General features: G+C 44.1%; 3 protein-coding genes across 14 annotated transcripts in view; all 3 read left to right on the top strand.

The window, feature by feature from the left end:
• TLR7 (toll like receptor 7) overlaps positions 1-14826 on the top strand; it is a 16229-nt gene extending 1403 nt beyond the window's left edge. The window contains exons 3-4 of one of the 4 annotated variants that reach the window (XM_061137267.1): positions 10344-10451; positions 10649-14826. In XM_061137267.1, coding sequence (XP_060993250.1) covers positions 10658-13798 — 3141 coding nt within the window. In that variant the 5' untranslated portion in view covers positions 10344-10451; positions 10649-10657 and the 3' untranslated portion in view covers positions 13799-14826. Of the gene's footprint in view, positions 1-10313; positions 10452-10648 lie in introns of all 4 variants that reach the window. The other 3 variants (XM_061137268.1, XM_061137266.1, XM_061137265.1) reach the window with 3 other exon arrangements.
• Positions 14827-36786: 21960 nt separating this feature from the next.
• TLR8 (toll like receptor 8) lies at positions 36787-54798 on the top strand. Of its 9 annotated transcripts, XM_061135853.1 has the most exons (4): positions 36796-36912; positions 37272-37327; positions 42983-43050; positions 49605-54798. In XM_061135853.1, exon 4 carries the CDS (start codon positions 49611-49613, stop codon positions 52710-52712), a length of 3102 nt encoding a protein of 1033 aa, XP_060991836.1. In that variant the 5' UTR covers positions 36796-36912; positions 37272-37327; positions 42983-43050; positions 49605-49610; the 3' UTR covers positions 52713-54798. The 9 variants fall into 9 exon arrangements, 7 of the variants coding, with proteins under 7 accessions (XP_060991841.1, XP_060991842.1, XP_060991838.1 ...); XR_009691884.1 differs by lacking the exon at positions 37272-37327 and having other exon boundaries at positions 36790-36912; positions 42983-43047; positions 51391-51475; XR_009691883.1 differs by lacking the exon at positions 37272-37327 and having other exon boundaries at positions 36790-36912; positions 51391-51475.
• A 27210-nt stretch (positions 54799-82008) lies between these two features.
• On the top strand, positions 82009-84170 carry TMSB4X (thymosin beta 4 X-linked). The gene is made up of 3 exons (XM_061136175.1): positions 82009-82166; positions 83200-83313; positions 83730-84170. Exons 2-3 carry the CDS (start codon positions 83214-83216, stop codon positions 83762-83764), a joined length of 135 nt encoding a protein of 44 aa, XP_060992158.1. The 5' UTR covers positions 82009-82166; positions 83200-83213; the 3' UTR covers positions 83765-84170.
• The last annotated feature ends 60009 nt before the right edge of the window (positions 84171-144179 follow it).

The following is a 144179-nucleotide window of genomic DNA, read 5'->3' as shown; positions in this document are numbered from 1 at the left end:
GGACTGGGATCAGTTCCAAATAGTGTGGAGGCATGTGGGGATTTATAGTCCAGGAGCAGAGTGGGGATCAGCGGGTGGAAAATTACTAAGAGGAAACATCAGGGGTGGCAGGGCGTGGGGTAGTTCTGACTCGACCCACCTTACAGGGTTCTTGCTGAAAGCAGGCCAGGCAGATGGACTGTCCCCTGGGGGGTGGTAGAGATGGGGTATTTGATCAGATAGCAAGGATAATGAAACTGTGGTGAGGGGCTCTTCCTAAACCAACCTAACAGGATCCTTGCAAAAACTGGCCACATGGACACAAAAGTCCAAATGTCAAGGCTGAGTCAGAGGAGCTTGACTAAAGTCTAGTCAAGGAGAGACTCTGTCCGTGTTCGCTCTCCCAGTTACTAGTGGGGGATCCTTAGGTTTATCACTTAAGCCTCCTGAAACTCAGCTTTTTTTTTTTTTTATACTATAAAATGACCATTACTATGGCTCTCTAGTTGCCTTGCTGGGCCATTGTGGAGGCTCAAATAACAGAATGTGTGTTCAGATCCTTTGCATGTGGTGTGAGTTATTAGGCATGCCGCAAAATTCATCAGAAAAAGACACCAGTGACTTCTTGCTGAAATTATTTTGTCACCCTAACTAGACACAATGGAGTACTTGCCCCAGGAACCCACTCTGACTTCTAGATTGGAAGGTGGGCTCCTGGGCTCATTTCATGTCTAAGGTCTAATGAAGAGTTAACCACAGGATACTCTGTGACAGAGAAGCAACAGCATAGAGTTTCATTTCCTAGAAACTCAGATGTCTGTTTTTAGGCAAACCCAGGCCCACATCTGCCTGTGCCCCTTGAGGGATGGCGTGATAGGATTGATGGTAGTAGAGAGCGCTCACATTTATTGACTGCTTACTACAGTGAGCATCGTGCTTAGGGCTGGACGTCTCTGTTTCGATTTCACCCTCTAAACAGCCTTGTGAGTCATAGATGAGGGAGCCGGGGCTTCAAGAGCCTAAGAGCTTCTGGTTTTGGGCTGGGCAGCTCAACCCTGGAAGCCGTGCTAGAGACCCCTCTGTTCTACCTAGACCGAGCCCAGCACACACTCCTACTCAGGACATGGTCAGTCAATGTGGGCTTCACATATGATAATGTAGTCCTTAAGAAAAAAATTGGGATATCTTTTATAAGAAAAAACATGAAAACAGTTTTTTAAAAAACCAGAGGTAAAAAAACATAGGGAAATTATTCGGTCTTATTAATAGTTATAGTTCAGATCCTTTGATATGGAAACTCCACTTCTAGAAACTCTGCTTAAAGAAATCAGGGATGTCGCAAGCAATTTATGAAGGTAGTCTGTGCAGCATAGCAAAGAGAACATCTCATGTCCAGTGTTGGGAAAGGGTTCATTAATGGTGGTCCACTCATTAAGTAGCATGTTATGTAACCATCAGATCATCTGTTTATTTATTTATTTAATTTTGTCTTTTTGGCTGCGCTGGTTGACATATGGGATCTTAGTGCCCCAACCAGGAATTGAACCTGTGACCCTGCATTGAGAGCACGGAGTCTTAACCACTGGATTGCCAGGGAAGTCTCATATTTTTTAAAAGAATACTGAATGACAAAGTACTCGTGATAAAATGGTAAATGGAAAAAACAATCTAGTAGTGAAGTATTGTTTATTCCTGATGTTTTAAATGCACATACTAGATGATTGCTAAATGTTGGTTCATTTGGAATGACAGTTTGCATGAATAAATAGTTTTTCTCAATCGTTTCTCAATAGTTTTCTCAATAGTTTCACGAAAGAGCCCTGTATTCAAACCATTTTATAGTTGAGAAATCAGAGGCTCATGAGGGAAAGTGATTCACTAATGTCAGAGAGAGTTTAGGTGACAGAATAAGAACTTAAAATCAAATCTTGCTCTTTACTGAAAAAGTGTGCCAAGTTGACAGGTTTTTCTTTGTGGAAAAAAGAGGGTAGGGTATGAGGTCAAAAAAGATGTAATATCTTCTGCTCTTTGGTGCCTGTTATGATGCAAAGTAGCTGTTGAATTTCTAATTTATATAAGATTCCTTTATATCATTTTACTCTTATTTTGAAAGCTAGGTCTGTTGGGCTAAAATGGGAGAAGGGAAATGATAAAAAGTGTCTTTATTTTTTAAGTAAATAGGTTGTCCTTGTACTTAATCTTCTGGTTGTTATATAATGAAACTTTGATGTCCATGGTAATTACACTTTTCAGAGGTTAGCATATAATTAGAAGTATTTCAAAATTTGCAAAAAGGGGATATTTGGTCATTGTAAGTCTTGTAGGGGAATTCCCAGTGGAGTCTGGCCTATAAAACTATATCACATCTGTTAAGTTCCATTATTCACAGACTTCGGTTAGCCCCTAGGGTGATATATACAACACTTATCTAGTTATCAACAATTCAGTGTCACAGCAACGTGACAAAAGGTTACTAAATCCGAATTCAAGGGTTTCCCACAATTGTGCCCCACTCCTTGTCTCTTCCTGGTCCCTGTCTCATGATTCTCCAGCGCGCCATCACCTCTGCTTCAACCCAGCCCATCCATATGGGGGAACCCCACTACACCATGGTCTGCTTTGCTTTAGTAGCTTGGCTACAGTGACTCCCTCCACCAGAAATGCATATTCCAATACTTCCTTTTCAACTCAAGCAATGTAGTCTTTTTTTTTTTTTTCCTGCTCTGTCCTCTTGAAAATAAATGGGAGGAGCATCTGAGGGCACTGACCTGTGGTCCCCTGAAGGATGGCATGTTGCAGCCCGCAGGGGGTGCCCAATATGCTGGCCTTTCAGACAGTCTGTTGGGTGGATGAGTGAAGGAGGGAGCAGATCTTCTCTTAGCTGAGTATAACAGTGAGTGTTCCCTGGCCTCACACGTTCTCACCTTGAGGTCAGTTTCCTTCTGTGAAGAATTTTTCTGTAGGCCTTTCATCCAACCAGATCAGGGGCTATGCAAAATTACATAATAAAGACTACCAGCGAAATGCAGATGAAATACCGAAAGGTGAAGGGTTTTTCCCTGCCACCAGGTAATCACACCTGACTTCCTCTGCCTAGAGGACTCACCTTCCCCTCTCCCTCGCCCCCCACCCCAGTCCCTCCTGGCTGCTCACTGTTTCGCTGATGCCTTGGCCTCCTGTCTCCCTGAGAGCATCACAGCAATTGGAAGAGATTATCCACCTGCTCCTCCCCACTTGTGTGCCCACCTAGAGCTTCTGCACCTGCCCGTCCTGCTTGACTTCCGGTCCGGTTACCCACCACGGTGGAGCAGATCACCCCCAAACCCACTGGCTTGAGACAACCACTGTCCTCGAGTGTTAGGTGTGGCAGGCCCATGGGTTGACTGGACTCAGCAAGGCGGCTCTGGTGCTGGGTGTGTTCCCCCTCACCTTGCAGTTGATGTCAGGGGCAGGGCTGTGCCCACAGAGGTCTGGTGCCCAGATGGGCAAGCTCCACAGCTGCAGGCTGCCCCTGTCTCCGGCTGGTCTCTCCAACATGGCAGCTGTGCTGTCCCCGGGCTTCTTCCAAGGCTGGTGGCTCAGGACTCCAGGTGGAGAGAGAGACAGGGAAAGATGGAGTCCTGGGTGCTGTGAAAGTCTCCCACCTTGTCTGTCCCTGCCTGGGAAGTTGTGGAGTCCTGCTTCACTGCTGTCCTCCAGACAGTCCCAAAAGCCTGCCCAGCTTCCAAGGAGGTGGGAGATAGCTGAACAGTTTGCAGACTCTTATACTAAGGATGGAATTGTTAGGCTCCTTGCAAAAGCCAAATCTCCCTACTAGTGCACTGGGTCACCTCCCTGCTTCCCTCCCTGGGCTCCATGCACCAGCATTCTCAGATCTCTCCTGCATTGTCATCGGTACTATTATTAATGATGGGGTTTTTTGGAAAAAGTTTTTTTTTTTTCCCCTCTCACCAGCATTACAATGTGCCGTTATTCCTCCCATCCTCAAATAAATCCTCTTGACCCTCTTGGCTCTGGGAACTACCGCCAGCATCTTGGTTCCCCTTTGCAGGAAGCTTCTCAGAAATGCTGGCTGCCTCCAACCCCTCTTCTCACATTCTTCCGAGAACTTGAAAGTCCTATTTGATTTGGCTTTACCTTCCAAATCTATCCAAGTATCTGGCTCGTTCTCACCACCTCCACCCCAACCAGCTGGGGCTTTTGCTTGAATTACTGTCATAGCCTCTTGACTGGTCTCCACACTTCCAACCTCACCCCTTGTTGTCTCTTATAAGGCAGTAACCAGCATGATCTTTGTAACATGGAAGTCAGACTACAGCACTCTTTGGCTCAAAAATTTGCAATGGATCGACCTTCCTCTCCTTGTTGGGATGGCTGACAAGGCCCTGTAGGAACCCTCAACGTAGGACTACAGCCTCTCCCTCTTTGACTTCATCTCCTTTCACTCTCTATTCCTCCTTTGTTGCCATTTTTGTGGTGATTCCAGCATGTTTGCACCTGGGGGCCTTGGCATATATTTCTTTATTAGGAAGCTAAAGCTCAGTCTGCCCTTAAATTTATAAATCCATGAACTGTGCTAGCATAGCATTACTGGATATGAATGCACACCTAAGAACTATATGATCTGAAAAGCCTTTTTTCCCTCGAGTTGGTCCCACTCAAATCATAAATACCTTTTCATAATATTTGGACATTTTTATTATGAAAACTCCAACTAGCACAATATCAAAACATTAGATGGCCAAGAATCCTTTAACTGAAAAGGAAATTAACCAAGATGCATGTATATATCATACCAAGTGCATTTGTTGGAACAATGTGAAATAACTGGAAGATGATTGGTCAAATGGAGTTTGGATCTTGGTTTGAAACTGCCTCTCTGATCTCTGTTTTCTCATCAGCGAAATGGGAATATTTATGTCTTTTCAACTTCATTGTCAGGGCTCAGTGATGTAATATAAACAAAGTATCTTCTTTGGCATCTAAGAACATAATAAATATCTGATAATTGACAATTATAAAAAAACACAAATGATTGTCTGATGACTAGTCAATGTGAATTTTACATTTTCCATTTTAAAAGAGGTGATTTACTGAGAGAACAGAACACCTGTGAGTACAGAATCAAACAGTCCCATTTTTACCATAATTAGCTTGCTAATTGAGCATCCAAATTTACCCAGTATATTTGCATGTGTAATCAGCTATGATTCATGACTAAAGCCAGACCTATTATGGTGAATTATGCTATTTTACAAATCAAATTCCTGAAAGATGTATGTCTTTGGCAATTATTGCAAAAAAAATGAAAAAAAAATAACGTGGGTTATTTGTATGAAATGAAAAAACAGACCTCGAATCATGCTGAATGAACACTTACATTTAAAAATAGCCTTTAGTTGAAGCGAAGGTCCTACCTTCATTCTGAAGCCATGTAGTTCCCCATGGTTTGAAACGGGAAGTTTCCATACTTTGGGAAATTTGAATTGGAGTAGAGGACTATTTCACATTTTACAATCATCTTCTCAAACATACCTTTTCTGTTTGGAAGCCTGAAAGGTATTATTTCCCATTAACAAATTTAAAAGGCTTTGTTCATTGACTCAGTTTTCTTCCTCTCCTGCTTGATCAGAGCCCATCTGTGAGTTCCAGGCAGCTGGCGCAGAGAGCCAAGAGAAGGCTTGTCTGGCATCCAGCTTGCCTGGGCTGGGACTCAGCGATTGAGTACAAGTCAGGGACAGTCCCATCCTGGCTGTGCTTGTTCCCAGGAGAGACAAATGAGTTCTGTGCTATGGGTTTCAGGTTCCAGGGGGCAGAACTTCTGACAAAACAGATTGCGGAGGAGTCCTTCTGCAGGTCTGCTCCCCAGGGCCTCCCTTGGATACCATCTCCTTTTCTTCTGTGGCTCTTTTCCAATTTCAGCCCTTCTTTGAGAAGACCCCCAGCCCTTCTGGTCCGTCCTCACCACCTTATCAAAAATCTGATCTTTGGAAAGACTTTACTGTTTGTGATTATTGAATGAGAGCCTTCCACGGGATTTTAAGAATGTTCAAAGCCTTGGTTTACTCGGCCAATATTTGTCTTGTGCTCACTAGGTGGCAGGCATCATCAGAAATGGTAAAGACAGATAAGGCCACGGCCCCTAGAGTGTTTTACCCCCTAGAGGGAGAGATGGGTGAATTGATACCTAGACTTCTGGGAGGGTAAGCCAGGAGAATTGCTGAGGGCCAGCGATGCATCTAAGTTACCTAGATCTCCCAGCAGGCAAGTTCTATAGAATCTACATCTCAGTGTCCTCATTGTCAGTGAGCCTATTTCTTGGGATGAGGATGAAATAATTGGCTAAATGCTGTTGGTTGAAATTAGTGGCCCATGAAGCAACTTAGACGTTTACAGGTGATATGATTTCTTCTCATATTTGGCAGACTTGAACTGAATTTGTTTCGAGGTAATTCCATGTGCAAGTGGAAGGTTTTGCCCAGACCAGGGCCCTGAAAACTACAACCCATGGACCAAATCTGTCCTGTTACCTGTTTTTGTGAGCTGAGAATGATTTTTTACCACCTTGATTCATTATGTTCTAAGTGGTTATTTAAGTACCCACATAATAGCCTCAATTATGCTGGGAAAGATTGAGGGCAGGAGGAGAAGGGGACGACAGAGGATGAGATGGTTGGATGGCATGACTGACTCAATGGACATGGGTTTGGGTGGACTCTGGGTGTTGGTGATGGACAGGGAGGCCTCGTGTGCTGCAGTTCATGGGGTCGCAAAGAGTCGGACACGACTGAGCAGCTGAACTGAACTGAACTGAATCTAAAATGTTGACTGTCTGGCCCTTTAGAGAAGAAGTTTGCCAAACCCTAGTCTAGACCCACTCTGTCTACTAGAACTTTGTACAGTGATTGAAAATGTTCCGTATCTGTGTGCTTAAATACAGTAACCACGAACCTAATGTGACTTTGAGCACTTGAAATATGGTTAGTGTGACTGAGAGACTGAATTTGAAAATTGCACTTCATTTTAATTTGATTTTTAATTTAATTTTTTAATCTGCACTTCAATTTAAATTGAAACAGCTACACGTGACCAGTGGCCATCACATTGGCCAGAGCAGCTTTAGACCACTTAAGTCTGAAGATTCTGTATTCTGTCAGTGTTCTTGTCTCTCAATTTAATCAACTTCCCAGAGGCTGTCTGAGTCAAGGGGAAGGCAGCACTCCTAATCAGATTTTGGGGGCCCTGGACTGGCTTTAACTGTCTGCTAGAAAATGTTTAATGGAAAGTGCTAGAATAATGTGTGTGAGCATACACTTACTTCCTCTTAAAGCTGTATCCATGACATCTGCTGTTGTTTGGGGTAAGGCAGTTGGCTTTTTCAACCCCAGAAGGCCCCAAATTAAGGAAGTCTTAATCATCTTTAGCGTTCAGGCTGCAGGCAGTGAAAACCTCACTTAGCGACGCTATATTTCCTTCCATCCCTGCTTGCAGAACTAAAACTAAAGTTAGCTTTCCAGGGCACCCAAAGCTGGTTCTCTGGGACAACCCAGAGGGATAGGGTGGGGTCGGAGGGGGATTCAGGTTGGAGGGGGACACATATATACCTGTGGCAGATTCATGTTGATGTATGACAAAAACCATCACAATATTGTAAAGTAATTATCCTCCAATTAAAATAAATGAATTTAGTAAGAATAAAGTTAGCTTCCCATCCCCTCCAGGCTAACTTCAGCCCTAGGGCATTTCTGTCATAAGATTGCCTAGAACAGTTAGGAGTCATCACCACATAATCGTCATTAGGAATATTGTCAAGCAGTTTCCTCTTAGAGTAAAACTGCAGTTGGCATTCTGGGAATGCCATGTAAGTATGATGACTAGAGTTTATAATACTGTATTGCGTATTTGAAAGTTGCTAAGACAGTAGATCTTAAAAGTTCTCATCAGAAGGGAAAAAAAATTGAAACTATGTGTGGTAACTAAACTTACTGTGGTGATCATTTTGCAATATATACATATATTAAATCATTATGTTATACGCCTAACCTACTCCAAGGAAAATTTCTTTTAACTATTTTGCTCTATTTCACTATTCATTCATGTATGCATTTATTCTTTCATTCATGTATTTTGCAAACATAATCAGCATTAAGTGCGAGACATTGTTTTACATGAGGGCACACAAAACCCTGCTCTCTTGAAGCTAACATTTTCATGCAAAATAGATATAAAACAAATAAGCACATAAACCAGAAGTGCATAAATGATCCACAGGATTATTTCTGATTGTGCTAAAGACTATGAAAGAAATAAAGCCCAGTAGTCTAATACAGAGTACATATACCTCTCTGAGCCACAGTTGACTCATATGTAAAATGGGGACAATAATAGAGGTCTACAATTCCAGGATCCCTAAACTGAAAGCTTTGTCCTAACTCAGTTGATGGCAAGCACAACTTAATCTGAACTCATTTGGAGGTGAATCTTAGACCGGAACCAGATGATCTAGTGTTTGTTGTTTTTGTTCTTCTTTTTTAAATCCCACTTAGAGTGGATAGTCCTGTGCTTTGCTGCAGACATTTTTATGTGTTTGATTATGAGATGCTGCCTCAGATTCCAGTTCGAGTGTTATGTAATATGAGGTACATGCCTCACATTACCTTGTAAAATCTGAAAAATTCTGAGTTCCGAAACACATCTAGTTGCAAAGGTTGTGGATAAGGGATCAAAGACCTGTAATGCTGCCTTCATGTGGTTAATATGAAGATGAAATGAGTGAGTTAATATATGTAAAGCACTGAAAACTTTGCCCAGCAAATGCTAAATGCTATCTAAGTTAATTACTGCTCCTGTCTTTATCACTGTTATTACATGGGAGGGTATTTAGAAAAGTTGCACAGAGACGGGCTCTCTGGGGATGTGTCATTTAAGCAGACACCCAGGGGATGAGAATGACCTGGCTGTAGGAAGAGGAGAAAGATCATTTCAGGAAGTGGGAACAGCAAGTGCCAAGACTGGCTCAAATGCAGAACAGAAAACAGGCCGGATATCTGCCATGTGGTCAAAGAAGGGGAAAAGTGGTTCAAGGTCAGTGTGGTAGGCTAGAGTCAGAACATGCATGATATAAACAATGGCAAAGACTTTGGACTCCATTCAAAATGTAATGAGTGATCATTGTAGTTGATCTGATTCATGTTTATAAAGACTGCTCTGATGCTCTTGATGGATGAATTGTAGAGGAGGTTGGGAGTCAAGGAGACCAGGCTTGAGTCCAGTGTGATGATAGTCCAGGTGAAACCTCATGGCGAAGTGGAGTAGAGGGTGGGAGTAGACAAGGAGAAAAGTGGACGGGTGCAAGAAAACATTTAGAAATGGGAGGAAAAGACTTAATAAAATGATAATAAATTAACAAGCTTTAGGCGTGTAAAGATGTGTGAAGAAGCTCTTTGAACTCCTCCTTTAACCATCTTGCCGTAGAGGAAATGCTGAGGGAAAATTTTGCTTATTTATCCCCTATTAAAGGAATTAAGGGAAGTAGGCAGTGGATTTATTGGATATGGGCATGACTGGTTGATTTAGTCAGTTGGGGGGATGAAAGCATTAGTTGAGCTGGAAAACTGTTGTAGAGACCCAGGCTAGATCATCCCATGGATGAACACAGGTGAAATGAAAACCAGTGTTCTGGAGGAAAATATTGATAGAAATTCTGAAACTTGAGAGAGAATCTATGGTTAAACCACCCTCTATGCCGGGCAAGCTTGAGTTAATAGGGTGGTTAGTAAAACTCTTCCGTGTGTCCCATATTCCCTCTTAAGGTCTTTTTTGCCCAGGGTCCAAGTGTTTCTCATACTAAACATAGATGCCCAAGAATTACCAGTAAGAGTAGGTTCCCACATGTCCCAGTTGGTCTGAGAGAGTCTGTGCCTGTAGTCTTGGCATAAATTATTAAAGCCCTCCCCTTTCATCCCCATGAGTATCCTGTTTGATCAATTGGGGATCACCCAGGCAGTACCCTACTATATTACCCCCTTCCCAAATCTGTGTAATGTAAACCCAATGTGTAGGGAAAATGTTCATCCCCACGTCATCTTGGAGATGATTTCCACAAATAGTCCGAGAAGAAAGTGGGCTTATAGATAGCAGTGCCAAAATGTCAGGAGTTGGGTGACCATAAACAGATCAGTTAATATCTCTGAGCTGTGTCTCAATCTGTAAAATGGGCATAGTGGATCACTTCTGTTTCTCTACTTAGCATATTAAGAGGCTCAGATGTGGTAAAGGACTCTTGTAACGTGTACCAGAGTGGGCTTAACAAGCAAATGTTAATGGCACTAAAGGTTTTCTCACCAGATGTAGCTGCATTTCAGACTTTGGCAGCATGTTGATGGCTCTTCCATTGTAACATCCTGAGTAACAAGGAACAGGAAAATGCTGCTTCCCCCATCTGAAAAGCTAAGACGCTAAAAGCAAATTATGTAAGTTTTTATGAACCTCAGTAATTGACAACTACAGTCATGGGGTGGGGGCAGGGATGCTCTTTAGACAGTTGAGAACAATAAACCGGAACTGTTTATTTTTCAAATGGTGCAAAAGAGAGGCAGCAAATGGGACTTTTAAATTCTGATTCTTGGTGTATTTTAAACAGGTGATTTCTTCTTTCTTATACTTTCAGGTGTTTCCAATGTGGACATTGAAGAGACAGTTTCCTATCCTTTTTAACATGATCCTAATTTCTGGACTCCTTGGGGATAGATGGTTTCCTAAAACTCTGCCCTGTGATGTCACTCTGGATGCCCCAAATGCCCATGTGATTGTGGACTGCACAGACAAGCATTTGACAGAAATTCCTGGAGGTATTCCCACCAATGCCACCAACCTCACCCTCACCATTAACCACATAGCAGGCATCTCTCCAGCCTCCTTCCACCGGCTGGACCATCTGGTGGAGATCGATTTCAGATGCAACTGCGTACCTGTTCGACTGGGACCAAAAGACAACGTGTGCACCAAAAGGCTACAGATTAAACCCAACAGCTTTAGCAAACTCACGTATTTAAAATCTCTTTACTTGGATGGAAACCAGCTTCTAGAAATACCTCAGGATCTTCCTCCCAGCTTACAGCTGCTGAGCCTGGAGGCCAACAACATCTTTTTGATCATGAAGGAGAATCTAACAGAACTGGCCAACCTAGAAATACTCTACCTGGGCCAGAACTGTTACTATCGTAACCCTTGTAATGTTTCATTTACCATCGAAAAAGATGCTTTCCTAAATATGAGAAATTTAAAATTGCTCTCCCTAAAAGATAACAATATATCAGCTGTCCCCACTGTTTTGCCCTCTAGTTTGACAGAACTCTATCTTTACAATAACATCATTACAAAAATCCAAGAAGATGATTTTAATAACCTCAGTCAACTACAAGTTCTTGACCTGAGTGGAAATTGCCCTCGTTGCTATAATGTTCCATTTCCTTGCACGCCCTGTGAAAATAATTCTCCCCTACAGATTGATCTAAATGCTTTTGATGCATTGACAGAATTGCAAGTTTTACGTCTACACAGTAACTCTCTTCAGCATGTGCCCCAAAGATGGTTTAAAAACATTAACAAACTTAAAGAACTAGATCTTTCCCAAAACTTCTTGGCCAAAGAAATTGGGGATGCCAAATTTTTAAATCTTCTTCATAATCTTGTCAACTTGGATCTGTCTTTCAATTACGATCTTCAGGTCTACCATGCAGTTATAAATCTATCAGATGCATTTTCTTCACTGAAAAACTTGAAAGTTTTGCGAATCAAAGGCTATGTCTTTAAAGAGCTGAAGAGTTTAAACCTCTCCCCATTACGTAATCTTCCCAATCTTGAAGTTCTTGATCTTGGCACTAACTTTATAAAAATTGCTGACCTCAGCATATTTAAACAATTTAAAACATTGAAATTCATAGATCTTTCAGTGAATAAAATATCACCTTCGGGAGATTCAACTGAAGGTGGTTTCTGCTCTAACATGAGAACTTCTGCAGAAGGCCATGGGCCCCAGGTCCTTGAAGCATTGCATTATTTCAGATATGATGAGTATGCAAGGAGTTGCCGGTCCAAGAGCAAAGAGCCACCTTCTTTCTTACCTCTTAATGAAGATTGTTATATGTATGGGCAGACCTTGGACCTTAGTAGAAATAATATATTTTTTATCAAGTCTTCTGATTTCCAGCATCTTTCTTTCCTCAAATGCTTAAACTTATCAGGAAATAGCATTAGCCAGACACTTAATGGGAGTGAATTTCAGCCTTTAGTGGAGTTGAAATATTTGGACTTCTCTAACAATCGGCTTGATTTACTCTACTCAACAGCATTTGAGGAACTGCGCAACCTGGAAGTCCTAGATATAAGTAGTAACAGCCATTATTTTCAGTCAGAAGGAATTACTCACATGCTAAATTTTACCAGGAACCTCAAGGTTCTGAAGAAACTGATGATGAACTATAATGACATTGCTACCTCCACCAGCAGGACCATGGAGAGTGAATCTCTTCAAATCCTGGAGTTCAGAGGCAACCATTTGGATATTTTATGGAGAGATGGTGATAACAGATACTTAAAATTCTTTAAGAATCTGCTAAACTTAGAAGAGCTAGACATCTCTGAAAATTCTCTGAGTTTCTTACCTGTGGGAGTTTTTGATAGTATGCCTCCCAATCTAAAGACTCTCTCCTTAGCCAAAAATGGGCTCAAGTCTTTCAGTTGGGGAAGACTGCAGAGTCTAAAGAATCTAGAAACTTTGGACCTCAGCTTCAACCAGCTGAAGACTGTCCCTGAGAGATTATCCAACTGTTCCCGCAGCCTCAAGAAACTCATACTTAAGAATAATCAAATCAGGCGCCTGACAAAGTATTTTCTCCAAGGTGCTTTCCAGTTGCGACATCTGGACCTCAGCTCAAATAAAATTCAGATTATCCAAAAGACAAGTTTTCCAGAAAACGTCCTCAACAATCTGGACATTTTGTTTTTGCATCACAATCGATTTCTGTGCAACTGTGATGCTGTGTGGTTTGTCTGGTGGGTTAACCATACTGAGGTGACTATTCCTTACTTGGCCACGGATGTGATTTGCATGGGACCAGGAGCACACAAGGGCCAGAGTGTAGTCTCTCTGGATCTATATACCTGTGAGTTAGATCTGACTAACTTCATCCTGTTCTCACTTTCCATATCAGCAGTTCTCTTTCTGATGATGATTACAACAGCAAACCATCTCTATTTCTGGGATGTATGGTATAGTTATCATTTCTGTAAAGCCAAAATAAAAGGGTATCGACGTCTGATATCACCCAATTCTTGCTATGATGCTTTCATTGTATATGACACTAAAGACCCAGCAGTGACAGAGTGGGTTTTGGACGAGCTGGTGGCCAAACTGGAAGACCCGAGAGAGAAGTGTTTTAATTTATGTCTCGAGGAAAGGGACTGGTTACCAGGGCAGCCTGTTCTGGAAAATCTTTCCCAGAGCATACAGCTTAGCAAAAAGACGGTGTTTGTGATGACAGACAAGTACGCAAAGACTGAGAATTTTAAGATTGCATTTTACTTATCCCATCAGAGGCTCATGGATGAAAAAGTGGATGTAATCATCTTGATATTCCTTGAGAAGCCCCTTCAGAAGTCCAAGTTTCTCCAACTCCGGAAGAGGCTCTGTGGCAGTTCTGTCCTTGAGTGGCCAACAAACCCACAGGCTCACCCGTACTTCTGGCAGTGTCTGAAAAACACCCTGGCCACAGACAATCACGTGACCTACAGTCAGGTATTCAAAGAGACAGCCTAGCCCTTCTTTGCCGAATATGACTGCTACCAAGGAGAAGCGTGGCTGCCTCCATCGGCTCATCCATGTCTTGCCAGAAGAGCGTTTTAAGATTCTCCAAGCCCTGGGATTGCCTGTATTGGAGAGGAGTCACCAATACATGACACAGGAAGCAGAAAAATGGGATTTATATAAGCGTCAAGTCATCTTTCTCAGCTCTCTCTGTCTCCGTTTGCACTTGAGTCTCTGTCTTCTGCCCTTGCATAAAATACTGTTGGGAGAAGGGTGGCAGGTAGAGGATGGGGGACTTTGATTCTCCTGTAATTGTGATTATTACATATATACACAGTCACCAAGAACTGCACTTCTCCCCTTAAGAGGCACTGGTATGTATAGAAATAGGGTTACAAGAAGGCCCAGAGTCTGCTTATATGGCATTAAAATGTACCAGTTAATTAGTGGTAAAAATAAAGACACAGTTCATTCCTTAGCCAGTTGACTCAACCATCTAGTGCCCTGTTCTGTGCAGACCAAGTGTGGCATCCGGCAGGTGGTTGTGGCTCAATGCTCCTTGCTCTTTCTCTCCTGGGCCTGTTATTGGGTCCTTTGGGGAAACAGAAACATCTTTGTCATCGATGGACATAGTCTGCTTACAAATGGGAGAAGAATAAAGCGCTCTGTATGCAAAGTCATGCTCTTTACTTTTGACGATAATTCACCTGTTTAAATATGGCTCTGGACTAAATGTTTCTCTTCCCCCCAGGTTTGTACATTGAAATCCTAATCCTCCAGTGTGATGGTGTTGGGAGGTGGGGTTTTTAAGAAGTGGTTAGGTCATGAGACTGGAGCCCTCGTGATGGGATTACTGCCGTAGAAGAAGCAGTCAGGGGACTCACTTGCTGTGTTCCCACCGTGTGAGGGTAGAGAGAGAGGCTGGCAGTCTGTAACACACAAGAGGACCCTCAGCAAAACCAGATCATGTTGGCACTCTGATCTCCTTCAGACTGGCTTCCATGCTTCAGACTTGTGAGAAATAAATGTTTGTTCTTTAAGCCACGCAGTTTGTGATGTTTTGTTACAGCAGCTGAGCTAAGACAGATATTTTTATCTGCATGGCAAAGTACTGTTTCCAAAGAAAAGTTGCCTCATCCAATGATCTTTCAGACTGCTTTATTAACTAATACTGTATACTTGTAATTATCTGAAAACTTGATCCATCAATGTCAGACAGCTTTGATGGTAAACTCTAAAGGAGAACCCCAAGAGCATATATTTATTTAGAGTTAGCAAGCAGGGATGACAGCCACATGGATTCCTTTAAATTTGGAGGCTGGGGGAGGAATAGAGGTTTATCACCGTTAACACTGAGAAAGCTTCAGTTTTGAGCTTTGGCTTCAGTACTCAAAAAAAAAAAAAAAAAACACCAGAAAGGACCAAGATGTTCTGAAGACACACATACTTTCTAAGTGTGTATAAATTTGCATGAGTTCAAAGTCTGAAATGTGACCTGTTTGTTTTTATTTCACGAAAGACGTTATCTACAGCGGTGTCTGTGCCCTTTGGAAGATCGCTTCAAATCCCAGACTATTATCTGGGAGATAACTGTGTTTTCTTCATATATGGAAAAGCCAAAGGTTTTACTCTGAGGATGGCTATATGTATTATTTCCAAAGGACATGTAATCAATAAAGGTCACAAACTCCCAAATTAATCTCTGGAATCACCAGAGTCAACGATCTGACAGCCTCGGTAAACTCGATTGTACTTCACAGGTGCCTACGTGAAAACAAAGATAACGTCATAAAAATTGGCTGTTGGCATCATAAATTTCTTCTATTAAAACACATAACTATACAAGGTTTAAGTTATTTTGGTGATTTATAAACCATGAAGCACTTAAAGACGACTTAAGCATCTTCTGAAATGAATCAAGAGGAAGGGAAACTGAAAACAACACAACTCAGGAACCACAGTGTATTTTGACATGAGGTTGTGCACAGTGGTTTGTTGTAGAAAATGACCCAAAGCACATTAACAGATGGTTTTCATTTTAATCCCTTTGTATCTTGACAAGTCACTCTTTTAATCTCCTGAGGGTCCTCTGTGGAGTCCTGTACCATTAGAGCCGTTCATAGATGACTCAGATCGAAAGCCACCAACTCAGGCCACCAGGAGAACATGAGTGCTAGGTCCCCTGCCAAGCTCTGAGTGTGGAAGAGACTCTGGATTGTCCATGAATCCCATGCTACCATGAAGGGGTTCCCAGCCTCTTCCAGCCCTGAACCTGTTCTTCCTCCTTGGATAGAGACTGTACCTTAGCACGACTTGGGCATTTGTAGGATCCAAGCCAAGAGAGGCTTTGGGCAGGTAAGTGTTATGGCTGCGAAAAAGGCAAAGCACACATCTGCAGTCCGTAGAGCGGAGAAAGGCTGAGTCTGACTGCGACCCCATGGCTGAGTCAGGGTCTCTTAAGGTCTCTTGGCCCATCCTCACGTCTACTTCAGCTCTGTCCAAACAGTCTTAGGTCCAGCTGATCTCTTACATATAGTCAGGGAGTACAGAGTACATGAGAGGGGCCACAGTGATGTAACAGTCTGCGCGTCTTGTTGTCTTGTTCCCAAGGAAACTGGCGGGGACAGCAAGGATGCGCACGCCTCTTTTTCAGGAGGCTGTCCCTACCCCCCCCCCCCCATAAAACATGCTTTTTGTTGACCTCTCGTGGTCCTCACCAAGGGGCTCCAGCTTGCATCTCCTGTAAGGTATTTATGGCCCCGTTTTACAGTGGGGAGTGGGGACAAGATTTGATTTGTCCTCCACCTCTTCTGCACACACTCAAGCGGGCAGAGAACCCTAGCTAGGGAGCAGATTGACCAGCTGGGCGGTGGGATGCCAGGCCTCGGGAGCAATTGGTAGTGGGACACGAGTCCCCTCTGCTGGAAGTCTGAACCCTTGAGCCTGAGAAACACTGGGAATTCCTTGTATCTCCGGAAGTATGAATATCAGTGTGGGAGGAAAATGACCAAAGAACGTGACTGAGGGCGACTCCAAAGGAGATGTTCTCTGGAGAACCCGAGGCCTGAAAATGAATCCATGTCACTGAGTTAAATGAAAGCAAACGTGAGACGCACCAACCGACCAACATGGTGAAGAGGGAGGATCACAGAGTGAAAAAGCCCCAAACCTGTGAGGAGCTTGTGTGGTGGAGGGCCTGGTGACACGGGGCCCATCCACGCTGGTGACAGTGAAATGACAGCAGGGCACTTGCACCCTGTTTGAGGGTTTTCTGTCTCTTCTTTTGTCTCCCCCTCCCTCTCAGTTTCCTTTTCGGCTTTAAGGCCCATGGCAAGTCTCGTGTCCTGCACAAGAATGAAGAGAAGGAGCCGTTGTTGCAGGTGGCTTCTTCTGTTGGGAAGCACTGGTTTGGTGTGTAGTCCTGGTGTAACACTGGTCTCTTTCCTACACATACAGAGTCAATCCCCACCTGCTTCAGTGAGCCTGAGCTTCTGAATTGACATGGTGAAACTTTCCCTGGCTGACACGGGTCAGACTCTCTGTCACATTCAAATTCATATTCTTTCAACTTATCTCAATTTTCAAGCCTGTGGGCTAAGAAACTGGATAAGATCTGGTGCTCTGCCTTCAAGATTACCCGGCTCTTGGGTTGTAAGTATTTGTAGCTTCTAGCATGTTTGCCATGACATTTCAGTGGTTGTATTTCTTTGTATAAACATCCCACCTCCCTCTTGGTGATTTATATTAACTGTTTTGGAAGAGCCCAGACAAATTGGCTGAGGAGGTTTGAGTCCCAGTGTCTCACAAGCACCCTCCAGAAACAGTCTGTTAGTTCGACTGTTTCTGGAGGGTAAGAGGAAGTCCCTGTGGCCTTGTGGCAATTTTCAGACATCCCTAGAGCCCACCAGTGGTCACGGTGAGATGGGCAGATGCTTCTAACACAAGAAGACGGTTCTCAGTATCCTGGTTGGTGGTAGCCCTGAAGCAAAGGCCAGACAGACAACTAGGACACCATCTTTGTCTTGTATGATACACATGACTGCTTCACTGGTCACCAGCCAAGGAAATGCAGCGGGTCAGACATCCCAGAGGCTTTTGCAGTAGTGAATTGCATGAGCCATAGAACTTGGTAGGAACATCTCCATGAACCCATGTCTGAGACTCTTTGTCCAGGGTGACTGTGCTGCTAAGAAAACTGGCAGGGAGTGAGGGCGGTGGACTCTTTTGGCAGTTAGAACCAGCCTGCTGTCCTGAAGTCAACTGGAAACAGTGGGTAACACTCCTGGGCCAGGCCCAAATGGTGGTCCACCAAGCAGGACCTTGTAATCAGGTGGTATGCATTAAGTGGACTTCCCAGGTGGCTCAGTGGCTCAGTCTCCTAAAGAGTCCACCTCCCAAGCAGGAGACATGGGTTCAATCCCTGATTCCGGAAGATCCCCTGGAGGAGGAAATGGCAACCCACTGGAGTATACTTGCCTGGGAAATCCTATGGACAGAGGAGCCTGGTGGGCTACAGTCTCTGGGGTTGCAGAAGAGTCAGACATGACTTAGCAACTAAATAACAAGAAATGCATTAAATAACAATCGTTTATAGTGCTCATCTCTCTCCCCTGGGTCCTCATTTCCCACCATTTAGTTGCCCTTCAATGAAAGCTGAATGGGAAGAATGAACTAAAATCATCACCAATTTGCTCTTCCTCTTGAGGGCAGGCCTCCAAGGGAATGACAGGCGAGGAGAGAGCGAGAAGGATTTTGGGAAGAAGGGCATAAGATGACGTCACTGGTATCTGGACAGTGTTATCTAGTGGGGTCTGGAGAGGAAAGTGGAGGGGAAGGAGTCACATTTATAAAGCAGCAAACACCAAGTTCAGTGCTTCATTTATTCCATTAAACCTTCACAGCAGCTCCCTGAAGATGGTATTAAGGGCTCCATCTTAAAGAGGATGGATTAACTCAGAGATGAAGGTGTGATCAGATGTGTTAAGTCAACTGCCAAGGTCTGTGAGGCTGGAAATGGCCCCACCCCAAACTGACCCAGCTCTGTCCACTCAGACCAGTTGGTTCTCCCAATTTTACAGGGGCTCAGAGTCACCCAAAGAGCTTAGATATCATGTGGTTCCAGTCCTTCACACCAGAGATCCTGATCTCATACCCAGGACATTTTGGAAACTCCCTAAGTGCTTCTGAAGCAGCTGGTTTGCGGAGCCCGTGCAGGAAGCGCCACACCTTCCTTTGGGATACCAGGGGCGGTCAACACGGGGATCCTTTCAGCAAGGAAAGCCCGAGCCCCCAGGTATGCTCGATTTCTCTTTCTCCTGCGTCCAAACCTCGGCGCTCTTAACCCACTGCCCTTCAACTCAAATTGCTTCCCTCTTGGCGCTTGTTTTCAGGAGGGACATAGTCTGACCATATAGGATTGGCAGTTCTGTTCAGGGCTAAAATGTGAAGACAGTTTGGGCAGGCACACCGAACAGATTTGAGTAGTGACAGAGACAGGTGGCGAAGTGATTCGAAGTCCTGTGGATCCTGACCAGTAGAGTTGCTGCTTGTGTTCATGGTTTCAAGGATGTCTTGACTGTCGTTTTCCTAGTGTCTGACTGAGCTCCATGCTGACTGTGGTTGTACATATGCGGTGCAGAGCGCCACCTAGTGGAACGTCATGTGTGTTGCTGGTCTGCTACTGGGACCCTTGGCTAGGTCCCAACGTGGGGGGTGGACAGAGAATATAATGGATATAATCATCTTTTAGAAAGTGTGTCTGTGGCTATTTTATCATATGCCCAGTGTGTTAATACAGAAATATGTAAGGCTGTGTGTTCAATGTTTTTTATTGATGAAAGGGCTATATAAAAATATTTAGGTCCATAGGCTATTAAATCTTTGTTTCAACCACTTATTTCCATTGCTTTGGCTTGTTGTCTCAAGATGGGGCTGGCCATGCATTGCCATTTGCACGTGCAGGTGTAAATGAAAAACCTGAGTTAACCAGGAAAAGAGCCGCTTTCTTTTCTCTATGACACATTTCCTCTTTTCATGTAACATGGCCGCCATGTTGAACTGTGGTTTGTGTAGTAGTGACACCCTTTAGTCACTCTCTTGACTCCAGTCTCACTCACTAAGCACTCTCTCTGTCTCCTATTTCTGACTAATCTACCTATTCTTCTCCACCACCTCCTCATCCCCCTCAGCCCATGAATGGCATCTTTAAAGCCTGCTGTAATTTAATAGTTTAAGGATTAGTGGTCTTTTCCATCCTACTTAACTGTGAGTTGATGAAAACTGTCTCTGGGTGGGCACGGTGCTTGGGGGTTTCATGACCACTTCCCACAGGCAGCATTAAACAAGTCAAAGATGATGGCATGCTCACTTGCTATTATATATATAGAACATTCCTCTTATTCACTAATTCATTCCTCATATTCACTAATATTTTTAGTCTTTTGCTCTTAGTGTACAGTGTCTGGAAATTTTCTTCTTCTGGCCTTTTCTGCTGTGTAAGTTTATGTATTTCATGTATTATATTCATATAATTAAATTTTTTTATTTGAAGGGTGATATTTCATTTGTTAGTGCTTCCAGGCATTACATATTCTCACTCACTGTTTGGTCTCTTGCTTTCTTTGAATTGAAGTCCATCAGACTTTCCAGAAATGTCTCAGATACCCAGAGTTCATTTCTTTAGGCCTGTTTTGTAAATATGTTTTCATTTTCCATAATCTTCATACCATGAGAACGCTGACCACTTCCTGCTCAAAACTTATCAGAGGAAAGTCCCTTTTCGTTGATCCAATTTCCCACATGTCACCAGTTCTGCTTTTTCCTGTGATCCTACAAGAAGATGAAGAAAATCCACAAGTCTGGAGGAGCTCCATGTTCATCTGCATAGGAGCCTGTGTGCTTCTTTACTGGCAAGAATCAGGATGCAGTTCTTCCTGTTCTTACCCCTCCCCCACCCTCTCCTGATATTTTCACTGACTCTGGATATAATGGGTTTTTTCCATTGTCACACGTGAGTTTACAATTTTCCTGATATCGCCTCTTTTCCAAAAACTTCTTTTAAAAAGCCCTATGGAGAGAGACCATATCAAGGTTTACAGACAAAAGTATAAAGTGCTCTCTTCCGAGAATGTGATGGGCAGGGTTAATCTCTCCCTAAGAGGTGCTGGATACCAAACGTGCATCAAGTCCTGCCTTGGTGAGGCTTCCTTGGACATTTAGGATTCCATTTAGAACGTGAAGTTTGCAGAATTGTTGGGGTCTGGGGGGACCGACTTCCTTACACTTCTCTCCTGCTGAGCTATACATTCTAGCGTCAGACACAGCATTTGCTAAATTTGATGCCCATGGCATAGACTTGTCATCTGACACCTCTCCAACCCCCCCAACTCCGTGGAGTTGGCCCACCCAGCTACAGGCAGAAAAGAAGAACCTTCAATCCAGAGCGAAGGTGCCCTGTTATATAGGGCTTACCTCAGGGTGGTAGAAGCAGGGGTGGGGGGCGGTGTGCCCTTCCATTGGCAGGCTGTCCTGATAGAACAAGAGCCAGGGGACTGGGATGGACAGGAGCAGTTACCATTTTTCAACTATCATCAATCGGCCCATAGCAGACCACACGCCCCACTTCAGGATTTGATGTCACTGTCTAAGGAGAAGATCTTGTTGGTTATCTATTTTATATATACTGGTGCTATACACCTGAAACTGTAGAGCTCCCAAGAATAGCAAGGAGAGATAAGAAAGCCTTCCTCAGCGATCAATGCAAAGAAAGAGAATGAAAAAGACTAGAGATCTCTTCAAGAAAATGAGAGATACCAAGGGAACATTTCATGCAAAGATGGGCACAATAAAGGACAGAAATGGTATGGACCTATTAGAAGCAGAAGATATTAAGAAGAGGTGGTAAGAATATACAGAAGAACTATACAAAAAATATCTTCATGACCAGATAACCATGATGGTGTGATCACTCACCTAGAGCCAGACATCCTGGAATGTGAAGTCAAGTGGGCCTTAGGAAGCATCACTATGAACAAAGCTAGTGGACGTGATGGAGTTCCAGTGGAGCTATTTCAAATCCTAAAAGATGATGCTGTGAAAGTGCTGCACTCAATTTGCCAGCAAATTTGGACAACTCAGCAATGGCCACAGGACTGGAAAAGGTCAGTTTTCATTTCAACCCCTAAGAAGGGCAATGTCAAAGAATGTTCAAACTACTGCACAACTGTACTCATTTCACACGCTAGCAAAGTAATGGTCAAAATTCTCTAAGCCAGACTTCAACAGTACATGAACTGTGAACTTCCAGATGTTCAAGCTGGATTTAGAAAAGGTAGAGGAACCAGAGATCAAATTGCCAGCATCTGTTGGATCATGGAAAAAGCAAGAGAATTCCAGAAAAACATGTACTTCTGCTTTATTGATTACGCCAAAATCTTTGACTGTGTGGATCACAACAAACTGTGGAAAATTCTTAAAGAGATGGGAATACAAGACCACCTTACCTGCCTCCTGAGAAATCTTTATGCAGGTCAAGAAGCAACAGTTAGAACCAGACATGGAACAACAGACTGGTTACAAATCGGGAAAAGAGTATGTCAAGGCTGTATATTGTCACCCTGCTTATTTAGCTTATCTGCAGAGTACATCATGCAAAATGCTGGGCAGAATGAAGCACAAGCTGGAATCAAGATTGCCAAGAGAAATATCAATAACCTCAGATACGCAGATGACACCACCCTTATGGCAGAAAGTGAAGAGGAACTAAAGAGGCTCTTGGTGAAAGTGAAAGAGGAAAGTGAAAAAGCTGGCTTAAAACTCAGCATTCAAAAAACGAAGATCATGGCATCTGGTCCCATCACTTCGTGGCAAATAGATGGGGAAACAATGGAAACAGTGACAGACTTTATTTTCTTGGGCTCCAAAATCACTGCAGATGGTGATTGCAGCCATGAAGGTAAAAGATACTTGCTCCATGGAAGAAAAGCTATGACCAACCTAGACAGCATATTAAAAAGCAGAGACATTACTTTATCAACAAAGGTCTGTCTAATCAAACTATGGTTTTGCAGTAGTCATGTGTGGATGTGAGAGTTGGACTATAAAGAAAGCTGAGCGCCGAAGAATTGATGCTTCTGAACTGTGGTGTTGGAGAAGACTCTTGAGAGTCCCTTGGACTGCAAGGAGATCCAACCAGTGCATCCTAAAGTAAATCAGTCCTGAATATTCATTGGAAGGACTGATGCTGAAGCTGAAACTCTCATACTTTGGCCACCTGATGCGAAGAACTGACTAATTGGAAAAAAACCCTGTGCTGGGAGGGATTGGGGGCAGGAGGAGAAGGGGACAACAGAGGATGAGATGGTTGGATGGCATCACCAACTCGATGGACATGAGTTTGAGCAGGCTCTGGGAGTTGGTGATGGACAGGGAAGCCTGGCGTGCTGCAGTCCATGGGGTCATAAAAAGTCAGACACAACTGAGCGACTGAACTGAACTGAACACCTGAAACTAGCACAACATTGTAAATCAACTATATTTCAATAAAAAAAATCTTTAGTGTAAGTAGGAGGAAACTCCCTCCAAAGTACCATTCTGAATCAATAAGAAATGAATAAAATCTCAATTAAATGTACTATATTAATAAATTAGCCTCTACAACATCAGGCCATGCTTGGACTCATGAAATGAAGACGACTCTTCTTTTTAGAGTCTAACACCAAAACTTAAAGTTTTCTCATCCTTTCAGGAGACAGACAGAGTCCTTACCTTCAAGAGCACTAAAGATATCATTTCAAAAAAAAAAAAAAGATATCATTTCTAAGACTCCTTATTATTGATTCAGTTCAGTTCAGTCGCTCAGTCGTGTATTATTGATTGGGTGCCATAATTTCCTTTTAAGCATTTATGAGATAGTGCAGAATAAGTTATTTAGAATTTGTATTCTGCATTACATTGATGTATTTATAAGCTGTCAATTACATTCACTCACTCACTCATTCATTTACTCATTTTATTCAGGTAGTCAATAAATATTATTATGGACCAGGCATCATTCTAGGGCCCCAGGAGACGCTGATGAGCAAAAATAGAAATATTTCATTTCCTCAGAGCTTATTCAGAAACTCATTACTCAGATAATCATATTGGGGGAGATTCAAGTATTTTGGAGAAAAGGAAGAATGTTCTAGAACATTATATAATTCTCACATTACAGGTCAGAGAACTGAGTCAGATTGGGAAACTGGAGGAGCAGGCAGCCTATGGAAGACCACCAGAGTTGAGATGTGAAAATGAGTTAACTGAACAAGACAGCATTGGAAAAGGACAGTATTTGGAGGTAGGAGATCACAAGTGTGGCTTAGGAATATTGATTTGGAGAGGTTTCCAATACCCACATTGGAGATGCTGAGTCAGTAGTTGACCATCGTCTATGGCGCTCAAGAAAGAGAGCTGTGAACTGGAAATACGTCGTTCAGGTCTCCTGTGGTGATGACAGTGATGGACGCCTTGCACAGAAATGATATAGTTTAGGGCCTTTCTATTCAAACTGTGGTCCCTGGACCAGCCACATTGGCACCTCATGGAAGTTTCTTAGAAAAGCCTGCTTTGTACATGCTAAATCAGAAATCTGAATTTCAACAACAGACCCAGGCGGTTGCCAGGCTCATTACAGTGTGAGATGCACTGTCCTAGGGTAGAGCTTATTAACCTCACCATTACTGACAAAAAGTCCTTTGTTGGGATGAAGTGTGTGGGGGGATGCTTCTGAGGGGAGAGCTGTCCGGTGCATTGTAGGGTGTTTAGCAGCATCCCCAGCCTCTACCCACTAGATACCACGAGCACCTCCCCTCCCCTCAAGCTGTGAAAACCATCCATCCCTGCCAAATGTCCTTTGGGGGACAAAATACACCTCAGTGGAGAACCACTGACCTAAGGGCAATGTTTGGAATAAAGGGAAAGATGATGGGAATTGAACTTTGAAGACTTCTAATTGTTCACAGCTGGCAGAAGATGAGCCTGAAAAGGACAGTGAAAAAGAGGAGACAGAGAAGAAAAATCAGGAGAGCAGTGTCCAAGAAATCAAGGAATCGAGGGTGATGAGGACAATGTCACACGATGCTGACATGAAGCGGAAGATGAAGACTGCGGAGTGCCCATTTAATTGAGAGAGAGAGAGAGAGATGGAAGTGACCCTCTGGGATTTGTTAGAAATACAGAGTCTCAGGTCCCAACCCAGACCTCCTGAATCAGGTCCCCGGGTGATTCCTGCACATTAAAGTTGACTAACAGGCAAGTCTCCAGTCTGATAGTCAAAGAGAAGAAAAAGACATTGTGCAATTTTATCTACAACCCGTTTGCTACAGGTGACTGCTTTAAATATACTTACTGTCTATAAATAGATTTAAAGGAACCACATATGGTTGAACATGGCACATGTTTAAACAGGAACATGTGCAATTTCCAAACTCATAAATCAGAGCTCTGGTTGTACTATTTTCAAGATAGTTGGTGGCTTCAAAATTTCATGATTTTAAGTCTCAAGTACAGTTGTTACTTTATGCAGGCAATTAGTACCCAGTAACAAATGAACAAGCGTTTTGCACCTAATTGACTTTCTTAAACAAAGAATATTTAGTATAGTTTGGTGTAAACAGAATCTTAATGTTTTTACTAACTGCATTCCTATCAGTGGATGTGCAGTTGACGTATGTTACTCTAGACTGGTGGTTTTCTTTTTTTTTTCCTTCCTTTTTCTTTTTCTCCCTGATTTTATTGAGACATAATTGGCAAATAAAAATTGTATATATTGAAGGTCTACAATGTGATGGTTTAATATATGCATATATAGTGAAATGATTACCACATATCCACCACCCGACATAATTACCATTTTGTGGGGGCAGGTGTGGTAAGAACATTTAACATCTACTCTCTTAGCAAATTGCCAGTGTAAAATATAGTACTATTAATGTAATAATCTTGCCGTGCATTTGATCCTCAGCTTATTCATCTTGTAACTGGAAGTTTGTACCCTTTGACCAACATCTCCCCATTTGCCCCAGCCACCTTATTCTAGCCCCTGGTAACCACCATTCTACTCCCTGAGTCTATGAGTTTGACTATTTAATTTTTATATTAAAAATTAAAATTAAAAAAAAATTGTTTTTTAGTCAAAAATTTTAATAGTCAAAAATTAATTGACTATTTTCTTTTTATAACTTATTTACTTATTTTGTGGATGTGCTGGCTCTTTGTTGCTGCACACGGATTTTCTCTAGTTGTGGTGTGAGCTTCTCTTCACAGTGGTTTCTCGTGATATGGAGCACCGGCTCCTAGGCATATGAGCTTCAGTAGTTATGGCACATGGGTTTAGTTGCCCTGCAGCATGTGGGATCTTAGTTCCTAGACCAGGGATCAAATCCACATCCCCTGCATTGGTAGGCAGACTCTCTCTCTCTCTTTTTTAAAATATAAAATATCTCTAGTAACCGCATATATACATTTTTACATAATATTTTTGAGATACTGGGTTAGGCTGTGGTTGTGTTAGTCACTAAGTCGTGTCCAAGTCTTTGTGACCTGGTGTACTGTAGCCCACTACTCCTCTGTCCATGGGATTTCCAGGCAAGAATACTAGACCGGGTTGCCATTTCCTTCTCCAGGGGATCTTCCCAATCTGGGGATCAAACCCACATCTCCTGCATTGCAGGTGAATTCTTTATTACTGTGCCACCAGGGATGCCCATATTGGGTTATATATGTTATTATACTGAATTTTACCTGCTTCTTTTTACATTTTAATTGTGGCAGCTAGAAAATTTAAATTATATATGTGACTCATTTTTGTTGGACATTGCAGCTCTATACGCTGAAGGTCTGATGGGTATTTGCTGATTTTCATGGTGAAAAAGTGGCTTATTCTTGTTGGTGTTTGACAGAAAACAGCAAAATTCTATAAAGCAGTTAACCTTCAATTAAAAAATAAATTTAAAAAAGACCTTCCCCCCAAAAGTGAACTATTTAACTTTTTTGTTGAAAAGGAATAGACCGATTCTTATTGATTCAGAATGATACTCTGGAGGGAGTTTCCTCTTCTCCTTACACTTGAAATATTTTTGTCACTGAAATAGAGTTGATTTACAGTGTTGTGCTAGTTTCAAATGTACAGCACTACTATATATAAAATAGATAACCGACCGATTCTTTGTTTTAATTAATTAATTAATTTATTTTACTTTACAACATTGTATTGGTTTTGCCATATGTTGACTATTTTAGATTCTACTTATAAAGACTTCAGACAGAATTTGTTTTTCTCTCTTTGACTTATTTCACTTAGCATAATGTCCTTCACATTCATCCATGTTGTTCCAAATGGTAGAATTTCCTTTATTTTTATGGCTGAATTATATATATATATATATCTCACATTTCTTTCTCCATCCATCCATCAGTGGACACTTACCCTCCCTGCTGGGATAGCCTGTTTCTGTATCTTGGCTAAAATAAGGCTGCACTGAACACGGGGATACAGACATCTTTTCAAATTAGTGTTTTCATTTTATTCAGATAAATACCCAAAAGTGGAATTACTGGATCATATGGTATAATTTTTTTAGGTACCTCCATAGTGTTTTCCATAGTGGTCACCCCAATTTACATTCCCATTAAAGGTGCACAAGGACTCCTTTTTCTCTGCATCCTTGCCAGCATTTGTTATTTCTTGTTTTGTTTTTTTGTTTTTTTTTGATGATAGCCATTCTAACTGGTGTGAGGGGATATCTCATTGTGGTTTTGGTGTGTATTTCCCTGATGACTAGTGATGCCCAGCACCTTTTCATGTGCCTGTTAGCAATTTGTATGTTTTCTTTGGAGAAATGTCTGTTCAGATCTTCTGTCCATTTTAAAATCGATTGCTTGCTTTTTGCCATTGAGTTATATGAGTTCGTTATGTATTTTGAATATGAACCCCTAATCAGATATATGGTTTGCACTTTCTCCCACTTTACAGATGGCCTTTTCATTTTGTTGATGTGTTTCTTTGCTGTGCAGAAGCTTTTTAATTTGATGTAGTCCCACTTGCTGATTCTTGCTTCTGTGGTTTGTGCTTCTGGTGTCATATCTAAAAAGACATTGCCAAGAGCAGTGTTAAGGAGGTGTTCCCTGTTTTCCTCAAGTTTTATGGTCTTAGGTCCTACATTTCAGTCTTTAATCCATGCAAACACACAGAGGTAAGGGGACCCTATCCCATCCATAGTAAGGATTACAACTGCAGAGAGGCTCAGGCTGGGGACAATACCAGGCTATCCCAGCAGGGAGGGTTTATTTATTGTGAGACAGTCCTGCTGATGCCTCAGTTTCCCCACTTCCTACAAATGGTTCTTAACCTTGGCTGCCCTTGAAATTACGTGAAAGCCGCTCAGTCATGTCCGACTGTTTGCGACCCCATGGACTATACAGTTCATGGAATTTTCTAGGCCAGAATACTGGAGTGAGTAGCCGTTTCCTTCTCTAGGGGATCTTCCCAACCCAGGGATCGAACCCAGGTCTCTCACATTTCAGGCAGATTCTTTACCAGCTGAGCCACAAGGGAAGCCCCGAAATTACGTGAGGTTCTTTAAAAATCTCCACCCGTGAAGATGCTGATTTAATGGTCTGGGATAGAGCCTAAGCATTTAGATTTAAAAGCTTGCAGGTGACTCCAATTTGCAGGCAACGGTGCGAACCATTGCTTTAGAACCTTTGCTCTATTGCAGTTAGTTCTGAGACCTGAGCATGTGCAGAGTCACCTGAGGGGGCTTGTTAAACTTCAGGTGGCTGGGTCCCATTTCAGTTTCTGATTCAGCAGGTCTCGAGTTGGAGCCTGAGAACTTGCATCTCTAACAAGCTGGGCTGGGGGCTCCAAAGCTGCTAGGCTAAGAATCACATGTGGAGAACCCCTGCTCTATTGAGTGGTTCTCAAACTTCATTGGCCCCGGATCTCCTGAGTTTTTTGAGTCCTGACATTTGCATTTTAAATAAGAAACAGCTGGTCCTATGCACGTGCTGTAGATAGAAACCTTTGCAAAACCCTGCCCTGGATGCTAAGATGGCACTGGGAGGCAGAGTCATCTTTGAGAACAACATCTGTCTTCTTCCCTTTTCCTTCATTCCTATTCAAGTTGGCCTTAAGCTCTCTGCCCACTGCCTTGGGGGACTTGTGTGGGGTGAGTACATTATTTGGATTTGTTATTTATTTATTGGGCAGCACTGGGTCTTAGTTGTGGTGTTTGGGACCTTTAGTCTCAGCTGGTGGTATCGAGTTTGAGCCCGTGCCGCCTGCCTTGGGAGCCTGGAATCTTGAACCCTGGACCACCAGGGAAGTCCCTCAACATTTTTTTTTTTTTTTTTTTTTTGGAGAGAGAAGCCAAGAGGGAAGGGAATTGGAGGGCTGAGAAGTCCTGTTGATTCCGAGAAAAGAGAGGACCTGCCAACTCTGTGGAAAATGCTTAAGAGATGGATTATGCATCCTCTCATGCATCCCCCACCCCCGGGTGTTACTACATTAGACCCAGGAGCTGTATACAATTCCTGGAAGGCAAGGATCCTCCGGTCCCCTCAAGGTCTGAGTTGACCTTCGAGAGACCTCAGGTAGGATGAAAGCTCAGTGACAGAAACAAAATTAAATCATAGAAAATGAAGCTGTCTTTCTGTACATCCCAGTTGGTAGACTGACATTCACACCGGGTACATTAGCTATCCACTGTACTGCTGGAACATTTTCTACCTGGCTGTCTTTCTTTTGTAATCTGGTTTTGTTTTGTTTTCTCAAAATCTAACTCAGTAAGTGGATTGAGTATTGTTGTTGTTCAGTCGCTCAGTTGTGTCCAATTCTTTACGATCCCATGGACTGCAGCACGCCAGGCTTCCCCATCCTTCACCATCTCCTGGAGTGTCTGAGCTTTATTTCATTCGGTTTCTTTCTTTCTTTCTTTTTTTTTTAGTGTATTCATTTGGCTGTACTGGATCTTAGTTCTTCGTTGTAGCATGCAGGATCTTTTAGCTGCAGCTTGTGAACTCTTGGCTGCAGCATGTAGAATCTAGTTCCTTTGACCGGGGAATCAAACCCAGCCCCCTGCATTGGGAGTGCAGAGTCTTAGCCAGTGGACCAGCAGGGAAGTCCACATACAATTTCTTCATTTATGAAATTGACCCTTCTCTAGCTCATTGTTTAGTGAAAAGTCTCTGTCTGTTCCCAGATGGAGGGGCAAAAGCTTATTGCTTCATGGTGTTTAAACCTTTGAGACCCATAGGGCAAATTGTGCATAAACATTGTTTTTATTTGGAAACTCGAGTTGCCTTAACTGAAATGGCCCCCACATGAGGAATAAGCCTTTTATACCTGTGTAGATTTTATTAACCTTTGCAGCAGTATAAAATTTTATACTAATTTTATCCCATACACATCACACAAAAAGGACCCTTCTGCCTAGTCTGAAGTCCAAAATACCGGGTGGGGAGTGACACCTGGTGGCAGGATGGTTATTAGCTCCTTTGCCACGGGCTGGATCTTCCAGAAGTAATTTCTGACCCTGGAGGAGTACTGAAGTCCTTTGTGGGGCTGGGATGCGGGCGGGGGTTGGGGCAGGGGAAGGAGTGTGAAGTGCAGACCCAGAAAGGAAGAAACCAAAATGGTTTTCTACAACCCTAGAAGCACCACGTTGAGAGAGGTGAAGATTGGAAAAAGAGAATTAGAAGGCAAGAGGAAAGAAGACAAGTTGGGGTGAAGAGAGGGAGGAAGAAGTTCTGAGGATTGTGAGAAATCCATTGGTGACCTGGAGTCTTCCTCTCCACACCCAGCCTGGGGCCTCAAACCTAAGAGCATGTTCTCATGGGTTCAGTGTGCCCTCATCTGCGTGAATTAAGTGGCTGTCCCCGTGTCTTCTCACATGTTCTCAGCCTCTAGCACTGACACGTGCCCCTCTACCAGCTGCGCTCACTCCCGGTAACCAACCTCACCTCCTATATCCATCACAGAGAAATTGGAGGCCCCTGACATGCACTTCTTCAAATCTCCTCCCCCCAGCATTGAAATATGTTTTACGTGACTGTCCTCCACACCAACTCACAAAACCGAGATCCCTTCCCCAAAGAGCCCATCCTGTTTGCAAGGAGTGGTGGCCCCCTCCTTAGGTGGCCCCCCTTAGGTGGCCCTTCCTAAGTTACAGCTCCACCCACCTCTGCTGCTGGTCCACCCTTTGGCCCACTTGCTGTATCAGATGTGCTTTATCATCCCTCTCGTCCATCCTGCTGGTACTTCTCCTCACTTGAACATAGTTCTTCTAAAATGACCTTCCCTCCGAAGGTGTTTATTGTGGCACTGTTTGTAATGTTAAAAAATCAGGACAATACTTCACTCTTTTTTTACGGCAGAGTAATATTCCATTGTGTGCATATACACATACACAAATGCATACAATGGAACAGATATGTGTGTGTGTGTATATATATACACACCACATCTTCTTAAGCCAGTCATCTGTTGATGGACACTTGGGTTAGCTTCTTGTCTTGGCTATTTTAAATAAACCACCTGAAGCTAACACAGTATTGTAAGTCATCAATACTTACAGCTCAGGGAAGAAAAATGATTAGGACATCCAAGAGTCAATCAATGGGAGATTCATTAAATAAAATGTTATGTCCATACAGTGTATACAGCATAGCCATTAAGAAACAAAACCTGGAACTTCCCTGGGGGTCCAGTGGTTAGGACTTCACGCTTTCACTGCTGAGGGCATGGGTTCACTCACTGGTTGGGGAACCAAGATCCCACAAACCACACAGCACAGCCAAAACCCAAAAACCCAAAAACCCAGCCCTTGGGTTCAGAAGGTTTACTGTCTGATAGAGGAGGTAAAATGGACCTACCAAAATACAGTGCAAGACAGAACGTGACAAGTTCTACAGAGCTTTTGGTTCATTGGAGCGAATTACTGGAGCTTTGCAAGCATGCTTCTGTCTCTAAAAGTGGAGATTTTAACAATGTGAATTTAACAGTGTGAAATGTACATGGCTGGAGCCTCAGGTGGGTGCCTGGGATGGAGGAGATTAAATGCCACCAGAGGCAGGGAGGGGCCTGGGAACTGAAGACAGGGCACACATCTGCCGGGCGGGCCTGGTCACGTGGATTCTGGCTGAGATGAGCAGGCTGCTGACAGCTGGGTCCCAAACACCTCTGGCTAGGAGGCACCCACCCCAAAATGCAACTCCCGTGATTCACAGAGCCGGGGGAGGTGGGGGCCAGCGCCGACCTCGCCATGAAGCAGGAAGAAGGGCAGGGTGTGGGGCCTTCTCAAGCAGTGAGGGGCAGTCATGTCAACTGAGGAGGAGGACTGGGGTCCAAGGCTACAGAGAGAAAACATTGAGAAAGACTGGATCAAGATTGCAGAGAAATTTGCTTCTCAGCTCAGGGGTTCCCACTCCACCATGATGAGGATCATCGGTGGACTCCTTCTGGAAAGTTCCTCTGGCGTGCTGGGGTTGGTGCTGGAAGGTGATCATGTTTGTTGTCATCCCTCACTACTTGTTTAGCCCTTTAGAACCCAGCGTTTGATTCTACCACATTGGAAGCTACTTTGTTCAGTGTCACCAACAATCTTCTCTTTGTCGAATTAGGTGGCTTTTATAAGTGTCTGGGATCCTGTGCATGGTTAGAATATTAGATAGTGGGTAAGAGCACAATTCTGGAGCCAGAGGAATACGACTTTTTTTTCCTCACTGTGCTGGGTCTTCATCACTTCGTGTGGGTTTTCTCTAGTTGTGACAAGCAAGGGCTTCCTATTGCAGTGGCTTCTCTTGTTGGGGAGTACATGCTCTAGAACACCGGCTTCAATAACTGTGGCACATGGGCTTAGTCACTCCGTGACATGTGGAATCTTCCTAGAGCAGGGATCGAACCTGTAACCCTTTACATTGGTAGGTGGATTCTTATGCACTGGACCACCAGGGAAGTCCAGAAGACGACTTTTCTTAACCTCTTTGTGCTTCAGTTTCTTCATAGGAAAATTGGAAATTGTCACAGTCCCTCCATCACGGGGTTTCTGTGCAAGGTAAAGAAATCAAGGAAAAATTCCGGGCCCACAGTAAGCCCTGCCTAAGTCAGCTGTGGCTATGAAACATATCCTTTCTTAGGAGGTTAACAAAGGGAGAAGTTGAAAGAACACAGGAGCAGAAGTGGAGCCACGAGAGTTCTCTCCAGCACTGTTGCACTGTTGACCTTTGGCTTCAGTTTCCTCATCCATGAAATGAGGGGCCCTTTTAGCTGTAGAATGCTATGGGTTTTTCTGATGTCTTGGCCAATTATATGGGGGACACTGACTTTAGGAAAGACAGGAAGAGGTTTCAACTGATGGAAAGACTGAGATTGTCAGGTGATTGGGCTGCATGCAACCTGTGCCTGACTCAAGAAAGGAATTTGCCAAAAACAGCAGAGACCTTCCCTTGTCCTCATTCTTGGTCAGTCAGATGTGCTGTTGAAGGGAGATGGTCCCATTCAGCATGATGCAATGAGTTGTGTTTAGCTGGGCCGCCATGTATACTTGCCTAGGTTGTCCACTGCTCAAGGGTAGTTGGCCATATGGCCAAGCAAGCCTGGAATCCAGCCCTCCCTCCTCTTATCCAGCTCTGCACCCTGATGTGGGCTACATCAGCCCACAGGAAGCATGCTCTCAGCAAACTTTGGTAACTGTGGCACACGGGCTTAGTTGCTCCACGACATGTGGAATCTTCCTGGACCAGGGATCGAACCCGTAACCCCTACATTGGCAGGTGGCTTCTTATGCTGTCATTTTCTAATTGGCACTGAGGAGTTATCTAGACTAGTTTTAAGCTTTAGTTTAAAATGAGAAATGGTAGCCCGGCTGGAGAAGAACTTCTGTGGTGGGCATGTGCATAGGGGGCGCAGTATAAATCAGGGTGAATGCTGAGACTGAGAGCGCTCGGGAAGAGTGGGGTATGGGGCTCAGGATTTGGGGAGTCAGAGGAGGAGGTCCAGGAGACTGACAATACCTGCTTCCTGCGGCCTGTGCCACCTGTGTCGCCTCCGGTCAGGAAGGGCAGCTTGTTGTCCCCTCGGGAGCTCTGCACCGCAGTTTAAAACCAGGACGGGCTCACGTCACATCTGATCATTGCAGAGGAATCCTCTTGTGTATTTCTTCATCTGAATCCTTTGCTTGAGAACTATTTCTTTTAGAAAACGCCTTCCATTTAAGCATATATATATATATCAACGTGAAATATATATATTATATATAATTATATAATATATATATATTTCACGTTGATTTTTTTTTTCTCAGACAAACAACTCATTCCCAGTACCTGGTGGTGTCCTAGGCCTTGGGTCCAGGACTCCATGGGGTAGGTCCACACGAGGGACTTGGCTGCATCCTTGATGGGGAGAAGCCGTTCACGGCCCTGTGAGCATGCTGATGCTCGTGGACGCCAGAGAGAAGGGTCATGGCCAGACCTGGAGTGGCCCTCCGGGCCTACTTCAGGCAGCAGCTCAGAGGCAAGTGAAGTCCATGACAGTGAGAGAAGTAATAATCCACTCTACTTGTGGAGTGCTTACTCTGTGCTAGGGACTGTTCTGAGGGTTCTGTAAGCAGGATTTAATCCTCACAGCCCCCGTTCAAGAAGGATACTGTTATTCCTCTCCCCATTTGAGAGATGAGAACACTGAGGCTCAGAGAGGCTCATGTGCCCTGGAGGGGGGTTTGTGCATCTGGAATATGCAGGCTGCCTGGTGGGTTTGCCTGGTGGGAGCCCTTGATCACCTCCATTGCCAAACAAAGATCCGAGTCTGCATGCCTGGTGAGGGGAAGAACAAGGGAAGAGCTGCCCGAAGCTCTGGGCTCTCCCAGGGCAGGGAGAGCAGACCTGGTCCCTGAAAGCAGATTTCTGGGCTCGGGCAGAGGGCTGGGTCCTCAAGGTCACTTTGCACGTGGGATCAACTTCTGGCTCATGGTGACTGTTTTGACCTGGTGTCGATTCCATTTTCATTTTCATCTTTTTTGGTTACTGGCTGTGTGGAAAAACCTGTGATGGCTCATTTGATTTGAATAAGTAGCTCATTTTTCTGAGCTGCCTGGCACAGGCACTGGACTCTTGGCAAGTATAACATGAGTGTGCGCCATGCTTTGTGTGATCCCAGCTGCCTGGTGGGTGATTTCTGGAGCCTGGGGCCAGGCCACATGTGTCTGGCTTTTCTCGAAAGGCTGAGCACGCTCCACTGCTCTGCTACTGGCAGTCACGCTGACTTACTTTCTTAAACTTTATTTCTAAGCAAATGTTTTAACGGAAACCAAGAGACTGGGTGGGGCTTCCCTGGTGGCTCAGTGGTGAAGAACCCGCCTGCCAATGCAGGAGACACGGGTTCAATCCCTGAGTCAGGAAGATCCCCCGGAGGAGGAAATGACAACCCACTTCAGTATTCTTGCCTGAGAAATCCCATGGGTAGAGGAACTTGGTGGGCTTACAGTCCATGGGATTGCAAAGAACCGGACGTGACTGGGCACACACACTCACACACACACACACACGCAAGAGGACTGGGTGTGGCCAGATGAGGCCTTCATGTTGATTATAACCCAGGTTTTTGGTGAGTCCGTGAAGCCACAGGCCATGTTCTCTGATATTATAGGAATATCTATGATATCTTTCTCACGCCATGTGTCAGGCCATGAATCACCTGAATGACCGGTGGAGGGCAGTTCAGAAGTTGCCGCCAAGCCTGCATGTTCTGAAAGGCATGCTTTTGTAATGAGGTTGTCATCTGGAGGTTATGCACGAGAGGCAGACCATGGGCTTGAGGAAAATAATAACGGTAAAGTGTGTGTGTATGTGTGTGTGTGAAAATGTAACCACCTATCCACTCTGCCCTCCAAGTGGCTTCCTCCAGTTCAAGGAGAGTCAGGGAAATGTGAACCACATTATATCCCTTTCGAGACTATTCTTTCGGCCAGGGGTCAGCAGATATTTTCTGTAAAGTAAATATGTTAGGCTTTGTAGGACAATAGGCCAATTGAAGGCATTATGTAGGTTAAGAAAAGAGATAAGAATTTTATAAATATTAATCAAATGCAGGGTTTTTAATAAGTCTATTAATAATGGAATTCTCTGGAATTCTTTTGCCTTGTGGGAGTTTACAGATAGTGTTCTTTCTCAACCGATCAATGGCAAAGGTTCATCCGTGAAAATCATTCTCTACTCCCTGCCCAGGTTTGACCCACATGCTGGCATTTGCTGACTCCTGCTCTTGGTAAACCTTCTAGAGCCTTCTCTCTGAGCGCTTAAGAAGCAATCCACTTATCAGCAGATCACGAAGTAAAATTTTCCTGCCTCATGCTCCTGCTCATCCCTTTAGTCATTCACCAAAGGTGTACTGAGCTTATGCTACATGCCGGGGACTGGCTGGGGTGCAGGGACACTCAGGAGGAAGATGGTGGTGGGGGGGGGACCCATGCCCACCTCACCAAGGGCTGTCCCAGAGATGGGCAGAACAAAGATGAAGCCATGCAAATGTTATTTAACTACATCCATGAATTCCATGAGCAAAGCGAGTTTGTGCAACAGTAAATCAAATATACATTTGTGGTAAAGTTGGGAAAAACACCCAAAAATTTATTTAAGGAGAAGTTTACCCATTTCTCCCTCCTTTCCCCCTCATCCTGCTCACCAGAGCTCACTGCTCTTAACATTTTGCTGGGGATCCTTGCAGCCACCGCCCACCCACCCACCCACCCGGACAAACAAATGAACCCAAACTCACAAAAACGTGCCAGGTCGATCTGGCTTGGGTTATATTTAGATCATTTTATAAATGCCTTTTTTCCACCCCCTCCACTTCAGTTTTGAAATTGTACAGCCTAGTCAATAAATGATTTGGCAACAGTTAAGAAATCACGAGTTCCCTTCTTCCCATATAAGCTTCTGCAAACCGTAGGCGAGGTTCTGCTGCTGGTAAAGAGGCCAGTTTTAGGAAGTTGGTTAGTTTCTTTGTGTGCATACACCCGACAGCACAGAGGGTGCCCCTCAGCAGCACTGCAGGTTCTAGAATGAGCAGTTAGGACAGCACCAGAGGCGCGGTAAGCCCCTTCTATTCTTTTAACAAAGCTTGCCAACAAAATAGAGGATTTCTGGCTATGAAACAGGGTTTGGTGGCAAATACTGTGACCAAAGAAGTGGTGAACAGGCAGATGAGCATAAAAAGGCGAAGTCTTGGAGCAGCTCTAAGTGTAGGTGGAGTGGTCTGGTGTGCAGGAAATATCAGAAATCCAACGCAATGGTCTTAGCATTTTCAAGAGGAAAAGAAGCAAATCCCAAGTAAGGAATTGATCCGGTCCTGCCAGAAATAGTATTCTCATCTAGAGCCAAAAGGCTGGAGGGGAGGTGTTTGTTCTTTGCTATTTCTACAGAAAAGGACAAGCTCTCTTTGTTCACTCAGGTTGCTTGCTGGTGCCTAGGCAAAATCCGAACTTCATCTCCTACCAGGAGCTTCAGGTGCATTTAGTATTTCTACGTTTTCTTGTTCAGAGTGTTTAAGTGAAGATGTTACTGTTGCTATAATTATCTTCTGTAGTGTTTAGACCTAGAACATGGTAAGTTTTTGTTACTGTCAAGAACTGTCAGGTTGAAAAACTTAACTATTTTTTAAAAATCGTGTATTTGCTCGAAAATTGAATGCGATTTAAGCACCATTGCAAAAACTGATTTCCAGAGAATCTCATCCAATGTTTACTTTAGTATATTTTTTCCATGATCATTTAGTGCCTATCAAAGTTCTTGGAGATATTTTTTACCACTATTTAACATATGTAAGTTCTTGAAGTTCATTTTTTTTTTTTTATATCCAGTGACTGCCCATTATAGATCTTGAAAGTAAATTAAGTCTGCCCTGAAATTCTCTGATGCTTTGCAGAATGACTGCAAGGGCTCAGAAGGAATTAGGCCAGCAGGGCCAATGATATATAGGGAATTGCACTTAAACTTATCCCATTTCGACTTGATATTTGTAAACTGTTGTGATAGCCAATATAATTGCATTATAAGAAAATGATACCAGAATAAAATCAAACTCAACTTGGAAAAATGCCCCGCGTCCCTGTCATTGGTGGTGCGTGGAAGGCAAGGACCTTGCTGACTCCCGGTCTCAAGAGTAGAGGTTCTTAGGCTTGACTATGTGTCAGAACCACAGAGTGAACTTTAAAAACTCCCCCTGTCCAGGCTGAACCGTAGACTAATAGAATCAGCATCTCTGGAGTGGGCCTGGGCATTGGTAGCTTTTCAACTTCCCAGGTGTCTTTGCGTGCAGCCAGAGTCAAGGGCCACCACCTTAGGGAAGCATCTGAACATCCCATTTGGTCTTTTCCACAAGGAGCACAGACTTTTGGGAGTGGGACTGACAAAGCCTCCAGGAAGACCTGAAGCTTATTCATTAGCCTCTCAGCTTGATTCCAGAAAGCAAAATAAAAGTTCCACGTATACCTTATCCACAAAGCTGAGGCTGTGGATTGGGGTGGGGACACTTGATGTTGCCCACTCTTCTGTCTGCTTCTCGTTCTTTCATGTAATAATCCTAAAAAGTGCACAGGTGTTGATGAGAGAGAAGTCAGTCCTGTGGAAACGCAGACTGACAGAGGATCAGGATCTGTCTGACATGGGAGGGTGTCATGACCCAGGGTCAGCTTGGAAACTCAGCTGGATATTATTTGTAAGTGCGTCTCAGCATCACCTCTGGGGTCTATCGAGGGGGATTTCATTCCAGTGAAATATCATTTGAGTTCAGCTTACCTATTGAACACTGCTGAGGGATTTGTTGTTTTTTAAATTATTACTCCCAATTTATAACTCTTCAAGGCTATAGAGACAGTACATGTAAATGCATAACCCATGATTCTGGGTCAGTGTTACCTAGTACAGACTGGGTTGACTTTTCAAATGATTGTTAATAGCCACTCGTTGGCTAATATGTCTAGAATCAGTGGATTTCCAGTTGTTCTATGGAATTACAGAGCACCTGTAAGTGCTCTGTAGTACCAATGGAAAGACAAGGTGGGTAATACCCCCAGCCATTTAAGTTCAGAAGATTCCATGTATGGCTGTGGTGTTTCTGCTGATAACTGAAACCAGATCATCGCTTGGTACCAACTTGTCACCTACATGGGTACCTCTAGACTCAGTTTCTGCTGTGCCACCTACCATCTGATTGACCTTGGGTAAATGAACCTCTGAGTCTCAGGCTCCATATCTGTAAAATGAGGGCTTATGACAGCACCCACCTCACTGATTTTTATGAAGATCAGGCAAGAAAATACATGATTTGTGCTCCCATTGTTTGCTTCATGATAAAGCACTCAACAAATGTGTGCTACCATATTTGCTGGATTTCAAATAGCATAATTTTTCATATTTTTATGTGTATGAAATCAGGGTCCACCTCTTCACTGATACATGCATTTAATGTGGTAGTGGTTTCTTTGGTCTTCCAAAGGTGTTAGTGAATCCATCAAATGTGGAATGGATCAAGTCAAGTAGCTAGTATTTACTGTAAATTTCCTCTCAGGTGACAAATTCTCTCTGCCACTTCTTTATCTATTTACTTTCATAATATATCAGTGGTCAACATAGTCAACTACAAAGACATTAGAACCCATGCAAAGTTAGAAAATGTTTCCAGTTTGGCAAGCATTTAGTTCCAGTGGAATCCTGCATCATGGCCAAACAGCTCAGTGATTCAGTTGGGCAGATACACCATCTTTTACAATCCATAGGTTCCTTTGACAATTTTGTGTCAGGGGGCATCAGCAGGATCCATTCTGAGAAAGCAGGGCAGCTGGGGAGATGCTGTGAGGCAGATCACATCTTAGCAAAGGAGGTTTTCAGAGAGAGAGGTGAAGTCGCTCAGTCATGTCCTACTCTTTGTGACCCTATGGACTAGACTGCCAGGCTCCTCTGTCCATAGGATTCTCCAGGCAAGAATACTGGAGTGGGTTGCCATTTCCTTCTCCAGGGGATCTTCCCAACCCAGGGATCGAACTTGGGTCTCCTGCATTGCAGCCAGACTCTTCACCATCTGAGTCACCAGGAGCTCACCAGAAGAGAGAGGTGGGAGGGGGCATTTTCATGACATACCTGCTTGCAGCCTAGGATGGGGTGGTGGTGGTGGCTTAGTCACTAAGTCGTGTCTGACTCCTGTGACCCCATGGACTGTAGCCTCCCAGGCTCCTCCATCCATGGGATTCTCCAGGCAAGAACACTGGAGTGGGCTGCCATTTCCTTCCCCAGGGGAATCTTCCCCACCCAGGAATTGAACCTGGGTCTCCTGCACTGCAGGCAGATTCTTTACTGACTGAGCTATGAGGGAAAAAGAGGACTGGATTATCGTACACCATGGACCCAACCAGAGAACTGATTTGCCGTGGAAACCAGGAAAACAGTTGTGAAATGACTGCTTCAATAGCAAGCAATGCTTTATTCAGCATGGGGTGGGATGTGAAGCAAATTTCTTTTGTTGTGTGTGATTCATATGCTTTCTTTAAAGAAATAGGTTCTTGATTTTTTTTTCCCATTGGGTATTGCAAAGCAACACGCAGTGAAAGATGGAGACCGTGTAGACGGGACCATTGCCGGCAGGGTGTGCTATGCAGAGAGCTCACTGCCGTGGTCAAAGAGCTGTATCTAGCAGCTCGAACTTGGCTCAGCCATGGGGTCCGCTGGTCAGCTCTTACTCCCCTGCTCTCTGCTCTTCCTCTCTGTTTCCTGGGGCTACCACCGACTGAGTGACTCAAAACAACAGAAATATATCCTCTACCAATTGCGGAGACGAAAAGTCTGAAACCCAGGTGTTATCAATAAGGTTGCTTCCTTCTTGGAGGCTGTGAGGGAAAATCTGGGCTGTGCCTTTCTCCCCAGCTTCTGGTGGTGGCTGGCAATCCTTGATGTTTCTTGGCTTGTGGACACATCACTCTGGTCTCTGTCTCCATCTCCACATGGCTCTCTTCCCTCGTCTGTATCCAAATTTCCCTCTTCTTATCAGAATAGCAGTCATTGGATGAGGGCTCATTTGAGTCTAGTATGGGGCTTCCCTGGGTGGGGAAGATCCCCTGGAGAAGGAAATGGTAACCCACTCCAGTATGCTTGCCTGGGAAATCCCATGGGTGGAGGAGCCTGGCGGGCTACAGTTTATAAGGTCGCAAAAGGATCAGATACAGCTTAGCAACTGAACAAGTCTAAGTATGACCTCACCTTAGCTTGATTCCAACTACAGAGACTCTATTTCCAAACATAGTCACATTCACATGGAGAAGCTAAAACGTCAACATATCATTTTGGGGTGACACAATTCAACCTGCAACACTGTCCTTTTCTGATCCTCTATTCTGCCACTTCCACTCAACCCTAGGCCTTCCCTTCAGCCTCTCCCAACCTAATACTTACCTTACTTTTCAGCAAATATCTCCTATTTATCTTGACTACTTTCCTGGGACCTGGTCTGAGCCCCAGGATACCACCATTGACAACCAGGGCCAGTCTTTGTTTGGTCAGAAAAGACATAAGACCTTGGGGCCATGACACTTTAAGCAAAGACTTTAGTTGTTTTTAAAATCTGCAGAAGAGTGAATATATTCCAGTCTGGGTTATATTTGTCTTTATGCCAATGTGGTCATAACATATAATTTTTTACTAATTTTGTTTTTTATGGAGGAAGAGGTTGGTAAAGGCCAAAGCATCTCAGGCCCACAAAGTCGAAACTCGGTGCTGTCGACAACCACGTTCTCTTTTCTGATCTGACATGTGCCAAGCACAGTTCAGGAATTGCTAATAGGTTTCCAGTGAAGGAGATTTAATTATTGAATTACAATCCATTGCCTGAAACCTGTAGGCTATAATTGTGTCAAAGTTCAGAATTTGCACTGTAGCGAGAGAAGATAGTTTTGTTGTTCAGTTGCTAAGTCGTGTCTGACTCTTTGCGACCCCATGGACTATAGCACGCCAGGCTTCCCTGTCCTTCACTGTCTCCCGGAGCTTGCTCAAACTCATGTCCATTGAGTTGGTGATGCCATCATAGTACATAGAGGATTTATTATAAAACACTTTAGATGGGTCCACAGCAGCCCTGACGATCATGCACGTGGGTAATTTCTGCTCTGAAACCAGAGAGCTCCCATAAGTAGATAAGTAAAAATTTTAGTAGCCTTAGCTCAGTTCAGATCAGCTTTTGCTGTCAAATAAGTTAGGAAAAAAACCCCAAATCTTCTGGTGCTCAGATTTTTAAGGATTTCAGAACTGCAGAGAGATTATTGAGCACCCGTACAAGACAGGACCTGTGTTCAGAATGTAAACCATCAGCCACTGTCCTGGTGACCAGAAGACCTGATTCTCCCAATTCCTATGTCTGTGATTTTCCTTTTATTTATTTATTTGCCTGTGTGCATCTCTCTTTGAGCTGGGTAAATACCAGCTGACTGGTGCTGACTGTTACTTCGTACTCAAGCATGGAGCCCCAAACAGCTGATGAGATGTTTCAGTTGCAAGGACAGGCCTTCCAAATGATGGGTCCCAGCCTAGGATGGGAGCAAACTTTTGGGCTGGGTGCCCCACTGTGGTCACAGGTCTCTTTGGTGGCTCAGGGTCAGGGCTAAGGTGAGGGGAGTGAGGCCCTACCTTTGGGTCAGGTAGGGTCCCCAACAGCTTGGCAGTCAGGATGCATAATATTTTAGCATTCTATTTTTAAAAGTCATAGTGAGGAACTCTGGCCCACAGGCTGGGGGCCTATTTTGGTAAAGTGAGTTTTCTTGGAACCAGAGCCAGGATGGGGGGAAGGCAAGGGACTTACTGCATGGCACATGCAGAGTCCCATTCTCTCATTATTTCATACTGATACATGGTCCATCAGGAACTTTCATTTTTTGGTAAACTATTTTCACCTTGATGACTACATTTTTGGGCGTCCTCTTAATTTTTGCTACTGTGGCCCTGTTACTGTGCCTTTCCATTTTCCCAATGAGGTGCCCCAGTCTCCTGCTTGGGGGGTGGAGTGGAGCATTTATGAACCAGGTGGATGTCAGGGGCCCCAGGGCCAGAGGAGGGAAGAGAACGGGGATCTGTGCTCCAGAGACACACGGTGCTCTAACCTTCCTATTTGCTTTGTGACAGTTCAGCCCTGCCTTCACTTGGCGCCTGAATTCCTGAACCCAAGGCTCTGGATTCAACTTTTCAAGGTAGTAAGTATCACAGAGGGACTCAGGAGGGGTATAACTTCTCATGCAGACTTCCAGCTCATCTTTTGTGCAGCCCCACCTGGCACTCCACTGGTGACTCCACTGTGACTGCTGTCTGCAGCTCCTGAGTCTTCTGTGGGCTTGTCTGCTATGAATTCTTCACCAACTGGTAAAGCATCCGCCTGCAATGCGGGAGACCCGGGTTCAACCCCTGAGTTGGGAAGATCCCCTGGAGAAGGAAATGGTACTCCACTCCAGTACTCTTGCCTAGAAAATCCCATGGATGGAGGAGCCTGGGAGGCTGCAGTCCATGAGGTCGCAAAGAGTCGGACACAACTGAGCAACTTCACTTTCCTGCTATGAAATGACCTCGCTCTGGTCAGCTTTAGCCCTTCTCCGCTCTTCTGTGCCACCTACCACTCATCCATCTGCTTTCTGTCTTCCTCAAGTTCATACACAGTCCATGTCTGCTGTGCTTTCCTCTTAATGCCCTTTCTCACCTTGTAGAATCCTAGCCCTTTGCTCTCACTTTAATGGGTACCTTCAGCTGTTAGCCTCAAACAACAGAAGTGTCTCTCTCTGTCTCTCTCTGTCCCTCTCTCTCTCCCAGCTTTATTTGCATAGTTTAACTTTCTATCCTATTTGCATAATTGACCCTTTCCCTTCTATTTTCAGAGTTGCTATTTCTCTTTTTTTTTTCTTCTTCCACGTAGTTGCCATTTCTCTATTTGCAGAGTTATCATTTTTCTTCTGCCAGGCCAAATGGTTTTTTTCATTATGTATTATTCATTTATTCACTAAGGGAATAAATTCTCTTGCATACCCTTCTTAGTTTTCTGGGATCTGGTTCCCTTTGAGGTCCTTTTGGAGCCAAGACTTTTGGAAGCCAGAGGCATGGGTGTGACTAAGATGAAGAACTTGGCTATGGAGGTGGGGCTTTTGCTGCCCAGGGCTTTAGGCTCTGCCCTCTCACCTCAGGGGCCAGTGGATGTTGTGAGCTAGGGTTCGCTCTATGGATGATGAGCATTTGCAGTCTGTTTTGCCTCTCCGAGGCCCTGAGGTAGGTGGAGAGGCTTGAACTATCAGGCTTTCTCTTTAAGATCTTTGCTAGTTGCCTACTTCCCACCTCCCACTCTTCCCATCCATGTACTTCTCTTCAAATTGAAGTTATTTGGAATTTGTCAAATCCTGTTTTTAGCTCAGGACACTCTTTTGGGAGGCTGGAGTTAGGAACCTCAAGCTCTTCACTTAGAAATCCTCTCTTCAACATTCTGCTCATTTCCATGGCCTAGCCCCTACGTTGCCTCAGATGCTCTGGGAGGCCATGGTGGTGCTGTTCAGTCACTCAGCTGTGTCCGAGTCTTTGTGACCCCGTGGACTGCAGCACACCAGGCTTCCCTGTCCTTCACCATCTCCTGGAGTTTGCTCAAACTTATGTCCATTGAGTCGCCATCCAAGCATCTCCTCCTCTGTCGTCCCCTTCTTTTGCCTTCAATCCTTCCCAGCATCAGGGTCTTATCCAGTGAATTGGCTCTTTGCATCAGGTGGCCAAAGTAGTGAAGCTTCAGTATTCATCAAGTGTCAAACGGCTCTTCTTGTGGTCTCCAGCGCCACCTAGAGGCTTTTCTCCTCAATTGCTCAGGGTTGTGTGATAATTGAGTTTGGAATCAGACGTTGAGGCGTGAACTTGAGACTAAAGAGGCTGCACGGCACCGTCCTGTCCTGGGGACACCCCCACCCCAACCCACCCAAGTACCCACATAGAAATGTCTCACCTACTAACAGTACTCTGTGTACTGCATGAAGGGAAGAGTCTGCAACCAGCTTGCCTGGCCACCTGTTCCCCATGAGATTTGTAAAAATATTTTTTGTATCATTTATTAATCTATAACAGGAAGCTGACAGGCACTACCTCAGCCAGGTGATCAAGCTCCGCACCAACAGTGAAAGTCATGTATGTGCCATTGCTGAGCTGTGACTCGAGTGGCCTTTGACCTCGGAGATTGCCCTCCCCCAAACCCGTTACCCCAGTCTAATCCTGACAAAGACATCAGACACATCCCAACTGAGGGACAGTCTACATGACCATCCCCTTTCCCTTCATTTTCTCCCTAGTACTTTCCACCATCTAACATACTGCTCCAAATGGGCAGATATTTTCATCAGTTTTACTCATTGCTATATTCCCCCCGATAAAGTATATGCTTAGTAAATATTTTTGAATGAATAAATGAATGTAGAGCTACCTTTTACTTTTAATGGCTGTATAGTATTCCATTGTATGACTATGACATCCTGCTTTATTTAACCAGAGCATGACTCATAGGCCTCTAGATTATTTCTAATATTTTGCTATTGCTGACAGCCCTGCATGGAATATCCTTGTAGATAGGCATTTGTGTATGTGAAGGTCTCTCTTGTGGTCTACTTCTAGAATTGCAATTGTTAAGTTCTAAGTATGTCTCTCTAATTTTAATAGATATTACAAATTTCTCTCCAGCTTAGAGATGGCCCTAATTTAGACCCCTCCAAGTAAAATATAGGAATACTTGATTCCCTACAGCCTCACCTACACAGTAGAATCAGTGAAAAATACACTCTCCTGAAGGTCTGTGCTCTCTTGCCAGAGACTACTGTAGAATGATGAGCATGGCACCACCCTGCTTAGAGTCTTCAGAGGCTTGCATTGCTCCTCAGATCAAGATCAAAATCCACACTCATGGATGCTTACATCCGTGACTTTCTTTCAGGCCCTTACAGTCACATGCTCATTCAGATGAGGCCTGAGAAATGTCTGCTGATGGTAGTGACATGGAGGTGCTGAGGCTCTCTGCCCACGTCGGCTCTCACGTGCCCTTCCAGTCCTCTTGGTCCTACTTCTTATTCTGAGTCCTGCTGTTGCAAGCAGTTCCCCACAGGTGTCAGTGGGCTTTGAGGATTTGAAACCTGCTGGGCTTTGTCTCCGGCCCACACCACACCCTTCTTGTTTGCTGTCCAGGGCTCCTGTGGCGGCACCACGTGGGAAACTCAAAGGAATGCTCGCAGGGCCTTTGCATATGCTGAGACATTCTTTTGACATCTTTCTGTCTTCTTCATGCCAAATCAACCTGAAAATCCCAGCTCAAGTTTCACTTCCTCAGGGAAACCTTTCCCAGCCTCCGTGAAGAGATGGAATCCTCCTGTTTTAAGGCTCTTCTAGTCTCACTTCTTTGTGTCACCCCTGAGTTCTTGTAACGTGGTTGTGTTTCATTTATGTCTGTGAGTTAACTAATAATCTGTGCGTGCGTGCCTCCTAAAATGTCTCAGTCGTGTCCAACTCTGTGCGACCCCATGGACTGCAGCCCGCCAGGCTCCTCTGTCCATGGGATTCTGCAGGGAAGAATACTGGAGTGGGTTGCCATTCCTTGCTCCAGGAGATCTTCCTGACCCAGGGATCACACCCGAGTCTCTCTTTTTTTTTTTTTTTTCATTTATTTTTATTAGTTGGAGGCTAATTACTTCACAACATTTCAGTGGGTTTTGTCATACATTGATATGAATCAGCCATAGATTTACACGTATTCCCCATCCCGATCCCCCCTCCCACCTCCCTCTCCACCCGATCCCTCTGGGTCTTCCCAGTGCACCAGGCCCGAGCACTTGTCTCATGCATCCCACCTGGGCTGGTGATCTGTTTCACCATAGATAATATACATGCTGTTCTTTTGAAACATCCCACCCTCACCTTCTCCCACAGAGTTCAAAAGTCTGTTCTGTATTTCTGTGTCTCTTTTTCTGTTTTGCATATAGGGTTATCATTACCATCTTTCTAAATTCCATATATATGCATTAGTACACTGTATTGGTCTTTATCTTTCTGGCTTACTTCACTCTGTATAATGGGCTCCAGTTTCATCCATCTCATTAGAACTGATTCAAATGAATTCTTTTTAATGGCTGAGTAATATTCCATGGTGTATATGTCTCTTATGTCTCCTGCATTGGGAGGCGGGCTCTTTAACACTAGCACTGCCCCCCGCCCCAGGCTACTAGCTAGAAAAGGACAAGGAAGAGTCAGGAAATGACTTCCAAATCTAGCGATGTTCACGCTTGAAAATCACATAGGCTGAGATCTGCTTAGGTGGCAAGCAAACACAGTGTTGTCTGGGTTACCTACCCAAGTTCCTTGCTTCCCTAAGGTTCATTACCCTCTTGGCATATGTGTTTCTCCCAACGGAGACGTTGCCATGAAGCATCTTTTCACACACGTTTTTAGATGTATTAGTTTTCCATTGCCACATAACAAATAACCCCCATGTTTAAACCCTTCAAACAATGCTCATTTATTAGCTTAAATTTCTGGGCATTGGAGACTGGGTGGGCTTAAGTGGATTCTCTGCTCTAGGTCTCATGAGACTCAAGTCGAGGTGTTGGCCAGCTGGACTCTTATCACTAGATTCTGGCTTAGGAGTTATTTCCAAGTTCATTTGGGCTGTCCCTCAATTTCAGTTCTTTGGGTTGTCAGATCAGGGCCCCCATTTCCTTGCTGTCAACAGGGAGCCACTCTCAGCTTTCACAGGATGCCTGCATTCTTTGCTAGAGACCCACCCACTCCAGCTTCAAGTCTGCAGTGATGTGTCCATTTCTGCTCTGGCTTCCGATCCCTCTGATGCTTCCCTTGGCCACTAGCCAGGGAAAACACTCTGCTTTTAAAGGCGTAGTGGTGCTGGTGGTAACAAACCCACCTGCCAATGCAGGAGACATAAAGAGACATGGGTTTGATCCCTGGACCAGGAAGATCTCCTGGAGAAGGAAATGGCAACCCACCCCAGTATACTTGCCTGCAGAATCCCTTGGACAGAGGAGCCTGGCAGGCTACAGTCCACGGGGTCGCATAGAGTCGGACATGACTGAAGCCACTTTGGCATGCACGTATGATTATATTAGGCCCATCTAGATAATCTTTTTGTCATATAATGTAATTACAGGAGTAATACCAGGGGCAAAGGTCATAGGGATCACCTTAAAATTCTGCTTACCCCATGTAAAGCCAGGCTTTCTTTCAGTAAAAGCTAAACATTAAACAGTGGCACCTTGATGGTGCTGTATTTGGAAATAACTACAGGTAACTGAAAATGCCTGCAAGTTCTGTTCCACTTTAACTTTGATCTCATAAGGAGCTGGCTTTTCCTTGGCTGTTATGAATGGGCAATAATTATTGATCCTCAGAATTGTCAACATCCATATGAAAGTGTTTTATATTGTAGGAAGGGTATAGTAGTGAACTGTTAGTTCACTAACCCTAAATTTTAGGAGAATTTAAAAAGAAAGCACGTACTTGGTGTAACTCGCGCTAAGGAGATGAGTTGGATTTTAGTGAAAAATACAGTTTAGTAAAGATTGGTCTCCACACTCAGTGAAATACGATTTTGAGAGTTTTTTCTTTTTTTTTTTACTATAACCCTTGATCATACCAATCACATTAATCTTTATTGCTTTGTATAATTACCAAAATAATATTTTCAGCTCCCCGTTAAGGAAGAGTCACAGAAAGCGAGACACTCGACTAAACGGTACAGAGTACGTAAAAGAACATTAAACGTCATGTCTTGTCCACAAAAGTTTACAAAAGCGAAAGAATGGCTATTAATACCAGTGTTTGTATGATAAGGGATATATAAGTGGAAGCCTCCCTACAAAAAACTTTTTGAGTGTTGTCTACATTTGAAGAGGTATTCTAACATAAAGATTTCAAAATGAAATTGTGTAGCATGATGGTTAGTGGCTAAAAAAGCACCATGTTGAAATCTGATGGACTCGTCTCACCTCTGCAGTGTATTATCCTTCTGAAAGTTAGTTAAGTCTCTGAGTTTGAGTCTCACTTACAACCTATGGATAATAATGGAACCTATTGCATTGTATTATTGGGAAATAAACATGGGTGAGAAAATGTTCATGTTTAGCATAACATGTGACACTTTGCTATTATTATAGACAGAAAGTGTCCACTTTCCTGTCATGCTGGGACATGAGAGAATTTGATATATACCATCATAGAGGTATAGACAGATTGTGGGAAATATCAATAAAATATATGGTTGTGTAGATAAGATAGAGAGACTCTGGCTTGGAAATCTTGAAGGATGGCCTAGAAGAAGCTGGATCTGGACTCTCCTTGGGGCTGACCAGAGTTTCCTCGAGTTGTATTAATAGACTGAAGCAACAGACATATAGCTTGCTGTGCTATAGGTCTGGCATGAACCATAGCCAGGATCCAACATCAGGCCCACTGTGATGGTGGGGCATCTTGATGTGTGCTTCTGCCAAAGCTTTTCAGGTTTTCTTGTCATCACATCTCAGATAGCTTCATCTTTTGCTTCTTGGGACATCAAGAAGCTGAACAGGGTGAAAAACTAAAAATCATTCTGAACTTAACTTACTGCAATTTTGTTAACTGTTCAGAGAACTCCTACTTCAAAACTCATTCAAAGTATGATCAAAGCACTGTGAATTTCATCCTGAAATGCCTAGAAAATATTGCCAGTCTAACATTGTGACTCCACTTTGATTTTCCTTAGGAAAACATGACCCTTCACTTTTTGCTTCTGACCTGCCTTTTGCTGCTAATCTCTGATTCCTGTGAGTTCTTCACTGAAGCCAGTTATCCTCGAAGCTATCCTTGTGATGTGAAAAACAAAAATGGCTCTTTTATTGCAGAATGTAACAGTCGTCGATTACAGGAAGTACCCCAAACAGTGGACAAAGATGTGACAGAAGTAGATCTGTCTGATAATTTCATCACATGCATAACAAATGAATCATTTCAGGGGCTGCAAAATCTGACTAAAATCAACCTGAACCATAATGCCAAGTCCCAGAGTGGAAATCCTGCTGTAAAGAAAGCTGTGACTATTACAGACGGGGCATTTCTCAACCTCAAACACCTAAGGGAGTTACTGCTGGAAGACAACCAGTTGCAAGAAATACCGGCTGGTTTGCCAGAATCTTTGAAAGAACTTAGTCTAATTCAAAACAACATAATTACGTTAACGAAAAAGAACACTTCTGGACTGGGGAAACTGGAAAGTCTCTATTTGGGCTGGAACTGTTATTTTGCTTGTGATAAAAAATTTAGCATAGAAAATGGAGCATTCCAAAACCTTACCAAGTTGAAGGTGCTGTCGTTATCTTTTAATCCCCTTCACAGCGTGCCACCCAGCCTGCCAAGCTCGCTAACAGAACTCTACCTTAGCAATACCCATATCGGAAACGTCAGTGAAGAAGACTTCAAGGAACTGAGCAATTTAAGAGTACTAGATTTAAGCGGAAACTGCCCGAGATGTTTTAACGCTCCATTTCCCTGTGTACCTTGCCAAGGAGGTGCTTCAATTCAGATACACCCTCTTGCTTTTCAAACCCTGACCCAACTTCGATACCTAAACCTCTCTAGCACTTCGCTCCGGAAGGTTCCTGCCAGCTGGTTTGACAACATGCACAATCTGAAGGTGCTGGATCTTGAATTCAACTATTTAATGGACGAAATAGCCTCGGGGGAATTTTTGACAAAATTGCCCTCCTTAGAAATACTTGATTTGTCTTACAACTACGAACTGAAAAAATATCCTCAGTACATTAACATTTCCAAAAATTTCTCAAAGCTCATATCTCTCCAGATGTTGCACTTAAGAGGTTATGTGTTCCAGGAACTTAGAAAGGAACATTTCAAGCCCCTGCAGGACCTCTCAAATTTAACGACTATAAACTTGGGTGTTAACTTTATTAAGCAGATTGATTTTAGCATTTTCCAGTGGTTCCCCAACCTGAAAATCATTTACTTGTCAGAAAACAGAATATCGCCCTTGGTCAGTGACACCGAGAAATGTGATGCAAATAGGACCTCTTTCCAAAGTCATATCCTGAAGCGACGCTCAGCCAATATTCAATTTGACCCACATTCGAATTTTTATCATAACACCAATCCTTTAATAAAGACAGAATGTTCACGTCTTGGCAATGCCTTAGATTTAAGCTTGAACAGTATTTTCTTTATTGGGGTAAACCAGTTTAAAGATTTTGGAAACATTTCCTGTTTAAATCTGTCTTCAAATGGCAATGGCCAAGTGTTAAATGGCACGGAATTTTCACGTTTGTCTAGTATCAAGTATTTGGATTTGACAAACAATAGACTAGACTTTGATGATGATGCTGCTTTCAGTGAATTGCCGTTGTTAGAAGTTCTCGATCTCAGCTACAATGCACATTATTTCCGTATAGCAGGGGTAACGCACCGTCTAGGATTTATTGAACATTTAACTAACCTGAGAGTTTTAAACTTGAGCAACAATGACATTTTTACTTTAACAGAAACACAACTGAAAAGTGCATCCCTGGGAGAATTAGTCTTCAGTGGAAACCGCCTTGACCTTCTGTGGAATGCTCAAGATGTCAGGTATTGGCAAATTTTTCAAAATCTCACCAATCTGACCCGGCTTCATTTAGCCCGTAATAACCTTCGGCATATCTCCAGTCAGGCCTTCCTTAACTTGCCCAGGACTCTCACTGACCTATATATAAATGATAACGTGTTAAATTTCTTTAACTGGTCATTACTGGAATATTTCCCTCACCTCAGGTTGCTTGACTTAAGTGGAAACCAGCTGTTCTTTTTAACCAATAGCCTATCTACATTTGCATCTTCTCTTGAGACGCTGCTACTGAGTCGAAACAGGATTTCCCACCTGCCATCCGATTTTCTTTCTGGAGCCAGCAGCCTGGTACACCTTGATTTGAGCTCCAACCAGCTCAAGATGCTCAACAGATCCACGTTTGAAACAAAGACCGCCACCAAGTTAACCGTTTTGGAGCTAGGGGGTAACCCTTTTGACTGTACCTGTGACTTAGGAGATTTTCGAGAATGGATGGACGCAAATCTGAACGTCAGGATTCCCAGACTGACAGATGTCATTTGTGCCAGTCCTGGGGATCAAGAAGGCAAGAGCATTGTGAGTCTAGACCTCACCACTTGTGTTTCAGATACCATTGCAGCCATATTCTGTTTCTTAACCTTTTCTGTCACCATCTCAGTGATGCTGGCTGCCCTGGCCCACCACTGGTTTTACTGGGATGCTTGGTTTATCTATCATGTGTGCTTAGCTAAGGTCAAAGGCTACAGATCTCTGTCCACATCCCAGACTTTCTACGATGCTTACATTTCTTATGACACCAAAGATGCTTCTGTCACAGACTGGGTGATCAATGAACTGCGCTTCCACCTGGAAGAGAGTGAGGATAAGAACGTGCTCCTGTGTTTAGAGGAAAGGGATTGGGACCCGGGTCTAGCCATCATCGACAACCTCATGCAGAGCATCAACCAAAGCAAGAAAACAATATTTGTTCTAACCAAAAAATATGCCAAAAACTGGAATTTTAAAACGGCATTCTACTTGGCCTTGCAGAGGCTAATGGAGGAGAACATGGACGTGATTGTCTTTATTCTGCTAGAGCCAGTGTTGCAGCATTCGCAGTATTTGAGGCTGCGGCAGAGGATCTGCAAGAGTTCCATCCTCCAGTGGCCTGACAACCCCAAGGCAGAAGGCTTGTTTTGGCAGAGTCTGAAAAATGTCGTCCTAACAGCCAACGATTCACGGTATAACAACTTGTATGTCAATTCCATTAAGCAGTACTAACTGATGTTAAGCCAGGGGTCACAGGCGTAGTCAAAATGCACAGCAGTGCTCCGTTTGCTCTTAGCTGTCACTTGCTGTCTAACAGAGTACTCCAAACTTACTGGCTTAGAATCACACACTTCGTTGTGTCATCATCTCTGTGGACCAGGAGTCTGGGCTTGACTTCTGGCTCAGGGCTCCTCAAAGGCGGTAATCTCTCTGTCAGCCAGGGCCACAGGCATCAGCTACGGTTAGCATCCACTTCGGAGCCCACATTTGTGTGGCGGTTTTCAGGACGGAGTTCTCCCTGGGCTGCTGGCCCAAGGCTACCCTCAGTTCCCGGCCACATGGATGGACCCTTCCCCGTGGCAGCTCGCTTCAGCAAAGCCAGCAAGAGAGACAGGTTGCTGACACAATGCGAGTCGCCGTCTTTGTAATCCAGTCGGGGAAGGGATAACCCCTCACTCTGGCTTGTTCTGCTTGTTAGAAGTAAATCAGCGGCCCTGCCGGCTCCACGGGAGTGATCACCTCAGTCCTGGGAAAGTAGTCTGTGACCAAGGTGGGCAGTCGTGGTAAGCTCGCTCAGCCTGCCATCTTGGTCATAAATGGTGAATACCAGGAGTGAAACTTTTGCGACTGTAATAGTTCTGATGTTAAGTTGCTGTTTAGATTTATCATATATCCATGGCTATGTGGTTATATTATGTTATGGTTGCATTAGTCCTTCTTTTATAATTACTTTTTATAAATACTGGCTATAATATTTCACTTCTAAGGTTTAGATACCATCTGAAGGCTAAGATGGATGGTAGTTAAGTTTTTTTTGTTTGTTTCTTTGCTTCTTAACCATTTTTTAAGTGTGCAGCTAAATTAGAAGCATTTGGAGTTATCTGTCAATCACCATTGCTGTAAATCATGAAGTTAATCATTAAAATGCTTCATTTCACATCATGAGCATATAATAAATACACAGGGAAGTAAATCTATAATATGAATTACCTGAATGTCCATTGACAGATGAATGGATAAAGAAGAGGCAATACATAGCACAGTGGACTCAGCCATAAAGAAAGAATGAAATAATGCCACTTGTAACAACATGGATGGACCTAGAGATTATTGTACTAAGTGAAGTAGGTCAGAAAGAGATATCACTTATATGTGGAATCTGAAATATGACCCAGAGGGATCCATCTGTGGAGCAGAACCAGACTCATCGACATCGAGAACAGACTTGTGGTCGCCAAGGAGGGTGGGGGGAGATGGACTGGGAGTTTCAGGTTAGCAGATGCAAACGATTACGTCTAGAATAGTTGGACAACAAAGTCCTTCCATAGAGCACAGGGAACTAAATTCAGTGTCCTGGCATAAACCATAATGGAAAAGAATATGAAGAAGAGTGTATATATGTATATAACTGTCACTTTGCTGTGTACAGAAATTAACATGACATTGTAAATCAACTATAGTTCAATTTTAAAAATAAGTAAAACCTAGGGGGATTAAAAGATAATATTACCACCAACACCAGGTTTTTGGAGAATCCTTAGGGGAAAAAAAAACCTTTAGTAGAAATCAAAGGTGGAAAAATTTTCATGAAGTGTGTACAATAGTTAACACAGAAATTAATTCTATTTTTACTTCCTATTCCCTGAGGATTGGACTTCCCTGGTAGCTCAGATGGTAAAGCGTCTGCCTGCAATGCAAGAGACCTGGGTTCAATCCCTGGGTCAGGAAGATCCCCTGGAGAAGGAAATGGCAACCCACTCCAGTACTCTTTCCTGGAAAATCCTATGGACGGAGGAACCTGGTAGGCTACGGTCCATGGAGTCACAAAAAGTTGGACACAACTGAGCGATTTCACTTCACTTACTTCCTATCCAGAAGATGTAAAATCAGAACGCCTATGTATCGGTACCGTTTATGTAGTTCTCCTAAGTGAAACAGTGATATCACTCCCTACCACCTCTGCTAGCCCTTTGTTCCTCTGTGTCTGTCCATAGGATCTTCTGTCCATTGTAGTATGAATCTTGAAGAGGTACCTTATGAAATTGACCTGAAAATGGAAATCATTAGAGCATAAGAAAATAAAATCCCTTTATCTCAACTATCTTCTTCAATTCACAATTTCTACTTAATAGACAGATGTTTTTTGAACAACTAATATGTATTGAGTCCTAAGGTGGGTTCCGAAATGCCCCAAATCTATCAGCTGTTGAATGGATACATAAAATGGGCTATCGCCATACACTGGAGTATTATTCAGCCTTAGAAAGGAATGGAGTACTGTCACACAGGACAACATGGATGTGCCTTGGAAACCAGATGCTCAGTGAAAGACGCCAGTCACAAGAAACCACATGTTGTCTGATGCCATTTATAGGAAATGTCCAAAATAGGCAAATCCATAGAGACAGAAATTGGGTAAGTGCTTCCCCAGGGGCTGGGGGAGCTGAGAGAAGATGGGCAGTGACTGCATATTGTCACAGGATGTCTTGTTGGAGTGAGGCCACATTCTCAAATTCATGATAGTGATGACTGCACAACTCTGTGGATCTACTGACAGCCTTATTTCTCTTCTTTGCCATTTTTTTCGGTGGCTTTTCCAGTATGACCTCACCATGTCTGAAGCTCCTGGCATTTCTTTTCTACTCCTGAAGTCGTCTCTATCAGCTCAGTTCGGTCTTCCTCTTTTTTGGGGAAGCTGGTCAAGATTTGCCAAATCCCTGTTTGGCACTGACCTCTGGTGGTTGGCCTCTGTAAAGAACTCTGCATCTATTGAGATAATCATATGGTTTTTATCTTTCAATTTGTTAATGTGGTGTATTACATTGATTGATTTGCGGATATTAAAGAATCCTTGCATTCCTGGGATAAAGCCCACTTGGTCATGATGTATGATTTTTTTTAATATGTTGTTGGATTCTGTTTGCTAGAATTTTGTTAAGGATTTTTGCATCTATGTTCATCAGTGATATTGGCCTGTAGTTTTCTTTTTTTGTGGCATCTTTGTCTGGTTTTGGAATTAGGGTGATGGTGGCCTCATAGAATGAGTTTGGAAGTTTACCTTCATCTGCAATTTTCTGGAAGAGTTTGAGTAAGATAGGTGTTAGCTCTTCTCTAAATTTTTGGTAGAATTCAGCTGTGAAGCCATCTGGTCCTGGGCTTTTGTTTGCTGGAAGATTTTTGATTACAGTTTCGATTTCCTTGCTTGTGAGAAACATGTATATTATCAAGGGTGAAACAGATCACCAGCCCAGGTTGGATGCATGAGACAAGTGCTCGGGGCTGGTGCACTGGGAAGACCCAGAGGGATCGGGTGGAGAGGGAGGTGGGAGGGGGGATCGGGATGGGGAATACATGTAAATCCATGGCTGATTCATGTCAATGTATGGCAAAAACCACTACAATATTGTAAAGTAATTAGCCTCCAACTAATAAAAATAAATGGAAAAAAAAGAAAGAAAAAAAAAAAAGAACTCTGAACCACAGGAATTAGAATGCCCAGGTCTGATCATAGCAAATCACTCTATGTTTTTGTTTTTTTTTTTCCCCTTTTAAAAAAATTTCTTTGGCTGTACTGCTCTTAGTTGTGACATGTGGGATCTGGTTCCCTGACCCCCTGGTCGAACCCAGGCCCCCTGCATTGGGAGCACCCCGAGTCTTAACCATTGGACCCCCAGAGAAGTTCCCGCTCCATCTTTCTGAGCACGATTCCTCATTTCTAGAATGAACTACAGGATCTCTATGTGATTTTCTAATATTACAACTGTATTAATTTCCTAGCGTCACCCAAACAAAGTACCACAAACTGGGTGGCTTAAAGCAATCAAAATTTATTGTCTCATAGTTCTGAGGGCTAGAAGTCTGAAATCTGGGTGTCTACGGGGCCGTGGTTCCTCTGAAACTTGTAGCCGAGGGTCCTTCTTTGCCTTTTCTAGCTCCTAATGTTGCTGGCAATCCTCGGAGTTCCTTGGCCTTTCGATGCATCACTCTGGTCTCTGCCTCCATGGTTACATGGCTACCTTCCCTCCCTGTCTCTCTGCTCTTATAAGGACGTTAGTCCTATTGGAGTCAGGGTCCACCCCTCCTCCAACATGGCTGTGTTTTAACCAATAACATCTGCAGCAGCTCTATTTCCAAATGAGGTCATATTCTTCTTTTTTTTGGAAAGAAGTAATGTTTTTTTTAATATTTATGTTTATTATTTATTTTATTTGACTGCATTGAATCTTAGTTGCGGCATGTGGGATCTAGTTCCCTGACCAAGGATCAAACCCCAGCCCCCTGCATTGGGAATATGGAGTCTTAGCCCCTGGACCACCGGGGAAGTCCCTCCAAATGAGGTCATACTCTGAGGTACTGGGAGTTACGACTTCAACATAAAATTTGGGAAGGACACAGTTCAACTCCTAACAACAACTGTGGCTTTGCTTCTTTAGAAATGACTCAGAACTCTGTGAAAGTTGAAAATGCCCTTGTGAAAGGGAAAGTCATTTATGAATATTGGAAGAATAAAGGCAATTCCCCTCTCAGCTATTAATAAAGCTATAATAGTGATACGGCCAGGTTTCCACCCTCATTATCCTTGAACTTAAAGCCATAATGGTATCCATTATTTCCCGTGAGTACAAAAGAAGGTCGCGCAGTTGTGTTCTCTTTCTGCCCTTGAATGGGAGAATTGGTCAATCCATGTCTCACTCAGCAATCACGGTGTAGTCTTAGAGGAACAAGGTGAGGGATAACTGGGTTTTGAACCAGAAGGGGCCATCACGGGGCATCCTCTGCCAATGACTCAAAAGAGAAAATGGTCTTTATAAATGTCCCTTCAGTGTGCAAAGAGATGAGAGGTATGATAGCAGAATATTGCCATGTGGAAGCTCTTTATTTTTTTTGAGCCTTTTCATTTCTAGTGAGTTGAATTTCTAGGAGAGAAAAGAAGGCCCCTCTGTCTTCCCAATCTTCCTCTCCTTTGACATTATACCTGGCCTATTTTAAGTATAACTCTCTATCTCAGTAATGATGATACCAGAAACTCAGAGCTGATCAAGAGTGATATCTAGATTTGTAGGGGAAGCTCAGAGGCAGTTCCCTAAGCCAGACACCTGAGGCTCACTGTCGACTACTCCATTGCTCCCATACCCAACCATTTGTCTAGCAGTTTTTTTTCCCCCTTGGCTGTCCCAGGTCTTATATATGGCATGTGAGATCTAGTCCCCTGACCAGGGATCGAACCCAGGGCCCCTGCGTTGGCAGCAGAGTCTTAACCACTGGACCACCAGGGAAGTCCCCATCTAGCAGTCTTGACCTCTTAAATTTCTCTCCTATCCATCCTCCATCTTTTGTCTCCATCATCACCATGCCTTATCCAAGCTACGAGCATCTCTTATTGGTTTGCTGGTATCTACTCTGATCCCTCCAGTTCAGTTCCAACAGACAGTGATTCGTGTAAAAGGTGCAACTACTGAATTAAATTTAAAATCTTAATCCTAAACAAGACACACAAGACTCTCTGTAACCTCCCATTGGCCTGCCCCTCCAGCCTCCTCTCTATGCATCCCTGTCACTTGCCTTTGGTTCATGCTGCGAACACACCTAACCCTCTTGCCTCGGTACCTCCACACATGCTACTGCCTTGAGGCTCCTCCTCCTCCAGGCTTCAGTTTCCTAACTCCTGCTTATCCTACAGGGAGAGGTTCACTTAGAGAGGCTGTTCCCTAACCTCCAAATCTCATCTACACTATCATCTTAGCATTGATCAGAAGTTTTATTGTGAAGACAACAGGGAAATGGATAGAGTGCTTTTAACGCATGGGTCTTCCATTAGACTAGCCTCTAGAGATGAGAGAAGGTTCCTTTCGGTCCATGATTGTGTCCCCAACATTTATTACCATGCCTGACACACAGAGATTCTCGGGAAATACTTCTCAAGTGAGTGAGTGAATGAATGGATGCATGAATGAAAGTTCAGATAGATATGAGCAGGAGGGCCCACTGTCATATGTCACACTGCAGCACCTATGGGGGGAGCTCCTTAACCCTCCATTTCCCCCTTCCCCACTCCCAGTGGCAAGCATGCCAGTTGTCCTCTGGGTCCTAGATAGCGCCAACCATCTTGGATGCTGTGATGCTGAGTCCATGAGGCTCCGTGCCCGGACAGAAATCACTTGCCTCCTTCTCTAAAGGCGGGGCTGTGGTTCAGAGCAAGTGCAGCGCAGATGAAGAAGGTGGCAAAGGGAGAACATTTATCAGCTCACTTGCTAGAATTTTCCAGAATTCCACTCTACATTATTAAACAACTGCTCTAAGATGCTCTGTGCTTGGCACTCAGGAGGATACAGGTGTGAGTATTCAGTTCAGTTCAGTCGCTCAGTCGTGTCTGAATCTTTGTGACCCCATGAATCGCAGCACTCCAGGCCTCCCTGTCCATCACCAACTCCCAGAGTCCACCCAAACCCACGTCCATTGTGTTGGTGATGCCATCTAACCATCTCATTCTCTGTCGTCTCCTTCTCCTCCTGCCCCCAATCCCTCCCAGCATCAGGGTCTTTCCCAATGAGTCAGCTCTTTGCATCAGGTGGCCAAAGTATTGGAGTTTCAGCTTCAACACCAGTCCTTCCAATGAACACCCAGGACTGATCTCCTTTAGGATGGACTGGTTGGATCTCCTTGCAGTCCAAGGGACTCTCAAGAGTCTTCTCCAACACCACAGTTCAAAAGCATCAATTCTTCGGTGCTCAGCTTTGTTTATAGTCCAACTCTGATATCCATACATGACCACTGGAAAAACCATAGCCTTGACTAGATGGACCTTTGTTGGCAAAGTAATGTCTCTGCTTTTTAATATGCTGTCTAGGTTGGTCATAACTTTCCTTCCAAGGAGCAAGTGTCTTTTAATTTCATGACTGCAATCACCATCTGCAGTGATTTTGGAGCCCAAAAAAATAAAGTCAGCCACTGTTTCCACTGTTTCCCCATCTATTTGTCATGATGTGATGGGACCGGATGCCATGATCTTAGTTTTCCGAATGTTGAGTTTTAAGCCAACTTTTTCCACTGTCCTCTTTCACTTTCATTAAGAGGCTCTTTAGTTCAGGCTGTGGTATAAACGTGGAACAAACCTTCTCTCTTTTTTTCCTCCCCAGTTTAAGGACAAAAGTGGGCAGCTTTTTATAATCTGTAGCCAATGGGTAGAGACTTGGACTCTAGGAATTTAGTATGTTTTTTCCTTGACAGGTGTAGCATATAAACTGTGGGAGAGGGTGCCAGTGGCATGTAGTGAGTAGAGATCAGGGTTGCTGCTAAACATCCTATGACGCAGAGGACACCCCTCCCCCAACAAAGAATTGTCCAAAATACTGGCAGTGCCAAGGTTGAGAAGCCCTGCCTCACACCTGTATTCCCCCAAGTGCTAAGCACACGGTATCTTAGAGCAGTCATTTAAGACAGGCAGAACGAAATTCTAGAAAGTGATCTGATAAATATGTTTATTACACAAATAATGCACACATTAGCCTTTCCAGAGATTTCCATGGTTTGTTTCCTGTTGGCAGTATCCTAAATGAATGTGTTCCTAATGATGCTCGTTTGAGCAATGTTGAGAGGATTTTTTTGCTCAATGTTTGAGCAAACACCTACCAACTGAACCACCCAAGCTGTGACAGTTTGGTTTCTTCTGGTCTCCCTGCTCCTCCAATTCCTCAGGATGGGTTTTTCACACCTTCCCAGCTTCCAGTGGTCAAAATCATCAAGTTCAGCCCTCATTTGAACACATGATCATGATTTTCTGATCATAGAACATGAACGATTACAAAAAGAAGGCTCATTTAAGTTGCAAGTGAACATGATCCAAAGCTCATGTGCTTTGACACGTGTGTCTCCCTATCTGCATTACCCTATCTGATATGTTTAAAGAAAAGTTCTTTCTGCCTGCAACACTGCCGGTGAATACCGAGCACCCGGGTGAGACGGCTGCAGCTGGGATTGACCTCCACCAAGGGGTGTGATGCTTCCACAGGAGTCAATTACCAATTACTGCCGACAGGTGGCAGCCACGATCCACCAAAATCTTCTCTTTCACAAGGATCTTGGGGCGTGGAATTCTTATTGTTTACTCTGAGACCTGGCTTCTCACCTGCCTGGGGAATCAGATCCTCCTCCACCCACAGCCTCAGAACAAATGTGTCGAGACAAAGCAAGCTGATAGACGGCTGGATCAGTGCACATCAGAGAATAGGCTCTCCTAAAAAGAGCAGTTGGGGGCGTCAGGAGGGCATAACCCTACGTGGTCTGTCCAGTCATTTCTCGCTTTAATCAGTTTAGACAGGAACCAGTCAACTCAAGTGCAAGTTTTTCATTGGCTCCTGGTGATGTCAGACGAGGCTGGGAGAACTGGTTTTCTAGGTGTAGGGCCGCTTTCTTCCCTGAAACATCTAGAAAGTGCTGAGGCCTTTCACCTCCTTCCCAGCCAGGGCCTCCAGCTGTAACTGGATACTAAGTTTTCTCAAACAGACACTTTATGAACAACAGGAAACCCCAGAAATTGAATGGAAGGTGGGAGTGAGGAAAATAAACAGCAGCAGGGAGTCTCCCCTGGGCTGCATGTCGGCATCAGCTGGGGGTTTCTGTGGGCACTATGGCTCTAGGGTCCCAGCCCAAAGCTTCTGATGAACTGCTCTGGATGTAATATGGCTAGCTGGAGCTTTCAAAGATCCCCAGGTGATCCTGTTATTCTGCCAAGACAGAACCATTGTTAGATGTGAGCCTTTGCTCCTGTGTTAATGAAATCCACTAACTAGATTCCTCATGCCTTGAGCTCGTTTGAAATAGAAGCCCAACCTTAGGAAGGAACACTTAGCGCAGGGTCAGAGACATGGGAACCTGTTTAAATGGAACATAAAGCAAAGTCAGTTTTTTTTTTCTCTCTCCAATTGCCTCCATTAATTGCTCCCCCCAAATACCAGCCTGCTATTTACTTTATCCATCTGTGAATGAAGGTATTGTATTCATATTGGCTGACCTTCAAATACTTCCAGGTTGTCTAAGAGGAAGCCATGTGGCACTTGGACTTTTGAGTGACCTGGCAGCTTGTTGGTGCCACATCTCTTTGAAACTTTGCGTTGGAAGGTGATGTCACCGTTTCCATATGTTGCCAAAACTCTGGAGCTGAGGGCTCCAGGCACAATTTAGGTCAAATCTGTTTAAAGGTTAGTACACAGGGGCCGCCACTGGAGGCTGTGATCTGGGTGAGCCCCGGGACACATCCCTTTCACAGCCAAAAAAATGGTCGTCTAGCACCTTATGTTGATGGTTACATTTTTAAGCATGCGGTAAGGTCCCATGACTCTCGGATAGTTAGACTAACTGCCCTCTCAAGGGTAGGCAGAACTGGGGGGCTGTTACATGGTAACAGGGTGTGCTGGAGGGACTGGATCCTTGGAGTATGTGACAAGTGGGCCTCACCTCCCTCTCACCAGGAGTGTGAACTTACACAGGTTTATCACTGGCTTCAGGCTTCACCTTGCTCTTCTGTATTCTAAAGCAGGGGCTCCGAACTTCCGGGATCTAATGCCTGATGATCTGAGGAAGAGCTGATGTAATAATAATAGAAATACAGTGTGTAATAAATGTTATGCACTTGAATCAGCCCCAAACCATCCCTCTACCCCTGTCTGTCGAAAAGTTGTCTTGCACAAAACTGGTCCCTGGGGCCAGGAAGGTTGGGGACCCCTCCTCCAAGGTAATGATAACCATGTCAGATGGTTTCTCTTAAAGAAACAGGATGAAGCTGTGAGGTGCTGGGAATATTTAAACACGGGTGGGGGCTGGGAGGGATATGGGAAGCACCCTGATTGGTAATATTTGCCTATTTCCATAATGTAAATGCTCCCACCATGGCTGATTTCCAGATACCAGTGGGACATCACTGAATGTGGAATTGGGAAGAGATGTGTACCACCTAGGAGAAACCATCTTGTGGTGCCTTCCTAGACTGTCACAGATACTCACAAGAGCTTATGTCCTTGTCATCCCACTGCCCCATCCCTGACCACACAAACAATATGCTGCCATGTCCTCAGTCACTCTTTGCGCCCCCATGGACTGTAGCCCGCCAGGCGCCTCTGTCCAGGGGATTTCCCAGGCAAGAATACTGGAGTGGGTCCCCATTTCCTCCTCCAGGGGATCTTCCCGACCCAGGGATCAAACCCGGGTCTCCTGTGTCTCCTGCATTGACAAGTGAACTCTTTACTACTGAGCCACCCTATATAGCGACGTAGGGCTTTAGTATTTTTTCTGGCACTTTCACATACACTCTCTCATTAAATTCTCAGGGCAACATTGTGAGATGCGCAGGGTGGGTGTTATTTCTACGTTTTGCAGATGTTGTTTATAGGCTCAAAGAGTCTAGAACAAACTGCTCAAAGCCACACTGTAAGTAATCTATGAAATGGGTGCAGCAGGCAGAATAATGGCCCGCAAAGCTGTTTGCATCCCCCTGCCTGGAACCTGTGACTGTGAAGGTCCTGTGCCAGAAGGAAATTGACCTTGCTCCTGGAATGAAGATTGCTAGTCAGCTGACCTGAAAATAGGGACTCCTGAATTATCCAGGTGAAGCCAATGTAATCACAAGCGTCCTTACAAGTGGAAGAAGGAGGTAGAACCAGAGGGAATGTAGCTAGAGGGGAAGGGCCAGAGAGAGGCTGCGTTGCTGGCGTTTTTTTTCCTTTTTTTTTTCTTTTTAATTAACGTATTTATTTCTGGTTGTTCTGGGTCTTCATTGCTGCGCAGGCTTTTCTCTAGTTGCAACAATTGGGGGGCGTGGGGGGGTGGGGCTCGGAAGTGCTGTTCTTTGTTGCAGGTGTAGAGGCTTTTAGTTTCATTGGCTTCTCTTGTTGCGGAGCACGGGCTCTAGGCTCCGGGCTTCAGGAGTTGCGGCACGTGGGCGCTGGGACCTAGCTGTGGGTTAGTTGCCCCTGCAGCGTGTGGGATCTTCCCAGACCAGGGATGGAACTGGTGGCGTCTGCATTGGCCAGTGGATTCCTAACCACTGGGCCACCCGAGAAGTCCCACCTTGCTGTTTTTGAAGAGGGAGGAAGGAGCTGCAAGCCAGAGTGTGGATGGCTTGTAGAAGCTGCAAAAGGTAAGAAAGCAGATTCTTCTCTAGCGTCTCCAGACAGAAACATAGCTCTCCAGCGCCTTGATTGTGGTCCCGTGAGACCTATGAGGCACTTCTGATGTCCAGAGCCGTAAGAATACATTTGTGGTGTTTAAGCCGCCGAAGTCATGTCATTTGCTGTTGGAAGGGAATATAGTGGACTGGCTTCCACCTTCTGGAAGAGGCTTTTTTTTCCCCCTCTCTCGCCCTTTCTAGGCCTTTGCTTTTACCCCTGAGTTCTCCGTAATACCTGGCTTTTAGCGTTTATGTAGGTCCGCAACCTTTTTGCAGGGACCGGTTTCCTGGAAGACAGTTTGCCGCCAGAGAGGGGCTGGGATGATTTCGGGATGATTCAGGCACATTAGATTTATTGTGCACTTTGCATTTAATCCAATGCCGCCGCTCATCTGACAGGTGGTACTGGTCTGTGACCCGGAGCTTGGGACCGTCTGGTTTATTATATGGTTATAATTCTTGGCCTCCCTGTCCGTCTTCTCCCTAATTCCTAACAGCAAGATAGTTTGCTCCTCACTTTTGCATCGCTTTTTGCCAGCATGGTACTTTCCCCAAGACCAGAGCATGGTAACTTGATTCAGAATGAATGAATGTGTGAATGAATGCTAGACTCTGATATTAGCAATATTACTGCACCTCATCATCACCAAGAATCATGGGGCTGGGCTGTCACAGCTGCAGGACAGTTAAAAGCATCTCTTGGTAGTGTCTGGAGCTACCTCATCCCCACCCCCCACTTCCTTCAGTGCAGTCTGGGAGCTGCAGGAAAAAGATTGAGACTACCTACCCATCGGCCCCAAAAGTAGCCTTTCCCCCAGACCAGTGTGTGTCCTGTTGGACAATCTGCAGAAAGGAAGGAAGGTTCTGGTTCCAGACAGCGTGATGAATGAGCTCTAGGGGCCCCGGACTCTGATGTCGCCATCTTTGTCTCAGCAAAGCTGATAATTGGATTTGAGCCTTTAGGCTAGTCACTTATTTACTCTGCCCTCATTTGTCAAATGTGAGAAATGCCAGCTCTGCGCTTGGCTTACTTTCAAGGCTTTAGAAAAAGGAGTAAAAGAGGTCTGAGCAGGTCTTGGCTACTGCCACACAGTTAATGCACTGAGAGCAGCCGTGATCACGTGCTGAGAAAAAGTCAGGGCTACGTAGGAAAGTTCACATTCACAGAGAAGTGAAAGTGAATTGCGTCACTTGCTGTCACGTGACATCCACGGGCCGCTGTTTAACTCACTGAGGCTTTGTTTCCTCCTGTGTGAGACGGAGATAAAAGAAGTGTCTCATTTACTGCTCACTCCCCATGTCGCGCCCCCCCCCCCCCCCCCGTTCTATGCCCTTCACCGTCATTTTTATTTTATGGTTACATGGCTTGTCAGTGCCAGAGGCAGGACAGTTACATAACTTGTGAGCCCAGGGCCCTTCTTCAGATTGGCTAAGAATTTCAAGATGGGGTCAGCAGAACATTTCAAGCAAGCAGAGTGCTCTTCTGAGACCCCAGCCCCTTTCCTGTGTGACCCTGGGGAGTCTGATTCCAGAGCCTTCTCTCTTCACATCTGTGCTATGATGGCCATCTCCTCAGGTCGTTGTGAGGTTGGAAGTGAGACTTATGCATTTTTTTTAAATTGCAGGCTAATTGCTTTCCAATGCTGTGGTGCTCTCTGCCGCACATCAAGGGGAATCGGTCAGAATCCTATCTATGTCCCCTCCCTCTTGAGCCTCCCTCCCCCCACCCCAAACTCCTGCATTCCTAGCAGCAGGAACGGTGTATGCAGTGGTCTGTAAGTGGAGGCAATGGGGAGGCATATGCATGAGGGATGAGGAACCCTTCTGACTGCAGCTCTGGGGACTTGCAGGAAGCAGAAGCATGCTGCTAAATAGCATACGTTTGAAACATGCTGGAAGGTGATGTAGACACAGGTCAGAGAACTCTCCTGAGGGGCTGTGTGGAACAGGGCAGGCCTGGGCATGAGCATGGCCTAGAGGAAGCTGTTCTGATGACACCCTAGGAGCATAATGATGAGGGGCAGCAGAGGCAGGGAAATGGGGAGAAATGGACAACTTCTCTGTGTGTGTGTGTGTGTGTGAGCACGTGCACACACACGCGAAAAGTCATTTCGGTCGTGTCTGACTCTTTGTGACCCTATAGATTGTAGTCCCCTCAGCTCCTCTGTCCATGGGATTTCCCGGGAAGAATACTGGAATGGTTTGCCATGCACTCCTCCAGGGGATCTTCCCAAGCCCAGGCAAGTCAAAATGATGAGTTTGGGTTACCATCTGCATATGGGGGCAAAAGGAAAAGCTGCTGAGGCCTGATGACCTGGCCTCTCATTTTGGGGACCTCAGGCCTGTCTTGGGGTGTCATCACCTACATACACTTAGCCTTTGAGCCCGCAGCAAACAGGATACATTTCTTCAGGAAGAAGAAATTCTTTGAGAAGACAAAAATTGATTTCACTTCCTAAAAAGAACAGCTGTCACTGGCTATACATTCACTTATTTCTCAATTTGGATTTTTCCCCCTGAATATTCCACTTTCCAGAGGTATTATCAGTTCTTTGATTGTGTTCCTTGCATGTAATTATATCATATGACAATAATTGTCAGTTTCAGAGGAAAGAAACTATGCAGTTAAAACAAAATCAGAAAAAGAAAAGAAAGAAAAAAGGAGTGTTCTTCCGAATCTCTCCCAGAGTCTTCTCTTACATTTGGGAGGGGCCTGGGTAGTGGCCCACCTCAAGCCCGAATGCCTGGATTCAGATCCCAGCTCCCACTTCTTAGCCATGGGATTTGGACAAGTTAGGTGGTTCCTTTCTATAAAGGATGTGTGTGGGGGGGGGTTAACAATGCTAGTTCTTACCTCGTGCCTACCACATTACCTTGTTCTAAAGATGAAATGAGCATTGCTTGAATTGGTCCCTGGCATGCTTGATAAGCAGGCCATAAATGTCAGTTATCATATTCTCCAGATTTTCTACAATGATCCTGAATGACACTGAAGATCAGAAGCATCTATATAAGTTATATCATCTTTATTATTACTTCTCTGTTGTCAGCGGGAATGAAGTTACCATCAGCTGACACTATGATCACGAGGGTGGATTAAGCCTTTTGCTTGTCCTGGAAAGAAGGACTCATGGGCTGATCCTCCTACATGGGGTTGTCGACTGAAAAAAAAAAAAAGAGAGGGAAAGCACAACCTAAAAATTGAGAATTATGTTCTATTCGGCGGACAAACTGAGGACTTAGGCCCAGATCACAGCCTCTCACATCACTCTGCAGAAGTGCTCTCAAGAGGTAAGGGAGGAGCCAGGAAATATAGGAGTTTATGCAAAAATGCCAAGGAGTCAGCATGTCAAAAGATTACTGGTAAAGAAAACCAGACATCTCCAGTTAATGAATTTGGTGCTTTCCTATGTAGGGGAAGATACAAGAGTCTGGGCTCGCTGAAATCATTCCTTTGACGTGCACCTCAGGGCCAGTATCCTGCTTGTCTCCAGCCTGAATCCCCTCAGTTGCACAGCTCGGAGCGGCTGCAGGGGCTTAGGGCTTGATGCTCGCAACTTCTTTTGTTTACTGATACAGGCTCCTGAGACTGATGAAAGATCAGAAATCTGCGTTGAGCCAGGCCACAGGGGAGAGGGGAAGGTGACTGGATCTTTACCTGCCTTGGAAGAGGAACTCTCTGGATTCATCATCTTCCTACTTGCAGGGTTCGACTCTGCCCCGGGAGCATTCAGCAAGCTTTATTCCCTCTGGGCTGATAGGTGTCTGCCTCCCAGAGATACAAACAGAAATAAAACCTAGGCCTGCCCCAAGGAAACAGGCCTGACAGGGAGCAAGCAGACAGATGGCAACAAGGGGAGCGATCGTCACAACAGAAGATTTTCCCGAGGGCAGGGGGTGTGGGGAAACTGCCTTCTGCTTCAGGAAGTCAAAGAAAGCTTCACCCAGGAGGGCGCCATTTAAAGCCAAGTCTCTCAAATAGCCGAGAGGCAAGGAACTTTCTAGGGCCACGGAAATATTTTTTATCTCGAGCAACTGGGATGATGGAGACACTGGTGCACACGGTGGTCCACATCCACAGACGGTAACTTAAAACGAATGTGTGTTATCTGATGTAAATTCACCATCCATCGAGTCGATTAGAAAGAGAAGTCCACAAGGGCAGGCGCCCCGCTGTCGTGTGAGTACGCTGCCTGGCGGCCTCTCCCCACGAGAGCTGGAAGACGCCAAGGGGCGAGAGGACAGAAACTTTCTGTGTCCCCAGGAGCCAGCGCTCCCTGGCTGCTGGTTCTCAATCCTGCCTTTGTGCGGCTACCAGAAGCCCGGGCCGGGGCCAGCCTCTGCGGGAGGAGGAGCCTCGGCTCAATGCACAGATCCTGCCGGGCCTTAGGCAGCACAGGGAAGTCTTTTGGCTCGTTTGTCTTGACACACAGGAGCTCTGGGTCTGATCGCAGGCGTGATTGGTGGACCAGCTCCAAGCCTCGCAGGCCTGTTTGTGCTGTTGGTGGCTCCCATCTGCTGGGCTGTCTGCAGCCTCCTCTGGGCTGCAGCCCCTGATGCCAAAGTTCTCTCCCCCTCCCCCTTCCCCTCCCTCCTCTTTCAGAGGACCCGGTGGGGCAGGGCTGGCAGGAGGCCCTAGCAGAGAGCTGAGAGGCCTGAGACTTACTGAGGGCTCTTTGTGTGTGTCTGTCGGTCTGCCTGCCTGTGTTTGGGTGGATCTGGGTGGACAGACAGCTCTTTGGACAGGTCTAAGTGTCCCCTCTCAGGGTACTGATTGCCAGATCAACTCTCCGATGCCCCGTTAAACTGGACTTTCAAATACCTGATGAATCACCTTTAAATATAAATGTCTCGACCGCATGAGATAACCTAGACTCCAAAAGCTAGCTGTTATTTATCTGAAAGTCCAGTCTTGGAACACCTTTCCTTTTTAACATGCTAAATCAAGCATCCATGCTGGGATGTGGTGAGAAACAGTGGGGAAAAGAAGATGGGTTTCCTTCAAGGCTACACAGGACGCGGTCTTCACCAGGGCATCAGAGTCATGTCAGTATTGGCAGTGATCATGGCGATTGTAGGGCGGGTGCGTGCAGCTTCTCTGCTGGGCTTCCACGGAGGTGAGCATCCACAGTTGGCAGATGTCAGAAGGAACGAGCTGTGAAGATGCTCCGTTCTGTCTCCCACCCCCTACCTCCTCCTCTGTGCCACCCTTTTTCAACTCCCAGGCCCTGAAGCCCATAAGGTCGCCAAGTGGGAGTCACTGGGGATCGTGGGCATGGGTGAGAGGCAGAGAGGGAAGGCTCGATGCCACCTACACCGGGCTCACCTGTTTTCCCAGGCTATCCCCTCATCCACTACCCACGTGGGCCCCGCCCTGGTTAGAACTCCCACGGCCACGCTTCATTGGCATTTAACCCTCGAGGCAGGCACAGGAGAAGTCAGTGGAAAGTTACTTGCACATAAACGGCTGGCCGGATGATGAAACCCCAGGAAACCACGGCTCCTCCCCTGCGGGGGCGCTGGGCTGGAGGCCAACCTGCTAGGCTTGGGATCTGCTTGTGGGCTCGCTACACACCCAGAGACCTTGGGCAAGTCGCTGAGCATCTGTCCCATTCCTTCCCTTCTAAGTGGGATGCCGGCTGCCCTGTCACACCCCTGCTGGGCCATCAGGAGGACAGGAATGAGTGAGCAGATGTAAAAATAACAGCAGCAGCTAAACACGAAGGCTCTATACCCGCATAAGCTTTTATCGTGGGCCAGCCTGGCCCCCGGGGCCTCCACTTATAGAAATCCAACATGTGGATAACAGACATGCACATACGCCATTACATGAGTCCAGGGGCGGAATGTCCTGAAAATACAGTTCAGTCCACCGAACCGAAATGTGGTGCCCACACCTTACAAGGAAACCGCCAATACAGAACTGCTCTCCAGAAGGATGGCTCTGAACTGCGCCTGCCCAGGGCTGGCTAACTCCACTGTACTTGAGTTGCCTTCTAGAATGGAGGTCCGCTGGGGACCTGTCTATAGCCAGTTTGACTTTGGATTTTAAGAGCCATGGTCTAGAGAAAACTGTCCTCCTGCCCCTTTAAGAACTCAAGTTCCTTCAAGTGTAGCTAAGCAGGAAGTGCCCCTACACCATCCTGACAGCCTGTTTCACTTCCTTTCAAAGGTGTTTTCTTACTAAAGAAACCCCAAGTTCAAGGTCACATTTGATTTTTTTTTTCAAATGCATACTCAGCTCCCATTTGTGTTGGTTTTATGAAGTTTTGGGGGGCAGGAAAGGATACAAATATATAGCTCTTTATATTTTTCAGTAGGCTTTATTTTTGAGAGCAGTTTTAGGTTCACAGCAAAACTGGGTGAAAGGCATGGAGATTTCCCATATACCCCCTGCTCCCACACACACTAATACATAGCGTCCCCCACCATCCCCATAAAGAATATTTTTAAAATCTATAAAAGATGAAAGCATAAAATGATATTTAAAATATTTTAAAATAGAAAGGTATAGTACTTGCTTCTGAGAAAAATGTAAATAATAGAGGATTGTCTATTTTCCTTCCCCAGAGGTAACCTCTATTCACAGTTCTTAAAACTCCCTTTTGGCAATTGTCTCAATACACTTCACTTTTTTATTGCACAGAGGAGATCATACACTATTTCTGAGGTTCTCTTTTATCCACATAAGTATATTTTGGACATTCTTCCAGGGCATTGTGAATAAGCCTGCCCCAATCTTTTTCTAACAGCCGCATCATTTTCCATTGTTTGGGTATTCTATTCTATATTTAAGTGCTCTCCTAATTAATAGACAGGTTGATTGTAGGTTTTCCTCTTAGTAACAGTGCTATGGGGAAAAGGTTATTAATATATATGTATATGGATGTAGATATCTCTCTTTGCGTGCGTCCAAATACAGCCATTGAAAACAATTCTAACAGTGGAATCGCTAGATCACGTTAGAAATGCTGGGAAAGCCATTGGTACCTCTGAAAAGTTGAATTTATACTTCCCACCAGGGCCTGGGAGAACTGCTTCCCACTCTCCTTTCCTTGCATTCTGACCAACCTCAGGTTGGTGACCACCTTCTCACTTTGCCAGTCTGAAAGGGACACACAAGGGTTCCTTATTTGATTTGCATCTGAAAGCTTCCTAGGGGGCAGGGGTCTTCTCACATCAATTCTGGCTCAGTGAAAGGAGTTTCAAGACCAGACTCTGGAACCAGATGAGCCATTTGCCAAACTCTGCAGCCTCGGTTTTTCCATCTGTGAAATGAGCATCCTAAGACCAAGCTCTTGGGGTTATTAAGAGGATCCAACAGAGGGTATTTAGAACTACAAATGTTAGTGTGTTCCCATCAAAGCAAAACAGACAACAAAACACGCCCCAAAATACAAAACTGATGGCAACTGTACCTAGTCAGAACAACTTTTGCAGTGTCCGAGGCCTCACCTTCTCTTTACTTGCTGCCCCTGTTTGAGGGAGGAAAATGCAAATCAGACACTGAAAAAGAAAACTGAAACTGTCGCATTAAATGGTTGGTTTCCTTCATCAAGCATCCTTGGGCATGTTACATCTCTGAGTCTGTTTCTTCCACTGTAAGGTGGATGTTTTGGGTGTTTACTCTGCCTAGCCAGCCAGGCCATTAGGGGAATGTTGGAACACATGGGACAGTCCTCTGGGGATGAGCCTTGTATTGTTACTCTCAGCCACGAGTCCCCCCAAAGGCTCAGTCCATGTCCCCCAGCAGGGCAGCTGGACAGCAGACTCCCCTCAACTAAACATGATTCTCAAATACCTATTCAATGCCAGGCTAGTCGAAGACCCTCTGAGACTCTAAACACAGTGTAGGGCACTGATGGAAGGGAATCCTTCAACTTTCTGGTCTGCCCTTTGAGATCAAATTATATCCTATGAGGTTCAACAAGCAGCCCCCATTACCCCATTCACCTAGCATCTAATAAGAAAAGACCCTCATGAGTCTACTTCGTGAAAATATATTTGCCATGTTTTATCTTTTTAAATTTTCTCCTTGGAAATGGCGTACACTCTGAATACTGTGGTCCTGCTCAAGTAACAGCCAAGTTACCTGTAAGCAGGGATGGTGCTGACATGCTTCCTCCAGATCCTTCAATGTCATACAGAATCTCAACTGGGTTTGTGTGTGGTGGGGAGAGTAATTCACCTGCTTGGAGGTTACAGTTAATTCCACCATGAGTGACTGGTATGGTCTGAACGTGTCCTCTCCAAAATTCTTGTGTTGAAACCCTATCCCTCAATGCGATGGTATCAAGAGGTGGGGCCTTCTTGAATGTTATTAGTGCCCTTATAACAGACGACCCCCCACACACACACACAGAGCTCCCTAACCCTTTTGCCACTTGAGGCTACAATGAGAACTTTGTGGCCCTGAAGAGGGCCTTCACCCAACGATGCTGGCACTCTGATCTCAACATCCAGCCTGCAGAACTGTAGGAAGTAAATTTCTATTGTTTGTAATCCACCCAGTCTGTGGTGTTACTGGGCTAAGAGTTCTTTTCGAGGACCGCTAAAAGAGCCACACCACGTAAGGAACAAAGATACAATCAAAAGCACGTCTCATAGTCTCATAGCATAATGGCTTCTCCATGGAGGAATCTGGCAGAGAACACTAGTCGAGTGATCAACATTAACATCCCCAACAATGGAACAAACCAGTACCACGTGCCTCCTGATAGGAGACCCTGAGAAGGTCACAGCATCCCTTGTGGAGTATTCCTGCCAAAAAGGCAAAGCCCCAATCTAATCACGAGGAAACATCAGGCAAACCTAATTCACGGGAAATTCCACAAAACAACTGGCTTGTCGTCTTCAAAAATATTCATGTCATGGAACACCAAGAGAGACTGAGGAAGTTCTAAATTAAAATACGCTAGTGGGATATCACAACTAAATGTGATACATGCTCCTGGATTGCAACCTGGATCAGGAAAAAAAAAATGTTACAAGGACCATCTCAGGCTAATTGGCAAAATGTGAATTAGGTCTGTAGCTAAGATAACAGCGTTGGAGCAATGTGAAATTTCCTAGTATTGATAACTGTCCAGTGGCTATGCTGGAGAAGGTCCTTGCTCTTAGTAAATGCACACCAATTATTTGGGGGTAAAAAGTGTCATATTTGCAAAGGGTTTAGGAGATAGATGACAGATAAAGAGTGAGAGAGTCAGAGAATGATAAAGCAAAATATTACCAATTGATGAATCTGGATTATGAGTAAACAGGAATTCTTCATTTTTTCTTCATTGTGTTTTTACAACTTTTCTGTAAGTCAGCTGGTTATCATAAACAAGTGGGACCGGTCCAAAGGGGCCCATCAGGAATAATAAGGACACCCCAAACACTTGGGAAATGCCAAAAGTTTCCCTCCCAGGAACCAGGGACCAAGGCCAGCTACATTCTTTCATATGCAAAACCAGATCAAGTATTTTAGCTAAAAAAGTAAGGCATTTCTGCAAACATAGCCATAGAGTACAAAATAGAAAACTCAGACATTAAAATACCTCCTCCTGGCCCAAACTAAAATTATGTCCCTGTGTGGATGTAGACAGAAAAAGAGACTGAAGTCCAAATGTACACTTACTCTTTGTGCCAAGGACCATAAGTAGTAAAATAAGAGTGGGGGGAGAGCGTGTGTAGAAGTATGTTGGGTGAGTCGCTTTCATGAATGAGGAATTCCCCATGGACTATACAATCCGTGGAATTCTCCAGGCCAGAATACTGGAGTGAGTAGCCTTTCCCTTCTCCAGGGGATCTTCCCAACCCAGGGATCGAACCCAGGTCTCCCACATTGCAGGTGGATTCTTTACCAGCTGAGCCACAAGGGAAGCCCCATCCTACGGTTAGTTATATTAACAATACTGTCCATAGATGACTGTGTTTCACAAGTGACGGAATTCGGCTCCTTGTCATCCTAGATCTCAAATCTTTCTCCTGAAGTATGCATCATCTGAGCTCTAGACACCTAAAACCATGCCTAGAGGACTGGGGCCTACCGTTTCAAGTTAGGAGTTAGTTTGTGGTCTTGGCTCAGCTAACCAGCTGAATACCCTTGGGCAGGTCACGAAACCTCTCTGTTCTGAGTTTCATCCTCTGGGAAAGATTGATTCCAGCACCTCATTCCTTTATCTGCATAAGGGTGCTTGAAGGACAAAATGACGCCAGAATGCAAAAATGCATTGATAAAGTGTAGAAACTTCAGATAAATGTGAGTTGTATTACATAAGAATTACTGTAGCCCGGAATGTAAGATGACACCTGTAAGCTGTTAGCCCATCGTGTTAGTTTAATTTTTTTCCCAACTGTTGTCCAATATGCTGGTTCCTCTGAGCCAGTACCTAAACCTTTTTAGGTAATCTGTTCTCGACTGTGGAATTTAGGCCATGCAAACAGCATGCAGGGGGAAGGAGTAGATTAAATTTCCACAGCAGAGTTCTTCAGTGGCTTATCCGATATGTGTGTGTGCATGCGTGCTGTCTCTTCAGTTGTGTCTGACTCTTTGTGACCCCATGGACTGTAGCCCGCCAGGATCCTCAGTCCATGGGATTTTCCAGGCAAGAACACTGGAGTGGGTAGCCATGCCCTTCTCCAGGGGATCTTCTGGACTCAGGAACGGAAGCCGGGTCTCCTGCATTGTAGGCAGATTCTTAACCGTCTGAGCCACCAGGGAAGCCCAGATGTATTGGTAGCCATCTCTTCCTTTCTGTCTCAGAAACCATGCTGGGGACTTTCTCTAGTTCAAGAGACATCTCTTTTATTTTATTTATTTTATTTTTATTTTTTAATTAATTAATTTATTTTACTTTACAATATTGTATTGGTTTTGCCATACATTGACTTGAATCCTCCATAGGTGTACATATGTTCTCCATCCTGAACCCCCCTCCCACTTCCCTCCCCATCCCATCCCTCTGGGTCATCCCAGTGCACCAGCCCTGAGCACCCTGTCTCATGCATCGAATCTGGACTGGCGATTCATTTCACATATGATAATTTACATGTTTCAATGCCATTCTCCCATATGAGACATCTCTTTTAGATAGACTGGGGTCCACAGACATTCAAGTGATCTCTGGAGAGAATCCATGAACTTAGACAAAAATCACATCTTTATTTGCATCAACCTCTAACCGAGTGTTAGCATTTCCTTCAAGGCTACGTGGAGGCACATCTCTTAAGTCACCTTCAACAACAGACATTTATTATTTTTTTAATGTTTGTTTATTTGGCTTCGGTTGGTCTTAGCTGCGGTACGTGGGATCTAGTTCCCTGACCAAGGATTGAACTCAGGCCCCCTGTACTGCAAGTGTGGAGTCTTAGCCACTGGACCACCTGGGAAGTCCAACAAAAGACATTTATTTCTCACAGTTTGGGAGGCTGGGGAGTCCACAATCAAGGTGCTGGCAAATTCAGTGTCTGGTGAAAGCCTGCTTCCTGGCTTATAGACACCCGCCTCCGTTCAAACATTCCGTCTGTAACAGCAAGGAACCCCTGTTATCAGCAGCTCCTGTGATTGAGGCAACAACAGAAATTACAGGTATTTTTATACGTGTCCACATTTCGCAGATTATCTACACACTCATCTCCAGTTTGAATTATGCTGGGTGTGTGACCTCCTCCTAAATTGTGTTATTTAATGCAGAAAGAAGCGTGTATATCACTACCTCACAATGCTTACAACTCTTGCGGTAACTCTATGGAAATGGAACTGCTTTCATTTGTGGTCTCAGGTTTTTTGTTTTCTGCATTTATATAATTCTGAGAGTCTAGAGGTTTCCTCAGTTCGCCCTGGCACAAAAAGAGTTAAGAACCCCTGAAGCTTACTCCACCCTGACTCCCCTCCCATTTCCTCAGAACCAGACCCTGGGGAGTGAGGAAATGGGACTAGATTCACTTTTCTTCTTTTTTTTTTTTTTCCATTTTAAAAATTGAGTTACAATTCACATAACATAACATTAATCATTTAAAAGTGAACAATTCAGTGGCATTTAGCACATTCACAGCCTGGTGCAATCACTGCCTCTAATTAGTTTCCAAACATTTTCATCACCCTAAAAGGGAACCTTGGACCTGTTAAGTCGCCACTCCCTTTTTCTCCCTCCCCAACTCCTTGGCAACCTCCAATCTCCTTTCTGTCTCCATGGAGTTGTCTCTTCTGGATGGTTCACAGGAATGGAATCATACCATACATGGTCTTCCATATCTGGCTGCTTAGCAGGTTTTCAAGGGCCTTCCATGTGGCAGCATGCATCAGTGCTTCATTCCTTTTTATGACTAAATAATATTCCATCATATGGCTAGACCACATTTCATTTATCCATTCATCCAGTGAGGGACATTTGGGCCGTTCCCACTTGGCAATTGGAACAGTGCTGCTGTGAACCGGCGTACAAGTATTTGAGTACATGCTTTCAGTTCTTTGGGGCACATACCTAGAAGTAGAATTGCTGGGTCATATGAACATTAACTGTTTACCTCTGTGAAGAATATGATTAACTTTTAAATATTAAATCTATTTGCTAAAGTGAGATTTGGTCATTGTGGTGTCTAGGAATCCCAATTGTCCATATCATCTTGACCCTCTCAGTTCATTCCTGTCTATAAATGGCACAGCATAAAGCTGGAACTCAGCTCTCTCTTTCTTGGTGCTTTCATTTGCTCCGTGCGTTGCCTTTGGGTGAAAAGATGACATCCTCCCCCTCCTCTTGCTTTGATGGAAATGATGCCCACGAGGTTCTTTCCCTGGGAAGGCTCCAGGGAGACTTGGGGAAGTGGGTGGAGATGCTGGGAAAGGCTTGCTCCTTCATTGGCCTTGGTATGTGACAGTCAGTTCTGATGTGCAAGTAGGCTGATCACTGCAGGCATCCCTCCAACAGGAAAAATAATGTGGCAGAAAAGAAGGGACAAGAGCTGGCATATGCACCAGGCATAGCTCCTTGAAAAAAGGTGGTGACTACCCCAGGCCACCAGCTCCAAGAGCAACTTTGAAGCTTAGCAGAGGATGGAGAGGCTGAACCGTCTCATGTATACACTCAAACCTTTCCACAACTGGGCAGCTGAGTGGTCAAGATGAAAGAGGGCATTCCAGGCAGAGGAAGAGACAGAGGAGTCAGTGGACCCCAGGAAAAGCCAGGGGCATTGGGAGCATAGAGGGAATGAGAACGAGAGGGGCAGGACTGGCTTCATAACTTGGGGACTCAGTGCAGAATGAAAACACGGGGCCCTTGGTTCAAAATTATTAAGACTTTCAAGATAGCGGTGGCAGAGCGTTAAGCGAAGCACAGTGCCTCTGTGAGTGTGGGGCCTTGTGCAACAGCACACATCACAGGCCCTAAAAATCCAGCCTAGGGGAGGAGAAATGGTCAGTCATCCAAGAAGCCAGATTAGGGCCCATGTGAGGTGTCCCCCAAATTTGGGCCACCTGTCCATTGCCCATGTGAGCTTCATTTTTCTCACCGTAAAGCCATTAGCCACCTTCTGATGATGTAGGAACTATATTCTATAAAACTTTGACGTCCTTCAAAGAAGCACATTAAAATATATGAACACTTCCTACTTGCTAATGATAATTTGGCTTCACAGTGGAATAAAAAGTTTCATTTATAACACAGAAGGCCATGGGCTGTACATAATGCCTCCCCTTTCAATATGTTATTTGACATACTAATTTTTTTTTTAACCACCATAATATGAATGACTGCGGGGAAAAATATTAAAGTAGTGAAAAGCTGTGTGAAACTGCCAGTGTTCATGATAAAGAATCCTCATTACTGCAACTATGTCAGGCTGTGTCGGAGGAGGCAAAAAGCAGATTGGGTTACTGTAACAAAATCATTTGAAAATGGGAGCAGGCAAATTTTTAATTGATATGATCTATGACTATGATATGTATGCCTAAACGTTTTAGTGCTGAAAACCCTGGATGGTTTCTTGCGATGGAACAGAACTCGACCCTGAGGTGGCCTACAGAACGACAAAAGGCCTTAGGGTAGCTTTTTAGAAAAGTGTTGTTTCAATGAGGCAGTTTCTGAGCCAGCTAGTCTGAGTTCATACGCTGCCTCAGGCTTTTGCTGTGTGGTTTGGGGTAAGTTATCTGATTTCTCCAAGACTCTCTCGTCGGCAAAATGGGGAACCTTAGGGTGCCTCTGTCAGAGATGTGTACAAGGACTTGGGGAGATACATGAGAAGCTCCCCTGTTTATGGCGAGCCCTCCAAAGACTCTTGACTATTATTACTGGCATGACTACTGCTGCCGTCGGTTTTGTTGTGCTGGTTCTGGTTGTTGTTATTATTATACCCTCTGGCCCCTGCCTGCCTCTCCACTTTATTTCCTGTCAGTTTTTCCCATTCAATGCAGTCCTGGGCGAAAATCCTTGTCCCTGGCACGTACTGGAAAGTTCTCTGCCTTCTTATTGTTGCCCTTGCTGTGAGGAGGCCAAGTAACCACTTGGAGGGGATGTTGTAGAGGCGAATTCAAGCCACAGACGGGAACCGGGCGGAATGAGATCCCCTGGAAAGTTCCCCTCGGCTCTAAGATTCCATCAGATCAACAAAGCGGACAGGGAAGTGAGCAGCCCCCCGTCCGACCTTCTCGAGAGTGTTCTCTGACTCTCCTCTGCTCTCCTGGTAGCATCCCCTCCTTTTCAGCCCCTCGCTGGGGGTGCCTTTGGTTCCCTGGCACTTGAGTGCAACGTGGAGCTGCCCATGCTGGGGACTCCGGTAGAGACAGGCCTCCGTGGAGGGGGATGTAGACACGGTAGACCGACTTTGGGAGATAATCTCCAGCAAGTTACTTAGATTCCCTGAGCCTCGGCTGTTTCAGCAATAAAATGGGCATATGAGTAGCCCCTGCACAGGGTGAGAATTAAATCAGATGTTATACACAAAGGACTTTTAACCAAGGATCCAACATACATAGTGAGACCACTAAATATCACCTCCCTGTCATCACGGTGGGGTAGGGGTGGGGGCTTGGGCTGTATCTTTAAGGGGATTTGGATGAACAGATGCAGCTTGTGGGGCCACAGGGGAAGGTGGATTGAGGCAGGTAGGGGCAGATGGCAGGAAGCCCCGAAGCACGGACCAAGGGACCTGGGCCTCAGAAAGCAAAGCTTGGGAGCCTCGCTTCATCCCCATTCCTTTTCCTCTTCTCTGGTCAGTGCTGTGTGCAAAATCACTTAAAAATAATAGGATGAATCTTCCTGAACTCAACAGACTTCAAGGCCTGTTTCTCCAGCTTTGGAAATAGCTCCAAATCTGTGTCCGGCCCGCCCAAGAAAGCAACATGAAACACAGCGTGCCCTGACACCGCTTCCTGGTTCCACGGGGCACGGGCTTGGAGCTGGCCACCTTCCAGGGCAGGCTGTCTCTCACACAGTCTGCACGGGGTCTGTGGCCCCCAAGATGAGGAAGGCAGGGCCGGGGCCGGGTGGGCTGTCTCCTCAGCTTTTGCTGGAGAGCATTGAGCACACTCTACTTGCTGTTCTTTTGTCCCTCCAAACCGCTAGTCTTTCCTTGGGCTTGAGACCTCCCACCTCCAGCGGTGGCCCAGCATATGCTAACCCAGTTACGGAGGCAGCTTCTAGGAGGCAGGAAGGACCCCCTGACGTCTAAAACATCAATGCTGAAAGGACTGAAGCGAAGAAAGCACGGTGGCCTGAGTCACAGGGGTAGAGTGGGGTCGAGTCAGGCACAAGGGCCTTCTGCACTGAACCCAGTTAGTCCCAGGTCGTCCTTCACTGTTAACTGAGCAACCACTACATAACCAGGCATTGCGGGAAAGAAGACAGCTTGCCTCACGCGCTTCCTGCTGGGTCTCAGGTGCAGACTCGGGGCCTGGGGCTGAAGAATTTTCTCAGCATAAGTACTGCAGAGTGGCTACTGGCTGAGTTTTCACAGCCCTGGATCTCTAAGCCTCAGTTTCCCCACCTGTAAATCTCTCCTCATGGAAAGGCCCTGGGCAGGAAAGGTGAAAACAAACGTAAAGCCCCTATTCCAATGCCTGCCTGGAATTATTTTTCTATTGGCTGAAAAATTAGCAAAAGATCTCATGAAAATCTCAGTCAACTGGTCCTTTATAAGACAAAGAACTAATGTAAAATGTGCAGTCAATTCCAAACACTCTAAGCATTTTTTTCTCAACCTTCCATCCTAAATAATAATAATACAAAGCCAAACAATAACAGTGCCACACACTGTCTGAAGCATTTTGGCCTCCCAGCAACCCTGAGAGGTTAAGGACTGAACAAGCCCATTTCGCAGATGAGAAAACACAGAAAAATTCAGGCCAGGGTCACACAACTCTGGGGAATATTCCTTGAGTTCGCATTTGCCTTCCATGTGCCTCCCGCTGCCCCTTCCATTCTTTCTAGCACCCCAGGCAAGTCAGGCCATCAGGGCTAACACTCGGCCTCTCTTCCTTTTAGAGAGTCGGCTCCCCCACTTTCCCTTCCTTTCTATCGGTATCTAAACAGACAGGCAGCAGGAAAGCTGCCATTACCTAACTGGAAAAATGCTCCAGGCTTCTGCAGACTTCTACTACTGCATTGCCTCTGCAAGGCCTAACCCTCTCTGAGGAAAAGGCCTCAGGGAGAAGCGGGGAGCCTCGGTGGCGTCCGTCCCCTTGTGATCGGGAGACTGAGGAGGAAAGAAATGATTTTTGACAGCGGCTAGGTGAGGGGAACTGGACTCTCCAAACCCCAGAGAAATGGTGTTGGCACGAAGCGGCTGCCGCTGAAAAGGGGCCCAAATCCACCCTGAGTTTCCACGATGAAGTGGACTCACCGACCAGTCAACTAGGGGCAGGTCAGAGGGACGTGGAACCCGAGAGGCGACATCCTGTGCCTGCCTGAAGGCTCAGTGCCCCCAATTAGGGAACAGAACGGCTGCCCGCCGAGCAGAGCAGGAACTGGGGAACCAGACGGTCACTGCCCCCCACCACGAAGAAGGAAGTCTAGTGGACGAAGAAATGGGGAAGTTCAAGGTGCTCCTGCAGTGGCTGTTAAGGGTCTATATACCAATCGATTCTAATCCCCAGTGAGACAAAAGCCTCCGCCAGCAAGAGGTTTCTAGAAACATTTTCTGAGGGAGAAGGAGGGCCTTGGGCAGCCCCACCCCCATGGTTATTTGTAACTTGTTTCAGCCGCAAGGGGCGGGGGTCCCTCGTGTTCACCGAGTCAGGTGCCATTTTGAAAACTATTCCCCTCTACCTCCAGCTCCCCTGTTTCCGGATGTAACTCAGATACGCACTTCAAAATGGAATCCTGCTCAAAAGACTCCCTTCAAAATACAGAGTTAGCCTTTTCAATTTAATCTCCAGGTTTTAGACATAATGGGATCGCAGCCTTTGGCCTTGTACCCGGGCCTCCTTATAGCAATCACTTTTATAATTTAGGGAAATAAGGAACAGGCAAGTAAAGGAACTTCCTCCTGGTCCGGCAGCAAGTCAATAGAGCTTGAACTTGTGACTTCATTTTTCATTTTTCTAAGAGGGAGGCGACGGACTCAATAAACCCCCGAAAAATTCACCACCAACTAGCACATATTCCAGTTATTTGGTTTGGGTGCCCACCACAATTACAGCATTAGGGGAAAAAAAAAACAAAACAAAACAACGTGTTTCAGTGAGAAAATTTTCCTTAAAAAAAAAATCACTTAAGGGTGCTTTACTTCCCAGTCAAGTCTAGGAGAATGCTAGCGAGGAGACAAAGAGGGCCAGGGTGGGGCGTAGGGCTTCCACTGGTCTGAAAGCTGAGTCACAGGAATCGCAGCGCTGCAAGTGGGCGAGGCCGCGAGGCGAGGGACACTGCACCCCGGCTGGGGGATGTCTGCTACGGACAAAGGCAGTTTCACAGTAAAGGAATGCCTGTCCCGCTAGGTACCACCCAGGCCCTTAGTTATCACGCTCGGATCCCCAAGGGCCGGTTTGCGCGGCCGCTGCAAAAATCCACGCAGCTAGAACCGACATAAAGGGGAGGGGGATGCGTTACGAAGCAAGTGCTGCGGGGAGGGGGCGCTTTACGCGCTTTATTTTGCCGCCCTCGTCGTGCCTTGGTGCATGGGTGGACGCGGGCCCCCCCACAAACGCCAGGCAGACCCCGGACGCCGTTCAGGAGACCAAACCCGGCGCGAAGGAGTTAAGCGGGCGGGCGGATGACGTCACCTCATTTGCATAGGAGCGCGCATATAGCTGCGCCCGCTGCGCCCCGCTCGGCACTCGGCAGCAGCCACAGCGCAGACCAGACTTCACTCGCTCGCAGCTCGCTCCGGTGAGCCCCGGGGCCCCCTCCCTCCTGCCCTCCGCTCCCCTTCCCGCCCCGCGCTCGCCGCCCGCAACCCCGAAACCCAGCACGAGGGGTGGTCCTGGGAAAAGGCTGCTCCTCGGGAGCATGGGGAATGCCAAACGGTTCAGATGGGTAACGGGGTCGGGAATTCGGTGATTTTTTAAATATATAAAACTGGCTTTTTGCTATTGCCGTTTGGAAGGGAACAGTTTTTTCTTTCTTACTCTCAAAGGCATTCTGCATAGCCTCTTAGGCGGTGATGAATCGGGAATAGAAAGATCCTTTGTTCCAACTCACACCCACCCAAGCTCGGAGCTTCAGACTCATTTTTTTCTCTCGCCTCCGGTGGCTTCGTGGGCTGTATCTGTTAGGTTTAGGGCTGCGGGGCTATATTATGAATTCTCGAAAACGTCCTTCTTGCAGGGGGACGTGCCGAGCTGCCGAATTGCTCCTAAAGGCAGATCCTAATCGATCTAGCTTTGTGTGCGGCTGGCTGCATTGTTGGCGAGAAGGGAGGAAGCGGGTAGGGCGGTGGTCGGTGGCGCCCGGCCGCAGCTGCCGCCTTTGTGAGAAGAAAAGAAAGCCGCACGACTCGCATCTTTGAGGAAGAGGCCAAGTATAGAAAAAAAAAGAAACATTTTGTGCAGGCTTGGCTTCATTTTCAGCGATCTTACTCGATTTTCTTCCCCTTAAACTTGAAATGGCTTCACTTTTATGTTGAAACGCCGCAATTAATCGACAGTGATTAATTTCACGCTTGCGAAAGATTCCGCCTCCTAACCGTGGGCGGTCTTCCCAATTTGGCCCCTTGGGTTTTGAAATCCTCAAGGCAGCGGGGAAGCGCTCTTTTTTTTTTTTTTTTTTTTTTTGTAGAAAGAGGAAGATGTTTAGCCCTGAATGAAAGTGGAAGGAGTTAAAAGTGCGTTTTCAGGCAGGAGACAGGCAGAACGCGTTTTCTGAGCCCAGAAAGACGAGGGCTGGGTGGCTCACCCTCAACCTCTTGGCTTTCTACCTGCAGCGCCCTCTGCAACAATGTCTGACAAGCCCGATATGGCGGAGATTGAGAAGTTCGATAAGTCGAAATTGAAGAAAACGGAAACGCAAGAGAAAAACCCACTGCCTTCGAAAGAAAGTAAGCCACCCCCCCTTCTTTCGAAAAGGCTGAGCGGGAGTGGCCGGGTGGGTAGGAGAGGATGGGAGGGGCTGGGAGAAGAATTGGGGTGGGGGCAGGGAGTGCGGGAGGAGCCAACAGCTTTTTGATTCTGGTGGCTTGCAAACGTTAATTTAAAACTGCAGCCAACAAACAATGGGGTTTAATAATTTAATGCAGTGTTTAATATTCCATATTAATATGGAAATACAGGTATCCTTTTTATCTGTAAAAATATTCTGTTTTGTATAAGCATTTCATGATGGACTACCTATTGGTACTTGATAGAATTTGTATGATAAGGAGAGATGTTTTCAAAAGAAAGGACTGTAATCCTGTGTTAGGCTATACTGAATTCGCATCTTCACCCGCTCCATCTTTTTTCTTTCCGGTCACAGCGATTGAACAGGAGAAGCAAGCAGGCGAGTCGTAATGAAGCGTGCGCCGCCAGTATGCACTGTACATTCCACAAGCATTGCCTTCTTATTTTACTTCTTTTAGCTGTTTAACTTTGTAAGATGCAAAGAGGTTGGATCGAGTTTAAATGACTGTGCTACCCCTTTTCACATCAAAGAATGGAGAACTACTGACAACGTAGGCCGCGCCTGCCTCTCCCATCTGCCTATGTGGCTGGCAGGGAAGGAAAAGAACTTGCATGTTGGTGAAGGAGGAAGCTGGGTGGGACGACAGTGAAATCTAGAGTAAAAAGCTGGTCCAAGGTGTTCTGCGGGCTGTAAAATGCAGTTTAATCAGAGTGCCATTTTTTTTGTTGTTGTTCAAATTTTAATTATTGGAATGCACAATTTTTTTAATATGCAAATAAAAAGTTTTAAAACCTGGCTGGTGTGACGCTTTGGTCTCTGAAAGGAGCGGCTTACTCAGATGAAATCTCGGTAAAAGGGTCCAAAGTGGGTGACCTGGGGGGTGATAGATGACAAATATCTGGCAATTCGGGTAAAAGACCAAAATGGGTTTCATCCAGGTATTCCAAATACCTCGTCTACACTGGGTAATTGGGAAATGGTTCGTTTACTTAGGCTGACTGAATTCCTGGTATCTGGAGTTGAGTGGAAACTGATAAAATATCTGCAGTCCTTTACTTTTAAAGGGTTTGATAAGCCTACACTGAACCTCTCATCAAGAAATTGAAGGTGGTATAATTCATAGCACACTACTTAAGGTGTCAAACTTGGTGTATTTAGCCTGTTACCAGTCTTGCCATATATGGGAAAACGACATTTTATTTAACGACTGCTTTATAAAGGATTGAAGACGCGCTTCCTTCTTTGTCTAACGGCTGATTCCAATTTGAATTCAATATTTAAAGTTTTCTTTAAAATAGGTGCACTTAGGATTAGTAAATATGACTTAAAATTCTCAATCTAGATAATGAAAGAAAAATCGTCAAATTTAAAGGACAGTAGCTGAGCGAGGACGAAATTTTGCTGTATAAGTCCGATAGGATTTAACAGGCTCACCCTTCAGAGCTTTACCTTTTTTGAGTCCTTGATTAACTTCTCAATTACTTGAATTACCTATATTAATCGATGGGTAAAAACCCCCAAGTCCTTGTTGGAGGGGCATTTAAGGTGCAGAAAGGGAAATGAGATAGCAGGGTTTTAAAGGAGAAGGGGTGTCTTTAATGGATTCCTCCTTTATATAAAGAAGGGTGCAAATATTTTTTAAAAAATTACTAGTTTTAAGTGAAAAAAGCATTTAATGATAGTTGACTTAATAGTTAAGCAAAGCTGAGATTCACAATGCAAATGTCCAAGACATAAACAATCCCCCCACCAAAAAAAAAACGGACTTAGGAAAATACCCATTTTTAAGGAGAAAGGCTGGGGGGCACATTGTTAATTATGATTAAATGGGTTGATTGCGTTTCCTTTTGCTCAACACTTATTTTGAGAAAGGCACAGGAAACCATTTACCTGTGGTTTATAGACAACCAGATCATCACCAAGAAGCCTTTATCTGCTTCACAAGGGAAGGGATAGGTGCAAAACCGGCGGCTGCAAAACCTGGAGGGCTTCGCCCTGCTGGATCGATCAAGAACCGAGCAGTGAGCCCCAAAGTCTGGGAGCTTTCTCAAGATGGAGTCCGCCGCCCCAACCCTGCGTCTTCTCTTCCTGCCTGTAAGGAAGGGTGTGGGCAAAATGAAAATGTCCAAGGCACAAAGATAAAACCCAGCCCAGGTGTTTACTGAGTGCATTTTTCAAACAATGCCAAGATGAAATCAGATGGTAAGAAATGCACACAACTCCAGTCTTCCTCAGTTTTAAAATAAAAATGAGCATTTAAGGGGAAACGGATGAGTCATGAAATCAAGTGATGGGAGAGAAGACCTTTCTCTCCCAGGACTACAAAGCTCAAACGTAGCCAGAAAAAAAAAAAAGTAAAATGAGAAATCTGGTAAGGATTGAATTTTGGCTGCTTGGTGTGTGGGATGGCGAAACCCAAAAGCTTCTGCATGTATCTATCACATTGTACACTTTGCTGCTGTACATGGAGGTGGGGGCAGGGGAGAGAGGCTGCTTTTGTTTTGTTTTTTGATGGGAAACAGAATTTTCTTCCCAAGAGAGGATCTTTGCAGAGGGTTGGGGTATTTATGAATCAGTTTGGGGATTTATACCCTCACAATTGCGCTTGGAGTAGACCGTGCTTTTCACAAAGGGGACCTGAGGGTCACCCTTAGAATGATGGTGAGAGTCTTAGACCCTCTCCCCCCACAAACCCCCAGAAATAATACAAGCCAAGGGAGCTTAGGTAAAAGTTGAAGGTTGCATCGTCCAGTCTGGGCTGGGACTTCTGCAAACTTTGAATTGAGCAGGAAGCAAAAATAGAGGAAGTAAAAGAGGCTCACAGACAGAGGCTTGGGACAGAGTCTTATTCATTTCTAAATCTTACAAATTCCTCAACCATCACAGCCACCCTTTTCAGTCTTCCCATGGATACAGTTTTCAGGCTACGTCATTCTTTCAGGAAAACAGCATAGTCTTGGGGCTGATCTTGGAGGATTGTGTATATGGGGGAGCTGGGGGATGTGTGCAAACTTACCAAACGTGGAACTCCCCCCACCCCCAGGGCCTCTTCCACTCCTGATAATCATTGCATCCTCCTCACCGCCTTGTGAATTAGATACCATCTCCTTGAAATGTACCGGGAAGATTTCTTTATTTCCCTAAAGAAGTGTCTTAACTCCTCAAGACACCAAAATAAAAGAATTTTTTATCCTTTCTAAAAATCTATGGGGCCAATTTTGTGCTTGCTTGAAAAAACTGCATTTTGCAAACAACATTATGGCCAAAAAATTAAAAATCTTGAGCTCTTTTTAGTTCAATCATGTAAATTGAAAACATTGTTTCATAGCTTGAAAAGCGCTTCACGCTTATTTACACTGGTAGCATTCACTGGCCTGGCAAGAGAATAAGAAAATTACCCTCCCCAGTCCCTCACCCCAATGTCTCACTTTTTAAAGAGTGGCTTACACACCAATCTAAGAGAATGAAATACACCAGTTTGAAGTTTAACTATATTTTATTTGCATGTAAGGAGAAGGGATTGAATTACAAATTGAAGATACAGATGTTCCATGAAGTAAGCTAAGAAGAAACTATGTGTCTGTGACCTCTATTTACCTGGCTTATTTTGATCTCGGATACATGTTTTTTTTTTTTTTTTAATCCCTCTAGTCACACACTCATGCTGGTACCAGCCCAGCTCTTTCATGAGCGGGGTCCGTGTAGTCTGTGTTCACATTTGTGTATTTTTTCTTCTACATCCAATAGCATTCCTTGTGTAGTGGTGGACAAATACTAGGGCTTCAGCAAACCCTTTTCCTCTATTAACTGATGGAGATCTCATTTAACATGTTTTTGAACATACTTTTGAGTATGTGAATATCATGCTCAAAACACAATTTTAATATATAAATTTTAATATATATACAATTTTATATACAATAATATATATATAATTTAAATATATATATATATATATATATATTTATATTTATATATAGTCTTGCCTGGAAAATTCCATGGATGGGGGAACCTAAAGGGCTATAATCCATGGGGTTGCAGAGTCGAACACAACTGAGCTACTGAACATATATATATATATATTAGTTTAGTCACTCAGTCATGTCCAACTCTGCGATCTCATGGGCCATAATCCACCAGGCTCCTCTGGCCATGGGATTCTCCAGGCAAGAATACTGAAGTCGGTTGCCATTTCCTACTCCAATATATATGTATATGTATATGGTAGTGGTGATTTAGTAGCTAAGTCATATACAACTTTTTGCAGCCCCATGGACTGCAGCTCACCAGGCTCCTCTGTCCATGGAATTTTCTAGGCAAGAATACTAGAATGGGTTGCCATTTCCTTCTCCAGGGAATAGTCCTGACCCAGGGATCGGACTCATGTCTCCATGTCTCTTGTCTTATAGGAGGATTCTTTACCTCTGGGCCACAAGGGAAGCTCTGTGTGTGTGTGTGTGTGTGTGTGTGTGTGTGTATGAAGTTAAGTTGTTAGTTGCTCAGTTGTGTCCAGCTCTGTGAACCCATGGACTAGGGCCTGCCAGGGAAGCCCCGTGTGTGTGTGTGTGTGTGTATAAAGTTGTTAGTCGCTAAATTGTGTTCAACTCTGCAAACCCATGGATTAGGGCCTACCAGGCTCCTCTGTCCATGGAATTCTCCAGGCAAGAATACTGGAGTGGGTTGCCATTTCCTTCTCCAGGGGATATTCCTGACCCAGGGATTGTACCCCAGTCTCCTGCATTGCAGGCAGATTCCTTACTGTCTGAGCCACCAAGGACGCTACATATATTAATGTCTCCTTATTAATCAAGGAGACTATACAGGGACATTCTTCTCAATACTTATTGCTAATACACACCTAAATATAATGAAAGTAAATTCACAGGTAATGTGGAATCTCCATTCGTGAAATGTAATACTTCTTTTACAAATATATTTAAAGAGCTTTGAATGCTAATTTGCCACCATCTGTTGTGAGCTGGTTTTCAATCGGTGCTTGTAACCAACTCCATATTATTAAGCCAGAGCGCTGGATCATTCATTCACTCCACCGATGTTTATTGCTTGCCCAGTACATGCGAGGTATTTTACTTGCCACAGAGATTGTCATAAATAAAATGTAGCCTCTGCCCTTAGTGGGAAGATATGTGTCTGCCCTTAGTTCAAGATATCCTTTTCATCTCAACCTGAGTAGAAAATGCTAAGTTATTCTTTTCCATTTTTACAGTGAATGTCAAACCCAAGGGCTTTGTATTTTTAAGTGAGTGTGAAGATCTATTCTCTGCTTTGGTGTGGACTTTGTCCCAAATGTCTGTATAATGACTCCATTGAAATCCCTCTGAAAGCTCAAGGGTGAGTGATATTTGATGGAAACCACCTGATTCTTTGCATCACAATCAAATATTTTTCAGCATAGAAAGATTAGGCATAGTAACTCTTCTTGCCTCTCATCTGACAATCTTTTATGAGAAATGCCCAAGATTTAGGAATGGACTGGCTGGATGTTATTTTAATATCAGTTCTACGATTTTATTATTCAGATGCTGAAGTTCCAGAGGAAGACTTCTCTCTCTCTCGCTCTTTTTTTTAACTTTATTTTATTGAAATATAGTTGATTTACAATGCTGTGTTACTTTCAGATGTATAGCAAACACACACAGACACATATATATCATTTTTTTTCCAGATTCTTTTCCCTCATAGGTTATTACAAGATACTGAGTATAATTCCCTGTGCTATACAGTAAGTTCTTATTGGTTATCTATTTTATATTTACTACTATGTATATCTGTTAATGCCAAGCTCCTAATTTATCCCTTCCCTTCCCTTCAGCTCTCCTTTGGAAACCATAAGTTTGTTTTCTACGTATGTCCAGAGAAACAGTTCTTATTGCTAAATTTTTACCCTTCCTCTGTCAACCTTCTTTCTCCAATTTGACCAAGACTGACAGGGGCAAAAACAACGGTCATTCAAATTTTGAAATCCCTCAGACGGTGTAGCAAAATGGTGACCACATGAGGATCTTTAAGCCTAGTCCCTGGCTGACGGACAGCTGGGTCACTTCCATTTAGTAGGACCTCAGAACTTTGAGCCTCAATAGAGAGGGACAAGTTATGTTCATAATCTATTCAAAGCAGTTGAAGCTATTCTTGTCCCATTATTGTCAAACCACAGGAAATTATGCTTTTCTTCATTACCACACTGAATTTTGTAAGTGACTGATACCTTTGGCTATGCAGAGACTTTGTCGTAGGGTTTTCCTAATCTAAGAACAAAAATATTTCACAAGGTTAAATATATACACTATAAAAAGTAAAGTTGCTCAGTCGCGTCTGACTCTTTGCGACCCCATGGACTATAGCCTACGAGGCTCCTCTATCCATGGGATTTTCCAGGCAAGAGTACTGGAGCGGTTGTCATTTCTTTCTCCAGGGGATCTTCCCGACCCAGGGATCAAACCTGGGTCTCCAGCATTGCAGACAGACGCTTTACCATCTGAGCCACCAGGGAAACCCACTCATATAAACTATATATACCTAATATTATACACATATCGATGTCATCCAGTTATTGCAACCTAAAGTCATGACTTGCATGGAGGGTAGAAAAAAAAAAGTTGTTCTGCAAACATACATTGAGCACTTCCAGCTCTTTCCTATCTGCTGGGGATAGGAATCTGAATCCGAGCTGGGCCTGGTGGGAGAGGCCTGTGTACATGACAAGCCACGTAGAGCGTGAACCATAGATCGGTTCATTTACCAACAATTTCACCGAGCTCCATGTTTGTCATGTAATACTTTGGGTTGGGACATCCATGACAAGCAGATGGTTAAGGGCCTGTCTGCTTCACTAAGGAGTTTTATAATCTCCCCTTCGGCAACTGGGGCTTTTCAGAAGTAAGAATTTTATTGGTGTTTCTTAGTCTATATTTCAACAACACGGGCAGTCACATCTCCATACTGGAAACTCATTTCATGTTGATTTGCTTCCAATTTTTATACTGGTATGGACTGCTGCTGCTGCTAAGTCACGTCAGTCGTGTCCAACTCTGTGTGACCCCATAGACGGCAGTCCACCAGGCTCCCGTCCCTGGGATTCTTCAGGCAAGAATACTGGAGTGAGCTGCCATTTCCTTCCCCAGTGCATGAAAGTGAAAAGTGAAAGTGAAGTCGCTCAGTCGTGTCCGACTCTTCGCAACCCCATAGACTATAGCCTACCAGGCTCCTCCGTCCATGGGATTTTCCAGGCAAGAGTACTGGAGTGGGGTGCCATGACAGAAGGTTAATATATTTGAAATGATGAAAATTATATTTATTTATTTTTGGTGGGCTCTGTGTGGTTTGCAGTGCCTTATTCTAGGGTTCGCACACTAAAAGCTGGTCTTCAATCATGTATGACTCTCTCTGTGTCTTCTTCTCTTCTAAGGACACTTGTCATTGGGGTTAAGGCCCACCCGGGCAATCTAGGATGGTCTCATTTCAAAATCCTTAAATCTGTAAAAGCTCCTTTTCCAAATAAGTCAACATTCATGAGTTCCAGGGATTTGACATGGGTAGAACTGTTGGGGAGGGGGGCGAGGCACCATCTAACCCACCAGGAATCATGACCCATAGATCCAGTTACACCTCAGTGGTTGAAGTGGTAAACTGGTGATCAGCTCTGTGGGCAGTGACAAATATTTTACTGAACAAATGGGTTTGTGGGAGGAGAGAGGATTATTGCAGTTTTTTTGCATCCATCAGAAAGTTATTCCATGATATAAGAAGTCATAAGGAAAAGCTTCTAGGAGCTATGAATCAGCAAGGACCAAGGGGAATGGAATGGAAGGAAAAGCAAAGGCTTGGGATTGGTTGTAGATTTACTGTAATGACAGAGATGAGGGGCCCAGGTGGTCATAGGAGAAAACAATGGTGCTAGTGCAGTAATTGGAAATGGGCACAAGGCAAGTGCAGCATACCATGTGGGAAAATAAACATTAATGACTTGGGCTTCCTTGGTGGCTCAATGAAAGAATTCACCTACCAGTGCAGGAGTTGCAGGTTCAATCCTCGGGTCAGGAAGATCCCCTGGAGGATAAAATAGCAAGCCAGTCCAGTATTCTTGCCTGGGAAATCCCAAGGACAGAGGAACCTGGCGGGCTATGGTCCATGGGGTCCCAGAGTCAAACATGACTGAGCAACTGAGCATGCACGCCCACAGCATGACAATAAGTGACACTGTTTAGTTAGGAAAGAAAATAAAGCTACCTCTCATTGACGTCCAAATAGCGTTTCCCTTTTTTTATCCAAATGGCAAAGTAGACAAGATCTGTCCTCCATCATCCTGGAAAATTTCATGTCTCATCCACCTATCACTTTTTGGGTGGTGATTCCAGTGTCTCCCCTGGTCCTGAATTCTTCTGCTTCTCTTTACGCATCTTTTTCTCTGACTCTGCCTCACCTGTCTCTTAGATATTGGTTTGTGCACAGAGCTAACCTTGACCTTATAGTCAAGAGCATAGGCTCTTCCTTTCCCCATGGCTTCCCCTAGTAAGTTTCTTTAACCTGATGATTCTACGACTCCTTTGAACTCCATCTGGCTCTCTCTCAGGCTCCATTGCTTAAAGTCATCCTGTCTACAAAACTTGTCCTCCCAACTTGGTCAATGGCATCATTGTCATTCAAGACACTTGAAAAGACACCTGTATCTTGTGACTTGCCACTCATGTCCATCATTCACCAGCACTGGGAATTTAATGCAAACACTGGTCGACAAGCCTCCAGCTGTGTCCCTGGGTTCAAATTTTTTCTTTCTGTCAAGTTCTCTCTTCCCTATTTGCCCCATCCTCATCCCAGTCATTTTCCATGGCCCAGTTCCTTTCACATCCTCCAAGGAGTCTCCTTAGACCTTAGCTTGGATTGATTCTGCCTTTCCCCAATGCCTGCTGCATCCTACTGGTACTTTCTATGAAGACTTTAGAATCTACACCTCACTGGAATATGGTGATGACTTAAATCTCAGTTTCCCTTTCGAGATTGGAGGCTCCTGGGCTGGGGAGGAACAGAAGAGATCCTCATGTTGAGCTCTGTGGAGTACTTGCTTGAGAAATGTGAGTTGAACTGCTTTCTATTGAATTTACACACAACACATAGGAATTTTGCCAATAAAAGATGCAAGGTATAGCTAGTTTTCCCCACCTCTGGGGTTGGAAATTCACGTGTTTACAGGTGCCCAGCAGGTCACATAAATAACCAGAGAGGTCAAGCTCTGTTGAGAGAAAGGAGGCAGCCCTTTCAGCCCCATAAGGAAACATGGACCCAGTGTTGCCAATTCCGATTTTTCAAGAGAAGGCAGAAATAGAGAACTTTAAATGTGCAGTCCCCCAGGTTCTAATTATTGGCAACTAAGTAGAGACATTTTAAACTTTGGCTGTAAAATTGCAGAAAGTAAAGAAAACTACAAAAAAAAACACAAACCTATAGTTTAATGTGTTGTTATGAGGCAGATATCCAGCTCTGATAATGGAAACTCAGGTCAAGAAATAGAACTTGGTCACCCACCCCAGGAGCCCCACCTGGGTTCACTTCCAGTCTCGACACCTCCATCTGAACCCCTCCTCTGCATTTTTTACTCTTAATCTGCTTTCATTTTCTTATGGTTTTATCATTTGTATGTGCACCCTGAGGTGCTATACTCCAACTTAATACAAATTTAGTCATTTTTGAAAATTTGTGCCTTTTCATCTACATCTTCCACCAACCCTTCCTTTTCCTTACAGCTTTTCTGTTGAAGTACCTGGGGTAATTGGAAAAGGAAATGGCAACCCACTCCAGTGTTCTTGCCTGGAGAATCCCACGGACAAAGGAGCCTTGTAGGCTACAGTCCATGGGGTCGCAAGAGTCGGGCACGACTAGTGACTAAACCACCACCACCAGCACCAGCTGGGGTGTTGGACTTGTAAAGTTTCTCACAGTCTGGATTTTGCTGATGTTTACTGAATGGTGCAGCTCATGATGTGATCTGCACTTCCTGTACTTTGGCATCAAGATCCAGAACTCATGTTCATTAACTGAAACACCATTTTCAATGGTGAACATCATCTGTTGGCAGCAGCTTACCTCTGCGTCCTCTCCCTTGCCCTGTCTCCTTATTTGTTTCTCTCTCTACTTATTTTGCCCTGACTATGGGAAAGATTGAGGGCAGGAGGAGAATGGGACAACAGAGGATGAGATGGTTGGATGGCATCACCGACTCAATGGACATGAGTTTGGATGGACTCTGGGAGTTGGTGATGGACAGGGAGGCCTGGCGTGCTGCTGTTCATGGGGTCACAAAGAGTCGGACATGACAGAGCAACAACAAGTCAGACTTGCTATAGAACCTAAATAAACAACAAAATCAGAAAGGCAGGGGGAAAAAAAAGGAATCTAGACAATAGAACCAAGATGTTCACCTGTTGTAGATCAGAAAACGTTTTCCCAGTCAATGAAAGGGCCTGGTGAGCAAAGCTAAAATTGTACAACCATGGTAGTACCTGTAATTGATTGCAATCATTTAAACGACTTAATCATTTCAGTTATACTCTATCCCTAGTGTTAGATTGCTGTCCATATTATTATTTATACAATTTACACTTTTTATTACAAGTCAGAGATGTGTAGATTGGCATCAAATGCATAAAGCACAATGGCTATTGATTAGCGGGCTAATAACCAGGCAAAAACCTGTCTCTAGATTCACTGACTTGAAGAGCTAGTGACCTAGGAGGAATTTCCTCTTGCTGAATGGGCAAGTCTCTTGCTGGATGGTGGAGACTAACTTGTTACACCAGTGGGGGGCACTTCAGCTGGCCTGACCCTTTCTTCTCCTTTCTTGTCACCCCTTTTTGCCCTACTCTTTCATTGTTATCCTACCTCAAGTCCACTGTTAATTAGACAGTGAAATGTCTGATTTTACCCAGGTGGCGAGGTGAAATTTTCCTAAAAGAATATAGCATCCAGTGTCTGGCAACAATTGACTTGCATTCAAATGGACTATTGAGTTTCAAAAGATGTTTTCTCTAAATGAAAATTTGCCTGGTCACCATGCTTTGGGTGTGAAAAGATAACATCATAGCGGAGAAAAGACACATCTTCCTTACAGAATAATTCCAAATGATGTGTGAAGATACTCTCTGTCCAAGAGGGAGAGATTAACCCCTCCGCACCTCCCAGCCACACTGGGCTAGATTTACTGACTCCTTCCAAAACTAGAGTATGACAGGGGAGGGAAAAACAGCAATATTATGGTGGAGAAACCTGCCAGATAGCACCTTAACCAAGTGATGAAGGGTAACATCGTCAGCGATGTTATATGGATATTAGGTACCTTCCAATGTGTTGTCATGAGAAGGGAACTTTGCCACTTTCCAAAAATGCATAACCCCAGTCTAATGAGACAAACATCACACACTCCCAGATCAAGGGACATTCTATAAAATTCCTGTCTGACTACTGAAAATTGCCAAGGTCGTGAAAAAATATGGGAAGATGCAAAAACTGTCAGTTCTGAGGAGACTAAGATGATTACTAAATGCAGTGTGGGATCCTGGATTGAATTCTGGAGCAGAAAGAGGAATGGAAATATGGGTGAAACTGGAATAAAATCTTCTGTTTAGTTAACAGTAACACAGCCTTGTTAATTTCTTAGCTGTGACAAACACTATAAAGTTTATTGAAAGAAAGTAAACGACAGAAGATAACATTTTTAAACTGAGTACCAAGTATTCAACCTAGATTTGTTTTTAATAATTTAATACTCCTCGTATCTCGTTAGTACACAGAGCATCTGTTAACATAGTGAAGTCTTCTGTAACAGTTCATGGCAATCTGCTTGGTGTATAAAGCAAGTAAAATCAAGGCTCTAGATCTGACATGGCTGCATAGTTCTGTGTGATTCTTTAGCTGTATTCTCAGTCCTAGCTTTGTCTAGAGAGATCTTGGGCAAATGTACACTGTTTGAATCGGGGTGGTTTAATACTCACTGTGGTCCCTTCTCCCCCACCCTGGAAAATAACTGAAAACACGTGGTCTGTTGAAGGTGAGCCAGCAGTACTATCTTTCCATGTGAAGAACTGCTTGATTATAATTAAAGCTTTCATTTGACTATTAAAATTAAAGAACAGCTATAAATTAAAGTAACAATATTAAAACCTCTGGGGAGTAAGTCTAAAGCTCCTCTTTAATTAGAGAGCTACGAAACTTAAGGCACACTAATTCTTTTCAGCATCAAGGTCTCATTTTGCACAGAAGCTGGTATTTTGTAAATCACAGTTCTTCCAGGGCTGAGGACAAATTTTGGTTCTCGCCTAGGATTATGGCCTGGAATATTTTAAGAACTAGGCTGTGAGTTGGAGGACACTAATTTCTTATCCTGATTGAACATATGAGAATCTAGGTGGTCTTGGTCATGTCACAATTTTTCTCGATTAAAGTTTCCTTAGTTCTATAGTTAGATATTGGGTTATTAACCTTACTTGACTGTTATAGCTGAAAAAGTTTGAAATTTTTGTTGTAGTCATAAAATACCCCCTTTTCCATAAAGAATACAAACCCTCCTTAACAACAGAAGGCATTAGTTACAGGTCGTGTATTTGCTTATTAATTGCATATTCTTCTTTGTATTTTTCTTTATTTTTCATATATATATATAGTCATACAAACAGAAAGCTATGTTTGAAAACACTATAAGGACATATATTGGGTTGGCCAAAAAGTTTGTTCAGTTTAAATATACTGATAGACTTTTCATTAAGAGTTACTGAGTTTAACTAAGATATTGTGCTCAGGTGAGGCTTAATCCTTCACTATAATCACAGTTTTGCCAGGACAATCTGAAAGTTGAACTTGGCTTTCAGTCCATCCCCTGACTGCCTATTTCCCTTTGCCAGTCTTAATATTTGTGCTTTCTCTTTATAGATCTTATTCTTCAGTTTTTATCTTTTTTTTCCATTGGATTAAAACAAACAATGAGCTTTTAAAAGAACATTCCTCATGGTAGATATCTCCAGAGAGCTTATATTTACTTTAAACTGAGTTTTGCCAGACCGCCCAAGTGGACCCTCCTAATTTTTCATTATCCGTCAAGATATTACACTATAGAGGATACAAGGGCATAAAATTGGGGTTGTTGTTCAGTTGCTCAGCTGTGTCCGACTCTTTGCAACCCCATGGACTGCAGCACACCAGGCTTCCCTGTCTTTCACTATCTCCTGGAGCTTGCTCAAACTCATGTCCATTGAGTTGGGGATGCCATCCAACCACCTCACCCTCCGTCGCTCCCTTCTCCTGCCCTCAGTCTTTCCCAGCATCAAGGTCTTTTTCAATGAATTGGCTCTTCAGATCAGGTGGCCAAAGTAATGGAGCTTTAGGTTCAGCACTGATCCTTCCAATGAATATTTAGGGTTGATTTCCTATAGGATTGACTGGTTTGATCTTGTTGCAGTCTAAGGGACGGACTCTCAAGAGTCTTCTCCAGCACCACAATTTGAAAGCATCAATTCTTTGGTGCTCAGCCTTCTTTATGGTCCAGCTTTCACAACCATACGTGACCACTGGGTTAGTCCAGCAAAACTCTGATAACCCAACAGGACAAGGCAAAATCATGAGAGTTTTCTGTCTAGCTCTAGAAAAATGGTTCATACTTTTCCTCCCTTTCTTCCTCCTTTCTTTCATTCCTTCTTCTTTTGAGGTTTGTAAAAAGACAAAATTATATGTGTGTGTGTGTGTGTGTATAGCATTTTGGTGCCAAAAAACTTGAATTTTAAAGTGGAATTGCCATTTGCCATGTTTCCCATTGGCTAAAGAGATGCTTTTTATAAGAATTTGCAAACTCTAGTCCAGTCTTTTACACCTGTAACGTATACTTGTTTGTTTTATAACATAATACCAGCATGACATTACAGTTAGCTGTATCTGAGACTAAAATTATATATTTCAGTGTGCTGAATGAGGACATAGGGAAACTGGACATTTGGAGTTTGTCCATGATTATCTGAAGATGGCCAAGATCTGGGTTTGCTGAGTCACTTCCGGTTTAGTCATCTTGGCTGATTGCCACCAATCCCATTTAGGGATTCTGCCATCACCTGGTCCATTTTAAAAACATAGTGATGTGTGTATGTCAACTAGTGTAAAGGACTGCATGATAATTTTAACCTACTGCCTGGGTCTTTAGTTGTAAGAACCACAAACTACATCTGGGTTGACTGAGTTTCTTGTGTAGAATGAAACGCACAACAAGTTCCCTTAGCAAAAATAAAATCAGCCTCCTCTATAAAGATCTGGCATGATTTATAAACCTGACCACTCTAAACACATCTTTGCTAATTTAATACGTATCTATATACTTACTCCTTCTTTTTCATCTGTAAAAATCTTCATTCCAAAAAAGAGAAGAACCTTTTATAATGATTAATTCATTAACTCTGATAATGTCTCTCTTCATATCAGAGTCATCAAGCTCTGACTGGAGGGCCAGGTTTGGCCAGCTACCTGTTTTTCTATAGCCTGAATGCTAAGGCTGGTGTTTATATTTGTAAATTCCTGGAAAACAAATCAAAAGAATAGTATTTCTTGGCATATAAAAATTATATGACTGTCACATTTCAGTGTACATAAAGTCTGATTGGTACCCTCGTTCACGTGTGGCTTGCCTCTGGCTTTTATGTTCAGTGGTAGAAGTGGGTAGCTCTCTCAGAGACTCTATGGCCTGCAAAACAGAAAATATTTACTATGTGGCCCATTTGAGAAAAAGTTTGCTGCTTCCTGTTCCAAATAAAGCTATTTTGGGAAGGAGAACTGAACCCCAGCATGAAGTGGGTAGACATAGAAAAATGACTGCAATGAAATGGCCTGGGATATAAACCAAGCTTCTCATGTATGTCATTTCTAGTGCAGCATCTTGCATAAGTGGGGGAAATTAAAATCTAGAGATAAAAGTAAAAAATAAAAATCTGAATTTCGCATTGTGGGGAAGTCTGGAGAATAGAGCCCAAGGATTGAGGTCATATTTTATCTACTGTCAGTTCAGTTCAGTTGCTCAGTCATGTCCGACTTGTTGCGACCCCATGGACTGCAGCACGCCAGGCCTCCCTGTCCATCACCAACTCCCAGAGTCCACCCAAACCCATGTCCATCGAGTCAATGATGCCATCCAACCATCTCATCCTCTGTTGTCCCCTTCTCCTCCTGCCCTCAATCTTTCCCAGCGTCAGGGTCTTTTCCAATGAGTCAGCTCTTCGCATCAGGTGGCCAAAGTATTGGAGTTTCAGCTTCAACAACAGTCCTTCCAATGAACACCCAGGACTGATCTCCTTTAGGATGGACTGGTTGGATCTCCTTGCAGTCCACGGGACTCTCAAGAGTCTTCTCCAACACCACAGTTCAAAAGCATCAATTCTTTGGCGCTCAGCTTTCTTTATAGTCCAACTCGCACATCCACACATGACTACTGCAAAACCATAGCCTTGACTAGACGGACCTTTGTTGGCAAAGTAATGTCTCTGCTTTTTAATACACTGTCTAGGTTGGTCATAACCTTCCTTCCAAGGAGTAAGTGTCTTTTAATTTCATGACTGCAATCACCATCTGCAGTGATTTTGGAGCCCAGAAAGATAAAGTCAGCCACTCTTTCCACTGTTTCCCCATCTATCTGCCATGGAGTGATGGAACCGGATGCCATGATCTTAGTTTTCTGAATGTTGAGCTTTAAGCCAACTTTTAAACTCTCCTCTTTCACTTTCATCAAGAGGCTCTTTAGTTCTTCTTTACTTTCTGCCATAAGGGTGGTGTCATCTGCATATCTGAGGTTATTGATATTTCTCCCAGCAATCTTGATTCCAGCTTATGCTTCCTCCAGCCCAGCGTTTCTCATGATGTACTCTGCTATAAGTTGAATAAGCAGGGTGACAATATACAGCCTTGACGTACTCCTTTTCCTATTTGGAACCAGTCTGTTGTTCCATGTCCAGTTCTAACTGTTGCTTCCTGACCTGCATACAGGTTTCTATTGTCAAAATGTGCCTTTTCTGGACCAGCCTGCTTCCCTTCCTGGTTGCAGAGCTGTGTAGTGCTGGGTCATCGCAAACCCTTGCTGACTGACTGCTGGATGAGGGTCACTCACCTCTGACCTCGGTCAGTGTAGGCAGTGGTCAGGGTGACCTTTGAAAGTTTAGCGCGGCAAAGCACACATACTTTGGTGGTGAACATGTAAAGGCTGAGTCTGTGTCTTCCGTAAATGGCCTCCGTAAAAGTGCTTAGTCAGGTTTTCAAAAACCCTGCCTCTTCCTTTTATTTTGGACAGATTTTCATCCATTTGTGAGGGTATAATGAAGATTAGAATTTCAGTACTTGTATTAATCTTGGCCGTGGTGGAGAACGGACCTGGCGAAGAACAGTGGTTATACTTTGTAATTTCTGGTTTGTGTGTGTATATGGATATCTCATGTTTTACTTGGGGATAATCTCCTGTACTGGGGGCTTTCCTAGTGGCTCAGATGGTAAAGAATCCTCCTGCAATGCAGGAGACCTGGGTTCAGTCCCTCGGTTGGGAAGATCCCCCAGAGGAGGGCATGGCAACCTACTCCAGTATTCTTGCCTGAAGAATCCCCATGGACAGAGGAGCCTGGCAGGGGCTACAGCCCATGAGGTCGCAAACAGTTGGACACGACTGAGGGACTAAACACAGCAGACAGCAACCTCCTGTATGGGGCTTCCCTGGTGGTGCTAGTGGTAAAGAACCCACTTGCCAATGCAGGAGACATAGGAGATGTGGGTTCTATCCCTGGGTGGGGAAGATCCCCTGGAGGAAGGCATGGCAACCCACTCTAGTATTCTTGCGTTGAGAATCCCAGGGACAGAGGAGCCTGCAGGGCTACAGTCCATGGAGTCACAAAGAGTCAGGCACGACTTAGCAACTGAACACACTATCTTCTGTATATAATTTATAAATGTGTAATACATTTTTTACATACTTGTGTGTTCAAACTTTAAAATTTTTTTTATTGAAATATAGCTGATTTACAATGTTGTGTTTCAAGTGTACAGTGAAGTGATTCAGTTATACATATGTGTATATATGTATATTTATATATATATTCTTTTTAAGATCCTTTTCCCTTATAGGTTATTAGAAGATATAATTTTTTTTTTTTTGGCTTCACTGTAAGGTGCATAGGATCTTAGTTCCCCAACCAGGAATGGAACCTATGCCCCCTGCAATGGAAGTACAGAGTCCTAACCACTGAACTGCCAGGGAAGTCCCAAACTTTTTTTTTTTTCAGAACTCTTAATTGATAGTTTTATTTGTGTTATCAAATAGTTCACATACTTATTGGCTTAATTTTCTACTGTTGCATAACAAATCACCACAAATTTAGTTGCTTACAGCAACACATTTATCATCTCACAGTTTTGTCCATGAGGAGTCTGGGAATGGTTAGCTAGGTCTTTGCTCAGAATCTCACAAAAGTGTGATCAAGGTGTCAGCTGGGGCTTATGGTCTCATCTGCAAGCTTGGGTCTCCTTCCAAGTTCAAGTTGGTTTGGGGTTAGAATTATTTTCCTTGAAGCTATAAAACACATGGTGGCTGGCTTCTTCAAGGTCGTGAAGAAAGAGTCTCTGACTCAGAGAAAGCCTAAGCCCTCTTTTAAAGGATGCCTGACTGATTAAGTCAGGCCCATCCAGGATAATCACCCTGTAGATGACTTGGAGTTCACTGATTTGGGATCTTAATTACATTTGCAAAGTCCCTTCTGCCTTGTCACCTGATGTTATACCATCAAGGGAGCAACATCCATCACCTTTGTCATATATAACATAAATCTAATCATGGCACAACACCAGGACCTAAGATGGTAGATATAATCTTAGAATATCACACTGGGTGAGGAAAGCATGACTCGCAGGGTCACAGGGAGCCAACTTTGAGTCTTTACTCTTCTACTAGCTAGCTGTGTGAATGTACAAGTAATTAAACTTCTCTATGCCTCAGTGCTCTCAGCTATAAATTGGAGATCATTCTAGCATAATTTTAGCGTTCTTGCACCTACCACTTTGGGGCTGTTGCCAGAATTAAATAAGATTACACTTATAAAGGGTCTGGCACAGTGCCTGGCAAATAGCAAGTGGTGAATAGGTGTCAGATATTTTCATTTGATATTCATTTTCATACATACAAGTGGTTTATTCATCCAACAGAAAAAAATTATGTTAGATATCACCAGGATGTGCATCCCAGGATCTTCAAAAAGCCAGACGAGAGGAAGGAATTAGGAAAGCAAGTTAGTCCTGGTTTTATAATAGAAATGACTTACTGAGAACAAGCTAGCTCAGTAAATGGTGCTTGAACACAAAATGAGATAAGTCTGTGAAAGTGTCTGCACCAAATAAATATAGATTGAATTTAAATCTGGACAAAAGTACATTGTAATTGTACATAGTAATTGTCTGTGGATTGATAGGATTATCTTCTTTTAAAGTCAAATCACTTGCTTCACCAAATTATTTTTTTCTCTTTATTGTTACTCACAGAGCTATTTGAACCGACAGACACTAAATCCACCCACGTAGCCCCAGCCTTCTTCCTTCATCTAAGGTAAAGTCTATTAATATGAAGCCAATAGAGAAAGTCAGAGTGTAAGAACACTTGCCAAAGATCTTGATAAAGTATGTATAGCAAATGGAGAAATACAAATATTCTACCCAGCACCTGTAGTTCCTGTGTTAGTTGCTCAGTCACATCCGACTCTTTGAATCCCATGGATTGTAGCCCGCCAGGCTCCTCTTTCAATAGAATTCTCCAGGCAAGAATACTGAATAGCCATTCTCTTCTCCAGGGGATTTTCCCAACCCAGGGGTCAAACCTGGGTCTCCTGCATTGACAGGTGGATTCTTTACCACTGGGCCCCCAGGGAAGTCAGTAATTCTTACCTACCTCGCAGTCTTATGCTGAAGGGTTCTTTTAAGACCTTCTTCTCTGAAGGAGAGGAAAGGAACAGATAAAAACAAAACCCCCCAAACATGAAGACTCCACACAAAAACACCACTCTAAATTTGCTTGTGTCCTTGGAGAAGGAAATGGCAACTCACTCCAGTATTCTTGCCTGAAGAATTGCATGGACAGAGGAGCCCGGTGGGCTACAGTCCATGGGGTCTCAAAGAGTTGGACACGACTGAACGACTAACACTTTCACACTTGGAAGTAAAGTCACATAGATTCCCTGGATTCCAGACTTCCTGATCCGCGCAACACCCACATCCCCACATTGACGCGTGCTTACCGCAGTGGGTGGACAGAAATCACACAGTCTGCACTTTGTCTTCTCCTTGTATTGGCTTCTTGTTCTCCAGAATGGCTATAGCCCTGGTGACAGGGAAAGGGCCTGCTGGCTGAGGAGACCTCTTCAGAGTGGCTGGTGTGCCTATGGGCTGTGTCTGGGGAGACGGGGAAAAAAAATTCCTGGGAGGAGGGCCTGTGCCATAGGTCCAGTAACTCTGCCATCTTGGGATTCTTGACATGGCTGGTGCTTTGGGCTCCTCAGTGTTCCCATCAGAGTGAACCAAAGAACGCGCTGCTCTAAAATTGTATAGAAAAGAGAGGAGGGAGGGAACTGACATCAAGATTCAGCAACATTCTGAGTTTCATTGTCAAGTACTAGCAAACCATCCTAAGTGGCGGATCCAGATCTTGCTCAATTTTTCATAAAATAGGAATTATTTTAGACCACAGAACAGAATGACTTAATAGGCTTGGTAAATTATTTCTTGCCTTACTTCAGAATCTATCTCAGTATATAATCTATTTTTATCATTAAATCATTGGAGGACTGTAGAAGGATGCAGGCAATCATCCAGAAGTTTCCAAGCATCCAAGTGTTTGACGTAGTAGAAGTCTGTATACACATAGATTGTCTGGGCTTTACATGGACTCATTGTTTATCCTTTTGGTTTATTTGCTCATTGATAATGCATGTACTTGGAAGGGCTGGGGCCGATGGGCCATGCGCAGATTTCATTCATTCAACACACACTTAGGAAGCATCTATTGTGTGTAAGATACTGAAAGGCACACAAATGAAACACAGAGGGACTTTGGCCATAAGAAATTTGCGCTCCTATTCCAGGGACTATAAATCTCGTGACAAGCGTTGTTCAAAGTTGTGGTGATATCCATACGCCTCACTCATCTTCTGGAAAAGCTGGTCCAAACCATTCCACAGGTTACCTAATTCTAGAAGAGAACAAGAGTGAGGCTGAATTGGCTGGTCATTCAGCACATGTGTTTAACTTGATTTCCAGTTTACCAGCGGCCAAACCAAGGGCTTCTAGCCGGAGTAAGCCAGCTTTCTGCCGCTCTCTTCCACGTCTCTTGGAGGGAAAAACAAGCAGCCCAGCTGCCATCAGGAAGGTAGAATTGCCAGCAACCAGTCAGATGCAGTTTTCACCTCTGAACCAAGTGTTCGGTTTCTCCCACGCATTTCCTCCCATGTGCGTTTCTCATTCACTGATCGCCAACTGCATTTTTCCCCATTCAACTCATCTCACTTTCTTTTTAATCAGTGACAAAACAGGGTAATTGTTATCTGAGGCTCGGCGTTACACCTGAGATTCCTCTCTTTAAAACCTGGAAGCCAAAAAAAAAAAAAACCTGGACGCCTTTGCCTTTTTCAAAACAGAGAAGCAGTAGATGCGACGAAGGGTTCATGTGGTCAGAGGGTATTACCCATGATACTAAGAGAATCTGAGAGCGAATGTCTTGTGCTATTCGCCTCTCAAACTCGATGACTTTTGTTTTCTGTGTTCCTTCTTTTCCTTCCAGACATTTTTCTTAAAGTATGACCAACTATCTCCCTCTTTCTCTCCCGATATGTATAATATTACGTATATAATGCTATTATTTGTATATACACATTTATATATTATTTGTACCACTTGCAGCATTATTGTTAAGAGGAATAATCCACGTGGTGTTGATGCAGTTTTCATCTTAGATTTCTGGACTGTGGGAACCATTTAAGCAGCTGGCCCGTGGGTGGACTCCGCGGAGCACATTTGAACGCCTAACAGAGAGGTGCGTTTTATCCGAGGCGGCACCATCTTTTTGGCTATCGGAAACCCTGAAATGTTCAGGAGAGGATGTTAAGTCAGCACTCCACATTACTTAATTGTCTGTGTCTGTGAAAGGCATAATAAACCCTGCTTCTCTGTACTGTCTAAAGATGGGTCACCCGGCAGGGTCTCTCTTGACAAAGGCAGCCAGGAAGTGACTCTCTCCTCCCCAGAGACACCATCTTCAAGTTGTTCTTTTCCGCTCAGTAAAGGTTAGGAAGGAAGTGAAACCTTTTGTACTCTTCCAAACTGCTGTATTTTGTTTTTCCAGACAGAGCAGGAACACCTGCCCATACATTCTTCTAAGGCCTTGCTAAGAAAGTCTTGAAAATAGCAGGCAGAAAGTGTGTGTGTTTGCTGTCTGTTCTTTGGCTAAGGAATTAAACAAAAAAAAACAAAAACCAGAAACATTGAATCTGGCGTTTGAAACAGCAGTGCTGTTGCAGCTGCTATGACTGCTTTGACAGGCCCACAATTTGCTAGAAGCATGAGCCTGTCCCCAGGAGCCAGCTCAGCCCTTTCTCAAGAATGAGCCGGATTGGGGACCCATAACAGTGTTTCCTCTTGCCCACCTTTCAGTCACTGGCAGAAACACAGGCAAATAAAAATTAAGAACCCCAGAGAGTAAGGAAATCATTTCCAGACAGGCTGATAATGGACTTCAAGCCTTCAGCTCAAATATCACTGATTTAAATCCGTTTGTTCTAGCTCTTTAATAGAATATGAGGTTAAATACACAAACTTATATTTTTAGAGTTCTCTCTTGCCCTCACACTAGCATGTGACATTTTTTAAGACAACATAAACTAGAGTGACTTTAAAAAAAAAAAATCTAACTTTTATGTCTTAATAAAGCTGGGGCAAAAATCTGGCATAGCATGAGAAAATAGAAAATACTTTTGGATTTCCTTTCCCTGATTTTGAAGGTTTTCTTTTTCTTTTTTCCTTTATTAATGAACCTTAAAGATTTTAAGATGTAATCCGGATGTGAGCTCTGAGGGAGAAGGACAGTGCATTTTATGTATCTTTGTATCCCAGACAACCAGAGATAGCAGGGTTTGTGTTTGTTGAATGCATGGCTCTTCTGCCTCCTTATCCATTTTTCTAACCCATCCTTCGAATTCTTCTGTTTAGGATAACGTTAGATTTGAATCACCAGTTCCTGGGTCAGTGGTACAGTTTGTACTGCCAGGATTACATTGAAGCGAAGTTTACAAGACCAAGCATCTCTAAAGTCCACTTTTGCCTTTTTTCCTTGTGTCTGGAGATTTTGTGAGAAATCTGCCTTCAGCCACCTTGGTGGCTGACTTGGTCTTCCCTGACTTCCTGTTAATTATTTGCATTTCTATGGCCTCTTAAAGCTAAACGTTTCAAAGAACCTCGTAAAAATGTGACGATTCATTTCATCAAACTGTACTTCTCTGTCTCTGGAAGGAATATGACAGTGTTTTGCTCCTTTTAGAACTGGAAGATTAAGGCCCTAAAGTTGCAAAGCTGTTTCTCTCTTTGTCATTCTGTGTGTATATGCAGTATATGAATAAATCATTCAGTACAGCAAAAGAAAAAAAAAAAGGTTCAGATTTTTTCCCTCTGGGTTGGAAACAAAAACCCTTTTCAGAGATTTTGATGATTCTTCCTGCAAACCTTAGCCTAAATCACACATTCTGCTAACCAAACCGTCCTGATAAAACCAAAAGAAACTTTTACCTTTGTGACCACAAAGACACTAGCTGAAGAATTTAAATTCTCCTTTTCCAGGACTTTCATCATCTTTCTCCTCTCTGAAAATCCCTTGGTTTTTCCTTGTCCATTTATATTTTTCTATATTGACAGGTTTCATTTCTATTGCTCTGTTGGCAATTCTGAACTTTTTGAAAAAGGGACCCCTTTTTGGCACCCTCAGTTTTTGGGGGCCTGCCCCCAAGATACTGTGAGTTTTGAAATTTATTTGAAAAGATGCATCTTCTAGTTAGGGCATTGCATTCATTTGGTGGGACCCAGTGTTGAGTCTCTGCTTGTTTTCCCTCAGCCATTTGGGTGACTCCAGGCCTTGTTTTCTAACTGCTTCTCACTGTCTCATTTCCGGCGACGGGAATTAAGCACCAGCTGTTCATGCATTGCTTGGTCCATCCTCTTGATCATCTTCTGCCTAGGCAGAACCACTGCGCAGACCTTTCAAACAGATTTCTGGTTGCAGCCACTCATTTTATGTGTTAAGTACAAAGTGAAGGGCCTCCAACCTCCATCTAGTAAGAATCTGACCACACGTTTGTGAATTAACACTTTCCATCTTTGCAGACTTTGTCCTTTGCAGCGCGTTTTGCTTTCTTTTCTTACTGCTGCAGAGTCTTTCAGTTTCCTGATGAGCATAGAGATTGCAGAGACCTATTCCCTCCTGAAAGGACCATCAGGGCCACGTGGCTGGATGGATAAAGGATCTAGACCTGACGCATGGACTGCTGGAATAGTCATGTGAATAAAAAGCCCTCAGTAATCACTTTTTCCACCTGTACTTTAGTCTTGCTTGAAAATCATCTGTTTCTTATGTCTTTTCATGATAATTTTTACGGTCATCTTGTCAACAAGTTATCCTAAAAATTGTTGAAAAGGTTCCATTCATTCTCAGCACAGAAGCTCCCCTTCAGATTCCTTTGTGACTGTCATTTGGCTCTTAGCTTGTGGTTGGTATGAACTTGTTTGGAAAATCGTGACCCACTAGATTCACAGATTCCTTCCTCACGGGCTGGTTTTTAGGGACTTAATCTAAGTGGCAATGACCTCCAAACCTTACCTCTACCGAAAAAATGTCCTGATTAACTCAGTTCCAAAACCTCATTAGTACTTCTTCTCTAGGTTGTTGGATATTGAACACACGTCACCTTAACTGTGGTTGCATAGAATTGCTTGGGAATTATGCAGATCTCTCTGTTTAAGGACTACTAAGAACTCTTTATGGGGTCTAGATCCTGGCTTTTGTTGCCTTCTTTAAAAATAAGTGGAGATGCTTTTTCATATTAAATAATGTACAGAGACTTGCCACTGTCTCCAAGTTTTTTGTTTTTGTTTTAAATTGCATGGTTCTCTGACCTTGCTGTCAAATAGTGGACCAAACCATGATCTAGTTTTGGGCACCCAACTGCTGCCAAGATGTATGGTTCTGCCCTTGGCTTCTAAATAGCCCAGTGACTTTGGGAGGGTTACTCTCTCTGGCTTTGACTTTCTCATTTGTAATATGATGGAATTGGATCCGGTTCTCTCCAGGCCTCTTTCGGGTCCTCTCCACCTCTAAAGGTGGAGACTAGGTGACTAGGCAAGCCGCATCATCAGAGCTTCCAGCACGGCATCTCAGAGCCTCCTTGCTCCTGGTTCCTGGCACGCACGCATGTCTCTGTATAGGGCTCCCTGGTTTGTGAAGAAGGGCAAATGGAAAAGGAGACCTGAAACCCACATAGTTTCAGTTCTGACTTAGTGAGTTTTGAATTTAAATGCTTTTGCATATGAAACAGTGAGTGGGCAGAAGAATCCTGCAAAAACAGAGCCCTAAGATTGGATGAGCAATGTACAACTCCTTTCTATGGTGGTTCTCTTTTGGAACAAAACTCATCACTGCTCAAAGCCAGAAAAGAAAAACTAAGAATAAGTAGAGGCATTGTTAAACAAAGAGAAATAGAACGTGGTGGTGTGTATATCTACTTAGGCTTTTGGCAGACCTACCTCCTATTTTTTTTTTTTTTTTTGCTTTGTCATATTCCCTTTCTTTTTTGCATCTTTTTTTTTTTTAAATTGAAGTGTAGTTGATTTACAATGTTGTGTTTCAAGTGTACAGCAAAGTGATTCAGTTATGCATATATATATATATATATATATGTATATATATATATATATTCTTTTTCAAATTCTTTTCCACTATTGGTTATTATAAAATATTGAGTATAGTTCCCTGTGCTATACAGTAGGTCCTTATTGGTTATCTACTTTATATATGAAGTGAAGTGAAGTGAAAGTTGCTCAGTTGTGTCTGACTCTTTGTGACCCCATGGACTATAGCCTGCCAGGCTCCTTTGTCCAGTGGAATTCTCCTGGCTAGAATACTGGAGTGAGTTACTGTTCCCTTCTCCAGGCGATCTTCCCAACCCAGGGATTGAACCTAGGTCTCCCACATTGCAGGTGGATTCTTTACCTTATGAGCCACCAGGGAAGTCTACTTTATATATATTGGTGTGTATCTGTTAATCCCAAACTCCTAATTTATCCCTCCCTCCCTTTCCCCTTTGGTAACTATAAATCTGTTCTCTATACCTGTGGGTCTCTTTCTGTTTTATAAATAAGTTCATTTGTATCTTTTTATTTTAGATTCCACATGTAAGCTATATCAGATGATATTTGTCTTTCTCTGTCTTACTTCACCTAGTATGATAATCTCTAGGTCCATCCCTGTTGCTGCCAATGGCATTATTTTGTTCTTTTTTATGGCTGAGTAGTATTCCATTGTATATACGTACCACATCTTCTTTATCCATTTACCTGTTGATGGACATTTACAGCCTACCTACTTCCAATGCTGCCACACCTCCATGTATCAGGATGCTTTCTGGGTCTCAAGATTTCAAAACAAAAAACAAAACAAAACAAAAAACAGTGCTAAGAGGAGAAACTGTCTGAACCGATGTTACATGCAATAACATCTTCCAAGTAGCTCTGTGGGATGAATAACACTTGAGTTGGGCTGTGTGACCATGCTAGGACCAAGAATGCTGGACAATGATGCATCACCATTGCTTCCTACAGCCTCCGACCAAGGCAGAGATCCATGTCATTATTGGGTCTAAGCACACTGCCAGCAAATCCTATGCTTACAGCTTTTAAATTCATTTGAATCCCAGTTGACAAATGTGTTCCAGGCAAATGATTATCTGTATGAGTTTCCACAGGATTCTGTCTCACCAACCCTTAGATACAACAACGAATCAGGGAGTGAGGAACATCTGAAATGTGCTTGGGAGTGTGAAGAAAAGATGGCGAGAAATGCTAAGGGTTTAAATAGGAACAACTAATGAGGAAAAACATATGACACTACTACAGGGAAATTTTTCCTTTTTGGGCCATTCTTGAATTTCCATAGTTGTCACCATTCATCTCAAGCTAGTCCTCTGATATTTTTACATCTTAGAAAAATGAAGAGTCTGTGAAAGACAACATCTTACAGGCCTGGAGCATTTGTATAAGGACTTTTTGAAGGATGTTACTAATCTGCCCATAAGTGCCTTTCCAAGCTTTCCATGGATTTTTGGTCGGAAGGGAAAATTAGTTTTCCTCTTGAAATACTGGACTCCAAGTGGAAGAGCTATTTCTCAGTGAGTGATAAAAAAGGAGAGGGGATATGATGAATTCAACAAATTTCTTTTAAATTGAAGTATAGTTGATTTACAATGGTGTACTAGCTTCAGGTGTATAGCAAAGTGATTCAGCTTCATATATATGGGCTTCCCTGGTGGCTCAGATGGTAAAGAACCTGTCTGCAATATGGGAGACCTGGGTTTGATCCCTGATTTGGGAAGATCCTCTGGAGGAGGGCACAGCAGTCCACTCCGGTATTCTTACCTGTCTTGTGCATGAGAGTCAGCCGGGAATCTTGTGAAAATGCAGATTCTGATTCAAGATGTCTAGCTGGGGATCGAAACTCTGCATTTGTAACAAGCAGCCAACAACAACTAGCAACGTGCTAATGTTGCTAGTCCGTGGACCACACTTTGAGTAGCGAGGTCCAGGCGCCCCTGCTCCAGTTTGCCTCAGCACAGCTGCAGAAGAACCTCAGAGTCAAAGCTGGCATTCCCTTTCCTTCCTTCCCCATTACCCTCCTCCCCTCGCTTGGAAGAATCCAGCTTAAAAAAAGAAAACGTTATGAAACACCAGTGCCGAGCCCGAATTACAATGTTAAACACGTAATTATCTGGGCAAGAAACAGATGTCTCAGACCCGGAGTTATCTCCGCCGGCTGCCAGGGCCACGTGGTCAAGTCGCTTGATCGAAGAGCCGATGGAGGCCACACGGTTTGTGCCATGAAAAGAAGGGGTACATGTGTCGGAAACTCGGGGAGGGGAGAAGTGAGCAAGGAGGACCGTTGCATAAATAACGTTGGAAGCGTCTCCCCACCAGATTGCAAGCTGAGACTCCTGCGTGCTAATCTCGGTTGCAAGGGTGACTCAGTCTGTGTCGGCAAATGAAAGCGTGCATCCTTGACTGGGGAATAAAAATAGCCAAGAGTTGGTCCCATGCTGAGGTTTTTCCTCTGTGAGGGGCTGCCACTGCCCACTGTTCAATCCTTCGCTTGAGCCATCCTGAAGGCAGTGGGGAGTATTCACAGGGCCCTGGTTTGGGGTAGACGGCAGAGCCCGTCTGCAGAGAGCAGGGTTCTCGCAAAACCCGCCTTCTGTGGTTGTTGACATCTGGACCAAGTCACTACTGGCTATTGCAAGTCTTGGGGTCCACCGCCTGGGCTGAACCCTCACATGTGAATGCACGTCCTGGGGCCCCAGAGATCTGTTCAGGAGGGAAAAGCCAGGACCCCACCCTGTGATCTAGCTGAGCCGGGGAGGACTAAGCCCCCCAAGTCTTTCTGCAAGCTCAGTTTCCTCTCAGAGGAGAATGCTCACAGTGATAATAAGAAAAAAGTAAACTTACATCTCTAAGCGGACACAGGCTAACGGTTCCTGTTTTTCTTGTGGAGGCAAAAGCAGTTGTGGTGCGCCTAGGGTTTCATTGCTACGAGGGGCTTCATCTCAGTCTGAGAGACTTGGGACCATTTGTCTGTATTCAGTAGGACGTGGCGGGAGTTGTGAGGATGGGATGGTGAGCGGGTGGTAGAGAGCCGACATTGGATTTCTCTGCATTTGCCAGAATCTTGCAGACTGCCTTCTTCCTTCTGGTAGTTAAGACTTGTCACCAACCACATATGATGGTTGTTCTCTCTCAGGCTAGTTGGACTCCCCCCGACACTCTCAGTAAGGACAAACGGAGCCCTCTGAGCCACCCAGCCGTGGCCCAGCAGTTTGGACTTCACTCTGGGAGTTTTCATCGGTCTTTTTTGTTTGGAGTTGTAACTTGAGGGGTGGCAAGTAGAGGCGCATTTCTCTTATCAGTTATTGGACTGTCTTCTATGACCTGGATAAGCCACCCAGGGAAACAAAGGCTAGTTTCCTGGTCAATATCAGGTCCAGCCTGTAACATCCTCCCAGTCTTGGGGAAGGGAATGGTGAAGGCAAACGCCCTTCTCTCCATCACCAGATCTCAGTCCGTTGCAAGGTCTTAAGGTTGAGGCTGAGGGGCGACCCGGCGTTTTCCATGTGAGACTGTGATCTTGGCTGGGAGAATGCCAACACTTTCCAGAGGGAAATTCTGGTAAATCAAAGGAAAACACCCCTTTTGATTCAAATGGCCCTTCGCACAGTCACTTGGAATGGCTAAATCTTTTGTACTTTGAATTGTGCCTACTTCCAGATGCAGGGATGCAAGTGGACACCCACTGCCCATTCTACACCTCTAGCCAGTGAGCCAGGACCCAGGAAGGGGTGGAGTGAAGCAAGGAAGGGCTGAGAAAAGGTCAAACCCACTTTTCTTATTGTACCACTGATCTTAAAACGTCTCCATGTCTTCAAAACCAAATTGCAAACTTTTTTTTTTTCGTTTGAGCAAACTTTTTGTTCTGGGATTACCTTTGCTGAAAAGTTGCAAAGATCGTAAAGAGTCCCATATACGCCTCCCCCAGTGTTAACATCTGACATTTTCACTGTCTGTAAAACAAAAAAACTGACATTGGGACAGTTCTATTAACCTCCAGATTTTATTTGGGTTTCATCAGCTTTTCCATTAATATGCTTTTTCTCTCCCAAGAGCCAGTCCCAGGCACAAGATGGCATTTGGTAGCTTTTTTTCTAGCAAACCTCCACTTGTGCACGTGTCACTGATCTTTTCACCAGCCTCCCTGAGCACCTATTTTATGCAGGCCCCTGGCTAGACTGACTCTGAGAGGCAGGGTTGAAATGACCTCAAGCAGTCGCTGTCTAGTTGTCGAGCATGTGTGCGTGCCAAGTCCCTTCAGTTATGTTTGACTCTTTGCGACCCCATGGACTGTAGCCCACCAGGCTCCTCTGTCCATGGGATTCTCCAGGCAAGAATACTGGAGTGGGTTGCCATTTCCTTCTCCATGGGATCTTCCCAACCCAGGGATAGAACCCATGTCTCTTACATCTCCTGCATTAGCAGGCAGGTTCTTTACCACTAGTGCCACCATACCATGGGATGCACACAGCTTGTGTGGTTTGCAGACAGAAACTCTAGGTTGCAGAAAGAGGTATCACTGAGGACACGTTTGCTGTGAGCCCATGAAAAATCAGAAGTCATTCCTAGCTAGTGAGTGGGCTAGGAGGGAGATCTGGAAAGGTGATACACAGGGCTCTACCCAATTTGATCTTACTAAGAAGGAGAGAATACTACAGGGGTGTTGAGCTAATCGTGGGATATATAGACTCTTAGAATTGGGCAATGTCCTGGTCTCCAAAAAGCCTAATACTGGGAGAATTTGTGTGTGTGTGTGATTTTCAAGCAGGGCTCATTAGGAAGAGACTCCAACAATCTTATTCTTCTTTATCACATGGTAGCTGGTTGAACTGTTTGATTTTACAGCAAACAACTCTCAAAAAGAGTGCCTTTATCCCCAGCTAAAAGCACAGGAAAACACCAAAAACCTGTACCATGTCAGCGCCCAAACAGAAAAGCAGTCATTTTCAGTGGTTGGTTATTCGTTTTGTTGGCGGTGATCATTTCCGCTCTTCCCTCACTCTACCCTTGCTGACTCTCATCCATGTAGGGCCTTGAGGTTGAGAAGGCAGGGCAAAAAAGTGCCTTTCATGGCTGATTGGAAGCCAGGGTGACCTCAATAGCTGAGGGAACCAGAATCTTTCTGAACCTCAGATTTTTTTCAACTGAACAGGAGAACATTATCAACCACACTGTCTATTTTACAGGGTTCTGGTAAGAACTCAGAAAACACATGAATGTAGTGTAAGTATTGGGTTGGCCAAAACGTTCATTCAGATTTGCCCATAAGGTGTTATGGAACAGCCTGAATGAACTTTTGGGCCAACCCAATATATAACCCGATATAACAGAGGAGCTGGGCTACAGTCCATAGGGTCGCAAAGAGTCTGACATGACTGAAGCGATTTAGCATGCACACGTGCATAATGAGTACTGGAGTGGCTATTATTTATATGACTTCATGAATCTTAACATTTTTCTGCTTTTGAATTCCTAGAAATATGAGGGTCTTGTCACAGCAGAAAGAGAACAAATGTTATGTTACTGAGGGAAAAAAAAAAAAATATATATATATATATATATTGCCTGTTGTGGTAGAGAAAATAATGGTTCTGCAAAGATGTTCATATCCTAAACCCTGGAACCTATGAAAATGTATGTGACAAGGCAAAGGGGAATTTAGGCTGCAGGTGGAATTAAGGTTGCTAATCAGATGAGCTTAAAATGGGGTGACGATCCTGGAGTACTTGGGTGAGCCCAATGTCATCACAAGAGTCCTTACAAGTGAAAAAGGAAGATGTGACTATGGAAGAGAGAACCAGAAAGATGGCAGCATGAAGAGGACTTGGCTGGACAGGGTCAGCTTTGAAAACAGAGGAAGGGACCGTGAGCCAAGGAATGCAGGCAGCTTTAGACACTGGGAGAAGCAAGGAAGTGGATTCTCCCAGAAAGCCTCCAGAATGTAACACAACATAGCCAACACCTTGATCTTAGCCCGGCAAGATCCATGCCAGGCTTTTGATCTATAGAGCTGTGTGAGAAAAAAAAAAATTGTCTTATTTTAAGCCACTAAGTTTGTAGTCAATGGTTATAGCAGTGAGAGAGAATGAATGCACCTATCCATAGAAATTCTGGAACAAGTGCATTCTTGGATCTAGGAACGAAATGTTTATTAGCTGCACGCTTTTTCAGGAACCTCTTTCCTTCTTCTCATGTATAATCACAGACACATTAGTATTTTTTCCCCATTTGCCTGGCATGAATTGTAGTTGCTGAGCTTGAACAGCTATTTACAGAGCTCTTTTTACACTTCCTATTATGTTTGCAAAGATTTATATACAAAATACTCTTGACTGCTTCAGGCTCCCTGGTTGGATTTTGAACTGGGCGTGCCGGGGCTAAATTAAAAGGGAAATTCCAACTCAAGGGCAAAGTGATGTTGATAAAGCCCTACTCAAAATATTTACAGAAGAAAGATGGGGACGGTCAAGTGAACTTTTCCCCTATGATGTCACGCTTTCTGTGGGAACAAGGCAGATAGTATTGCTTGTCTCTTTGCTTGCTTCTAACCTGAAGAAGGAAATGGCATCCCATCCCAGTATTCTTGCCTGGGAAATCCCATGGACAGAGGAGCCTAGTGGGCTACAATCCATGAGGTTGTGAAGAGATGGATATGACTGAACACACACACGCACACACATACACACTACCTAAAAGGAGGGGTGAATTACAGAAGCCCGATTCATACTGTTTGACCCCTAGAGAAGCTCAGAGGGAAAGGGAAAACTAAAGTCCTAAGTTGACATCTGTAAAAGGATTTGGAACTGAGGATAAGGAAGTTCTGGGGCTGCTAAAAGGGAAGGAAGGGCTTTATGTACTGGCCATGGATTGTACTTCCTGTTGTGAAGCTCAGCGGTGTTTCATAACAGCTAAGGGGCTGCGGTGCCTTGTGGGACAATGGGGAAGCAGTACTCTTGGTTCCCCCATGTTACACAAGTGAGTGAGCTCTAAGGTGCAATGACACAGATGTAGGAAGACAAAGGGAACACTTGCACTGGCTCTTGCAGACATGATCAAAATTTTTTTTTAATTGCAGAAATATCTTTTCATATACAACATGATTGAATAACAGCATCTCCTTTGTTCCAGTGAATGCTCTTTGCTTGTCCGGGGATTAAAAAGGCTGAAAGGGATAAGCACCCACTTAGGGCAGCCCCATAGTGTGTTATTTGTTGTCACTGCACAGCTGGGAGCTACACAAGCCAGTGTGGTCTGTGAAAGAAGGCGGTCGATTTATGTCTTTCTCATCATAGAAGTTTGTCACAAAGGCCATGACAACTGTTCGTTCCTGCAGCAGATTTGCCTGGCAGGTCAGCCAAGGAATCGGCAAACAACATTTCCAGCTTAATGGGAAGCAATATCCCCTGCCTGTATTGCACCTTCTGAGGATCAGGGCTACTGTGGTCAGGCTTGCATGTGTAAAATGAACTGACAAACTACATAGACCTCCTGGATATCTCATTGGATGAATACTCAAAAATCTAGATTTTTTTTTTTTCAGCAAAAGGATCTTTCAAGTTAGAGGATAAGAGTGGGGCTCTATCATCACACAGTGTGGGTTCAATATTGGGTTGGACCACTTTCAAGCTGTGCCTTGGTTTTCTCATCTTGAATGGAAGGAGTAGTACAGTGTATGCCACGTGGCTGTTGTGAGGATTAAGGAAGGCAATATATAGGGCCCACAGAATGGTGCCTGATGCTAGAAATAGTTTGATCAGTGGTGGCTATTTTGATTAGATGGAATAGATAAATATTGACGATGGTGGAATGAAAGGTACAGAAACAGTAAGTCACCCCAGGGAAGTGAAGCATTGGAAATTTGGGAGATGCTGTACATCACCGTGACACGTGGTCCCATTTATATCCTGTGTTCAGGGCTCTGCATCTTTTCCTGTCTGCTGCCCCACCATCATCTTTCAGGAAGCTTCTACATCAGCCACCTGGATCTCCAGGACTTGCCCATCTCCTTCCCTAAACGCAGACATTTTTTCCCCCTCACATCCGTGGCTCTATCAATTCTACTGAGAGTTCCTCTGTTTCTCTTCAACATCTCCTTCCTTTGAGCTGACACTACTAAAAGTCACAGGGCCTTTTTGCAAACACAATTATTTGAAGGGTCTTCAGTTATCTTGCTTATGTTACACATTTACAAATCTGGACCAGAAAAGTTGCATGGTTTGACAGTTTTTAAATTCAGAACTTGGAAGATGTGGACTATGGACAAAATTCCAGATTTTCAACTCCCTTAATCACTGGGCCATAGAAAATATTGGGGGACCACTGTCCAAGCAGTCAAACTCTGCCCTGCTATTAGTATCTTCTTTCCGCCATAAACTTCAGGATTTGGTTTCTTATTTCTCCATTGGAATCTAAGTGCTCTAGGGCAGGCATCAGATAGAAGCCTTGTATTGCCAAGGATAGCTCTCAAATCTCAGGTCCTTGAAACTGTTGAGAATCTTTACTAGAAGTATCCCTTGACATTTGCATCGATTCAGTGATAAGGTGGCTTTTTCTCTTCCCTTGCCAGCGTCTCTAAGAGGCAGACTCTCCCCTTGACCGCAAAGTGCAGCCATCTCAGAAGTGACCCCTGACTACTGTGACTTCTGGCTGCTTTCATCACAGCAGGTGGCATTCTGGACTCTTTCCCCCAAACTTGGGCTCCATCACGAAGCCCTGTCCTTTGCGTTCTGTCCACTGGCCACACTGGGGAAACCATAGGCTCGTGTTTTTTTTTTTTTTTTTTCATGCCGGGACACAGTAGATGAGGAAGTAAATAAAGGCAAAAAGAGAACAGAGCTGCTTTGTTCCTCTTTAACCTCGGGTTTCGAGGGTTGCGGATTTGGGGGCAGGCCTCGGAGGCCAGCAAATTATACCATGTCACCTCCTTTGTCGACTTCAGGGCATGTGGCTTCCAAGTTCCTTTTGCAGGGACTGTAGGACAGCTTGCAATGTTCACCGTTGGGCATCTCGCCTTGGAAGCATAAGGAAGGCAGGATCCTCACCTGGTACGATAGGGTGCAGGGCCCCGGCAGGCATAGCTGGCACAGCATATTACCGGGTTTGCATTGCTTCTGGATGAAGAGGTCCCTGTGTTGAGGGAAAGTTCCCTCTATTGTCTCAATTAATGGCACATTATACTTGCCTTTCACGGCCCGAAATGTAAACCTCTGGGACTTTCTCTCTGCCACAAGTTCATGGTAGAATTAGATATTGCTCTTGTTATTCATATTGAGTGGTCTTTGACAGATCCCAGATACCCCAGAGCCATTGTTCTGCAGTGCTCGGCAATTCCAAGGGGGAAAGACGCAGCCAGGCATTTTTTGGAATGCCTCCCCAGCCCCGCCATTAATAACCTTTCACCGATGAAGTCAGGTCCCACTTTGCATCTCAGTTTGGAAACATTATTTCCCGATCCCAGAGCAAGATGACGGAACAGAAGGACCTTGAGCTCACCTCCTCTCACACACACACCAACATCATACCTAACTGCTGAATAACCATTGATGAAAAAGACTGGGATCTACCAAAAAAGATCTTCTACAATTAAAGACATAAAGAAGGAACCTCAATAAGACAGTAGGAGGGGGCGCTTGTGATAGAATCAGAAATATGATTACCTCCCATCCCATTTAGAGAGAGAAGGGTGAACTCAGTAGCACACACCTATCAGCCCCAACACCCCACGAGTCTCCTTTCTCTGGCGTGGTGTGGTCCCGGGAAAGAAGGCTGGATGTGGTGTCACGTTTGGGTTCCAGTGGCAGCGGTCCTGCTTTCTGGCTGTGTGGTGTCAAGTGAGTTTATTTTTCCAAGGCTCGGTTTCCTCATCTCTAGAATGAGAACGATAAGGGCAGGCTCAAAGCATTGTTGCCAGACTTCCCTGGTGGTGCAAAGGTTAAGACTCCATGCTTCCAATGCGGGGGGCGCAGGTTCAATCCCTGGTCGGGGAACTAAGATCCCTCAAGTCACACTGTGCGGCCAAAAAAAAAAAAAAAAAAGTGTTGTTGAAAGAAAGTTAATGAGGTCATGCATGCAAAACATCTAGGACAATGCCTGGCACACCGAGAGCACTGAATGCCTTTCGTTATTATAATTATTATTGTGTTAGTAACACTAGTGTCTTTCATGGGAAAAGAAATAAAAAGAAATGGTGAGGTGAATCCTTACAATGACATGTTAAAACACTAGCAAAGAATAAATGCCATTTGCTGTCATGGATCTGCCCGTGTTTCTCCTTCCGTTTGGGGCCCCAAATCATAGCCCATTGTTACTGCGTGATTTGTTGTTGTTGTTCTGATTTCCACTGTATTTCACTTTGGCATGTATTGTATAGAGTCTGACCAAGGGCATGGTCATGTATTAGAAAATATATAATATACCCAGCTGATCGTTTTGTATTTAACCAACCTGTCTCCTATGGCAAATAATCGGGAGGACAGTTTTCTCCCCTGTGACCCATTCTCAGAGTGGTCTAATCAGCCAGGGAAGTGTGTGAGGACTGAACCACACACTCAGCAGCTCCCCCAGGTTTTCCATTGACAACGCTGAGGAGAGCTTTGAGCTACACGGACCGGAGCAAAGCCATCTGGAGACTGTTGGGAGCTGGGCCTGCAAGAGGTGCAGAGGGGGAGCAGGAAGAGATAAGTCCCCTCTATTGGGCAGCCATCGTTCAGGCAGGGCCTTTTGTCTTCCATTTTCATGAGGAATCTCAGATCCGGAAAGATGAAGTCACTGTCTCTGAGTCAAGTGCAGGAAGCACAGCTTGCTCAGAAAGTACGCTTCAGTTTTCTGAATAATTCACTTGTCTCTGAGCCGTGTCAGACCTTTGGACGACACTCATATTTTCATCTTCCTGTAGCCTTCCTGGGCTTCCCTGATAGTTCAGTTGCTAAAGAATCTGCCTGCAATGCAGGAGACCCTGGTTCGATTCCTGAGTTGGCAAGATCCCCTGGAGAAGGGATAGGCTACCCATTCCAGTGTTCTTGGGCTTCCCTGGTGGCTCAGAGGGTAAAGAATCTGCCTGGAATGTGGGAGACCTGGGTTTGATCCCTGGGTTGGGAAGATCCCTGGATGGGTCCAAAAGTCATTCATGGCATGCTTTCCAAAATGATAGGGCTTGACTGACTTAGGCTTGAAAATTCTAAGACTCATTTGAACAGAATGAAAATATGCCACCTGATGCCTTGCCCTGTGCTCCAAGTCCAAGTGAAGTGAAAGTTGCTCAGTCATGTCTCACTCTCATGGACTGTAGCCCACCAGGCTCCTCTGTCCATGGGGATTCTCCAGGCCCGGATACTGGAGTGGGTAGCCGTTCCCTTCTCCAGGGGATCTTCCCAACCCAGGGATCGAATCCAGGTCTCCAGCATTGCAGGCGGATTCTTTGCCATCTGAGCCACAATGGAAGCCTCCAGTCCATCTCCAGTCAAATCTCTTTCCAATGGAATCTCATTTTAAGACCTGTGCTTTCGCTTAATTCACATTCAGTAAAGCCACCTCTCCTTGCTCCTGCTGCCTGAAGAACATTGGGCGAAGAAGTTAGACACAGCTCCTTGGAGCAGACACCTTCAGAATTGCCCCAAAGACACCCACTTCCATGACAACCAAACAAAACAGAAAAGGAGAAACTGTCTTAAAGCCATCCCCTGTAATTCCGTTCTGCTAAAAACTGGGGTACCGTGTAATTTCTGCTGACAATGTTGTTATTTTTATGACTGAGATCAAGAGCAACAGAGTTTAAAAGGTCTTTCTTTGCCTCTATTTTACCTCTAAACTGGTACGGAGATCCTAGTACAAACTATCTTCAATGAATGAATTGCTGAACTGACTCAATAAAGTTGACTTAACTACCTAGTCTATATTGTCAGTAATTGTTTTGACTTTCTCTGCACACTTTGGTCTTCCAATAACCTGTATCCATTTCCCCAAGTGGAGCTGTGGATAGCTCTTAACGGCACAGTGAGGGTGCAGCTGATACGGTGCAGGTCACAATGATCCTTCTATTTCTGGTTCCCCCCTAAAAATAACTCCCACTATAACGTCAGTGATCACAGTGGATGGCTCTGTTCTGAAACCAATTTTACATTAATTTTGCTACACATGGTTCAGTTCCCAGCCTTGTTACCAAGGTTGACTCACGGCTTCAATTCTGAGGAACATGCACTTGTTCCCAAGGTGGAAAGAGAGGCTTCATTTGATTTGTCATCCTCACCTCCACTGGCCTCTTTAAAATCTTTCAGTAGGGATGTTGCAGGACAGTGACCACGCGGAGATCTCCCTGCTCTTTGCCCACATCCCTACTCCGTTTCCTTCTTCTGTACCCTGGACAAGGAACATAGGAGGTTTCCTGCACAGGGAATTCTCCATATGGGCTTATCCCTGGGTAGTTTAGGGCTTCCCTGATGGCTCAGCTGGTAAAAAATCTGCCTGCAATGCAGGAGATATAAGAGACGCACGTTCCATCTGTGGGTTGGGAAGATCCCCTGGAGGAGGAAATGGCAACCCACTCCAATATTGTTGCCTGCAGAATCCCATGGACAGAGGAGCCTGGCGGGCTACAGTCCATGGGGTCTCAAAGAGTCGGACTGAGGGACTAAGCATGCCTGCTGGGTAGTTTAAAAATCAGAGCCGGGGGCACATTTTTCTCTCTGTAAATCACCATGGAGTCAGCCTCTCTCAGATCAGCAGCTGGAGGGACTCCCAGCCAAACCTGGAGTGATTCCTTTCTTCAGGAAGAAAGGCATTCCATGCCCCCAGGCTACTCTCTCTGTTAGCAGAGGAACCATGCCATGGATGCTGGCTTTTAATTACCTCACTAATTGTGTCGCCTCTTTCATTCTCTGATTCCCTGGTGCCTCAGGTGGTAAAGAGTCTGCCTGCAATGCAGAAGACCCAGGTATGATCCCTGGCTCGGGAAGATCCCCTGGAGAAGGAAATGGCAACCCACTCCGGTATTCTTGCCTGGAAAATCCCATGGATGGAGGAGGCTGGCGGGCTACAGTCCATGGGGTTGCAAAGAGTTGGACACAACTTAGTGACTTCACTTTTTCATTCTCTATATGATGTGGTGTGTCTGGTGTAAGAGATTCATCTCCTCACCATCTTTTTTCTCTTCACAGAGGCTGTTCTGTGTGGATTCCACAAGTAATATTCATGTCTCCAGCTGTAGTAAGAGAAAGTTTAAAATAACCTGAATAGCCAAACAAAGGACATTAGTCAGATAAATGATGGTATAGCAAAATGGAAGAGTAAGCATCATTTTAAAACACAGTGTCTGAAGGATATTTTAATGTTATAGAAAGTTGATAATGCTACAGTAAACATCCTTCTACTGGATTATGTGCGCTTATACAAGAGATTCTGTAGGATGTGTGCTTATACAAGAGATTCTGTAGGATGTATTTCCAGGAGTGAAATCACTCGTTCAAAAAGTTTAATCATTTTTTATTTAATAGATATTCAGGAGGGGAGAAAACTTCAAAAAGACCGTACAAACTTATCATCACCCAGCAATAATCAGCTGGATAAGATTTTTCCAAGGGATCATTTTTAATCCACCTGACTTGGTCTAAGAACAAGCTGGAATGCTCTACAAGAAACTAAAACACCAGCTGGTCCTTTCACTCAAATCTGTATCATTTTACTGGAAAGATGTGTAGGGAAGCTGTGTGTAAAAATGTCTGCATACAAAGCATATTTTTATGTTACTGAATTAATGGTAAAAATGTTTCAATACATAGTTGAAAACTTTTTTAAAAAACATCCTAAAGGCTTTGGTCTATGTAAAGACAGAGCAGCTTTGTGTCTGAATGCTATGTGTCACTAATATGTTCTGGCTCCAGTTTCCTTATTTTTAAAAAAGAGGGATTGGAATCTGATTGTAATGACCAAGAGAACTTCCTCTCGTAAGAACAGACATCTTGGATTACAGGTTCTGTTAGATCCCTGGGTCAGGAAGATCCCCTGGAGAAGGAAATAGCAACCCACTCCAGTACTCTTGCCTGGAAAATTCCATGGACAGAAGAGCCTGATAGGCTACAGTCCATGCAGGCGCAAAGAGTAGGAGGTGACTGAGCCACTTCACTTTCACTTTCACTATTTTCCCTTCAGTTCAGTTCAGTTCAGTCACTCAGTCATGTCCGACTCTTTGCGACCCCATGAATCGCAGCACTCCAGGCCTCCCTGTCCATCACCAACTCCCGGAGTTTACTCAAACTCATGTCCATTGAGTTGGTGATGCCATCCAGCCATCTTATCCTCTGTCGTTCCCCTTCTCCTCCTGCCCCCAATCCCTCCCAGCATCAAGGTCTTTTCCAGTGAGTCAACTCTTTGCATGAGGTGGCCAAAGTATTGGAGTTTCAGCTTCAGCATCAGTCTTTCCAATAAATACCCAGGACTGATCTCCTTTAGGATGGACTGGTTGGATCTCCTTGCAGTCCAAGGGACTCTCAGGAGTCTTCTCCAACACCACAGTTCAAAAGCATCAATTCTTCTGCACTCAGCTTTCTTCACAGTCCAACTCTCACATCCATACATGACCAGTGGAAAAACCATAGCCCTGACTAGACGGACCTTTGCTGTCAAAGTAATGTCTCTGCTTTTTAATATGCTATCTAGGTTGTTCATAACTTTCCTTCCAAGGGGTAAGCGTCTTTTAATTTCATGGCTTTTAATGTCTTTTAATTTTTTTTTCACTTAGTCCTCATAAAAGCCTTTTGAAGTCTAAGTATCACTGTATCTATTTTACAAAGAGGAAAGTGAGGCACAGAAAGGTTAAGCAACTTGCCTGAGGCCAGCAGAGCCAAGTTCTTTCTCTTTCCCTCCCTTCCTCCTTCCCTCTTGTCAACAGAAACCAATGCCAAAGTAGATCCTATGGAATTGTTATCATCGCATGCCCTGGCTTAGACAGACAATGTTTCTTTCCATGTTCCAAGGGAGAAGATTCTCACATTATACCCAGTTGGATGTATAAATCCAAATTTAGCTTAGCTCCTTTATGCTTTAAAATTAAGAGACTTTTTATGTTTTATAATTTTTACAGACTACTGAAACAGAGGCAGGAAAGCATCGTAAGGGAAATCTCCTTAAGGTCAAATTGAGTCACTTTCTCTGGCAGATCCAAATTAATATGCTTTTGCAGGCAGGTCGCTATGGCCTACACAGAGGTCTGCACTGATTCCCTTTTCTTGTTGATGAAGGGTCATCGCTGATTCGAAGGGAGGGGTTGTGGAGAATCAGGTGAGACCAAATATGCAGGATGTGCTCACAATACATGCTGGCCCCTGCCTTTCTCTGAACCCCCGCCCCCTCCAGGCATCCAGGCAGACAACTCAGGACAGCTCAGCATTTTGTGCCAGGCAAGAGCCCAAGACTCTCCCCAAATCTACATCATGTCAGAAACTTTTTTTTCTCCTTCAAATCATCTGAATGTTCTGCATCGCCAAATAGCAAAAAAAAAAAAAAAAAAAAAAAAAAAAAGCAGCAGCTGCAGCACTTGACCTTTCATTTTAAACATTGTTGCTTGTTGATCCTAAAGGTTCTTAAGAAAACACTTTGCTGATCATCTTCAATACCTCAGTCTTCTTCAGATGATGAGCACCTCCTTCTTTCTAGATCATTCCTTGGGTCTTTTGGTGTACACCCTGGAGTGGATAGGTCGGCTCTCCCTCTTGCAGCAAGTTACTCGGCCTCTGTGAGTCCCAATTTCTTCTTCTCCAAGAAGAAAAGAATTCTAATATCTACCTCGAAGTATTTTAGGGCTAAACAAAGCGATACCTTTTAAGGATCTTTGCCAGGTAGGTGCCAAATCCAATGCACCGCCTATTTCTGTAAATGAAGTGTTCCTGGCACACAGCCCAGCTCATTCCTTCCTGCTGCAAGGGCAGAGTGCAGGAGCTACAGCAGAGATCGTATGGCCCGCAAACCCTCAAATATTCACCATCTAGGCCTTCCCGGAAAACGTTTGCTGATTTCCAGTAAAAACCCGATATAAAAATAGACCATCAGCTGTGCTAATAAGCCCCTTTGATTCCTTCATTAGTTTATTTATGGAGCCAGCAAGTGTTTATTGAGCACGTGGGCCTAGCATACGCCAGAAATTCACATATGCATCAGACATTCAAAGGAAGCTTAAGGAATTGGGGGGAGATACTGCAGTTCCACGTGTTAAGTGTGAATCTAGGTATATCCAGATCTCCTTGAGAGTGGGATGGTGGGGTAGGATGAGATGGTGTGAGAAAGATATGTGTGTGTGTGTGTATGGGGGGGGGGTGGAACAGAGGTGGTGGTTGAGGGGGATGGAAATTTCTAGAAACAGAAAACCTCTAAGTTGAAGCCCTCCTGGGTAGGGAGGCAGTGGGAGATGGCTGGCCTCTGTGTGGCTATTTATTCATTCAATAAATGTAGCTTGAAAAAGCCAAGCAAGATCTCTGCCCTTAGGAGAATAAAATCAGCTTCAGATCAATGAAAGAAGATAACAAATGAGGTAAACAGATGGAGAAGGAAGAAGGTGGGGGAGCAGTGGATTTGTCTCGAGTGGTCTGGGAAAGTCTGGCTTCGAGAAGGAGAGCTTGGGCTCAGACAAGATGACTGGAGTGAGTCAGCCACGAGAAAAACTGGGGGCCAAAGTGTCCCAGGCTGACAGGCAGCAAGTACAGAGGCCTTGGAAGTGGGAGGAGGGTGAGAGCCTCTCACTGCACTGCAGGGAAGAGAGAAGATGTAAGTGGATGGCTGGTGGGCATGGGGTGCAAAGGATGGGTAAGAAGCCCACGGGCCTTGTCCTGGTGCCATCTGATTCTTAGGTGATGGGGCTGGCCAACAGTAGGGAGTAGGGTAATCTGATGTTTCGTAAGAAGAATGTTACAGTATACCGATTCGGGTCATTTTCGAGAGCATCCTTCTTTCTTTCTTTCTTTGGCTATGTTGAATCTTGGTTGCAGCACATGGGATCTGCATTGTGTCATGTGGATCTTTTCTTGTGGTGCAAGGACTCTCTCATTGTGGCCCACCGGCTCAGTAGCTGCAGCACACAGGCTCCAGAGCATGTGGGCTTCAGTAGTTGCAGCAGGAGGGATCTTAGTTCCTGGACCAGGGATTGAACTCATGTCCCCTGCCTTGCAAGGCAGATTCTTAACCACTGGACCACCAGGGAAGTTCCTTCTCCTTCTAATAAGTTTGGGAAAGAGGCCTTGGACTGGACTTCTAGTTCGGGAGACTTAATCTGGGATCCAGTGGAGATGATGGATTAACATGGGAGGGTGGGGACTGAGAACCACAAGATACTGACTGTGGGCTGCTGGCTGGGAGCCTCTTCTGATATCATGCTCCTATGTTTTCTTTTCTTTAGAGTCACCACTGCTCTGCCTTTGGCCTTGATAAAAGATAAGAGTAACTTGAAAGGAAATCACCCCCCCACAACCTCCCCGGCCCACCCCAAACAACAGCTTGTTTACCTGAAATGGAAAATTCCTTGGAACGTGACTGGTTCCCAGAGATTCTCAAGTTGTGAGGTCAACCTGCATTTCAACCTGAGTAAGATCGGGATAAACTAAACTGAGACTTGGATACCAGTTAAGGCTCCTATTTTCAGCATCGATTCTTTCCACTTTTGCTTTAGACTTCCTATAAACTGTGGCAACTCTCTTTCTTTTTTTTTTTAAACTCTCTTTCTTTTTATCTCATAATTCCATAATGATTTGAGGATCACATTTCCACAACTTGACTTCTGACACAAATTCTGCTATGAAGCTGTTTCCACAATGAAATCACAATGAATCATTTCAGTCAAAAACTGCTCCATAGAAGGGAAGGGAAGTCAGTCAAATCAGGGATTTGGTGTCAGATAAACACAGTAACAGTCTTTTTGTTTTGTTTTACTGAAGTATAGTTGATTTACAATGTTGTGTTAGTTTCAAGTGTATAGCCCAGTGATTCAAATATCTATGTATCTATCTATAGCTGTTCTTTTTCAGATTCTTTTCCCTTATAGGTTACTATAAAATATTGAATATAGTTCCCTGTGCTATACAGTAGGCCCTTGTTGTTTATTTGTTTTATATATAGCAGTGTGTATATATTAATCTCAAACTCCTAGTTTATCCTCCCCACACACCATGTTTTCCCTTTGGTAACCAAAAGTTTTTTTTCTGTCTGTGGGTCTATTTCTGTTTTGTAACTAAGTTCATTTGTGTCCTTTTTTTTTTTTTTTTTTAGATTTCATATATAAGTGATTTCATATGATATTTGTCTATCTCTGTCTGACTTACTTCACTCAGTATGATAATCTCTAGGTCCATCCATGTTGATGCAAATGGCATGAGTTCATTCTTTTTTATGGCCGAGTAATATTCCACTGTATATATGCACCACCTCTTTACCCATTCATTCGTTGATGGACATTTAGGTTGCTTCCATGTCTTGGCTATAGTGAATAGGGCAGCAGTAAACACTGGAAGTAACAGGCTTTGAATCGAATGCATCTTTCCCTTTTTAGCCAGTTGCCTTGTTTGCAAACAGAGCTCAGCCTTCCAAGATGGGTTTTCCTCTTTCCCCAACAACTCCTCTCTCTTATCCTTCTGGGTTGCTCTGTGCGGTCATCCATGCTGTGTTCCCTGGCTCCATGCCACAACCTATCTGAGACATTGGAATTGTGGGAAACTAGAGGGAAGACGAGTCTGGAGTACTTCTGTCCAGCAGCTTCTTCACCCCATCACTGATAAAGGATGGGCCGTATGGAGAGAGGGTGTGCAGATTGTGGGGGACAGGAAATGATTGACATTGGCCCTTAGGTCTCTATGATTTGCTCGCTGAACAGTGCTGGACAACTAGACAAAAGCAAATATGAGATCTCTTCCCATTAGGGGGGATGAGCCAATTGTTTACCAAACTAATAGATTTCCCGGTTCTACACTCCCCATTCTCAATGCGGGGCCTTATCTTCAAGGGATGTAGCAGGTCCCTTCCAGTGCCCTGTAGGGGTCCCTTCCTTTTTCCTCTCCCACATCCCACCTGTTCTCTTTTCCGCTCCTCCAGAGGAGAATAGGAGGATACCCCATGTGTGTTTTCAGTCTTACAATGAGCAGGCGCCCTGGGTGCTGACACATGAAAAGAGTCCCATTCCTCGTCTTACACATCTGGGGGAAGTGCCTCTTTTCCTTTGAATTCAATAGGCAGCTAATGAGTTTCCCGTCCCTTCCGCTCTCTCCAGGCTCTGCTGTCTTGTCTACTGGTGGGCGTTTGCAAATATTAAGTGGTTGAGTATCCTTCTTCCACTGCAGAAGAAGACTTTCAGAAGGTGGATGTGAATGGTCATTTACGAAGGTTGGACTGGACTGCAAACATTATTTAGTGTGTGTAAAAAGCAAACCTGACTGACATGAAACCATGGGTGCTGGGAGTAGATGTGGGAGCCAGAAAAAAAAGATACTGACTGGCCAGTTCGGAGAGAGTGGTGGATTGGCAGGAAAGGGAGTTGACTCCAGCCTCTCGTTTGGGCCTTGTCAAGAATCTTCTTTTTCAACAGTGGGAGGGTACAGCAGATCATACGAGTCACCCTTGATTCTACAGCTCGTGAATGTGGGCCACTTTATTTTTTAAAAAATGAGAGACTGATTGATTTTGATATAAGAATACATATAGGAAATCATTTTACCCACAAAACAATTTAATCTAGACCACAGACATAAAGCACTCCTTACTAGTGATGAGAGCAAGGCAAAAGCAGACTTGAACACAAGACTAATCGTTTGGACACGTATTTGATTCCCTCTAAGAAATTTGCAGAAAACCCATGACCTAAATCTCTGAACTTGGGTATTTCCAAGGAAACTACCCAACTTCCCCACAGTCTTAGATATAACACAATTAATGAAGTGCCTGGCAGGCCTCAGAGGTCTTTGGCTAATTAGATCAGGAGCCGAAAAATTCATTAGCATCTGAGATTTACAATTCTCTGTAAGCTAAGACCCCTGAGGCTTAGTAACTGGGGGAACCCCAAGAAAACAAACAAGAATAAACAAACTACAGATGCAGCGAAGAGCTAAGGATTTTCCCACAGGCAAAGAGCTGAACTCACCCTACCAATGAGAATGAAAGGAACCTATTAGTCAGCCTTTACTCAGCATTGGGCACAATTCATTCTTGCTGTTTTAGAAAACACGGGTCAGTAGCAATAAAATTCTTGTATTGTAAAAAAGAATTAAAAAATGCAGGTTAGTATTATCACCTCCTTTTATAGATAAAGAAACGGAGGCTCTGAGAGTCATCAGCAATTCTGAAGTCTCCAAGGTTACAAGGCCAGGACTCAAACCTGGGACCCAGGACTCTGGAGTCATTTGTTGTCTCCTGAGCAGTCAGCCCTTAACTAGCCTCACTGGGGAAAGATGATTTCACATAGAATTTTTTAAAAAGTGAGGATGTGAGGGAAATGAAAATGTGGCCCAAGAGTATCTGAGAAGGAAACCATCTCAGTGGTACTCCAGGTCGTGAGATGACCTTGGCGGGAGTATGGACTAGTAAACCACAGTGCACATGAGAATGGCCCAGACATGCTGGACTGCACCATCTGGAAAAGTGGGGAAGCCTAGCACGAAAGAAAGTGATCAGGGTTTGTGTCAAGAAAATATCAACATCTCATGTTTCTTTTCACTTTAAGTAGTTATTCCCACTTACGCCATCTCCCTCTCCCTGAGCTGACACAAGTTTATTGGTTAAGGCGAGAGCCAGCTGGGAACAGACATTCTTTTTAGATAGAGCTTCTTCCGGTGAGACTTGGGGCAAAGCTCCAGAATTTCAGTGACAGAGATTGCTTTCTTAGTAAACAACTGGGAAATTCTTCCTCATCTTCTTTCACAGTCCTGGTGTTTCTCATCGCTTTATCAATGATTTGAAGGTCGGAAGAGAAAAACCCTAGATTTTAAGACCCTTAGATGTTAAGATAAGCTTCTGGAGAGGAGGATGGGAGTGGAAGGTGGGTACCTAGCAACTTGGAAGACAGGACCCGAGTTCAAAAGAGATCAGAGGAGATTGATAGAGAATTCACCAACAAAACAGTACAACAAACACTTGTTGAATGAGTGTTGAAATGCAAGGGCGGAGGGGAAGATGGAGAAGCAGGTCTATGGATAAAGCAAAAGGTCTGTGGATCATAGTTGTGGTGTCTTTGCTTCTGAAATAGAAACCTATGATGTATCATGACAAGCATAAATGTACTTTGTTAAGATCACTTCATTGAGTGCGTGTTGGATTAATTCTCTTGAATTAATGAACTACTCAGATGGTAGTTCTTGATTGGTATATTAGAATCTACTCATTTTGCATTTTTCAACTTTATTGAGCAATTGACATACAATAAACTGCATGTTTACTACATGAACATGTATATGTACAATGGACATGAACTTGGGCAAACTCCAGGAGATAGTGAGGAACAGAGAGGCCTGATGTGCTGCAATCCATGAGGTTGCAAAGAGTCAGACACTACTTAGTGACTGAACAACAGCAGAAAACTGCATGCATTTAAAATGTGCCATATGATGAGTTTTGATTTATATGTGTGTGTGCTAAGACGCTTGAGTTGTGTCCGACTCTGTGAGACCCTGTGGACTGTAACCCGCCAGGCCTATCTGTCCATGGGATTCTCCAGGTAAGATTACTGGAGTGGGTTGCCATTTCCTTCTCCAGGGGATCTTCCTGACTCCGGGATTAAACCTGCATCTCTTATATCTCCTGCATTGGCAGGCAGGTTCTTTACCACTAGCGCCATCTGGGAAGCTGAATACTAGAGTGGGTTGCCATGCCCTTCTCCAGGGGATCTTCCCAACCCAGGGATTGAGCCCAGGTCTCCCGCATTGCAGGCAAGTTCTTTACCCTCTGAGCCACCAGGAAAGCCCATGAATACTGGAGTGGGTAGCCTATCCCTTTTCCAGGGGATCTTCCCAACCCAGGAATCAAACTGGGATCTCCTGCATTGCAGGCGGATTACCAACTGAGCTACCTGGGAAGCCCTTTGATTTATAAACACACCTGTAAAACCATCTCCACAATCAAGACACTGAACACTGCTATCATTCCTAAACATTTCCTGACACCTATTTGCAATCCTTCCCCCTCCACTCTCAGTATTCAGGCAATCATTGACCCATTTATTATTACTATCAATTGTATTTTGTAGATTAATTTTATATAAATTAAATCATGCAGTAGATACTCTTTTAAACCCAGTCTCTTTTACTCAGCATAATTATTTTGAGAACCATGTTTCAAGTGTCAGTATTTCTTTTTCTACTGAGTGATATTTCATATAGTTTTTTTTAAGCTTAGTTATTACTTCCCTGAATAGATAAATCAGTTGACACATTCCTACTCTCTTTATTCTACTTTTTTGTTTGTTTGTTTGACTCATGTTATAGATGCAGTAAATACTTATACTGATTTATTTAAGGATTTGGTTTAAAAAAAACAAGTCTACAAGAAGATTCTGTGAGAGGTCATTATTTAATTCACTTATTCAATCATTCTGCAAAGATCAGCTCAGCCTTTACTAGTGTTAAAAGATAAACAGAGATAATCTACATTTAACTGAGGAGAAATTCTATTTGAATGGGCAGCATCAAACCGAAAGTGGTTAGGAGCCCTCCACTGACAAGAGCTTGGGGGGAGAGTTTTATAGAGAAAAGGCAGAAGCAAAATAAGGAAATGATTGGTTATAGCTTCTAGCATAGTTGGCTGTTTGGGATTGGTTGTCCTTTGATTTCAATTTGGTAACCTTGAGGCCTTCACAGGCTTTGATTTTGGTTTGCTTCCATAGGCCACCAGGGCATTAAAGCCCTATCCATCTAAGGCCTCCTTGTTTAAACAGTTCAACACTAGGTCCCAGGCACTGTCCTAGGCACTGGTGATGCAACAGTAAAGGAAGCAGATATGAGTCCCAGCTCTTATACCTGTATATTCTAATGAGAGGAGATGGATATTCTGCATTTTTCAGCTTTACTGAGGAGTGATTGATTTTCCTGGTCATTTTGATTCTTCTTTTTCTTTTTTAAAAGCACAATTAAAAATGTTATAGTTTGTTAGGAATTAACACGTGCAATTTAGAAATAACAGAACAAGGTAAAGGGTCATCAGACAATGATGCAGTGCACATTGCCCCTGGCTTCTATAAACTGGACTGTGGAGCCTTAGGTGTGGTTTCCTCAGTCAGTCCCACAAGATTCCATGGAAATCAACTTGCCAATAGGACTTCAAAACAAAACAAGTCAAAACCAAGGCTGCCAGTAATAGTAATGGCCAGGAGTCAGGAATCTGATCTCTTCATGGGACCTACCCCCACGTATGAAGCTTTTGTGTCCACCTGGAGGAGAAAGGGGAGAAGGCAATGGCAAGCCACTCCAGTACTCTTGCCTGGAGAATCCCATGGACGGAGGAGCCTGGTGGGCTGCAGTCTATGGGGTCGCGAAGAGTCGGACACGACTGAGCGACTTCACTTTCACTTTTCACTTTCATGCATTGGAGAAGGAAATGGCAACCCACTCCAGTGTTCTTGCCTGGAGAATCCCAGGGGCGGGGGAGCCTGGTGGGCTGCCATCTATGGGGTCGCACAGAGTCAGACATGAATGAAGTGACTTAGCAGCAGTAGCAGGAGGAGAAAGGAGAGACTGGGCACTGTGGTCCGTCTCCTCCCTCAACTGGGAATCAAGCCAGAGGGTTTCTTGTTTGCTTCTTTTTTTATATAATTATTTTTATTTTTAATTGATTGATGATCACTTTACAATATTGGTTTGATTTCTATCATACATCAGCATGAATTAGCCATTTGTGTACATATGTCCCCTCCCTCTTGAATCTTCCTCCCACCCCTCTCGGTTGTTACAGAGCCCGGGTTTGAGCTCCTTGCGTCAAACAGTAAATTCCCACTGTCTATTTTACATATGGTAGTGTATATGTTTCCATGATTCTCTCTCTGTTCCTCCCATCCTCTCCTTCCCCCATGGTGTCCACAAGTCTGTTCTCTCTGTCTGAGTCTCCATTGCTGCCCTGCAAATATATTCATCAGTACCATCTTCCTAGATTCCATATGTATGTGTTAAAATATGATATTTGTTTTCTCTTTCTGACTTAACTTCACTCTGTAGAACAGGTTCTAGGTTCATCCACCTCATTAGAACTGACTCAAATGGGTTCCTAATTTTATAAGCCAGAGAGTTTTACAGGTGGGGGAGCACTCTCCAAAAACGCAATGTATGACAAAACCCACTACAATATTGTAAAGTAATTAGCCTCCAACTAATAAAAATAAATGAAAAAACAAAAACAAAAACAAAAATGCAATGCTGGTCACCCTGTGTGAGTGAAAGTCCCATTTCAGTCCCGGATGTAAACCTGGATCCAGGAAGGCGTGCGCTCCACTAATTCCCAGCACTCAGGTATTTGGTTTGGGGGAGGAGAGACAGGGCAGAACAACAAAGTTCAGCCAAGCCAAGATGTCTTGCTGAAAGTTGGCTGAACAGAGCCCCCAGGCCATAACCGAAGAGTGCTGGACTCTCCCCAGCTGTAGAAAAGTTTTCACCTTTAAGCTTAGGAAGGTTTAAGGGAGGAATGTAAAGAGAAATTCTGTAACCAGAAGAAGAGAACCTTGTATGTCTGCCCTGGGCGCTTCTACTCCAAGTGCCATCTGGCAACGTCCAAGGCAGCCTGAACTTTCTGAGAAACTTGACTTTTGGTTCCCACAACCTCTGCAGCCCAGGGTGACTGAGGTGGGGGAGCCCGACTGCCCCTTAGCAGGGGGTGGGAGCTCTTTGCTCTGGCACCCTTAGCAGCAACTGTAAAAATGAAACTTTGAGCTCCAGAAGCTTCGTTCTTTCAACAGCAAACTTGACTCATGCAATTCTTCTTCTTTTTTTTTTTTGACTATGCCATGCAGCATGCCGGATCTTCCCCAACCAGCGATCAAACCTGGGCCCCTTGCCTTGGGAGCACAGAGTTTTAACCACTGGACCACCAGGGAAGTCCACTTCTCCTGTGGTTCCTAAAGATCTTTGAGGAAGACAAGTTTTAGGGTTTGGTTTTGTTTCGGGGTCTTTTAGAACATAAAAGTATGAACTTAAAATCTAGAGGGAGTCTTACCATCACCTAGTTCAACTCTTAGATTTTACAAAAGAAGCCGTGCAGAGGTGAGAGTTATTAGGTGACATTGATGGGGGAGGGATGGCAACAGGGTCCACGCTTCCTGACTCTTAATGTGATGCAGTTTCCTCCAAGGTTTATAGAAAAGTGCAATTCTACATACCAGGCCTTGGTGAATTTTACCATGTGTAAGTTACACCTCACCACCCAACTTTTAAAAACAAAAGTAAATGTTATCCAAATGAAAGAAAAGTGTTAGTCACTCAGTCGTCTCTGACTTTCTGTGACCCCATGAACTGTAGCTTTCCAGGCTCCTCTGTCCATGGGGATTCTTCAGGCAAGAATACTGGAGTGGGTAGCCATTCCCTTCTCCAGGGGATCTTCCCGACCCAGGAATCGAACTGGGGTCTCCTGCGTTGCCGGTGGATTCTTTACCAGCTTCCCTAACATATATTATCCAGGCCTCCCCTTGAACCCAAGTCTGACTCAGAGCCTGGGTGTCCTTGCGTTTTGCCTCACAGTACCATTGCTATCACTCCAGTGAATCCACAGTCCTTTTGTAGTTTGTGTTTGAGGAGGAAGCTGAGGACTGATGTGGCTATATAGGACTAAGACATTGACCGTGGCGATTGGGAAGAAAAGCTTGCTGAGTCCTGAGCCGGACAGGTCAAGAGCTTCTGAGAGCACTGTGCAAATTTCACTTGCCAGTGAAATTAATCAGTCTTCGCTTAGAGGGGTATTATATCCCGGCCACTCCCCACTTGGGGTTCAGGATAGAAAAACAAAACAGCCCTGGTTCCCTGATGGGAAAGGGACATTTGGTATTCTTGTTAGCTTCCTGGCTAATTACAAAGTGTCAATGACATTCAAAAGAAACCTGTCTCTCAGTGATCTACAAATAAGGAAGGGCAACAGAAGGTGAGCCAAAGAAAAGACAGGTCCTTCAGGGAAGTGCAGAGCAAAATCAGCCAGCCCCAGTAATCACTAGAGGGGAAAGCATCTTCCTTCATCCACAAAGGAAATGGACACCACAGTAACTTGGAAAAGCAATGCAGGCTGAAATCAGGTGGGACCCAGAACTCTTAAACTAACCATAGCTGCCTTTCAAACCTCAAGGATTTGTTACTATGATCCATTTCTCTAACAACAAGCTGGTAGAATGACTGGTAGTCTCTTTCTTAACATCCAGTGTAAACACATAAACATGCGATACAAATAGTGTGTGTAAGAGGAGTTTAGGAACAAGAAAAGAAGAGATAGAGACAATAAAGCTTTGTAACTTTGAGTGGTAACAGAAAATGTTCTTTGAATGTTCTTAAGAAGGTCAACATAATGTTTTTCTGTTCCTTATGAAACTTCTTGATGGATTTGGTTCTGGTGGTTAATATGATATTCAATTCAAGGTTGCAAATTTTTCCTTCGAGATCATAGGCTTGCTAGTCAGGATCAGTTAATTGTGATCCTTCCTACAGTTTTGGTTTTTATCAACTATCAGTCTTGGCTTTCTGGGGACTGACTCTTTTTAATCCCCAGCCCTCTGCAGCAAGTTCCACTGCCAGCCAGTACTGCGATAGCTGAGCAAATGGGTTCAGCAACTTCTACATTTCCCTTTTTGAAATTGCTGTGTATTTGTTGACCCCTATTCAGTAGCTTCCAGGCTCTTTTAAGCGTTGTTCATTAGTCTTCTCTTTCCTGCTACTTTACTTTTCTCATCTCCACTTTGCTCTGCCGGCATTTTTGCATGTTAGATGGCTTTTTATTTTTTTAAACTTTATTTATTTTTACTTTTGGCTGCACTGGATCTTCACTGCTTTATGGGGGCTTTCTCTAGTTGCAGAGAGTGGGGGCTACTCTCTAGTTGCAGTGCACGGGCTTCTCATTGCAGTGGCTTCTCTTGTTGCAGAGCAGGGGCTCTAGGCATGTGAGCACAGTAGTTGCAGCTTGCAGGCCCTCGAGCCCAGCAGTTTTGGCACATGGGCTTTGTTGCTCTGAGGCATGTGGGATCTTCCTGGACCAGCAGTTGAACTGGTATCCTCTGAATTGCAAGACAGGTTCTTAACCACCAGACCACGAGGGAAGCCCTAGTGGCTTTTTAAACACAGGATCAAGTTATGTACCAGGGATGTCTTAGGCAACAACCTCTGGAAGTTCAAGTTCATGAAAATAGGGGTCCAAAGATTATGAAGGGTGTTCAGTGTGACAATGAGTGGAGTGAAAACAATCACGTTGTTTGAGGACTGGTTTGCTTTAAGGTCTCTTTCAGGATATGGTCATTCTCTGCTTTTAGAAATGATTCACAAAGCCCAGGAGGGCTTAAGTATCAGGGCAGAAGATCTGCCATAGACTCGGGGCATTTGATTTGGTCCTTTGCTACTTCATTCACTCACTCCGGGCTTGACATGATTCTCTAGTCAATCTATGACAAAGCCGAATCTAATACAAAGCTGTAGACTTGCCCGATCAATGGCTTGCAGGCGCTTGGAGCAGACAGACTGTTCTAGGAGACGTGCTCTGTGCTCTGTCTGCAACTCGGGTTTGCTTCAGCCTGGTGATGAGTTCACCATCATATAAACGGAATTGCTTCAGGACGAAACAAAGAACAGGAAACCACAAGAGGGGCACCCAAAGCACACCCTTCTCCCCGCCTGTCTCCTGGACACCTGCTCCTCCACTGTGGAGTCCTTCCCCACCAGTGCTGACCCTTCGCCTGAACCATCACTGGAGCCTGGAGAGCACACCCACCCACCCAGCTCTGGCGGCCAAGGGTGCCTCCCTCCCCCACCGTCTGACATCAGGCAGGAAAAGCACCCAGCCTGGGGCCCCTTCGCTGCAGCCGTAAACCCATTTCCTCTGCTAAGAAACTCTCAAAATCCATCTCCACCTTCTAGACCAGCAATGCTCAGGATGGATTTGAATCTATTCAGGCCTTTCATACTCCAATGGGCGAAGTATCTGTTCTGCCTAAAATAATGGGCTCAGAGACGTGAGTGTCCTTAGCCTCAGGGATGAGGAACGATCATGTCTAGAGCTCTGTCCCCATCTCCGCGTGGGTCCCCAAGACCGCGCCTGTGCCTCCTTCATCACCACTTGGCCTCCCTTGCTCATCCCAGACAACCCCCACCCCCAGGAATGGTCCCCACCCTAGGCACAGGCAGTGACACCCTGGAAAGTTCTATACCAGCCTGAAACTCAGCCTTCACACCTTTATGTCAGGATTTCTTTCGACAGGACCATTTCCCTTGCTGGGTTGGATGCCATCTTCTCACCAAGCCAACCTGCCTTTATATCCGGGAGTTCTCAGTAACCCAAAGGGAATCCCAGCCTCCTGCCACTAAACACCACCAGCTCACCCCATTTCCCCACATTCCACTTGACTCCCCAATTAGCCAGTCAGACATCTTGGGCAATTTTAAGCCATAATGGCCTCAGGTTTCCCTCTGTTTCAAGCTTAAAATGTGTAACAGTTAAGAAAGAAGACACATCTTGCTGAATGCTTTGTGCAACCATCCTATTTTATAGCCCATCTGGAGAAATAAAGTTTACAAAGGCCTCATCAAGGAGTTGGGCTGAAAATGGTATTCCAGGCCTGTGGTGTAATCGGAAAAACACACACATACACACCAACAAGCAATATTAAGCTAAAAATTCAATGCCAGCTCTTTTTTTTCTTTTCTTTAAAAGAATATCAAATCAAGGAACAAGTCTCCATCGCAAAGCAGGATGAGAAGTCAGGTGGAGACAAATATGGATTACAGAGCCACTTATTTGGCACAGCCACCTAGAAACAAACCAAAAATGATTTTTTTTTTTTAAGAACTCCAAGGGTCCAAGCTAGAAACCCCGGAAGAAATGGGACAATTAATCTTTTTTCCAAGCTAGAGTATTTGTGAGACATCTCTCAGAAAGAACCAACTCAATATGCAAATCTTTAAGCCTTTGTAAAGGCAGGAAGTGTATTTGAGGCAACACTGGCTTGAGGAAGCTAAACACTTGAAAATGCGTTTTTCACATAGGTTTTGTGCACTTACCACAGTGTTTAGGATGAACATGGTCACTTCAGTTTTTTTCCACTAGAGGTTATCTGCAACGACCACAGGAAGTGTCTAAGCAAACTTAAAGGCTATTTCTCAAAAGTTATTGGAGTAAGTATAGTAATTTAGTGACCTGGTTTCTAACAACTCAAGGCCTGACCCCTCCCACCCTCAACACCATTCTCCACACAGTTGTGTGAATTGGCCAACAAATAGTAATAATGCTGGCTAACAAATTAGAAATGGCTTTTTAAAATGCCTGCTCTTTTGTCATGCTCATTGAGAATGAGCTCAAAAAAATGTACAACTTGGATAGAGGAGAAGGTGAATAGGTGGATAAGTAAGTATAGCAAAAGTTGATGGTGGAATCTTGGTGGTGGGAACATGAGAGTATTCTCTATAAAATTCTTTTCTCCTGGTATTATGTTTGAAATTTTTAATAAGAAATGTTATGAAAAAATCTACCTCTCATTTTGAGAACATCTAGAATTCTAAGATGTGCCTATTGGGCTCAAGACTGGGAGCATCCATGTTCTGTTGCCTGACTTGGTGATTTCAGCTCTGATGGCCAATCAAATATTGCAGATTTATCAAATGGGGCTGATAGTGCAGGAGATGAGGGTTCACTCGCAATAATCCTCTAGATGCTCAAGTGTTTCATGTTCATTTAAATTTCAGAAATTTTTTCCAGACTCTTGGCAAAAGTTGTGTGTGTGTCTGTGTTTTAATAAATTTATCTTTAATTGAAGGATAATTGCTTTACAATATTGTGTTGGTTTCTGTCATACATCAACATGTATCAGTCATAGATATACATATGTCCCCCTCCTTTTTAAAATTTGTTTAATTGGAGGCTAATTACTTTACAACATTGTAGTGGTTTTTGCCATACATTGACATGAATCAGCCATGGGTGTACATGTGTTCCCCATCCTGAACCCCCCTCCCACCTCCCTCCCCTCCTCCTTTTTTTAAAACCAAGTCTCTCCTTTTTTTCCCCCGAAACAAACAACTTTTTATTGAAGTACAGTTGATTTTACTGTGTAGTGTTAGTTTCAGGAGTAGAGCAAATTGATTCAGTTATACATATAACTGAGTCAGTATATGTAATGTGTGTGTGTGTTCTTTTTTTTTATTTTTTTTCCATAATAGGCTATTAAAAGATACTGAATATAGTTTCTTGGGCTATACAGTAGGTCTTTGTCAATTTTATATACAGTAGTGTGCATCTGTTAATCTCAAACTCCTAATTTATCCCTCCCCACCGTTCCCCCTTGGCAGGTTTTTACTGGAATGTGGCAGACCGTTTTAGGCTCTGGCTGTTTAAGAACAAAGACCTGCATTCATCAGAAAGCTTCCTCTCCCTCACACCCTTCCGCCACCGCTGCTCCTCTTCTATGTGCTTCTCTGTGCAAACTCCATCAGAGTCCTTCTTAACAGGCTTTTCCGGATCTTTCTAGCCAGTAGATTAGAATTGCCTGGAGGACAAGAACAATCTTGGTCTGCTTTTTCCTCCAGCACTCACCGCAGGGCTGGCCCATCTCGGGCCATCAGCAAACGCTGCCTTTGTCTGTGTGGGTGGATGAGAGCTATGTACACAGGCCCTGGCCTTCCCTTCCAACGACAGAGCTAATGTGCCCGGTCCTGAGCAGGACACGTCTGCTCAGAGCAGAGGGTCCCCACACCCAAGCACCATGCTGCCTTCGTCCTCCTTGCTGAGTTTTTGATGACCTGCTTTGGCATGTTACCTGGGCCTCCCATTGTTCAAAATCTCCCCAGGGACAAAAAAGGCCGGCAGCACCCAGAACCCCTGGGTTGGAGCTTCAGGGGCTGCCAGATACTTTCGCCATCACTTGCTTTCTGTCATTTGATTTTTAGGACAGGCTAGCAGGTCACCGGGGCACTGGTTCCCAACTGCGGCTGATTTTGCCCTGAAGGGGACAGTTGGCAGTGTCTGGAGGCTTCTGGGGGTGTCACATCTGGGTTGGGGGGCGCCTAGTGTGTAGAGGCTGGGCTTCCCTGGTGACTCAGATGGTAAAGAATCTGCCTGCAAAATGGGAGACCTGGGTTCAATCCCTGGGTTGGGAAGTTTCCCTAGAGGAGGGCATGGCAACCCACTCCAGCGTTCTTGCCTGGAGAATCCCCATGGACAGAGGAGCCCGGCAGACTATAGGGTTGCAAAGAGTTGGACACAGTGCGTAGAGGCCAGGGATGCTATTGAAGACCCTACAGTGCATAGAACAGCTCCTCTGTCCGGATGTCAGTAGGGCTGAAATGGAGATACCCTTGTCTCTAGTAACCTGTGTCCGGCTGGGGTATCTTCATCAAACCAACTTCTTCTCTGTTACTCCTCCGTGCATGCTGTCCCCCTGCCCCAGACGAGACAGACACACAGCTGTGGGTTCCAAAGTGCGTCTGAGTCACTTGATGTTACAGGTGGGATTGTCTCCACCAAGTGAGGGAGCCGAAGTTCAATGCGTGTACTTTCTGCTCAACCCTTCCTTGCTGGGCCAGCTGCTTCTCCTGGGAGACAGAGATTCTAAACACAAAATCTCAGCTCCTTCGACACATCACACGTTTAATGAAGGGCGTGCGCCCCAAGTTTTAAAGGCAACAAGTTGCCTCAGATCCCCAGTAGATCTGAGTTGTCTTTGTAGAGAACAAAGGATCTCCCATGGTTCAGAAACCCCTTTGTTTGAGAAACTCAGGCCTAAAACCTTCATCTTCCTTGCTGTCACGAATTGGAATTGAGGTGTCAGAGAAACCTAATTGTTAGCCAGGCACATTGATCCCTCTTCCTGGGACTCCCACCTCTCCCACCCCACCCCACAGGAATTCCCAAAAATGCCTTTTAAGGCAAAATCTAAAACACTTTTGCATGACCAGAACCACCTCTTTATTATTATGGACAATTGAAGGCACTGTGCTAATGGCAACTTCTGAATAATGAGAAGTCAATTAATCAATGTTAAATGTCACAGTTAAAACAGAAGGTACAGTGCTTGCAGCTGTATTGCTGGACTGAACATAATTCCTGGTGTAAGGTTTATGCTTAATAAGCATACGCTGGATGAAACAATGAAGTAACTGAGTGAATCAGAATAAGACACAAAGATTCAAGTGATGTATAGAATGGAAAAGGTAAAGAGCTTTTGTTTGACATCGATGTCTTCTCTAGTGGTTGCTGAAAGAGGTGATAGCTGACTTTCATTTTAATTATTAAAGCATGAATAAAGCATATCAATATTTATTTTCTTGGGGGACCCTTAGCACCCTTGGTGGGAATGTCAATTGGTGAAGCCCTTATGAAAACTGTATAGCAATTCCTCAAGAAATTAAACATAAACCTTACGTATAATCCAGCAATCCCACTTCTGGCTGTATTGCCAGAGGAAATGACATCAGGCTTTGGGAGAAATATCTGCACCCCCATGTTTATTGAAACACTATTCACTGAGAAATAGCTGAGAAATGGAAATAATCTAAATATCCATCGATGGATGAATGGATAAAGAAAATGTGACATCTATATATAATACATGAATGTCATTCAGCCTTAAGAAAGAAGGAAATCATGCCATTTGTGACAACATAGATGAAACTTGAGGACCTAATGTTAAGTGAGATAAGCCAGACACAGAAAGATAAATACTGTGTGATCTCACTTATAAATGGGATCTAAAAAGGGTGAACTTACAGAAGCAGAGAAGAGAATGGTGGCTGCCAGGGGCTGAGAGTTAGGAGAAAGGAGATGTTGGTCAAAGGGTACAGTTTCAGTTATGTAGGATGAATAAGTGCTGAGGGTGTAATGTACAGCATGGTGACCATAGTTAATAATACTGTATTGTATACTTAAAATTTGCTGAGCTGATCTCAATTGTCTTCAACACAAATAACAAAGACAGAAACAAAACCACACAATGGTAACTAAATGAGGTGATGGAAATATTAATTAGCTTGATGTGGTAATCATCTCATAATGTATTCAGTTCAGTTCAGTCGTTCAGTTGTGTCCGACTCTTTGTGACCCCGTGGACTGCAGCACGCCAGGCCTCTCTATCCATCACCAACTCCTGGAGTTTACTCAAACTCATGCCCATTGAGTCGGTGATGCCATCCAACCATCTCATCCTCTGTCGTCCCCTTCTCCTCCTGCCTTCAATCTTTCCCAGCATCAGGGTGTTTTCAAATGAGTCAGCTCTTCACATGAGGTGGCCAAAGTATTGGAGTTTCAGCTTCAGCATATGTATATCAAAACATCATATTGTACTCCTTAATATATACAATCTTAATTTGTCAGTTATAAAGCTGGGAAAAAGAAATAACTTAGAGCATCACCGGAATGCTGACTTACTTCTATCAATAAATTACTTTAACATATAAAAATGATTTTCTTATCCTTATATGAGTAACTGAGTTTCACCAAATATTATATGATATGAATGAATATAATCTTGATACTCATATTAACATTTCTTTTCCTGTTGGCAGACATTCATTACATTTTTCTTTAAAAGAAGAATAAACAGTTTAAAACAGGAAATATCTAACAAGATTAGGTTTTATTTTTAAAAATAACTTTTGTGCTTTTATCAACATCTGACAAACATTTTTAGGAGTAATTTTTTCCATTAGGCACAGAGCTGAGGGCCCACAAATTACTTCATTTTCTTCTAAAAATTAGAAGGGAAAAAAAAACACCTGGATTGTAGTTGCTTTTATACCAACATAGCCATAAAATATAATTTAAAATATTTTTTTTTTGGTGAGGAAGGGGCTCGTGAAGGGACAAGTGCCTACAGTCCTTGAAAGCTGTCTAGTGGTCTGGGATGTCACCTCCCTACTTTCCAATACTCTCCTCTTTTCAAGGAAATAGTTGTTTTTCTCACTAGCTTCTGATTTCAGTTTTTCAGAGAGTTTCATTTGATTGTCTGAATGACTGTCTGGGTCCTTCACTGGAGGGCGTTTCACAGCTGAGGACATTTATATCCAGGCAATGACGGGGACTGACTCAGGGAGTGGGGGAGGGGAGAGGCAATATATGAAGTGGGCATATACCAGCTTGCAGGTCAAAGGTGAGGGGTCAAGGATGACTTTGTGACTCCCAGCTTGGGGGCGGGAGTAGATGAAGGTGCAGTTACCTAAGAGATCTCAAGGCAATACCATGAGAGTGGACATGGTTAATAGATGTATCAGGGAGAATGAGTCAGAAAATGGCTAAGGCTGACCCTGGCAGAGATGAAGGAGAAGGAAGCAGCACTACAGACCACGATGCAGCAGCTGGAGGTGGGTGGACAAGCCAGAAAGCTGGGTCCAGAGTTCTAGAGAGGACAGAGTTCTAAGAGTTGTAGAGAGGTCAGTCAATTCAAAGACCTCAGGGAGGGTTGAAGCTTGGGTGGCCACTCCCAGATTTGACCATCCAGATGTCACCAGAGTTCGTTGCCCGGTAGTTTCTGAAGGGCTGTGTAGGGAGTAGTCAAGCTGCAGTGGATTGAAGATATGGAGACAGAGACAGAGAGTTCCTCCCCCCAGGGTGAGGACAGTTTAGAAAAAGAAGTTAGTGCCTCGGAGAAAGAGAGCATACTGGTGTTTTAACTTCTGTCTCTAGAAGTATGCTTTAACAGAAAGAACCTATGTTTGTAAATAAAGTTTTATTGGAACACAGCTCTGTCCAAGGAGATCCAACCAGTCCATCCTAAAGGAAATCAGTCCTGGGTGTTCATTGGAAGGACTGATGCTGAAGCTGAAGCTCCAATACTTTGGCCACCTGATGCGAAGAACCGACTCATTTGAAAAGACCTTGATTCTGGGTAAGATTGAAGGCAGGAGGAGAAGGGGATGACAGAGGATGAGATGCTTGGATGGCATCACTGACTCAATGGACATGAGTTTGAGTAAACTCCAGGAGTTGGTGATTGATAGGGAGGCCTGGCGTGCTGCAGTCCATGGGGTCGCAAAGAGTTGGACATGACTGAGTGACTGAACTGAACTGAACTGAACTGACTGTGCCCATTTGTTTACGTATTGTCTGTGGCTGCTTTTGTGATATAGGATAGAGTGGAATACTTGTGACAGAAGCTGTCTGGCCAGCAAAACTGAAAATGTTTACCATCAGGCCCTTTACAGAGCGCTTGTCAACCCCCTTTCTAGATCACCTTCCTCGATGTAAGAAACAGACATTCCATTCTATTTCTATACCCATTTTCTGTCTTGTTCTGACAAAGCAGAAATGCCTCCTGGAATGACTGACTGCCTACTACAGCTCTCATCACCCACTGAATTTCCATTCTCATCAGGGTGGGTTTTCCTCCCCATTCTAGCAACAGATGGAAACTCAAGCCAAAGGCATGTCTGGCCTCTGTCCGGGCCTCATTTCAGGAATTTTTCTTGGGCACAATAATGAACAGAAGTGATTTAGCTTTAGTGCTGTTTCTGAAAACGTGGCGATTTAAGTGAACAGGAAATATTTTTGTTTTTACCTCCCTCCTTTAGTGTGAATCAGAGCTGGTAGCTCACATCAGGTTGCCAGTTCACAAGAAAGGGGGAGGTTGCCAGAAAATCAAAATCACACAGTTTCCTGTTTTTGAAGATGATTTCAACAATGTCACTGAGGGTTTCAGAGACTGCAATGGCTGTTTGCCAGAGCCAGACCAGCTCC

This window comes from Dama dama, chromosome X (genome assembly GCF_033118175.1).
Source record: "Dama dama isolate Ldn47 chromosome X, ASM3311817v1, whole genome shotgun sequence".
Lineage (NCBI taxonomy): Eukaryota > Metazoa > Chordata > Mammalia > Artiodactyla > Cervidae > Dama > Dama dama.
The sequence above is the reverse complement of the archived record's forward strand: the minus strand, read 5'-3'. Positions and strand labels throughout refer to the sequence as shown.

Excerpts from the sequence above, each read along its gene's own strand:
- TLR8 (XM_061135858.1), top strand. The coding sequence starts at position 49,611 with ATGACCCTTCACTTTTTGCTTCTGACCTGCCTTTTGCTGCTAATCTCT.
- TMSB4X (XM_061136175.1), top strand. The coding sequence starts at position 83,214 with ATGTCTGACAAGCCCGATATGGCGGAGATTGAGAAGTTCGATAAGTCG. Across the intron at positions 83,314-83,729 it reads CCCACTGCCTTCGAAAGAAA|CGATTGAACAGGAGAAGCAA; the intron begins GTAAGCCACCCC and ends TTCCGGTCACAG.